Source organism: Oncorhynchus gorbuscha, linkage group LG03, assembly GCF_021184085.1.
Source record: "Oncorhynchus gorbuscha isolate QuinsamMale2020 ecotype Even-year linkage group LG03, OgorEven_v1.0, whole genome shotgun sequence".
Classification (NCBI taxonomy): domain Eukaryota; kingdom Metazoa; phylum Chordata; class Actinopteri; order Salmoniformes; family Salmonidae; genus Oncorhynchus; species Oncorhynchus gorbuscha.
This window is the reverse complement of record NC_060175.1, coordinates 389,050-532,630: the sequence shown is the minus strand read 5'-3', so window position 1 is coordinate 532,630 and position 143,581 is coordinate 389,050. Positions and strand designations below refer to the sequence as shown.

General features: G+C 44.1%; 2 protein-coding genes across 3 annotated transcripts; one reads left to right on the top strand and one right to left on the bottom strand.

Moving 5' to 3' along the window:
* The first annotated feature begins 37,573 nt into the window (after positions 1-37,573).
* rab43 (RAB43, member RAS oncogene family) lies at positions 37,574-46,668 on the top strand. Of its 2 annotated transcripts, none has more exons than XM_046338140.1 (3): positions 37,574-38,000; positions 41,528-41,705; positions 45,507-46,668. In XM_046338140.1, the coding sequence occupies exons 1-3, from the start codon at positions 37,806-37,808 to the stop codon at positions 45,758-45,760; spliced, it is 627 nt and encodes a 208-aa protein (XP_046194096.1). In that variant the 5' UTR covers positions 37,574-37,805; the 3' UTR covers positions 45,761-46,668. The 2 variants fall into 2 exon arrangements, with proteins under 2 accessions (XP_046194096.1, XP_046194095.1); XM_046338139.1 differs by having other exon boundaries at positions 37,579-38,000; positions 41,522-41,705.
* A 4,079-nt stretch (positions 46,669-50,747) lies between these two features.
* zgc:77375 (uncharacterized protein LOC402927 homolog) lies at positions 50,748-99,970 on the bottom strand. Its single transcript, XM_046338138.1, has 8 exons — positions 99,817-99,970; positions 78,812-79,015; positions 77,240-77,352; positions 76,398-76,491; positions 65,132-65,165; positions 64,823-64,997; positions 64,391-64,579; positions 50,748-54,574 (listed from the first exon to the last, which is right to left on the bottom strand). The coding sequence occupies exons 1-8, from the start codon at positions 99,931-99,933 to the stop codon at positions 54,157-54,159; spliced, it is 1,344 nt and encodes a 447-aa protein (XP_046194094.1). The 5' UTR covers positions 99,934-99,970; the 3' UTR covers positions 50,748-54,156.
* Between the last annotated feature and the right edge of the window lie 43,611 nt (positions 99,971-143,581).

The window sequence follows — 143,581 nt, the reverse complement described above, 5'->3', positions numbered from 1 at the left end:
CCAAATCAGGATGATCCACACCTCTTCAAAAACATTTATACCAATTTCTTGAACTTACAGGCAACAAATGATCTAATCTTTATGGTAGGAGACTATAACTGTAACGGCTGTTGGAAGGAGGACCAAGGTGCAGCGTGGTACGTGTTCATCTTTATGGTAGGAGACTATAACTGTAACAGCTGTTGGAAGGAGGACCAAGGTACAGCGTGGTACGTGTTCATCTTTATGGTAGGAGACTATAACTGTAACGGCTGTTGGAAGGAGGACCAAGGTGCAGCGTGGTACGTGTTCATCTTTATTATTTGAACTGACCTCTGATTAACAAAAAAACAACGAAGAGAACGAACGAAACAGTTCTGTCTGGTGCAGAAAGACACAAAACAGAAAACAACTACCCACCAGAACCCATGTGGGAGAAAGCTGCCTAAGTATGGTTCTCAATCAGAGACAAAGGTAGACAGCTGCCTCTGATTGAGAACCATACCCGGCCAAACAACAAAGAAATACAAAACATAGGAACTGAACATAGAATGCCCACCCTAGTCACACCCTGGCCTAAACAAAATAGAGAATAAAAGCCTCTCTGTGGCCAGGGCGTGACAATAACACAGTGTCAAGTACCTCAATGGACCGTAAAGGTAATCACTCTACAGACTATCATCACCATGCCCTTAAGGAAATCACAAATATTATGGACACATTAGAAATAGTGGATATTTGGAGACTAAAAAAAACCTGACCTAGTGAGATATACATGGAGACTTAATCAAGCTCGTCTTGACTACTTTCTTGTCTCTTTCTCTCTTGCATCAAAGGTAAAAAAAAAAAAATTTAATAGGAGACAGAATACGATCAGATCATCGTCTAATTGGCATTCACATAACTAGTAGATTTTCCACGTGGACCCAGATATTGGAAATTTAATCAAAGTTTACTGGAGGACAACTTATTTTTAACTAAGACAAAATAATATATATAGTATAATATATATACAGTATAATATAGGTTCAGCAAATCCCCTTATTGTCTGGGATACCTTTAAATGTACCTTCAGGTGTCATTAAATTCAATTTTCATCAATAATAAAAAAGCAGCAGATAGCAATAAAAACGATACTACAGAGATACAAAATAAGTTAGAGGAAAAACAAAAAGAACTTGAGGAACTTATCAAATCAAATCAAATCAAATGTATTTATATAGCCCTTCGTACATCAGCTGATATCTCAAAGTGCTGTACAGAAACCCAGCCTAAAACCCCAAACAGCAAACAATGCAGGTATAGAAGCACGGTGGCTAGGAAAAACTCCCTAGAAAGTCCAAAACCTAGGAAGAAACCTAGAGAGGAACCGGGCTATGTGGGGTGGCCAGTCCTCTTCTGGCTGTGCCGGGTAGAGATTATAACAGAACATGACCAAGATGTTCAAATGTTCATAAATGACCAGCATGGTCAAATAATAATAAGGCAGAACAGTTGAAACTGGAGCAGCAGCACAGTCAGGTGGACTGGGGACAGCAAGGAGCCATCATGTCAGGTAGTCCTGGGGCACGGTCCTAGGGCTCAGGTCCTCCGAGAGAGAGAAAGAAAGAGAGAATTAGAGAGAGCATATGTGGGGTGGCCAGTCCTCTTCTGGCTGTGCCGGGTGGAGATTATAACAGAACGTGGCCAAGATGTTCAAATGTTCATAAATGACCAGCATGGTTGAATAATAGTAAGGCAGAACAGTTGAAACTGGAGCAAGTTAGAGGAAAAACGTATGTTTTTTAACCAACGAACTTATTCAGGAACGAACCAATGTAATCTATTACAAAAATAAAGCAAACTGGATGGAATAGGGAGAGAAATGCACAAAATTCTTCCTGAATCTCCAATACAGGAACGCTAACAAAAATAATTTGCAGAAACTCGTTACTGAAGACGGAGTCATCTATAATTCTCCGAATTATATTTTAAAAGAGGAAGCTAATTATTTTAGGCAGATGTTCTCTTTTCTGTCTCATCCTCTCCCACTGAATGAAGATCATGGTAAGGAATTCTTTCCAGATAATATAAAAAATTGAAAATTAACAAATGCACAGAAAGATCAGTGCGAAGGCCAAATTACAGAGGAAGAACTTTTTGAGGCTATTAAATCCTTTCAGTCTGGAAAACCCCCGGGAATTGATGGCATACTGGTAGAGGTATATCAAATATTTTTTTATATACTAAAAGCTCCATTGTTAGATTGTTTTAACTACTCCTATAGAAATGGTAGTCTGTCAGGTACTCAGCAGGAAGGTCTGATATCTCTATAATTTAAACAGAACCCAGATGGCAAATATAAAGACCCAGTCTATCTAAAAAACTGGAGGCCCCTTGCACTTCAATGTTGTGATGCAAAAATACTAGCAAAATGCAGAGCACTCAGAATTAAAATGGTTTTACCAGGTATTGTTCATCCTGATCAGACAAGTTTTTTACATGGATGATACATTGGACATAATATACGACAACTACTAGAAATCATGAAACATATAAGAAGCCAGGAATGGTATTTATAGCAGATTTTGAAAAGGTATTTGATAAAGTAAGACTGGATTTTATTTATAAATGCCTAGATTTTTTCAAGTTCCGTAATTCTCTTATAAAATGGGTAAAAATAATGTATAGCAACCCCAGGTGTAAAATAGTAAATAATGGCTACTTCTCAGAGAGTTTTGAATTGTCAAGAGGAGTTAAACAAGGGTGTCCGCTGTCACCATATCTATTCGTTAATGGCCATCGAAATGCTAGCTATTAAAATCAGAACCAAGAACAACATTAGAGGATTAGAAATCCAAGGCTTAAAAACAAAGGTGTCCATGTATGCCGATGACTCAAGTTTTATGTTGAGTCCTTAAGTTAGATCCCTGCAATTTCTCATTAAAGATCTAGATAACTTTTCTGTACTCTCTGGACTAAAACCTAATTATGATAAGTGTGCAATATTACTTGGATCCTTAAAAAATACAACTTTTACATTACCTTGCAGCTTACCTACAAAATGGGCTGATGGTGAAGTAGACATACTCAGTATTCATATCACAAAATATATAAATAAGCTTTCCACAATGAATTTCAATAGAAACCTTGTAAAAATAGACAAGATCCTGCAACCATGGAGAGGTAAATACCTGTTTATTTATGGAAAAAAAGCCCTGATTAACTCCTTAGTCATATCTCAGTTTACTCACTTACTTATGGCGTTTTTCAAATCATATGAGCAAAAAAATATTTCACTTTATCTGGGACGCTAAACTAGACAAAATATAACGTGCCTATCTATATAATGAATATGAATTGGGTGGGTTGGGATAATTAAATATATTCAAGCACTAAAAGCTTCAGTCATTCAAAAGTTTTATTTGAACCCTAAATTCTCAAGTAGATTAATGAGAAAAGCTCATCCATTGTTTAAAAATGGCCTTTTTGTCTGTGCAATTAATTGAAAATTATACTTTTTTCAAAGTATCCATCTTTTTCAAACAAGCATTGCAGAGCTGGCTACAATTTCAATTTCCTCCCTCTGAAAAGATAGAACAAATATTACAACAAATATTATGGCTGAACTTAAATGTGCTGGTTGATAAAATACCTTTATGGGAAACAAACATAATAAAAGTACATTTGAATGACATTGAGGGGCAGAGTGCCTGAGGCTGATGCAGCGAAGGTGTTTTTACAACTAATGCCAGTTTGCCTGAGGCTGATGCAGTGCAGGTGTTTTTACAACTAATGCCGGTTTGCCTGAGGCTGATGCAGTGCAGGTGTTTTTACAACTAATGCCAGTTTGCCTGAGGCTGATGCAGTGCAGGTGTTTTTACAACTAATGCTGGTTTGCCTGAGGCTGATGCAGTGCAGGTGTTTTTACAACTAATGCCGGTTTGCCTGAGACTGATGCAGTGAAGGTGTTTTTACAACTAATGCCGGTTTGCCTGAGGCTGATGCAGTGAAGGTGTTTTTACAACTAATGCCGGTTTGCCTGAGGCTGATGCAGTGCAGGTGTTTTTACAACTAATGCCGGTTTGCCTGAGGCTGATGCAGTGAACGTGTTTTTACAACTAATGCCGGTTTGCCTGAGGCTGATGCAGTGCAGGTGTTTTTACAATTAATGCCGGTTTGCCTGAGGCTGATGCAGTGCAGGTGTTTTTACAACTAATGTCGGTTTGCCTGAGGCTGATGCAGTGCAGGTGTTTTTACAACTAATGCCGGTTTGCCTGAGGCTGATGCAGTGCATGTCATGTTTTGTCATTTATTATCATGTCTTGTCCCTGTGCTCCCCATTCTATTTGTTTCCCTCTGCTGGTCTTATTAGGTTCTTTCCCTCTTTCTATCCCTCTCTCTCCCCCTCCCTCTCTCACTCTCTCGCTCTCTCTTCTCTCTATCGTTCCGTTCCTGCTCCCAGCTGTTCCTATTCCCCTAATCATCATTTAGCCATCACACACCTGTTCCCGATCCTTTTCCCTGATTAGAGTCCCTATTTCTCTCCTTGTTATTCGTTTCTGCCCTGTCGGTTCCTTGTCAAGAATTCACCGTGCTGTGTTTGTGTATCGCCCTGTCGTGTCGTGTTTTCCTCAGATGCTGCGTGGTGAGCAGGTGTCTGGGTCTGTCTGGTTCAAGTGCCTTCCTGAGGCAACCTGCTGTTCACCTGCTGTTCAAGATCGAGTCTCCAGTTTGTCCTCGTCATTTCGAGTGAAAGTTGTGTTTTTTGATTGTATTTACTTTACTGGATTAAAGACTCTGTTTTCGCCAAGTCGCTTTTGGGTCCTCTTTCACCTGCATGACAGAAGGAACCGACCAAGGAATGGACCCAGCGACTTCAGACGCTCGTTACACTGCCGTCGAGATCCAAGGAGCCATGCTCGGCAGACACGAGCAGGAATTGTCTGCTGCTCGCCATGCCGTGGAGAACCTGGCCGCTCAGGTTTCCGACCTCTCTGGACAGTTCCAGAGTCTACGTCTCGTGCCACCTGTTACTTCCTGGCCTGCCGAGCCTCCAGAACCTAGGGTTAATAACCCACCTTGCTACTCCGGGCAGCCCACTGAGTGCCGCTCCTTTCTCACGCAGTGTGAGATTGTGTTCTCTCTCCAACCCAACACATACTCTAGAGAGAGAGCTCGGGTTGCTTACGTCATTTCACTCCTTACTGGCCGGGCTCGAGAATGGGGCACAGCTATCTGGGAGGCAAGGGCTGATTGCTCTAACAAGTTCCAGAACTTTAAAGAGGAGATGATTCGGGTTTTTGACCGTTCAGTTTTTGGTAGGGAGGCTTCTAGGGCCCTGGCTTCCTTATGCCAAGGTGAACGGTCCATAACGGATTATTCTATTGAGTTTCGCACTCTTGCTGCCTCTAGTGAGTGGAACGAGCCGGCGCTGCTCGCTCGTTTTCTGGAGGGACTCCACGCAGTGGTTAAGGATGAGATTCTCTCCCGGGAGGTTCCTTCAGATGTGGACTCTTTGATTGCTCTCGCCATCCGCATAGAACGACGGGTAGATCTTCGTCACCGGGCTCGTGGAAGAGAGCTCGCATCAACGGTGCTTCCCTGCTCCGCATCGCAACCATCTCCCTCCTCTGGCTCAGAGTCTGAGCCCATGCAGCTGGGAGGGATTCGCATCTCGACTAAGGAGAGGGAACGGAGGATCACCAACCGCCTGTGCCTCTATTGCGGAGTTGCTGGACATTTTGTTAATTCATGTCCAGTAAAAGCCAGAGCTCATCTGTAAGCGGAGGGCTACAGGTGAGCGCAACTACTCAAGTCTCTCCATCAAAATCCTGTACTACTTTGTCGGTCCATCTACGCTGGACCGGTTCGGGTGCTACATGTAGTGCCTTGATAGACTCTGGGGCTGAGGGTTGTTTCATGGACGAAGCATGGGTTCGGAAACATGACATTCCTTTCAGAGAGTTAGAGAAGCCTACGCCCATGTTCGCCTTAGATGGTAGTCATCTTCCCAGTATCAGATTTGAGACACTACCTTTAACCCTCACAGTATCTGGTAACCACAGTGAGACTATTTCTTTTTTGATTTTTCGTTCACCGTTTACACCTGTTGTTTTGGGTCATCCCTGGCTAGTATGTCATAATCCTTCTATTAATTGGTCTAGTAATTCTATCCTATCCTGGAACGTTTCTTGTCATGTGAAGTGTTTAATGTCTGCCATCCCTCCCGTTTCTTCTGTCCCTACTTCTCAGGAGGAACCTGGCGATTTGACAGGAGTGCCGGAGGAATATCATGATCTGCGCACGGTCTTCAGTCGGTCCCGAGCCAACTCCCTTCCTCCTCACCGGTCGTATGATTGTAGTATTGATCTCCTTCCGGGGACCACTCCTCCTCGGGGTAGACTATACTCTCTGTCGGCTCCCGAACGTAAGGCTCTCGAGGATTATTTGTCTGTGTCTCTTGACGCCGGTACCATAGTGCCTTCTTCCTCTCCGGCCGGGGCGGGGTTCTTTTTGTTAAGAAGAAGGACGGTACTCTGCGCCCCTGCGTGGATTATCGAGGGCTGAATGACATAACGGTTAAGAATCGTTATCCGCTTCCCCTTATGTCATCAGCCTTCGAGATTCTGCAGGGAGCCAGGTGCTTTACTAAGTTGGACCTTCGTAACGCTTACCATCTCGTGCGCATCAGAGAGGGGGACGAGTGGAAAACGGCGTTTAACACTCCGTTAGGGCATTTTGAGTACCGGGTTCTGCCGTTTGGTCTCGCCAATGCGCCAGCTGTTTTTCAGGCATTAGTTAATGATGTTCTGAGAGACATGCTGAACATCTTTGTTTTTGTCTATCTTGACGATATCCTGATTTTTTCTCCGTCACTCGAGATTCATGTTCAGCACGTTCGACGTGTTCTACAGCGCCTTTTAGAGAATTGTCTCTACGTAAAGGCTGAGAAGTGCTCTTTTCATGTCTCCTTCGTTACTTTTCTCGGTTCCGTTATTTCCGCTGAAGGCATTCAGATGGATTCCGCTAAGGTCCAAGCTGTCAGTGATTGGCCCGTTCCAAGGTCACGTGTCGAGTTGCAGCGCTTTTTAGGTTTCGCTCATTTCTATCGGCGTTTCATTCGTAATTTCGGTCAAGTTGCTGCCCCTCTCACAGCTCTTACTTCTGTCAAGACGTGTTTTAAGTGGTCCGGTTCCGCCCAGGAGCTTTTGATCTTCTAAAAGAACGTTTACGTCCGCTCCTATCCTCGTTACTCCTGACGTCACTAGACAATTCATTGTCGAGGTTGACGCTTCAGAGGTAGGCGTGGGAGCCATTCTATCCCAGCGCTTCCAGTCTGACGATAAGGTTCATCCTTGCGCTTATTTTTCTCATCGCCTGTCGCCATCTGAGCGCAACTATGATGTGGGTAACCGTGAACTGCTCGCCATCCGCTTAGCCCTAGGCGAATGGCGACAGTGGTTGGAGGGGGCGACCGTTCCTTTTGTCGTTTGGACAGACCATAAGAACCTTGAGTACATCCGTTCTGCCAAACGACTTAATGCCCGTCAAGCTCGTTGGGCGTTGTTTTTCGCTCGTTTCGAGTTTGTGATTTCTTACCGTCCGGGTAGCAAGAACACCAAGCCTGATGCCTTATCCCGTCTGTTTAGTTCTTCTGTGGCTTCTACTGATCCCGAGGGGATTCTTCCTTATGGGCGTGTTGTCGGGTTAACAGTCTGGGGAATTGAAAGACAGGTTAAGCAAGCACTCACGCACACTGCGTCGCCGCGCGCTTGTCCTAGTAACCTCCTTTTCGTTCCTGTTTCCACTCGTCTGGCTGTTCTTCAGTGGGCTCACTCTGCCAAGTTAGCTGGTCATCCCGGTGTTCGAGGCACTCTTGCGTCTATTCGCCAGCGCTTTTGGTGGCCGACTCAGGAGCGTGACACGCGCCGTTTCGTGGCTGCTTGTTCGGACTGCGCGCAGACTAAGTCGGGTAACTCTCCTCCTGCCGGTCGTCTCAGACCGCTCCCCATTCCTTCTCGACCATGGTCTCACATCGCCCTAGACTTCATTACCGGTCTGCCTTTGTCTGCGGGGAAGACTGTGATTCTTACGGTTGTCGATAGGTTCTCTAAGGCGGCACATTTCATTCCCCTCGCTAAACTTCCTTCCGCTAAGGAGACGGCACAAATCATTATCGAGAATGTATTCAGAATTCATGGCCTCCCGTTAGACGCCGTTTCAGACAGAGGCCCGCAATTCACGTCACAGTTTTGGAGGGAGTTCTGTCGTTTGATTGGTGCGTCCGTCAGTCTCTCTTCCGGGTTTCATCCCCAGTCTAACGGTCAAGCAGAGAGGGCCAATCAGACGATTGGTCGCATACTACGCAGCCTTTCTTTCAGAAACCCTGCGTCTTGGGCAGAACAGCTCCCCTGGGCAGAATACGCTCACATTCGCTTCCTTCGTCTGCTACCGGGTTATCTCCGTTTCAGAGTAGTCTGGGTTACCAGCCTCCTCTGTTCTCATCCCAGCTTGCCGAGTCCAGCGTTCCCTCCGCTCAAGCGTTTGTCCAACGTTGTGAGCGCACCTGGAGGAGGGTGAGGTCTGCACTTTGCCGTTACAGGGCACAGACTGTGAGAGCCGCCAATAAACGAAGGATTAAGAGTCCAAGGTATTGTTGCGGCCAGAGAGTGTGGCTTTCCACTCGCAACCTTCCTCTTACGACAGCTTCTCGTAAGTTGACTCCGCGGTTCATTGGTCCGTTCCGTGTCTCCCAGGTCGTCAATCCTGTCGCTGTGCGACTGCTTCTTCCGCGACATCTTCGTCGCGTCCATCCTGTCTTCCATGTCTCCTGTGTCAAGCCCTTTCTTCGCACCCCCGTTCGTCTTCCCTCCCCCTCCCGTCCTTGTCGAGAGCGCACCTATTTACAAGGTACATAAGATCATGGACATGCGTTCTCGGGACGGGGTCACCAATACTTAGTGGATTGGGAGGGTTACGGTCCTGAGGAGAGGAGTTGGGTTCCGTCTCGGGACGTGCTGGACCGTTCACTCATTGATGATTTCCTCCGTTGCCGCCAGGATTCCTCCTCGAGTGCGCCAGGAGGCGCTCGGTGAGTGGGGGGTACTGTCATGTTTTGTCATTTATTATCATGTCTTGTCCCTGTGCTCCCCATTCTATTCGTTTCCCTCTGCTGGTCTTATTAGGTTCTTTCCCTCTTTCTATCCCTCTCTCTCCCCTCCCTCTCTCACTCTCTCGCTCTCTCTTCTCTCTATCGTTCCGTTCCTGCTCCCAGCTGTTCCTATTCCCCTAATCATCATTTAGCCTTCCCACACCTGTTCCCGATCCTTTTCCCTGATTAGAGTCCCTATTTCTCTCCTTGTTATTCGTTTCTGCCCTGTCGGTTCCTTGTCAAGAATTCACCGTGCTGTGTTTGTGTATCGCCCTGTCGTATCGTGTTTTCCTCAGATGCTGCGTGGTGAGCAGGTGTCTGAGTCTGTCTGGTTCAAGTGCCTTCCTGAGGCAACCTGCTGTTCACCTGCTGTTCAAGATCGAGTCTCCAGTTTGTCCTCGTCATTTCGAGTGAAAGTTGTGTTTTTTGATTGTATTTACTTTACTGGATTAAAGACTCTGTTTTCGCCAAGTCGCTTTTGGGTCCTCTTTCACCTGCATGACAGTGCAGGTGTTTTTACAATTAATGCCGGTTTGTCTGAGGCTGATGCAGTGCAGGTGTTTTTACAACTAATGCCGGTTTGCCTGAGGCTGATGCAGTGCAGGTGTTTTTACAACTAATGCCGGTTTGCCTGAGGCTGATGCAGTGAAGGTGTTTTTACAACTAATGCCGGTTTGCCTGAGGCTGATGCAGTGCAGGTGTTTTTACAACTAATGCCGGTTTGCCTGAGGCTGATGCAGTGCAGGTGTTTTTACAACTAATGCCGGTTTGCCTGAGGCTGATGCAGTGCAGGTGTTTTTACAACTAATGCCGGTTTGCCTGAGGCTGATGCAGTGCAGGTGTTTTTACAACTAATGCCGGTTTGCCTGAGGCTGATGCAGTGCAGGTGTTTTTACAACTAATGCCGGTTTGCCTGAGGCTGATGCAGTGCAGGTGTTTTTACAACTAATGCCGGTTTGCCTGAGGCTGATGCAGTGCAGGTGTTTTTACAACTAATGCCAGTTTTCCTGAGGCTGATGCAGTGAAGGTGTTTTTACAACTAATGCCGGTTTGCCTGAGGCTGATGCAGTGAAGGTGTTTTTACAACTAATGCCGGTTTGCCTGAGGCTGATGCAGTGAAGGTGTTTTTACAACTAATGCCGGTTTGCCTGAGGCTGATGCAGTGCAGGTGTTTTTACAACTAATGCCAGTTTGCCTGAGGCTGATGCAGTGCAGGTGTTTTTACAACTAATGCCGGTTTGCCTGAGGCTGATGCAGTGCAGGTGTTTTTACAACTAATGCCGGTTTGCCTGAGGCTGATGCAGTGCAGGTGTTTTTACAACTAATGCCGGTTTGCCTGAGGCTGATGCAGTGCAGGTGTTTTTACAACTAATGCCGGTTTGCCTGAGGCTGATGCAGTGCAGGTGTTTTTACAACTAATGCCGGTTTGCCTGAGGCTGATGCAGTGCAGGTGTTTTTACAACTAATGCCGGTTTGCCTGAGGCTGATGCAGTGCAGGTGTTTTTACAACTAATGCCAGTTTTCCTGAGGCTGATGCAGTGAAGGTGTTTTTACAACTAATGCCGGTTTGCCTGAGGCTGATGCAGTGAAGGTGTTTTTACAACTAATGCCGGTTTGCCTGAGGCTGATGCAGTGAAGGTGTTTTTACAACTAATGCCGGTTTGCCTGAGGCTGATGCAGTGCAGGTGTTTTTACAACTAATGCCGGTTTGCCTGAGGCTGATGCAGTGCAGGTGTTTTTACAACTAATGCCGGTTTGCCTGAGGCTGATGCAGTGCAGGTGTTTTTACAACTAATGCATGTTTGCCTGAGGCTGATGCAGTGCAGGTGTTTTTACAACTAATGCCGGTTTGCCTGAGGCTGATGCAGTGCAGGTGTTTTTACAACTAATGCCGGTTTGCCTGAGGCTGATGCAGCGAAGGTGTTTTTACAACTAATGCCGGTTTGCCTGAGGCTGATGCAGCGAAGGTGTTTTTACAACTAATGCCGGTTTGCCTGAGGCTGATGCAGTGCAGGTGTTTTTACAACTAATGCCGGTTTGCCTGAGGCTGATGCAGTGCAGGTGTTTTTACAACTAATGCCGGTTTGCCTGAGGCTGATGCAGTGCAGGTGTTTTTACAACTAATGCCGGTTTGCCTGAGGCTGATGCAGTGCAGGTGTTTTTACAACTAATGCCGGTTTGCCTGAGGCTGATGCAGTGCAGGTGTTTTTACAACTAATGCCGGTTTGCCTGAGGCAGATGCAGTGCAGGTGTTTTTAATGCCGGTTTGCCTGAGGCTGATGCAGTGAAGGTGTTTTTACAACTAATGCCGGTTTGCCTGAGGCTGATGCAGTGCAGGTGTTTTTACAACTAATGCCGGTTTGCCTGAGACTGATGCAGTGCAGGTGTTTTTACAACTAATGCCGGTTTGCCTGAGGCTGATGCAGTGAAGGTGTTTTTACAACTAATGCCGGTTTGCCTGAGGCTGATGCAGTGCAGGTGTTTTTACAACTAATGCCGGTTTGCCTGAGGCTGATGCAGTGCAGGTGTTTTTACAACTAATGCCAGTTTGCCTGAGGCTGATGCAGTGAAGGTGTTTTTACAACTAATGCCGGTTTGCCTGAGGCTGATGCAGTGCAGGTGTTTTTACAACTAATGCAGGTTTGCCTGAGACTGATGCAGTGCAGGTGTTTTTACAACTAATGCCGGTTTGCCTGAGGCTGATGCAGTGCAGGTGTTTTTACAACTAATGCTGGTTTGCCTGAGACTGATGCAGTGCAGGTGTTTTTACAACTAATGCCGGTTTGCCTGAGGCTGATGCAGTGAAGGTGTTTTTACAACTAATGCCAGTTTGCCTGAGGCTGATGCAGTGAAGGTGTTTTTACAACTAATGCCGGTTTGCCTGAGGCTGATGCAGTGAAGGTGTTTTTACAACTAATGCCGGTTTGCCTGAGGCTGATGCAGTGCAGGTGTTTTTACAACTAATGCCAGTTTGCCTGAGGCTGATGCAGTGCAGGTGTTTTTACAACTAATGCCAGTTTTCCTGAGGCTGATGCAGTGAAGGTGTTTTTACAACTAATGCCGGTTTGCCTGAGGCTGATGCAGTGAAGGTGTTTTTACAACTAATGCCGGTTTGCCTGAGGCTGATGCAGTGAAGGTGTTTTTACAACTAATGCCGGTTTGCCTGAGGCTGATGCAGTGCAGGTGTTTTTACAACTAATGCCAGTTTGCCTGAGGCTGATGCAGTGCAGGTGTTTTTACAACTAATGCCGGTTTGCCTGAGGCTGATGCAGTGCAGGTGTTTTTACAACTAATGCATGTTTGCCTGAGGCTGATGCAGTGCAGGTGTTTTTACAACTAATGCCGGTTTGCCTGAGGCTGATGCAGTGCAGGTGTTTTTACAACTAATGCCGGTTTGCCTGAGGCTGATGCAGCGAAGGTGTTTTTACAACTAATGCCGGTTTGCCTGAGGCTGATGCAGCGAAGGTGTTTTTACAACTAATGCCGGTTTGCCTGAGGCTGATGCAGTGCAGGTGTTTTTACAACTAATGCCAGTTTGCCTGAGGCTGATGCAGTGCAGGTGTTTTTACAACTAATGCCGGTTTGCCTGAGGCTGATGCAGTGCAGGTGTTTTTACAACTAATGCCGGTTTGCCTGAGGCTGATGCAGTGCAGGTGTTTTTACAACTAATGCCGGTTTGCCTGAGGCTGATGCAGTGCAGGTGTTTTTACAACTAATGCCGGTTTGCCTGAGGCTGATGCAGTGCAGGTGTTTTTACAACTAATGCCAGTTTGCCTGAGGCTGATGCAGTGCAGGTGTTTTTACAACTAATGCCGGTTTGCCTGAGGCTGATGCAGTGCAGGTGTTTTTACAACTAATGCCGGTTTGCCTGAGGCTGATGCAGTGCAGGTGTTTTTAATGCCGGTTTGCCTGAGGCTGATGCAGTGAAGGTGTTTTTACAACTAATGCCGGTTTGCCTGAGGCTGATGCAGTGCAGGTGTTTTTACAACTAATGCCGGTTTGCCTGAGACTGATGCAGTGCAGGTGTTTTTACAACTAATGCCGGTTTGCCTGAGGCTGATGCAGTGAAGGTGTTTTTACAACTAATGCCGGTTTGCCTGAGGCTGATGCAGTGCAGGTGTTTTTACAACTAATGCCGGTTTGCCTGAGGCTGATGCAGTGCAGGTGTTTTTACAACTAATGCCAGTTTGCCTGAGGCTGATGCAGTGAAGGTGTTTTTACAACTAATGCCGGTTTGCCTGAGGCTGATGCAGTGCAGGTGTTTTTACAATTAATGCCGGTTTGCCTGAGGCTGATGCAGTGCAGGTGTTTTTACAACTAATGCCGGTTTGCCTGAGGCTGATGCAGTGCAGGTGTTTTTACAATTAATGCCGGTTTGCCTGAGGCTGATGCAGTGAAGGTGTTTTTACAACTAATGCCAGTTTTCCTGAGGCTGATGCAGTGCAGGTGTTTTTACAACTAATGCCGGTTTGCCTGAGGCTGATGCAGTGCAGGTGTTTTTACAACTAATGCCGGTTTGCCTGAGGCTGATGCAGTGCAGGTGTTTTTACAACTAATGTCGGTTTGCCTGAGGCTGATGCAGTGCAGGTGTTTTTACAACTAATGCCGGTTTGCCTGAGGCTGATGCAGTGCAGGTGTTTTTACAACTAATGCCGGTTTGCCTGAGGCTGATGCAGTGCAGGTGTTTTTACAACTAATGCCGGTTTGCCTGAGGCTGATGCAGTGCAGGTGTTTTTACAACTAATGCCGGTTTGCCTGAGGCTGATGCAGTGCAGGTGTTTTTACAACTAATGCCGGTTTGCCTGAGGCTGATGCAGTGCAGGTGTTTTTACAACTAATGCCGGTTTGCCTGAGGCTGATGCAGTGCAGGTGTTTTTACAACTAATGCCGGTTTGCCTGAGGCTGATGCAGGGCAGGTGTTTTTACAACTAATGCCGGTTTGCCTGAGACTGATGCAGTGCAGGTGTTTTTACAATTAATGCCGGTTTGCCTGAGGCTGATGCAGTGCAGGTGTTTTTACAATTAATGCCGGTGTCATGTTTTGTCTTATATTGTCTTGTCATTTTGCTTTTCCTTCTGTTCGTTTTCCCCCTGCTGGTCTTTTTTAGGTGTTCCTTTTTTTCTCTCTCCCTCCCTTTCTCTTCTCTCTATCAGGTGTTCCTGCTCCCAGCTGTTCCTATTCCCCCAATCAATCATTTAGTCTTTCCACTCCTGTTCCCTATCTTTTCCCCTGATTAGAGTCCCTATTTCTCCCCTTGTTTTCCGTTTCTGTCCTGTCGGATCCTTGTATATTGTTTGTTCATCGCCCTGTCGTGCAGGTGTTTACAACTAGTTTGCCTTTGTATCAGTGCCAGGTGTTTTTCTAATGCCGGTTTGCCTGATGGCTGTGAGCAGGTGTCTTCTGCAACGGTCAAGTGCCTTCCCGAGGCATCCTACAGTTTATGATCGAGTCTCCAGTCTGTTCTGAGGCTGATGAGTGGAATTGTTTTTTATGCTTTATTTACCGCTCCGATTTGTCTAGGAGTATTGCATATTTCCTTTACTGGATTAAAGACTCTGTTTTCGCCAAGTCGCTTTTGGGTCCTCATTCACCTGCATAACAGCCGGTTTGCCTGAGGCTGATGCAGTGCAGGTGTTTTTACAACTAATGCCGGTTTGCCTGAGGCTGATGCAGTGCAGGTGTTTTTAATGCTGGTTTGCCTGAGGCTGATGCAGTGCAGGTGTTTTTACAACTAATGCCGGTTTGCCTGAGGCTGATGCAGTGCAGGTGTTTTTACAACTAATGCCGGTTTGCCTGAGGCTGATGCAGTGCAGGTGTTTTTACAACTAATGCCGGTTTGCCTGAGGCTGATGCAGTGCAGGTGTTTTTACAACTAATGCCGGTTTGCCTGAGGCTGATGCAGTGCAGGTGTTTTTACAACTAATGCCGGTTTGCCTGAGGCTGATGCAGTGAAGGTGTTTTTACAACTAATGCCGGTTTGCCTGAGGCTGATGCAGTGCAGGTGTTTTTACAACTAATGCCGGTTTGCCTGAGGCTGATGCAGTGAAGGTGTTTTTACAACTAATGCCGGTTTGCCTGAGGCTGATGCAGTGCAGGTGTTTTTACAATTAATGCCGGTTTGCCTGAGGCTGATGCAGTGCAGGTGTTTTTACAATTAATGCCGGTTTGCCTGAGGCTGATGCAGTGCAGGTGTTTTTACAACTAATGCCAGTTTGCCTGAGGCTGATGCAGTGAAGGTGTTTTTACAACTAATGCCGGTTTGCCTGAGGCTGATGCAGTGCAGGTGTTTTTAATGCCGGTTTGCCTGAGACTGATGCAGTGAAGGTGTTTTTACAACTAATGCTGGTTTGCCTGAGGCTGATGCAGTGCAGGTGTTTTTACAATTAATGCCGGTTTGCCTGAGGCTGATGCAGTGCAGGTGTTTTTACAACTAATGCCGGTTTGCCTGAGGCTGATGCAGTGCAGGTGGTTTTACAACTAATGCTGGTTTGCCTGAGGCTGATGCAGTGCAGGTGTTTTTACAACTAATGCCGGTTTGCCTGAGGCTGATGCAGTGAAGGTGTTTTTACAACTAATGCTGGTTTGCCTGAGGCTGATGCAGTGCAGGTGTTTTTAATGCCGGTTTGCCTGAGGCTGATGCAGTGAAGGTGTTTTTACAACTAATGCCGGTTTGCCTGAGGCTGATGCAGTGAAGGTGTTTTTACAACTAATGCCGGTTTGCCTGAGGCTGATGCAGTGAAGGTGTTTTTACAACTAATGCCGGTTTGCCTGAGGCTGATGCAGTGCAGGTGTTTTTACAACTAATGCCGGTTTGCCTGAGGCTGATGCAGTGCAGGTGTTTTTACAACTAATGCTGGTTTGCCTGAGGCTGATGCAGTGCAGGTGTTTTTACAACTAATGCCGGTTTGCCTGAGGCTGATGCAGTGCAGGTGTTTTTACAACTAATGCCGGTTTGCCTGAGGCTGATGCAGTGAAGGTGTTTTTAATGCCGGTTTGCCTGAGGCTGATGCAGTGCAGGTGTTTTTAATGCCGGTTTGCCTGAGGCTGATGCAGTGAAGGTGTTTTTACAACTAATGCCGGTTTGCCTGAGGCTGATGCAGTGAAGGTGTTTTTACAACTAATGCCGGTTTGCCTGAGGCTGATGCAGTGCAGGTGTTTTTAATGCCGGTTTGCCTGAGGCTGATGCAGTGAAGGTGTTTTTACAACTAATGCCGGTTTGCCTGAGGCTGATGCAGTGCAGGTGTTTTTACAACTAATGCCGGTTTGCCTGAGGCTGATGCAGTGCAGGTGTTTTTACAACTAATGCCGGTTTGCCTGAGGCTGATGCAGTGCAGGTGTTTTTACAACTAATGCCGGTTGGCCTGAGGCTGATGCAGTGCAGGTGTTTTTACAACTAATGCCGGTTTGCCTGAGGCTGATGCAGTGAAGGTGTTTTTAATGCCGGTTTGCCTGAGGCTGATGCAGTGAAGGTGTTTTTAATGCCGGTTTGCCTGAGGCTGATGCAGTGCAGGTGTTTTTAATGCCGGTTTGCCTGAGGCTGATGCAGTGAAGGTGTTTTTACAACTAATGCCGGTTTGCCTGAGGCTGATGCAGTGAAGGTGTTTTTACAACTAATGCTGGTTTGCCTGAGGCTGATGCAGTGAAGGTGTTTTTACAACTAATGCCAGTTTGCCTGAGGCTGATGCAGTGCAGGTGTTTGTACACATACATATACACACACTCTCATTCAAATAAACACATATAAGAACACACACATACATGTAATAGTGCCAGACATGCAAACAAACATATAAAGTTGGCATTGCTGTTATGATTTCACTTGTCCTTGATGTCCTTTGTTTTAAATGTATTATTTTGTTTTATTTTGCATTGTTGTTCGCTGTTGTCTTCTGTCTTTTCCTTTTTTCTCTTTAGTTGATTCTCTTGGTTGTTGGTGCATTGGGGGGTTCTTGGGGGTGGGGAATGGAATCAATTGTATATATTTTTTTCTTCTGGGGTGGACTGTGGGAGGGGTCTCGAATGGTTGAGGGACAGCTATTGGGGAACTGTGGGGGTATCTTGGAGGGTTTGGGTTTCGCAGATTGTGATCATGAAAAAGGAAATGACATGACATTTATTTTATATCACTATCATGCACATGCACCCTCACACATAAGGATGGCTCTGTTGCGGAAAGACTGATACATGTTTGACAATGTCTTGATGCTGTATTGGTTGTCCTTCATGTTCTAATACTTTAATGTTCCCCCTTCCCTGTGTTTTTGTAATAAGTAATTATCAAAAAAAATATATATATATTTTTTTAAACAACAGCCCTTACAGTTGACTGGGGCAGCTCAAGCAGGACAGAAGTTTGACTAACTGACTTGTTGGAAAGGTGGCATCCTATGACGGTGCCACGTTGAAAGTCACTGAGCTCTTCAGTACGGCCATTCTACTGCCAATGTTTGTCTATGGAGATTACATGGCTGTGTGCTCGATTTTATACACCTGTCAGCAACGGGTGTGGCTGAAATAGCCAAATCCACTAATTTGAAGGCGTGTCTACATACTTTTGTGTATATAGTGTACCGTATATCTGTCATGTTCCTTTCTATGCCTCTGTTAAGAGAAGTTACAGAACTGTTGATTTTCTTTCTTTAACTACAGCATTCTCATTAGAACCTTCAGGCCCATTTCAATCAGATTCACTTTACTGATGTTTTGACGATGTTGAAGATGGAACTGCATTAGAGCTGTCAAATCTAAAACGGCTCCCAGCATTATACCTAAAGCAGACATTGTCATTGTCATGTTTTGTCATTGATTATCATGTCTTGTCCCTGTGCTTCCCCTTCTATTCGTTTCCCTCTGCTGGTCTTATTAGGTTCTTTCCCTCTTTCTATCCCTCTCTCTCCCCCTCCCTCTCTCACTCTCCCGCTCTCTCTTCTCTCTATCGTTCCGTTCCTGCTCCCAGCTGTTCCTATTCCCCTAATCAATCATTTAGTCTTCCCACACCTGTTCCCGATCCTTTTCCCTGATTAGAGTCCCTATTTCTCTCCTTGTTTTCCGTTCCTGCCCTGTCGGATCCTTGTCTAGAATTCACCGTGCTGTGTTTGTGTATCGCCCTGTCGTGTCGTGTTTCCCTCAGATGCTGCGTGGTGAGCAGGTGTCTGAGTCTGTTAGGTTCAAGTGCCTTCCCGAGGCAACCTGCTGTTCAAAATCGAGTCTCCAGTCGGTTCTCGTCATTTCGAGTGAAAGTTGTGTTTTTTGATTGTATTTTTCTTTTACTGGATTAAAGACTCTGTTTTCGCCAAGTCGCTTTTGGGTCCTCATTCACCTGCATGACAGAAGGATCCGACCAAGGAATGGACCCAGCGACTACAGACGCTCGTAACACTGCCGTCGAGATCCAAGGAGCCATGCTCGGCAGACACGAGCAGGAATTGTCTGCTGCTCGCCATGCCGTGGAGAACCTGGCCGCTCAGGTTTCCGACCTCTCTGGACAGTTCCAGAGTCTTCGTCTCGTGCCACCTGTTACTTCCTGGCCTGCCGAGCCTCCAGAACCTAGGGTTAATAACCCACCTTGCTACTCCGGGCAGCCCACTGAGTGCCGCTCCTTTCTCACCCAGTGTGAGATTGTGTTCTCTCTCCAACCCAACACATACTCTAGAGAGAGAGCTCGGGTTGCTTACGTCATTTCACTCCTTACTGGCCGGGCTCGAGAGTGGGGCACAGCTATCTGGGAGGCAAGGGCTGATTGCTCTAACAAATACCAGAACTTTAAAGAGGAGATGATTCGGGTTTTTGACCGTTCAGTTTTTGGTAGGGAGGCTTCTAGGGCCCTGGCTTCCCTATGCCAAGGTGATCGATCCATAACGGATTACTCTATTGAGTTTCGCACTCTTGCTGCCTCTAGTGAGTGGAACGAGCCGGCGCTGCTCGCTCGTTTTCTGGAGGGACTCCACGCAGTGGTTAAGGATGAGATTCTCTCCCGGGAGGTTCCTTCAGATGTGGACTCTTTGATTGCTCTCGCCATCCGCATAGAACGACGGGTAGATCTTCGTCACCAGGCTCGTGGAAGAGAGCTCGCATCAACGGTGTTTCCCTGCCCCGCATCGCAACCATCTCCCTCCTCTGGCTCAGAGACTGAGCCCATGCAGCTGGGAGGGATTCGCATCTCGACTAAGGAGAGGGAACGGAGGATCACCAACCGCCTGTGCCTCTATTTGCGGAGTTGCTGGACATTTTGTTAATTCATGTCCAGTAAAAGCCAGAGCTCATCAGTAAGCGGAGGGCTACAGGTGAGCGCAACTACTCAAGTCTCTCCATCAAAATCCTGTACTACTTTGTCGGTCCATCTACGCTGGACCGGTTCGGGTGCTACTTGCAGTGCCTTGATAGACTCTGGGCTGAGGGTTGTTTCATGGACGAAGCATGGGTTCGGAAACATGACATTCCTTTCAGAGAGTTAGAGAAGCCTACGCCCATGTTCGCCTTAGATGGTAGTCATCTTCCCAGTATCAGATTTGAGACACTACCTTTAACCCTCACAGTATCTGGTAACCACAGTGAGACTATTTCTTTTTGATTTTTCGTTCACCTTTTACACCTGTTGTTTTGGGTCATCCCTGGCTAGTATGTCATAATCCTTCTATTAATTGGTCTAGTAATTCTATCCTATCCTGGAACGTTTCTTGTCATGTGAAGTGTTTAATGTCTGCCATCCCTCCCATTTCTTCTGTCCCCACTTCTCAGGAGGAACCTGGCGATTTGACAGGAGTGCCGGAGGAATATCATGATCTGCGCACGGTCTTCAGTCGGTCCCGAGCCAACTCCCTTCCTCCTCACCGGTCGTATGATTGTAGTATTGATCTCCTTCCGGGGACCACTCCTCCTCGGGGTAGACTATACTCTCTGTCGGCTCCGGAACGTAAGGCTCTCGAGGATTATTTATCTGTGTCTCTTGACGCCGGTACCATAGTGCCTTCTTCCTCTCCGGCCGGGGCGGGGTTCTTTTTTTGTTAAGAAGAAGGACGGTACTCTGCGCCCCTGCGTGGGATTATCGAGGGCTGAATGACATAACGGTTAAGAATCGTTATCCGCTTCCCCTTATGTCATCAGCCTTCGAGATTCTGCAGGGAGCCAGGTGCTTTACTAAGTTGGACCTTCGTAACGCTTACCATCTCGTGCGCATCAGAGAGGGGGACGAGTGGAAAACGGCGTTTAACACTCCGTTAGGGCATTTTGAGTACCGGGTTCTGCCGTTTGGTCTCGCCAATGCGCCAGCTGTTTTTCAGGCATTAGTTAATGATATATATGTTCTGAGAGACATGCTGAACATCTTTGTTTTTGTCTATCTTGACGATATCCTGATTTTTTCACCGTCACTCGAGATTCATGTTCAGCACGTTCGACGTGTTCTACAGCGCCTTTTAGAGAATTGTCTCTACGTAAAGGCTGAGAAGTGCTCTTTTCATGTCTCCTCCGTTACTTTTCTCGGTTCCGTTATTTCCGCTGAAGGCATTCAGATGGATTCCGCTAAGGTCCAAGCTGTCAGTGATTGGCCCGTTCCAAGGTCACGTGTCGAGTTGCAGCGCTTTTTAGGTTTCGCTCATTTCTATCGGCGTTTCATTCGTAATTTCGGTCAAGTTGCTGCTCCTCTCACAGCTCTTACTTCTGTCAAGACGTGTTTTAAGTGGTCCGGTTCCGCCCAGGGAGCTTTTGATCTTCTAAAAGAACGTTTTACGTCCGCTCCTATCCTCGTTACTCCTGACGTCACTAGACAATTAATTGTCGAGGTTGACGCTTCAGAGGTAGGCGTGGGAGCCATTCTATCCCAGCGCTTCCAGTCTGACGATAAGGTTCATCCTTGCGCTTATTTTTCTCATCGCCTGTCGCCATCTGAGCGCAACTATGATGTGGGTAACCGTGAACTGCTCGCCATCCGCTTAGCCCTAGGCGAATGGCGACAGTGGTTGGAGGGGGCGACCGTTCCTTTTGTCGTTTGGACAGACCATAAGAACCTTGAGTACATCCGTTCTGCCAAACGACTTAATGCCCGTCAAGCTCGTTGGGCGTTGTTTTTCGCTCGTTTCGAGTTTGTGATTTCTTACCGTCCGGGTAGCAAGAACACCAAGCCTGATGCCTTATCCCGTCTGTTTAGTTCTTCTGTGGCTTCTACTGATCCCGAGGGGATTCTTCCTTATGGGCGTGTTGTCGGGTTGACAGTCTGGGGAATTGAAAGACAGGTTAAGCAAGCACTCACGCACACTGCGTCGCCTGCGCTTGTCCTAGTAACCTCCTTTTCGTTCCTGTTTCCACTCGTCTGGCTGTTCTTCAGTGGGCTCACTCTGCCAAGTTAGCTGGTCATCCCGGTGTTCGAGGCACTCTTGCGTCTATTCGCCAGCGCTTTTGGTGGCCGACTCAGGAGCGTGACACGCGCCGTTTCGTGGCTGCTTGTTCGGACTGCGCGCAGACTAAGTCGGGTAACTCTCCTCCTGCCGGTCGTCTCAGACCGCTCCCCATTCCTTCTCGACCATGGTCTCACATCGCCCTAGACTTCATTACCGGTCTGCCTTTGTCTGCGGGGAAGACTGTGATTCTTACGGTTGTCGATAGGTTCTCTAAGGCGGCACATTTCATTCCCTCGCTAAACTTCCTTCCGCTAAGGAGACGGCACAAATCATTATCGAGAATGTGTTCAGAATTCATGGCCTCCCGTTAGACGCCGTTTCAGACAGAGGTCCGCAATTCACGTCACAGTTTTGGAGGGAGTTCTGTCGTTTGATTGGTGCGTCCGTCAGTCTCTCTTCCGGGTTTCATCCCCAGTCTAACGGTCAAGCAGAGAGGGCCAATCAGACGATTGGTCGCATACTACGCAGCCTTTCTTTCAGAAACCCTGCGTCTTGGGCAGAACAGCTCCCCTGGGCAGAATACGCTCACAACTCGCTTCCTTCGTCTGCTACCGGGTTATCTCTGTTTCAGAGTAGTCTGGGTTACCAGCCTCCTCTGTTCTCATCCCAGCTTGCCGAGTCCAGCGTTCCCTCCGCTCAAGCGTTTGTCCAACGTTGTGAGCGCACCTGGAGGAGGGTGAGGTCTGCACTTTGCCGTTACAGGGCACAGACTGTGAGAGCCGCCAATAAACGCAGGATTAAGAGTCCAAGGTATTGTTGCGGCCAGAGAGTGTGGCTTTCCACTCGCAACCTTCCTCTTACGACAGCTTCTCGTAAGTTGACTCCGCGGTTCATTGGTCCGTTCCGTGTCTCCCAGGTCGTCAATCCTGTCGCTGTGCGATTGCTTCTTCCGCGACATCTTCGTCGCGTCCATCCTGTCTTCCATGTCTCCTGTGTCAAGCCCTTTCTTCGCACCCCGTTCGTCTTCCCTCCCCCTCCCGTCCTTGTCGAGAGCGCACCTATTTACAAGGTACATAAGATCATGGACATGCGTTGGGGACGGGGTCACCAATACTTAGTGGATTGGGAGGGTTACGGTCCTGAGGAGAGGAGTTGGGTTCCGTCTCGGGACGTGCTGGACCGTTCACTCATTGATGATTTCCTCCGTTGCCGCCAGGATTCCTCCTCGAGTGCGCCAGGAGGCGCTCGGTGAGTGGGGGGTACTGTCATGTTTTGTCATTGATTATCATGTCTTGTCCCTGTGCTTCCCCTTCTATTCGTTTCCCTCTGCTGGTCTTATTAGGTTCTTTCCCTCTTTCTATCCCTCTCTCTCCCCTCCCTCTCTCACTCTCCCGCTCTCTCTTCTCTCTATCGTTCCGTTCCTGCTCCCAGCTGTTCCTATTCCCCTAATCAATCATTTAGTCTTCCCACACCTGTTCCCGATCCTTTTCCCTGATTAGAGTCCCTATTTCTCTCCTTGTTTTCCGTTCCTGCCCTGTCGGATCCTTGTCTAGAATTCACCGTGCTGTGTTTGTGTATCGCCCTGTCGTGTCGTGTTTCCCTCAGATGCTGCGTGGTGAGCAGGTGTCTGAGTCTGTTAGGTTCAAGTGCCTTCCCGAGGCAACCTGCTGTTCAAGATCGAGTCTCCAGTCGGTTCTCGTCATTTCGAGTGAAAGTTGTGTTTTTTGATTGTATTTTTCTTTTACTGGATTAAAGACTCTGTTTTCGCCAAGTCGCTTTTGGGTCCTCATTCACCTGCATGACAGTCATTTGCTGCAGAGTCAATTGAGTCAATTGAGATATATCTCATGCAGTCTTGTTTACAAGTTCCAACACTATAATGTGAGATGTAATCTACACCTCCATTAGGATGTTAGAAATCCTCATGATTTTGTTTCATGATTTTAAATTTGAGCGTCATTATTTCTATATAGCCCACACTTTCTCCTTCTGAACTTCTAACGCAAGTGGGACGGGTGTGGCTTCGTGACAATGGGAGGATTTGATAATGCTGAGCCGTGGGGCACCGGTCTATGGCCCCTGACGTCAACGGGCAAAAGAAATGAGGGAGGAGAGCCCACTCAGTCAACAAGGCAGCATGGTGCATTGTCCAGAAACATACATCTATGTAAAATAAAATATAAATGTAGGATTGAATTTTCAAACTGGTTTTCATTGGGAAGGAAGATAAAGCGTTTTTATCAAAAGCAATCACTTACTCCTCCATTAATTAATGAAATGATTTACTTCAGTTTGTTTTGAGCCGTCTTTGCCATGGGCTTTGAATGGGGCACCTGGCTCATGCCCGGGAGGCAGCCTGGTTCCCAGAATGAATGCAATCAACTTTCATCCGGTGCAAAACACAGCTACAGTACCCAGGCGCCCGAGCCAGATTAATCAAATCCCCACATTGAACACAAGAGCAGCTGCTCACCGATTTGACAGCTCCAATGCAACTCCACCTCCAACGCCACCAAAACATCAGCTATGCGGGTGTCGGCTATTAAATCAAATCAAATTGTATTTGTTACATGCACCGAATACAACAGGTAGACCTTACCATGAAATGCTTATTTACAAGCCCGTAGCCAACAATGCAGTTTGTTTTAAGTAAGAAAATATTTGCTACAAAAATACATAAAAATAAAAAGTATTTAAAAAAGTAACACAATAAAATAACCATAACGAGGCTATATAGGAGGTATAGGTACAGAGTCAACGTGAGGTGGTACAGGTTAGTCGAGGTAGTTGAGGTAATATGTACATGTAGGTAGGGGTAAATTGTCTATGCATAGATAATAACAGCCAGTAGCAGCAGCTTAAAAAAGGGGGTGAATGCAAATTGTCCGGGTAGCAACTTGAGTCTCTGCTCGGCAGTCTCATGGCCAGGGGGGTTGTTAAGGAGTCTCATGGCTTGGGGGGTAGAAGTTGTTAAGGGGTCTCATGGCTTGAGGGGTAGAAGTTGTTAAGGAGTCTCATCGCTTGGGGGTAGAAGTTGTTAAGGAGTCTCATGGCTTGGGGGTAGAAGTTGTTAAGGAGTCTCATGGCTTGGGGGTAGAAGTTGTTAAGGAGTCTCATGGCTTGGGGGTTGTTAAGGAGTCTCATGGCTTGGGGGTTGTTAAGGAGTCTCATGGCTTGGGGGTTGTTAAGCAGTCTCATGGCTTGGGGGTTGTTAAGGAGTCTCATGGCTTGGGGGTAGAAGTTGTTAAGGAGTCTCATGGCTTGGGGGTTGTTAAGGAGTCTCATGGCTTGGAGGTAGAAGTTGTTAAGGAGTCTCATGGCTTGGGGGGTTGTTAAGGAGTCTCATGGCTGGGGGTAGAAGTTGTTAAGGAGTCTCATGGCTTGGGGGTAGAAGTTGTTAAGGAGTCTCATGGCTTGGGGGTAGAAGCTGTTCAGGAGTCTCATGGCTTGGGGGTAGAAGCTGTTCAGGAGTCTCATGGCTTGGGGGTAGAAGTTGTTAAGGAGTCTCATGGCTTGGGGGTAGAAGTTGTTAAGGAGTCTCATGGCTTGGGGGTAGAAGTTGTTAAGGAGTCTCATGGCTTGGGGGTAGAAGTTGTTAAGGAGTCTCATGGCTTGGGGGTAGAAGGTGTTCATGAGTCTCATGGCTTGGGGGTAGAAGCTGTTCAGGAGTCTCATGGCTTGGGGGTAGAAGCTGTTCAGGAGTCTCATGGCTTGGGGGTAGAAGCTGTTCAGGAGTCTCATGGCTTGGGGGGGTTGTTAAGGAGTCTCATGGCTTGGGGGTAGAAGCTGTTCAGGAGTCTCATGGCTTGGGGGTAGAAGCTGTTCAGGAGTCTCATGGCTTGGGGGTAGAAGCTGTTCAGGAGTCTCATGGCTTGGGGGTTGTTAAGGAGTCTCATGGCTTGGGGGTAGAAGCTGTTCAGGAGTCTCATGGCTTGGGGGTTGTTAAGGAGTCTCATGGCTTGGGGGTAGAAGTTGTTAAGGAGTCTCATGGCTGGGGGTAGAAGTTGTTAAGGAGTCTCATGGCTGGGGGTAGAAGTTGTTAAGGAGTCTCATGGCTGGGGGTAGAAGTTGTTAAGGAGTCTCATGGCTTGGGGGTAGAAGTTGTTCAGCAGTCTCATGGCTTGGGGGTTGTTAAGGAGTCTCATGGCTTGGGGGTTGTTAAGGAGTCTCATGGCTTGGGGGTTGTTAAGCAGTCTCATGGCTTGGGGGTTGTTAAGGAGTCTCATGGCTTGGGGGTAGAAGTTGTTAAGGAGTCTCATGGCTTGGGGATAGAAGTTGTTAAGGAGTCTCATGGCTTGGGGGTAGAAGTTGTTAAGGAGTCTCATGGCTTGGGGGTAGAAGTTGTTAAGGAGTCTCATGGCTTGGGGGTAGAAGTTGTTAAGGAGTCTCATGGCTTGGGGGTAGAAGTTGTTAAGGAGTCTCATGGCTTGGGGGTAGAAGTTGTTAAGGAGTCTCATGGCTTGGGGGTAGAAGTTGTTAAGAAGTCTCATGGCTTGGGGGTAGAAGTTGTTAAGGAGTCTCATGACTTGGGGGTAGAAGTTGTTAAGGAGTCTCATGGCTTGGGGGTAGAAGTTGTTAAGGAATCTCATGGCTTGGGGGTAGAAGTTGTTAAGGAGTCTCATGGCTTGGGGGTAGAAGTTGTTAAGGAGTCTCATGGCTTGGGGGTAGAAGTTGTTAAGGAGCCTCATGGCTTGGGGCTAGAAGTTGTTAAGGAGTCTCATGGCTGGGGGTTGTTAAGGAGTCTCATGGCTTGGGGGTTGTTAAGGAGTCTCATGGCTTGGGGGTTGTTAAGGAGTCTCATGGCTTGGGGGTTGTTAAGGAGTCTCATGGCTTGGGGGTTGTTAAGGAGTCTCATGGCTTGGGGGTAGAAGTTGTTAAGGAGTCTCATGACTTGGGGGTAGAAGTTGTTAAGGAGCCTCATGGCTTGGGGGTAGAAGTTGTTAAGGAGTCTCATGGCTTGGGGGTAGAAGTTGTTAAGGAGTCTCATGGCTTGGGAGTAGAAGTTGTTAAGGAGCCTCATGGCTTGGGGCTAGAAGTTGTTAAGGAGTCTCATGGCTTGGGGGTAGAAGTTGTTAAGGAGTCTCATGGCTTGGGGGTAGAAGTTGTTAAGGAGTCTCATGGCTTGGGGGTAGAAGTTGTTAAGGAGTCTCATGGCTTGGGGGTAGAAGTTGTTAAGGGGTCTCATGGCTTGGGGGTAGAAGTTGTTAAGGGGTCTCATGGCTTGGGGGTAGAAGCTGTTAAGGAGTCTCATGGCTTGGGGGTAGAAGTTGTTAAGGAGCCTCATGGCTTGGGGCTAGAAGTTGTTAAGGAGTCTCATGGCTTGGGGGTAGAAGTTGTTAAGGAGTCTCATGGCTGGGGGTAGAAGTTGTTAAGGAGCCTCATGGCTTGGGGGTAGAAGTTGTTAAGGAGTCTCATGGCTTGGGGGTAGAAGTTGTTAAGGAGCCTCATGGCTTGGGGGTAGAAGTTGTTAAGGAGTCTCATGGCTGGGGGTAGAAGTTGTTAAGGAGCCTCATGGCTGGGGGTAGAAGTTGTTAAGGAGTCTCATGGCTTGGGGGTAGAAGTTGTTAAGGAGTCTCATGGCTGGGGGTAGAAGTTGTTAAGGAGTCTCATGGCTTGGGGGTAGAAGCTGTTCAGTAGTCTCATGGCTTGGGGTAGAAGTTGTTAAGGAGTCTCATGGCTTGGGGGTAGAAGTTGTTAAGGAGTCTCATGGCTTGGGGGTAGAAGTTGTTAAGGAGTCTCATGGCTGGGGGTAGAAGTTGTTAAGGAGCCTCATGGCTTGGGGGTAGAAGTTGTTAAGGAGTCTCATGGCTTGGGGGTAGAAGTTGTTAAGGAGCCTCATGGCTTGGGGGTAGAAGTTGTTAAGGAGTCTCATGGCTGGGGGTAGAAGTTGTTAAGGAGCCTCATGGCTGGGGGTAGAAGTTGTTAAGGAGTCTCATGGCTTGGGGGTAGAAGTTGTTAAGGAGTCTCATGGCTGGGGGTAGAAGTTGTTAAGGAGTCTCATGGCTTGGGGTAGAAGCTGTTCAGTAGTCTCATGGCTTGGGGATAGAAGTTGTTAAGGAGTCTCATGGCTTGGGGTAGAAGTTGTTAAGGAGTCTCATGGCTTGGGGGTAGAAGTTGTTAAGGAGTCTCATGGCTTGGGGGTAGAAGTTGTTAAGGAGCCTCATGGCTTGGGGCTAGAAGTTTTTAAGGAGTCTCATGGCTTGGGGGTAGAAGCTGTTCAGGAGTCTCATGGCTTGGGGGTAGAAGTTGTTAAGGAGTCTCATGGCTTGGGGGTAGAAGTTGTTAAGGAGTCTCATGGCTTGGGGGTAGAAGTTGTTAAGGAGTCTCATGGCTGGGGTGTAGAAGTTGTTAAGGAGTCTCATGGCTTGGGGGTAGAAGTTGTTAAGGAGTCTCATGGCTTGGGGCTAGAAGTTGTTAAGGAGTCTCATGGCTTGGGGGTAGAAGTTGTTAAGGAGCCTTTTGAACCTCGACTTGGCGCTCCTGTACCGCTTGCCATGCAGAGAGAACAGCCTAGGACTTGGGAGTTTGGAGTCTTTGACAATATTTAGGGCCTTCCTCTGACACCGCCTAGTATAGAGGTCCTGGACGACAGGAAGCTTGGCCCGGTTTATATTTACAGCTACTCTTCCTGGGGTCCAGGAAAATTAAGACAGTTATACAATTGCAAAAACATTACAATATATTCAAAACAAATTTCACAACACTTTGTGTGCCCTCAGGTCCCTACTCTACTACCACATATCTACAACACAAAATCCATGTGTATGTGTGTATAGTGCGTATGTTATCGTATGTGTGTGTATGCATATGTCTGGGCCTATGTTTGTGTTGCTTCACAGTCCCGCTGTTCCATAAGGTGCATTTGTATCTGTTTTTTAAATTTAATTTTACTGCTTGCATCAGTTACTTGAAGTGGAATAGAGTTTCCATGTAGTCATGGCTCTATGTAGTACTGTGGAATAGAGTTTCCATGTAGTCATGGCTCTATGTAGTACTGTGTGCCTCCCATAGTCTGTTCTGGATATGGGGACTGTGAAGAGACCTCTGGTGGCATGTCGGTTAATATTTGATCTGATTAAGTCTTAGCCTTCAGATACGGTGAAATATGCAGTACCTGATAGGTGAAGACATCTGTTTCTGATGTTATCTACAGTACAGACAGTAAGGACATCGTAGTACTTAGTTTCACTTGCTATATGATGCATTTGTTTTGTTGTTAATGTCATAAAATACCTGTCCAAAACACTTCCAATAAAGCATCACAGTACTGCTGTCTGTATTATTATGCAAACCACACAATGTTCAACAAATGGAAATAATTGAAAACTCATTTTTTAAAGAAAACAGAAGGTTATATTTATGCTATTCAATTGTTTTGTTTAATATACAACATTAAGAATGAAAATGTAGAATTAGAAAAGTGGTGATATTTAAATAAACATTGACAGGGAAACAGCAGAAAAGCTGGTGATATTTAAATAAACATTGACAGGGAAACAGCAGAAATACATACAATACCCCATAATGAAAGAGCAAAAACAAGTTTTAGGATTTCTTTTTGCAAATAAGAAATAAAAAACAGAAATATCACATGTACATAAGTATTCAGACCCTTTACTCAGTACTTTGTTAAACTGCCTTTGGCAACCCTTTGGGTTGGAGGAGAAAACCCAGAGAAGACAAGGCAGGAGTACAGGCAAAGATTTTTTATAACTAACCCAATGTAGACTGGGCAGAACAAACAAGGAAATGGGGAGAGCCAAGCACGTGCTAGCGAGATCGTATTGACGCGTTCTATTATGTATTTGCATATTTCTGTTAGGGAACACCTACTCTGTGAAATGTGTGTGTGCAATAACTCAATTCGCCCATGCACACATTCTAAACATCTCACTTTTTAGAAACTTTGGGAAAAGGTCAAGTCTACAAAACGCAGTCCACTGTTCGTAACAGATTCTAGTTTTTGGGAACAGACAACTGTATGGAAATCAAATGTTTCATTAATAAGAAAATGTGCAGTATCTCGCTCCATCTTCTCCCACTGCTGGCCCCTGGGCTTCTTCTTCTTCTTTCGGAATGGATTGCATCCAACTTTTAGGTGCATACATCGCCACCTACTTTAAATCAAATCAAGTGTATTTGTCACATACACATGGTTAGCAGATGTTAATGCGAGTGTAGTGAAATGCTTGTGCTTCTGGTTCCAACAATGCAGTGGTAACCAACGAGTAATCTAACCTAACAATTTCAAAACTACTACCTTATACACACAAATGTAAAGAGATAAAGAATATGTACATAAAGATATATGAATGAGTGATGGTACAGAACGGTATAGGCAAGATGCAGTAGATGCTATCGAGTACAGTACATACATATGAGATGAGTAATGTAGGGTATGTAAACAAAGTGCCATAGTTTAAAGTGTATTACATAAAGATGCAGTAGATGATATAGAGTACAGTATAAACATATACATATGAGATAAGTAATGTATGGTATGTAAACATTATATTAAGTAGCATAGTTTAAAGTGGCTAGTGATATATTTTACATCAATTCCCATCAATTCCCATTATTGAAGTGGCTGGAGTTGAGTCAGTGTGTTGGCAGCAGCCACTCAATGTTAGTGGTGGCTGTTTAACAGTCTGATGGCCTTAAGATAGAAGCTGTTTTTCAGTCTCTTGGTCCCAGCTTTGATGCACCTGTACTGACCTTGCCTTCTGGATGATAGCGGGGTGAACAGGCAGTGGCTCGGGTGGTTGTTGTCCTTGATGATCTTTATGGCCTTCCTGTGACATCGGGTGGTGTTGGTATCCTGGAGGGCAGGTAGTTTGCCCCCAGTGATGCGTTATGCAGACCTCACTACCCTCTGGAGAGCCTTACAGTTGTGGGTGGAGCAGTTGCCGTACCAGGCGGTGATACAGCCCGACAGGATGCTCTCGATTGTGCATCTGTAGAAATTTGGGAGTGCTTTTGGTGACAAGCCGAATTTCTTCATCCTCCTGAGGTTAAAGAGGTGCTGCTGCGCCTTCTTCACGATGCTGTCTGTATGGGTGGACTAATTCGGTTTGTCCGTGATGTGTACACCGAGGAACTTAAAACTTACTACCCTCTCCACTACTGTCCCATCGATGTGGATAGGGGGGTGCTCCCTCTGCTGTTTCCTGAAGTCCACAATCATCTCTTTTGTTTTGTTGACGTTGAGTGTGAGGTTATTTTCCTGACACCACACTCCGAGGGCCCTCACCTCCTCCCTGTAGGCCGTCTCGTCGTTGTTGGTAATCAAGCCTACCAATGTTGTGTCGTCTGCAAACTTGATGGAGGCGTGCATGGACACGCAGTCGTGGGTGAACAGGGAGTACAGGAGAGGGCTCAGAACGCACCCCTGTGGGGCCCCAGTGTTGAGGATCAAAGGGGTGCAGATGTTGTTACCTACCCTCACCACCTGGGGGCGGCCCGTCAGGAAGTCCTGTACCCAGTTGCACAGGGCGGGGTCGAGACCCAGGGTCTCGAGCTTGATGACGAGTTTAGAGGGTACTATGGTGTTAAATGCTGAGCTGTAGTCGATGAACAGCATTCTCACATAGGTATTCCTCTTGTCCAGATGGGTTAGGGCAGTGTGCAGTGTGGTTGCGATTGCGTCGCCTGTGGACCTATTTGGGCGGTAAGCAAATTGGGGTGGGTCTAGGGTTTCAGGTAGGGTGGAGGTGATATGGTCCTTGACTAGGCTCTCAAAGCACTTCATGATGACGGAAGTGAGTGCTACGAGGCGGTAGTTGTTTAGCTCAGTTACCTTAGATATCTTGGGAACAGGGACAATGGTGGCCCTCTTGAAGCATGTGGGAACAGCAGACTGGGATAAGGATTGATTGAATATGTCTGTAAACACACCAGCCAGCTGGTCTGCGCATGCTCTGAGGACGCGGCTGGGGATTCCGTCTGGGCCTGTAGCCTTGCGAGGGTTAACACGTTTAAATGTTTTACTCATTTTGTCTGTCATAGTTGAAGTGTACATATGATGGAAATTACAGGCCTCTCTCATCTTTTTAAGTGGGAGAACTTGCACAATTGGTGGCTGACTAAATACTTTTTTGCCCCACTGTATAACAAAGTATTGAGATAAACTTTTGTTATTGACCAAATACTTATTTTCCACCATAATTTGCAAATAAATTAATTAAAAATCCTACAATGTGATTTTCTGGATTTTTTGGGGTCATTTTGTCTGTCATAGTTGAAGTGTACCTATGATGAAAATTACAGGCCTCTCTCATCTTTTTAAGGGGGAGAACTTGCACAATTGGTGGCTGACTAAATACTTTTTTGCCCCACTGTACCATGTTATTTTCCTGCCATGGTACTGACCAAAAAATTATATACCATTGTTTTGTCCTACCAGCATGTAGTGAAACATGAAAGCATGGTATTTGTTTACAATGTATTATGATGGTCTGTGTCCCACCGTTTTTCAGATAAAGTAACCAAAAACGTAGTAATTTATGGTAACGTCAACTCACGTAAACTCGTACATCGCCTTGGTCCGTACAATTGCCCTTATTTTAGCGCCCCCAAAACAATACTTCCAGATCAACTGTAATGTCAATACCATTGTAAAGCACAATTTCTCCCCTCTCCAACAGAATCAATTTCATGACCTAAACACTGCCCGTTTCTGCATAATTCAAGCAGGCAATGAGTCCCGTCGGGTCTTTAAAAAAATGGCAGGTGGGGAAGCCAAACTAATGCGTGATAGTGAAACTGAGAGATGTGTGGGAAAATAGCTTTTTTTTCACTCGATCTGTCCAACTTATCACCTTATCGCCTCTAATATGTAAATGAACACTATAAAGAGTTTATATAATGTTTCATCACATACCTATTTGAAGGTATGTGTCGAATTTGAATCGGGTATTTAGGGCGGTGCTAAAGTGATCTTAGAAATAAACAGCGGCTTTGAGAATGATGATCGCATGCAATGATGATGCAAAAAATGACGAGGTATCCTCCCCTTACTGTCCATTTATTGTTTTTAAAGGATGGGAGTAGTGCTACACCTGGTGGAGAGAGATTGTAAGACATAAATAGTTGCTTTATGCGTGCTGTACTTTACACATGACACGTCCCGAAGTAACGGAGGGTTCGTTTTTTTCAACTTTTCTCCAATACTATAGAGCCATTATCATGTCGATCAACGCTTGAATAGAAACCTAGTTCACGCCCCCGATTTTGAAGTCAACACAGTCCCATTAGTTTTCTTTGTAGCCTCATTTGAATGTTGCGGTTGCGCACATTTGTACGGAATGGGGTGAGTTTACGTTACTCACATAATGCAACATTGACTACTAGCCCTGCAATGGCAAAGCGTAGGTCTAGTACCCTCTTAAACCCCTTTATCGCTTAGTCAAAAAGCACAACACACAGCCTAGTAGTGCAGTGTACCCTCTTAAACCTTGGGACCTGGATAGGGTATGGTGAGAAGAATGAAGGAAGTCTGAAACCATGACGATTTAAAATAGTTCATCTGGTGCTTCTCTCTTCAATATAGTTCTCAGTTGGTTCTCTCTCATTCAACTGACTTGACTACTCTTGTACAATTGTAAATAGCCAACATAATCTTTTTATACTATTCTTTTTTTACGATTTACTATCGTATCTAATAGATACATGTTCATCATGTAATTCTCAACATATCCCTAAAAACAGCAAGCTACAACGCTTCCCTTTGTTTACACTGTGAGAACGTTCGTTGGTTCTGTCGCCACGACTACGACAGGCTAGCTTGACTGGAGCTAATTTTAGCCGACGTTAGCTTTTATGCTAACATACTTTTATAAATGAATTGAACTATGAAAACATTATTAAGAAATAACAACAACCATATCATTACACTCCGCCTAACTTGGTGTCATATCCTATGCTTTCTAACTCGCTCACCGTAATGACAACGTTTAAAATGTTTTGTTTTTAGATGGTTTGGCACTCCTGTTCAAACTGACTCACTGACTAGTCAGGTTAGCACGAGCCACTGTAGAGGGAGACGCGTGAGGGCAACCACTGGAGCGAGCGGCTCCCCCTGCAGGCCGAAACATGCGCAACAACCCTTGACTATCAATATTGTAAATTATTACAAAATGCCAAAGAGTAGGCTACCATATATCTCACATTCTCCTACATTTCAGGTAATCAACACGGGGAACCAAAACATGAGCAAAAAAGGTACTGTAATGCTGTTGTCTGTGCCCAATATGTTTGTACCATGTTGTGTTGCTACTGTAACAGTATAATTTTAAACCGTCCCCTCGCCCATACCCGGGCGCGAACCAGGGACCTTCTGCACACATCAACAACAGTCACCCTCGAAGCATCGTTACCCATCGCTCCACAAAAGCCGCGGCCCTTGCAGAGCAAGGGGAAACACTACTTCAAGGTCTCAGAGCAAGTGACATAACCGATTGAAACGCTATTTAGCGTACACCGCTAACTAAGCTAGCCGTTTCACATCCGTTACACTCACCCCCCTTTTGACCTTCCTCCTTTTTTTTCCCGCAGCAACCAGTAATCCGGGTCAACAGCATCAATGTAACAGTATAATTTTAAACCGTCCCCTTGCCCGAACCAGGGACCTTCTGCACACAACGACAACATTCACCCTCGAAGCATCGTTACCCATCGCTCCACAAGAGCCGCGGCCCTTGCAGAGCAAGGGGAAACACTACTTCAAGGTCTCAGAGCAAGTGATGTAACCGATTGAAACGCTATTTAGCGTACACCGCTAACTAAGCTAGCCGTTTCACATCCGTTACACTACCATGTTGTTGTTGTGTTGCCATGTGTTGTTACCTTGCTATGTTGTTGTCTTAAGTCTCTCTTTATGTAGTGTTGTGTTGTCTCTCTTGTCGTGATGTCTGTTATGTCCTATATTTATATATTTTGTTTAATTATCCCAGCCCCCGGCCCTGCTGGAGGCCTTTGCCCTTTGGTAGGCCGTCATTGTAAATAACTCCACCCTTAGGATTATTCAGCATGTCAACAACCATTTCAACAGTAACATCTGTTACCCCCAATATCTCTTTTGCCTTCTCCACAATAACCTTCGACCTGGCATTTCTGCTTTCCACAACCCGACTCGTATTGATAACCTTACCAATAAAGGCTATGAAGTCAACTTTATTCATTATCAAAGTGTCCTTTGACAGTCTACATTCATGAGCACCAGATTTCTGAACAGGTCTCCAAACCATGCCAGGGCCATCAGAAGCACCAGTCCTGACAGCAGGCCCACTTACTACAGGTACATCCATGTCAGATCCATCAGTCTGACAGCAGGCCCACTTACTACAGGTACATCCCTGTCAGCTCCATCAGTCTGACAGTAGGTCCACTTACTACAGGTACATCCCTGTCAGCTCCATCAGTCTGACAGTAGGTCCACTTACTACAGGTACATCCCTGTCAGCTCCATCAGTCTGACAGTAGGTCCACTTACTACAGGTACATCCCTGTCAGGTCCATCAGTCTGACAGTAGGCCCACTTACTACAGGTACATCCATGTCAGCTCCATCAGCAGGTCCACTTACTACAGGTACATCCCTGTCAGCTCCATCAGTCTGACAGCAGGTCCACTTACTACAGGTACATCCATGTCAGCTCCATCAGTCTGACAACAGGCCCACTTACTACAGGTACATCCATGTCAGCTCCATCAGTCTGACAGCAGGCCCACTTACTACAGGTACATCCCTGTCAGCTCCATCAGTAGGTCCACTTACTACAGGTACATCCATGTCAGCTCCATCAGCAGGTCCACTTACTACAGGTACATCCATGTCAGCTCCATCAGTCTGACAGCAGGCCCACTTACTACAGGTACATCCCTGTCAGCTCCATCAGTAGGTCCACTTACTACAGGTACATCCATGTCAGCTCCATCAGCAGGTCCACTTACTACAGGTACATCCATGTCAGATCCATCAGTCTGACAGCAGGCCCACTTACTACAGGTACATCCATGTCAGATCCATCAGTCTGACAGCAGGCCCACTTACTGCAGGTACATCCATGTCAGCTCCATCAGTCTGACAGTAGGCCCACTTACTGCAGGTACATCCATGTCAGCTCCATCAGTCTGACAACAGGCCCACTTACTACAGGTACATCCCTGTCAGCTCCATCAGTCTGACAGTAGGTCCACTTACTACAGGTACATCCCTGTCAGCTCCATCAGTCTGACAGTAGGTCCACTTACTACAGGTACATCCCTGTCAGCTCCATCAGTCTGACAGCAGGCCCACTTACTACAGGTACATCCATGTCAGCTCCATCAGCAGGTCCACTTACTACAGGTACATCCCTGTCAGCTCCATCAGTCTGACAGTAGGCCCACTTACTACAGGTATATCCATGTCAGCTCCATCAGTCTGACAACAGGCCCACTTACTACAGGTACATCCATGTCAGCTCCATCAGTCTGACAGCAGGTCCACTTACTACAGGTACATCCCTGTCAGCTCCATCAGTCTGACAGCAGGCCCACTTACTACAGGTACATCCCTGTCAGCTCCATCAGTCTGACAGCAGGCCCACTTACTACAGGTACATCCCTGTCAGCTCCATCAGTCTGACAGCAGGCCCACTTACTACAGCTCCATCAGTCTGACAGCAGGCCCACTTACTACAGCTCCATCAGTCTGACAGCAGGCCCACTTACTACAGCTCCATCAGTCTGAAAGCAGGCCCAGGTCTTACTCAGATTGGCTACAGAGAGCGTGATCACACAGTCGTCAGGAAGAGCTGATGCTCTCATGCACGCTTCAGTGTTGCTTGCCTCAAACCGAGTATAGAAGTTATTTAGCTTGTCTGGTAGGCTCGTGTCACATTCCATCACAGATGTTGCTCTTCAACCTTTTCTCCATCAGAACTGAGACCCATATTGTTCACATTCCATCACAGCTGTTGCTTCACCAACTTGTTCTCCATTTCCTCCATTTCATTCGCACTACTCCCCGCCATTTCCGACTCACCGTCAGCCTACCTCATTGGGTTTAGCCTGTAGAATAAGCTACGCAGATTCTGCCACCAGTGTATCAGACTATCGCCACCACTGGGCTTCCTCTCTTCACCATATTTAGCAGTGAGTGGAAACGCCAACCGGATGCTTTAGATTTACACATCTGGTGAAACATCAGGCTCGTTGTTCTCTGTGGCGCAGGGGTGTAATTATTACCCTGATTCTGTTGCAAAGTGTTTTTTTTACAACAGAAACCATTTACTTCAAAGGAAAATGCAAACAAGAGTTTTCTATTGGACAAATTCAGGTTAATCCCGCCGCGTTTCATTCCTTTTCCTCTTTTTACTTCTGTTTGGTTCTTAAACCCCAGGGGTGTATTCATTAGTCGGGTTTCCGTTGCAAAATATTTAGTCTGTTAGTCTGTTACAAAATGTGTTTCAAACAAAAACAAGACTTTCTATTGGACAAATTCATGTAGGTCCTTCCTTGTTAGATCCTGTTTCCTTCAATTTGGTTCCTAGATAGTAAACGTCAACAATAAACGGTTTCGCAACAGACTAATAAACATTTTGCAACGGAATCTGACTAATGAATACACCCCAGAAGTGTTTGGCAAATTCAGGTTAGTCCCTCCCCATTTTGTCCATGTTTGCTTCTGTTTAAGAAATGCTTTGAAACAAAATTGGCGGAATGAATACACCCCAGCTGTCATTGCAAAGTCAGCAGTGGGAGAAGCCTCACAATGTTATAATTGAAAAGTTCTCTAAATTAAATTGTCATCTATAGGCCTAATGTTACCAACATCACATGTCCAATAACATAAAATACATGCCACGATAATGATTGTGTTGGATTAGGGGTTTCATAATTCAAATTATTTTTAAATTTAACTCCAAACATGTTAAATTACTTTTATATTTTAAATGCTTTTAAAACACCCAGATTTGCCTTATTCTAGATTGTTTTATAATATTATCTGACCCTAATCTTGTACCATTTGCATGGATTGCATTTTACAATTGTAAATGGTTTGAATGCGTAGCAAATCAATCTGAAATAACAGCTGTTATTAGGACCCTAGTGACGGTCCTCCACTTTGTTTTCTATGGACTCCTATGAGAATAGCGTTTATCTAGTCCGTGTCGAAACATTCAGGCGCGGTTGAAGGATACCTAAAACTGTACTTTTGCCTTCCGCGTTGGCAATTCCTCTGGTGCCGACTTTTCTCCACGTCAGTTTTGCATTGTAGACAGATAATATTCTGGCGTTGTTATAAAACACTCATGTAACATCGACGATAACTTTGTAGTTAGTTATCTAAGAAACAGCCACCAGTCGCATCGACAATGTCATTAACGTTACTGGAGACGGATGACAGCTATGACTTTGTTTTTAAAATAGTTTTAGTGGGCGATGTAGGTGTTGGCAAAACGTGTGTGGTTCAACGGTTCAAGTCCGGCAATTTCATGGAAAGACAAGGAAATACCATCGGAGTGGACTTTACCATGAAGACAATGGATATTCAAGGGAAGAGAGTGAAGGTTAGTAGCTAAAGTAACCTGATGTGAATTGATCAATTCCCATAGCCTAGCCTATGTGACTGACTGTTAACCAAAGTCAACAATAGACAGTAGCGCGTATTCATGGATGCCAAGGGAAGCCAGGCTTCCCCCCAAAATTGATCCCCCACTAAAATAAATACATCAAATATTTTATTTCGTTACTCTGTGTTTCATAATTTTCCTTCGATTCGCAAGAGGCTGAATGGACACTCTCACCAGAGAAACCACCCGAGAAAGCGAACCAGCTCTGTGTGTAGTGATGCTGTATGACATTATTGACACCCATAGCATTGAATCCAAGGGAAGCCAGCGAGCATTTGCAAAGGGTCCAGCTCTGCCGCTATATATCAGAGCAGTCATCCCTCAGGGTCTCTACGCTGCCACTACTCACTGTATATACAGCAGTATGTGGACACCCCTTCAAATGAGTTGATTCTGCTTCTTCAGCCACACCTGTTGCTGACAGGTGTATAAAATCGAGCACACAGCCATGCAATCAACATAGACAAACATTGGCAGTAGAATGGCCCGTACTGAAGAGCTCAGTGACTTTCAACGTGGCACCGCCATAGGATGCCACCTTTCCAACAAGTCAGTTCATCAAATTTCTGCCCTTCTAGAGCTGCCCCCGGTCAACTGTAAGTGATGTTATTATGAAGTGGAAACATCTAGGAGCAACTACGTCTCAGCCAGCGAAGTGGTAGGCCACAAACTCAGAACAAGACTGCTGAAACGTGTAAAAAATCATCTGTCCTCGGTTGCAACACTCACTACCGAGGTCCAAACTGCCTCTGGAAGCAACGTCAGCACAAGAACTGTTTGTCGGGAGCTTCATGACATGGGTTTCCATGGCTGAGCAGCCAAGTGTCGGCTGGAGTGGTGTAAAGCTCGCTGCCATTGGACTCAGGAGCAATTGCACAACAGAATCTCTACTTGCACATCATCTTCTGCACATCTATTCCAGTGTTAATGCTAAATTGTAATTATTTCACCACTATGGCCTATTTATTGCCTTACCTCCCTAACCTTGCTTCATTTGCACACACTGTATATAGATTTTTCTATTGTGTTATTGACTTGGCGTTTGTTTATCCCATGTGTAACTCTGTGTTTGTGTCGCTTTGCTTTATTCTTGGCAAGGTCTCTGTTGTGAATGATAACTTGTTCTCAACTGGCCTACCTAGTTAAATCAAGGTGTTCTCAACTAGCCTACCTGGTTAAATCAAGGTGTTCTCAACTAGCCTACCTGGTTAAATCAAGGTGTTCTCAACTAGCCTACCTGGTTAAATCAAGGTGTTCTCAACTAGCCTACCTGGTTAAATCAAGGTGTTCTCAACTAGCCTACCTGGTTAAATCAAGGTGTTCTCAACTAGCCTACCTGGTTAAATAAAGGTGTTCTCAACTAGCCTACCTGGTTAAATAAAGGTGTTCTCAACTGGCCTACCTGGTTAAATAAAGGTGAAATAAAACATATTTCAAAAAAATGGAAATGTGTTCTCAGGAGTGATGAATCATGCTTTACCATCTGGCAGTCCAACGGACGAGTCTGGATTTGGAGGATGCCAGGAGAACGCTACCTGTCCCAATGCATAGCGCCGACTGTAAAGTTTGGTGGAGGAGGAATGATGGTCTGCGGCTGTTTTTCATGGTTCAGGCCCCTTAGTTCCAGTGAAGGGAAAGCTTAACGCTACAGCATACAATGACAATCTAGGCTATTCTGTGCTTCCAGCTTTGTGCTAACCGTTTGGGGAAGGCCCCATGCACAAAGCGAGGTCCATACAGAAATGGTTTGTCGAGATCGATGTGGAAGAACTTGACTAGCCTACACGGAGACCTGACCTCAACCCCATTTGAACAGCTTTGGGATGAATGGGAACGCCGACTGCTAGCCAGGCCTAATCACCCAACATCAGTGCCCGACCTCACTAATGCTCTTGTTGCTGAATGGAAGCAAGTCCCTGCAGCAATGTTCCAACATCTAGTGGAAAGCCTTCCCAGAAGAGTGGAGGCTGTTATAGCAGCAAAGGGGGGACCAACTCCATATTAATGCTCATACTTTTAGAATTTTACTCAAGTAGTATTTTACTGGGTGACTTTCACTTTTACTTGAGTAACTTTCTATTAAGGTATCTATACTTTTACTCAAGTATGACAATTGGGTACTTTTTCCACCACTGCGTTTTAGCCAGGTAGGCTAGGACAAAAACTAAAAGCTTCTACTGTATGACAGTCAACATGGGAGGATGGCATCGGCGTTTCTCAATAAGTAGGGTGAGTCAACATGTTTTTTCTACTTGCGCGAACACACACATACACAGAAATTAGAACCATGGAGAGCCTCATCATATTTACCTTACTTTGATTGAACTATATTGTTTTTGGTATCTTTTAGTTGTCACTGTATTAGACTAAGCATAGGTGATTTGATGATGTTGAAATGGTGCTGGAATAGTGGAAGCAGCTCCTGGGTTCTTTGTGACTTGCGGTAGCCTGACTCTCCTGGGTTCTTTGTGACTTGCGGTAGCCTGACTCTCCTGGGTTCTTTGTGACTTGCGGTAGCCTGACTCTCCTGGGTTCTTTGTGACTTGCGGTAGCCTGACTCTCCTGGGTTCTTTGTGACTTGCGGTAGCCTGACTCTCCTGGGTTCTTTGTGACTTGCGGTAGCCTGACTCTCCTGGGTTATTTGTGACTTGCGGTAGCCTGACTCTCCTGGTTTCTAAATTAGTAGCTGTTTAGTGGTCTCAAATGTCTGAAACATTAACTTGATTGACCTTGCTGTAGGTCATGTAACTGTTACATGCAATATGCTTTGTGGGCTTCACTAGACAGATGTTGCTCTCTGGTTTGGTGATGAAACAAAGGTGTGGTTGAATTTATTCTGCCACTGTGTCTTGTCTCATCCTTAGGCCAATATATCACAGTGTCAAGGCATATGAACTAACAGGTTATAGAGCAAACAACGCAATTATCACAACACATAGGTTGTAATATGTATTTGTTTTCCCCTGGCTTGCAGTGTGTGGGGAAAATCACTGGGGAAGCCCACTGCCAATGATAATATGTGTAGTTAACTAGCTCTGAGATTACCCTTGGTTAGGGCTAACTCTGTGAGATTACCCTTGGTTAGGGCTAACTCTGTGAGATTACCCTGGGTTAGGGCTAACTCTGTGAGATTACCCTGGGTTAGGGCTAACTCTGTGAGATTACCCTGGGTTAGGGCTAACTCTGTGAGATTACCCTGGGTTAGGGCTAACTCTGTGAGATTACCCTGGGTTAGGGCTAACTCTGTGAGATTACCCTGGGTTAGGGCTAACTCTGTGAGATTACCCTGGGTTAGGGCTAACTCTGTGAGATTACCCTGGGTTAGGGCTAACTCTGTGAGATTACCCTGGGTTAGGGCTAACTCTGTGAGATTACCCTGGGTTAGGGCTAACTCTGTAAGATTACCCTGGGTTAGGGCTAACTCTGTGAGATTACCCTGGGTTGAATATGTTGTCCAGCTGCAGATCTGGGACACGGCGGGCCAGGAACGTTTCAGGACGATCACCCAGAGTTATTACCGCAGCACCAACGGAGCCGTCATTGCCTATGACATCACTAAGAGAGGAACCTTCATGGCTGTGCCCAAGTGGATGGAGGACGTCAAGAAATACGGAGGGTCAAACATTGTACCCCTGCTCATCGGTTAGTTACTAGGGTCAGACTTTATCTGGATAGTCCATCTATAGATGGATAGCTGAATGATTGGTTTCCAGTTAGGTAACAGTTAGGGGTTACAATAAGGGTTACAGTTAGGGTTAGCATAAGGGTTAGGGTTAGAATAAGGGTTAGGGTTAGCATAAGGGTTAGGGTTAGCATAAAGGTTAGGGTTAGCATAAGGGTTAGAATAAGGGTTAGAGTTAGAATAAGGGTTACAGTTAGGGTTAGCATAAGGGTTAGAATTAGGGTTAGGGTTAGCATTATGGTTAGGGTTAGAATAAGGGTTAGAATAAGGGTTAGGGGTTAGAATAAGGGTGAGGGTTAGAATAAGGGTGAGGGTTAGAATAACGGTTAGAATAAGGGTGAGGGTTAGAATAAGGGTTAGGGTTAGCATAAGGGTTAGGGTTAGCATAAGGGTTAGAATAAGGGTTAGAGTTAGAATAAGGGTTACAGTTAGGGTTAGCATAAGGGTTAGAATTAGGGTTATGGTTAGCATTATGGTTAGGGTTAGAATAAGGGTTAGAATAAGGGTTAGGGGTTAGAATAAGGGTGAGGGTTAGAATAAGGGTGAGGGTTAGAATAACGGTTAGAATAAGGGTTAGGGTTAGCATAAGGGTTAGGGTTAGCATAAGGGTTAGGGTTAGCATAAGGGTTAGAATTAGGGTTAGGGTTAGCATTATGGTTAGGGTTAGAATAAGGGTTAGAATAAGGGTTAGGGTTAGAATAAGGGTTAGGGTTAGAATAAGGGTGAGGGTTAGAATAACGGTTAGAATAAGGGTTAGGGTTAGCATAAGGGTTAGGGTTAGCATAAGGGTTAGGGTTAGCATAAGGGTTAGAATAAGGGTTAGAGTTAGAATAAGGGTAAGGGTTAGAATAAGGGTAAGGTTTAGGGTAAGGGATAAAGTTAGGGTTAGAATGAGGGTTAGGGTTAGTAGATAGTTGAAATGTTACTGATGGTCTGTAGAGCATCAACAGATGGACTATCCTAATAAAGGGTTGCTAGTTAGTTTATTACTTACCTTACATCAGTAACATGCTTGATAATGTTTATCCCTGGTCTTCATAAATCATCCTATTTTAAATCACTCTGTTTTAAAAACAGATAAAGCAACATCTCAAGGCACAACGCCTCTCCTCTATTTGACCTAGATAGTTTGTGTGTATGTATTGATATGTTGTCTACGTATGCCTTTTTTACATGTGTAGTTCTGTCCTTGAGCTGTTCTTGTCTATTAATGTTCTGTATTATGTTTTGTGTGGATACCAGGAAGAGTAGCTGCTGATTTTGCAACCGCTAATGGGGATCCTAATAAAGTCCCAAATACCCTATGTATTGACTGGCCCCTATGGACTGACTGACTGACTGGCCCCTATGGACGGACTGGCCCCTATGTATTGACTGGCTGACTGGCCCCTATGTATTGACTGGCTGACTGGCCCCTATGGACTGACTGGCCCCTATGGACTGGCTGGCTGACTGGCCCCTATGGACTGGCTGGCTGACTGGCCCCTATGGACTGGCTGGCTGACTGGCCCCTATGGACTGAATGACTAGCTGGCTGACTGGCCCCTATGGACTGAATGACTAGCTGGCTGACTGGCCCCTATGGACGGACTGGCCCCTATGTATTGACTGGCTGACTGGCCCCTATGTATTGACTGGCTGACTGGCCCCTATGGACTGACTGGCTGACTGGCCCCTATGGACTGACTGGCTGACTGGCCCCTATGGACTGGCTGGCTGACTGGCCCCTATGGACTGGCTGGCTGACTGGCCCCTATGGACTGGCTGGCTGACTGGCCCCTATGGACTGGCTGGCTGACTGGCCCCTATGGACTGGCTGGCCGACTGGCCCCTATGCATGGACTGACTGGCTGACTGGCCCCTATGCATGGACTGACTGGCTGACTGGTCCCTATGTACTGGCTGACTGGCCCCTATGGACTGGCCCATATGGACTGGCTGGCTGACTGGCCCCTATGGACTGGCTGGCTGACTGGCCCCTATGGACTGGCTGGCCGACTGGCCCCTATGCATGGACTGACTGGCTGACTGGCCCCTATGCATGGACTGACTGGCTGACTGGTCCCTATGTACTGGCTGACTGGCCCCTATGGACTGGCTGGCTGACTGGCCCCTATGGACTGGCTGGCCGACTGGCCCCTATGCATGGACTGACTGGCTGACTGGCCCCTATGCATGGACTGACTGGCTGACTGGTCCCTATGTACTGGCTGACTGGTCCCTATGTACTGGCTGACTGGCCCCTATGGACTGGCTGGCTGACTGGCCCCTATGGACTGGCTGGCTGACTGGCCCCTATGCATGGACTGACTGGCTGACTGGCCCCTATGCATGGACTGACTGGCTGACTGGTCCCTATGTATTGACAGGCTGACTGGCCCCTATGGACTCACTGACTGGCTGGCTAATTGACTGGCCCCTATGGACTGACTGACTGACCCCTATGGACTGACTGACTGGCCCCTATGGACTGACTGACTGGCCCCTATGCATGGACTGACTGGCCCCTATGCATGGACTGACTGGCCCCTATGCATGGACTGACTGGCCCCTATGCATGGACTGACTGGTCCCTATGTATGGACTGACTGGCCCCTATGGACTGACTGACTGACTGGTACCTATGGACTGACTGGCTGACTGGTCCCTATGGACTGGCTGACTGGCCCCTATGGACTGGCTGACTGGCCCCTATGGACTGGCTGACTGGCCCCTATGGACTGGCTGACTGGCCCCTATGGACTGGCTGACTGGCCCCTATGGACTGGCTGACTGGCCCCTATGGACTGGCTGACTGGTCCCTATGGACTGGCTGACTGGCCCCTATGTATGGACTGGCCCCTATGGACTAACTGACATAGTGGCCCCTATGGACTGACAAGTTGACTGAGTGAATGGCCTCTATGGGCTGTCTGACTGACTGGCCCTTTTGGACTAACTGACATAGTGGCCCATATGGACTGACTGGCTGGCTGACTGGCCCCTATGGACTGATTGACTCTACAACAGCTAATGGGGATCCTAATAAAATAGAAGAAATACCAAATACCCCATTGTGCCACCACCTCAACTCTCACCTCTCTCTCCTCCTGTCCTCTCATCTTTACCTCTCCTCCTCCTTTTCCTCAACTCTCCACCTCACCTCTTCACGTCTCCTCATCTTCTCTCACCTCTCCTCCTCACCTCTCCTCCTCTCCCCTTACCTGTCCCCTTCACCTCTCCTCCTCTTCCCTCTCCTGTCCCCTTCACCTCTCCTCACTTCTCCCCTATCTATACCTGTCCTCTCCTCTCTTCCTCACTCTCTTCCTCACCTCTATTTCTCACCTCTTCACCTCACCCCCTCCTCCTCTTCACCTCACCCCCTCCTCCTCTTCACCTTACCATCCCTGCTCCTCTTCCTCATCTCTGCTCCTCTTCCTCATATCTCCTAACCTCTCTTCCACCTCCCCTCTTTACCTGTCCTCTCCCCTACTGTCCCACCTGTCCTCTTCCCCTCTCCTCCTCCCTTCTTCCCCCTCACCTGTCCTCTCCCCTCTTCCACCCTCACCTCATCCCACCTGTCCTCTCCCCTCTTCCACCCTCCCCTCATCCCACCTGTCCTCTCCCCTCTTCCACCCTCACCTCATCCCACCTGTCCTCTCCCCTCTTCCACCCTCACCTCATCCCACCTGTCCTCTCCCCCCTCACCTCATATCACCTGTCCTCTCCCTTCTCCCCCCTCACCTGTCCTCCTATCTTCTCTCTCTCCTCTCTATCCTCAGGGAATAAGTCTGACCTGGTGGATCAGCGTGAGGTGTCGTTAGAAGATGCCCAGACCATGGCCCACCAGCTGGAGTTCCTGACGGCCATTGAGACATCGGCTAAAGACGCCTCCAACGTGGATGAGGCCTTTAACAAGATGGCCGCCGAGCTCATCCTGCGCCACGGGGGACCCATGTTCAATGAGAATGTGACGGAAAGCTTCAAACTCAACAGCAAAGACATGGGTGGAGAAGGCTGGGGCTGTGGCTGCTGATAGGAGGTGGAGAGAGGACTGTACATGTTGATAATTCAAAGGTTTTGCACCAGCTGGGACTGTGGATAGTGACCAACAGGTGGTTTGTTGACATGTGTTGTGAAAAACATATATTTGTTTTATTCTGTTTCAGGGACCAGTTGAGAAACTTTCTGATGTAGCAATACCTGTTTTTTAAGGGGGAAGGGGGCATGACCTGCACAGAAATATTTCGCAGAGAGAAAAGTGGATGTTATTGGACGTAAATACAATCTCTGATCCAGAGAGTTGATCTGATCCACTATTGGAGTCAAACCCTGACTTTTACTTCCCAGAGCATGTAGCTGTGCTGTCCCTCCCTGCCCTTTTAACGGAGACAGACAGGCCTGACAGGAAATGTTAAATCTATCACTTCATATGGTGGGGCGGCCTGACATCACAGATGTTATTGAACCTTGTTCTGTAGACAGTATTACAGTGTAGAAGATATATAAACCTGCCCAGCAAGTCATGACAGGATTGATGATGATGTTTTTATGGGGAGGACAGAGTACATACACGTACCATAGACTTTGATATTTTTGCACAGTGATTATTGTTAGAAATTGACCTGCCATGTTTGAAGTTGTGCGATATGTCAAGTGTGCCTAGTGTTGCACATCAGTGTTGCACATCAGTGTGTAATCTTGATTCTGAATGCTTGTTGAATCATGACTGGCACAATCAGTCTCTTCCTGTGAAGACTACAGGAGCATACAGTGCATTTGGAAAGTATTCAGACCCCTTGACTTTGTCCACATTTTGTTAGCTTTATTCTAGAATGGATTAAATAAAAAATAATGTCTCATCAATGTACACACAATACCCCATAATGACAAAGCAAAAACAGTTTTTTAGATATTTTTGAAAATGTATTACAAATAAAAACATACCTTGCATAAGTACTCAGACCCTTTGCTATGAGACTCAAAATTCAGCTCCGGTGCATCCTGTTTCCATTGACCATCCTTGAGATGTTTCTACACTTGATTGGAAAGGCACACACCTGTCTATATAAGGTCCCACAGTTTACAGGGCATGTCAGAGCAAAAATCAATCTGTGAGGTCAAAGGAATTATCCGTAGAGCTCTGAGACAGGAGCTCTACGGGAGCTGTGTCAAGGCACAGATCTTGGGAAGGGTACCAAAACATTTCTTCAGCATTGAAGGTCCCCAAGAACACAGTGGCCTCCATCATTCTCAAATTTAAGAAGTTTGGAACCACCAAGACTTTTCTTAGAGCTGGCCGCCCAGCTAAACTGACCAATCGGGTGAAGGGCCTTGGTCAGGGAGGTGACCAAGAACCCGATGGTCTCTCTGACAGAGCTCCAGAGGACCTCTGTGGAGATGGGAGGTCTCTGCAGTACTCCACCCATCAGGCCTTTATGGTAGTGGCCAAACATGCCACTCCTCAGTAAAAGGCATGACAGCCCACAAGGAGTTTGCCAAAAATAACCTAAAGGACTCTCAGACCATGAGAAACAAGATTTTCTGGTCTGATGATTGAACTCTTTGGCCTGAATGCCAAGCGTCACGTCTGGTGTAAACCTGGCACCATCCCTACGGTGAAGCATGGTGGTGGCAGCAGCATGCTGTGGGGATGTTTTTCAGCAGTAGGGACTAGTCAGGATCAAGGGAAAGATGAACTAAGCAAAGTACAGGGAGATCCTTAATGAAAATCTGCTCCAGAGTTTTTAAGACCTCAGGCTGGGGTGAAGGTTCACCATCCAACAGGACAACGACCCTAAGCACACAGCCAAGACAACTCTGGAGTGGTTTTGGGACAAGTCACTGAATGTCCTTGAGTTGCCCAGCCAGAACCCGGACTTGAATCCGATCGAACATCTCTGGAGACATTCTTACATTAGTACCCCAGGTCATCTTACAAGCATTTCGCCACACTCGCATTAACATCTGCTAACCATGTGTATGTGACAAATACATTTGATTTGATTTGAATATCTGTGCAGCGACGCTCCCCATCCAACCTGACAGAGCTTGACAGGATCTGCAGAGAAGAATGGCAGAATTTCCCCAAATACAGGTGTGCCAAGCTTGTAGTGTCATACCCAAGAAGACTCCAGGCTGTAATCACTGCCAAAGGTGTTTCTACAATTGAATAAATGATCTGAATACTTATGTAAATGTTATAGTTCAGCTTTTATATATTAATTTAATATATACAAATTAGCCAATTTTTCTAAAAACCGGTTTTTACTTTGCAATTATGGGGCATTGTATGTAGATTGATGAGGGGGGGAAGCAATCCTAGGATAAGGCCGTAACGTAACAAACTGTGGAAAAAGTCAAGGGGTCTGAATACTTTCCGAATGCACTGTATGTGTTGTACTGCGGGAAGGGAGTATTAGGCTGTTTCATATCTGTCTCGGGCTTGTAGGTGGAATGCAAGGGTTGTGAATCAAGTTTCTGTATAGTACCATTTACTATGTACTTTTTATGGATCTGTACATTCTGAAGGAGATGGATTTCGATCACACATGTCAAATAGCTTTTTGAAATGTGCTAGTTAAAGTATACATCCAGTTTTATAATACAAAATCAGTTTCAGGAATTATGTCACATTTTAATAACTTGGTTGAAATGGTAGTCATGGCTCTATTTAATACTGTGTTTCCCAGCCTGTTCTGGACCTGGGGACTGTGAAGAGACCTCTGGTTGCATGTCTTGTGTTGTACCAATGGGTGTCCGGACTGTGTGTGAACTGCTTGAACAGACAGTTTGGTACCATCAACACCTCGCACAAAGACCAATAGTGATGCAGTCAATTTCTCCTGAACTTTTAGCCAGGAGAGACTGACATACATTTACATTTAAGTCATTTAGCAGACGCATACATGTTACTGACACTTTCCCTCCGTTTACATCTAAGTGCGATACGGGCTGCTTTGTTCTGGACCAACTGCAATTTACCTTTGTCTTTTGACGCACATGACCGACCACACAATACGGACTGTGGTTCCAAAAAAATACCAATTAGGAATTTGGTCGGGGGTCGACTACTGGTATCATATGAACACAAATAAGACGTGGAAAATGTTAAATGAGCTTTAAAAAGGCAACCTTTTCCCTTTGCTTTGTGGCATATGTGTAGAATTGCATAAATTAGCTTTAAAAAGCCAACCTTTTCCCTTTGCTCTGTGACATTATGTGTAGAATGCATGAAATGTACTTTAAGAACTGCTAACTCTCTCTGCCAACAATAGTTTTTTTTAACAGTTTGAGGTTGCATGGTTTGTGAGGTGGGGGTTTGCTACGTCGATAAATGACTATCAATCCAGACCTTTGCCACCTAGGACATTTGTGTGACAGGACCTGCTCAAATAGTATTTGAGAACCCCTGTTCTAGATGAACAGAGTGCCTTTCTCTGTTATTGAGTTGTGGAGAGATATGACAGAAGTGAGAATAGACAATGGAATCATAATGTGTAACTATTCAGTTATTCCACATCTTTATAAGAGTGAGGTGTTGTCAGTGAATGTTTGTTTTTCATCTTTGTATTCTGAACCTGATCTGTTCATGTCATTTTCTTAGGTAAACCTTTTCTTTGGTTTGAGGGTTGCAGAACTATTGAGGGACTGAGGGAAACCAGTTCAGGTTATTTGTCTTTTATCAACAATAGCAAATTAGATAAATATTGTTCATCTTAACTTGTTAATAAAATGAATATCATAGCCTATACATGCAGTTACTATACAGTGGTCACCTTCTCTAGCCCCGTTTATACCTGCTGCTAACGTGTCCTTCATCCGGATCTTGCCTGTTTACACTTATAACATCTGATCAAAATCTGTTCACAATGCGTCTTTTATTCATCTAAAAATGTGGGCACAATCAGAATGTGGACAAGATAAGGACAAAAGGACGCAAATTAGAACCAGGTATAAACGTGGCTGATGTGCCATAATCACAGTATCTGTCTTCAATAAAGTTACAATATCTGTAATCCGTTTAAATACCTTGACATTTAATTTAACTTAACATTTTATACATGGAAAAGATTATTTCATACAATGACATAAAGTAATATAAATGCATACATTGCAGATCCTATGACATGCACAAATATGTGAACATATGTACTTAGTGTAAGTATAAAATATCTTTCAGCTTAAGGCACTATAAAAGAAAACCATACCCAATGATTGGATGTTTTACTGCATACAGTACAGGACTGTTCTAGAAGACTAATGCACTATTCTACTCTTATGCTTTCATTTCTGATGGCATGACCTGACATAAGTGCATATGAAAACATTATCTGACCAGGGACAGGACCTATCTGGTCATGGTACAACAGCTAGTACAGGCAGCCACGCTGTACTGTTCACGATCAGTCAGACCCGTTCAGATATACAGGACAAAGACTTACTACTCTCTAATAGTGCATTGTTGCTTTTGTTTTCAGTACAGTCGATGCAGTTATTTACAATTAAGGGAAAGGGGGATACCTAGTCAGTTGTACAACTGAATGCCTTCAACTGATCATGCGATCACATATCTGGTATCTACCTGCCCTCAACGCAAAGTCTACCTGCTTTTCTATCGTTTTGAAAAGTAACCTGATTAAATCTAGTACACGTCGAAGGTTTGGACACAACTACTCACTCCAGGGTTTTTCTTTATTTTTTACTATTTTCTACATTGTAGAATAATAGTGAAGACATAAAAACTATGAAATGACAGATATGGAATCATGTACTAACCAAAAAAAAGTGTTAAACAAATCATAATATATTTTATATTTGAGATTCTTCAAAGTAGCCACCCTTTGACTTGATTACAGCTTTGCACAATCTTGACATTCTCTCAACCAGCTTCATGAGGTAGTCACCTGGAAAACATTTCAATTAACATGTGTGCCTTGTTAATTTGTGGAATATCTTTCCTTCTTAATGCGTTTGAGCCAATCAGTTGTGTTGTGACAACGTAGGGGGGGGTATAAAGAAGATAGCCCTATTTGGTAAAAGACCCAAGTCCACATTATGGCAAGAACAGCTCAAATAAGCAAAGAGAAACGACAGTCCATCATTACTTTAAGACATGAAGGTCAGTCAATCTGGAAAATTTCAAGAACTATGTTTCTACTCTCTACAGTCTCACACTAAACTGTTTCTACAGTCTCAGATTAAACTGTTTCTACAGTCTCAGATTAAACTGTTTCTACAGTCTCAGACTCTATTGTTTCTACAGTCTCAGACTCTACTGTTTCTACAGTCTCAGACTCAACTGTTTCTACAGTCTCAGACTACTGTTTCTACAGTCTCAGACTCTACTGTTTCTACAGTCTCAGACTCTACTGTTTCTACAGTCTCAGATTAAACTGTTTCTACAGTCTCAGACTCTACTGTTTCTACAGTCTCAGACTCTACTGTTTCTACAGTCTCAGACTACTGTTTCTACAGTCTCAGACTCTACTGTTTCTACAGTCTCAGACTACTGTTTCTACTGTCTCAGACTACTGTTTGTTCTGTTTCTACAGTCTCAGACTACTGTTTATTCTGTTTCTACAGTCTCAGACTACTGTTTCTACAGTCTCAGACTCTACTGTTTCTACAGTCTCAGACTCTACTGTTTCTACAGTCTCAGACTCTACTATTTCTACAGTCTCAGACTCAACTGTTTCTACAGTCTGACTCTACTATTTCTACAGTCTCAGACTCAACTGTTTCTACAGTCTCAGACTCTACTGTTTCTACAGTCTCAGACTACTGTTTCTACAGTCTCAGACTCTACTGTTTCTACAGTCTCAGACTATTGTTTCTACAGTCTCAGACTCTACTGTTTCTACAGTCTCAGACTCTACTGTATCTACAGTCTCAGACTACTGTTTATTCTGTTTCTACAGTCTCAGACTACTGTTTCTACAGTCTCAGACTCTACTGTTTCTACAGTCTCAGACTCTACTGTTTCTACAGTCTCAGACTCTACTGTTTCTACAGTCTCAGACTCTACTGTTTCTACGGTCTCAGACTCTACTGTTTCTACAGTCTCAGACTACTGTTTCTACAGTCTGACTACTGTTTCTACAGTCTCAGACTACTGTTTCTACAGTCTGACTACTGTTTCTACAGTCTCAGACTACTGTTTCTACAGTCTCAGACTCTACTGTTTCTACAGTCTCAGACTACTGTTTCTACAGTCTGACTACTGTTTCTACAGTCTCAGACTCTACTGTTTCTACAGTCTCAGACTACTGTTTCTACAGTCTCAGACTACTGTTTCTACAGTCTCAGACTCTACTGTTTCTACAGTCTCAGACTCTACTGTTTCTACAGTCTCAGACTCTACTGTTTCTACAGTCTTAGGCTACTGTTTCTTCTGTTTCTACAGTCTCAGACTGCTGTTTCTACAGTCTCAGACTCTACTGTTTCTACAGTCTTAGACTACTGTTTCTTCTCTTTCTACAGTCTCAGACTCAACTGTTTCTACAGTCTCAGACTACTGTTTATTCTGTTTCTACATTCTCAGACTCTACTGTTTCTACAGTCTCAGACTCTACTGTTTCTACAGTCTTAGACTACTGTTTCTTCTGTTTCTACAGTCTCAGACTCTACTGTTTCTACAGTCTCAGACTCTACTGTTTCTACAGTCTCAGACTCTACTGTATCTACAGTCTTAGACTACTGTTTCTTCTGATCTACAGTCTCAAACTACTGTTTCTACTGTTTCTACAGTCTCAGACTCTACTGTTTCTACAGTCTCAGACTCTACTGTTTCTACATTCTCAGACTACTGTTTCTACAGTCTCAGACTCTACTGTTTCTACAGTCTCAGACTCTACTGTATCTACAGTCTTAGACTACTGTTTCTTCTGATCTACAGTCTTAGACTACTGTTTCTACAGTCTCAGACTACTGTTTATTCTGTTTCTACAGTCTCAGACTACTGTTTATTCTGTTTCTACAGTCTCAGACTACTGTTTATTCTGTTTCTACAGTCTCAGACTCTACTGTTTCTACAGTCTCAGACTACTGTTTCTACAGTCTCAGACTACTGTTTATTCTGTTTCTACAGTCTCAGACTACTGTTTCTACAGTCTCAGACTACTGTTTCTACAGTCTCAGACTACTGTTTCTACAGTCTCAGACTCTACTGTTTCTACAGTCTCAGACTCTACTGTTTCTACAGTCTCAGACTACTGTTTCTACAGTCTTAGACTACTGTTTCTTCTGTTTCTACAGTCTCAGACTCAACTGTTTCTACAGTCTCAGACTACTGTTTATTCTTTTTCTACAGTCTCAGACTACTGTTTCTACAGTCTCAGACTCTACTGTTTCTACAGTCTCAGACTCTACTGTATCTACAGTCTTAGACTACTGTTTCTTCTGATCTACAGTCTCAAACTACTGTTTCTACTGTTTCTACAGTCTCAGACTCTACTGTTTCTACAGTCTCAGACTCTACTGTTTCTACAGTCTCAGACTCTACTGTTTCTACAGTCTCAGACTACTGTTTCTACAGTCTGACTACTGTTTCTACAGTCTCAGACTCTACTGTATCTACAGTCTTAGACTACTGTTTCTACTGTTTCTACAGTCTCCGACTACTGTTTCTACAGTCTCAGACTACTGTTTATTCTGTTTCTACAGTCTCAGACTACTGTTTATTCTGTTTCTACAGTCTCAGACTCTACTGTTTCTACAGTCTCAGACTACTTTTTCTACAGTCTCAGACTACTGTTTCTACAGTCTTAGACTACTGTTTATTCTGTTTCTACAGTCTCAGACTACTGTTTCTACAGTCTCAGACTACTGTTTATTCTGTTTCTACAGTCTCAGACTACTGTTTCTACAGTCTCAGACTACTGTTTCTACAGTCTCAGACTCTACTGTTTCTACAGTCTCAGACTCTACTGTTTCTACAGTCTCAGACTCTACTGTTTCTACAGTCTCAGACTCTACTGTTTCTACAGTCTCAGACTACTGTTTCTACAGTCTGACTACTGTTTCTACAGTCTCAGACTCTACTGTTTCTACAGTCTCAGACTCTACTGTTTCTACAGTCTGACTACTGTTTCTACAGTCTCAGACTACTGTTTCTACAGTCTCAGACTCTACTGTTTCTACAGTCTCAGACTACTGTTTCTACAGTCTGACTACTGTTTCTACAGTCTCAGACTCTACTGTTTCTACAGTCTCAGACTACTGTTTCTACAGTCTCAGACTACTGTTTCTACAGTCTCAGACTCTACTATTTCTACTGTTTCTACTTCCTCAGTTTTTAACCCTGAAACCATCCTCACTGGGATGTGATATACAAATATGAAATGGCACCATATTCCCTATCTTTTGAACTACACAGGGAATAGGGTAATTTTGGACGTACAAAGTTATACAACTCTAATGCTATTCTACAGGTCAATGCCTAGTAGAAACAAAGTTCTCCTGTTGACAGATGAGTTCCACAGCGTTGTGTACGTCCTCTACGATGTGTCCTGGTTCCATCAGGGCCGGGTCGAAGCGGAAGTCCCGGTGACCATGGAACACAGTCTCGGTGATGCTGTGGCTGGCATCAGCCGGCACCTCGCTGTGGGGGTTATAGACACCGGTACATACCAGCAGGGATTTACAGGAGGTGGCGGAGGGGGAGGCCAGCTCGCTCTCCAAGGCACTCTCCATGTCCTGGTCCTGGAGAAGGGCTTTAGGGGACCCTCCGCCCCCTGTACCCTCCACCGTGGCCTGCACGACTTGGGCAGCAGTCTGCCTGGTCCGGACCCTTTCCTCCAGATAGCGGTTATACAGGTTGGCTCCATAGATATCTGTCATCAGGTTGTCTCTTTGTTAGATGGAATAAAGGTTATACACTAGTTAGAAGGGAACAGGGTATCTAATAACATGTCAGTAGTATCATTAAACCAATACTACATAGGTTTAACATGTCAATAGGATCATTACAGCATTACTACATAGATGTAACATGTTAATACAGTATCATTACATAATTACTGCATAGATGTAACATGTCAATACAGTATATTTTACAGCATTACTACATATGTGTAAGGAACAATAATTAGAGTGAAGCATAGGGTTTCTTACAGCTCTGTCTCAGATCGGTTTGTGCTGTAGTGTTTTACTGCCTCCTGTGGTTCCTTACCGACAGCGTAGAAGTATAGTGTTCTGATGGGTGTAGGTCCTAACCTGATTGTGTATAGTGTTCTGATGGGTGTAGTCTTAACCTTATTGTGTATAGTGTTCTGATGGGTGTAGGTCTTAACCTGATTGTGTATAGTGTTCTGATGGGTGTAGGCCCTAACCTGATTGTGTATAGTGTTCTGATGGGTGTAGTCTTAACCTGATTGTGTATAGTGTTCTGATGGGTGTAGTCTTAACCTTATTGTGTATAGTGTTCTGATGGGTGTAGGTCCTAACCTGATTGTGTATAGTGTTCTGATGGGTGTAGTCTTAACCTGATTGTGTATAGTGTTCTGATGGGTGTAGTCTTAACCTGATTGTGTATAGTGTTCTGATGGGTGTAGTCTTAACCTTATTGTGTATAGTGTTCTGATGGGTGTAGGTCTTAACCTGATTGTGTATAGTGTTCTGATGGGTGTAGGCCCTAACCTGATTGTGTATAGTGTTCTGATGGGTGTAGTCTTAACCTGATTGTGTATAGTGTTCTGATGGGTGTAGGTTCTATCCCGATAGTGTATAGTGTTCTGATGGGTGTAGGTTCTATCCTGATAGGGTAGAGTGTTCTGGTGGGTGTAGTCCTAACCTGATTGTGTATAGTGTTCTGATGGGTGTAGGTCCTAACCTGATTGTGTATAGTGTTCTGATGGGTGTAGTCCTAACCTGATTGTGTATAGTGTTCTGATGGGTGTAGGTCCTAACCTGATTGTGTATAGTGTTCTGATGGGTGTAGGTCCTAACCTGATTGCAATTCCCTTTGGAGTTTAACTAAATCAGAGGACCGCCCATGAGCACAGTTATGGTCGGGCATCCTGGGACAGGCCCTTTTCTGCAATTCCGAATTTCTCAACAGACCATGTTTCTCTCAATTACAAGAGGACAAAGGTTGCAGACCAGCTTACCTCGATAACGAGAGGGCCAAGGTTTGAGACCAGACTGCTGAATCTTTTAACCATCCCACGTGGTTAACTCTTAGACTATCGATAACGACAGAATAAGAACAAGTCTTTGATATTAATTACTAGTCTGCAGCTAGGAATTCGGTATCATCGAACGTGAAGACCTACAACCGCCGAAACATCTATCCATAACGACATGAATGAATGTCACTCTGAACTACCCATTCTAACCACGACAGAGAGGGCGGACAAACTCTCCAACAGAAACAAACTTTTCAACAGAGATCCTGACGACACACTGAGTGTAAATATATTTATTGAGTGCAATTGTTTACGAATGAGTGAGAGTTCATGTGCAAAGGATTAGCATTTCAATTGTTATAATTATCAACAGTGTGTTGTCTTATCTCAGTCGACCCCCACTTCCCTTTTGTACACCATGCCGCGATGCCGGTTTATCCCACTAGGGAATCTCCGTTATCATTTCCTTGTAAATATCTACTGTTTGTTTATGCATTTCTGTGAATTACTTAGTTAGTAATTAAATTATTTAAGACAATTGATGTATGGATGACTCACAGTGAAGACTGGGTTCATGCAGATAACCAACAATTTACGACGTTTGGAATGAGACTAACGTGAGGTAAAATAAAGAATTAATTCATCAGAAGACTATTGATCAGATATGAAAATATCTGAAAAGTTATATATGGAAAATTTTCCTTGGTGCCCCGACTTCCTAGTTAATTACAGTTACATGATTAATCAGTTTAATCGCGTAATAATAATTACAGAGTCATTTGATAAAAACGAAAAGTCTTCAGTTAATGATAGTGAAGACACAACAATAGTGTTCTGATGGGTTTAGGGTACTTACCAAATAGTGTATAGTGTTCTGATGGGTGTAGGTTCTATCCCTATAGTGTTCTGATGAATGTAGGTTCTAACCTGATTGTGTATCGTGTTCTGATGGGGTTGTTACCCAATAGTGTAGAGTGTTCTGATGGGTTTAGGGTACTTACCTGATAGCGTATAGTGTTCTGATAGGGGTAGGTTCTCACCCGATAGCGTAGAGTGTTCTAAAGGGACTATTACCCGAAAGTGTATATTGTTCTGATGGGTGTAGGTTCTAGCCCGACAGCGTAGGATGTTCTAATGTGGCTATTAACCGATAGCGCATAGTGTTCTGATGGGTGTAGGTTTGAACCTGATTGTGTTCTGATGGGTGAAGATTCTAACCTGATAGCGTAGAGTGTTCTGATGGAGTTATTGCCCAACAGTGTATTGTGTTCTGATGGGGCTGTTACCTGATAGTGTATAGTGTTCTGATGGGGCTGTTACCTGATAGTGTATAGTGTTCTGATGGGGCTGTTACCTGATAGTGTATAGTGTTCTGATGGGGCTGTTACCTGATAGTGTATAGTGTTCTGATGGGGCTGTTACCTGATAGTGTATTGTGTTCTGATGGGGCTGTTACCTGATAGTGTATTGTGTTCTGATGGGGCTGTTACCTGATAGTGTATTGTGTTCTGATGGGGCTGTTACCTGATAGTGTATTGTGTTCTGATGGGGCTGCTACCTGATAGTGTAGTGTGGTCTGATGGGGCTGTTACCTGATAGTGTAGTGTGTTCTGATGGGGCTGTTACCTGATAGTGTATTGTGTTCTGATGGGGCTGTTACCTGATAGTGTATTGTGTTCTGATGGGGCTGTTACCTGATAGTGTATTGTGTTCTGATGGGGCTGTTACCTGATAGTGTATTGTGTTCTGATGGGGCTGTTACCTGATAGTGTATTGTGTTCTGATGGGGCTGTTACCTGATAGTGTATAGTGTTCTGATGGGGCTGTTACCTGATAGTGTAGTGTGTTCTTGATGGGGTTATTACCTGATAGTGTAGTGTGTTCTGATGGGGCTGTTACCTGATAGTGTATTGTGTTCTGATGGGGCTGTTACCTGATAGTGTAGTGTGTTCTGATGGGGTTATTACCCAATAGTGTATTGTGTTCTGATGGGGTTATTACCCAATAGTGTATTGTGTTCTGATGGGTCTATTACCCAATAGTGTATTGTGTTCTGATGGGTCTATTACCCAATAGTGTATTGTGTTCTGATGGGGTTATTACTCGATAGTGTATTGTGTTCTGATGGGTGTAGGTTCTAACCTGATAGTGTATAGTGTTCTGATGGGTCTATTACCCAATAGTGTATTGTGTTCTGATGGGTGTAGGTTCTAACCTGATAGTGTATAGTGTTCTGATGGGTCTATTACCCAATAGTGTATTGTGTTCTGATGGGTGTAGGTTCTAACCTGATAGTGTATAGTGTTCTGATGGGTCTATTACCCAATAGTGTATTGTGTTCTGATGGGTGTAGGTTCTAACCTGATAGTGTATAGTGTTCTGATGGGTCTATTACCCAATAGTGTATTGTGTTCTGATGGGTGTAGGTTCTAACCTGATAGTGTATTGTGATCTGATGGGGTTATTACCCAATAGTGTATTGTGATCTGATGGGGTTATTACCCAATAGTGTATTGTGTTCTGATGGGGTTATTACCCAATAGTGTATTGTGTTCTGATGGGGTTATTACCCAATAGTGTATTGTGATCTGATGGGGTTATTACCCAATAGTGTATTGTGTTCTGATGGGGTTATTACCCAATAGTGTATTGTGATCTGATGTGGTTATTACCCAATAATGTATTGTGATCTGATGGGGTTATTACCCAATAGTGTATTGTGTTCTGATGGGGTTATTACCCAATAGTGTATTGTGATCTGATGGGGCTGTTATCTGATAGTGTATTGTGTTCTGATGGGGCTGTTACCTGATAGTGTATTGTGTTCTGATGGGGCTGTTACCTGATAGTGTATTGTGTTCTGATGGGGCTGTTACCTGATAGTGTATTGTGTTCTGATGGGGCTGTTACCTGATAGTGTATTGTGTTCTGATGGGGCTGTTACCTGATAGTGTATTGTGTTCTGATGGGGCTGTTACCTGATAGTGTATTGTGTTCTGATGGGGCTGTTACCTGATAGTGTATTGTGTTCTGATGGGGCTGTTACCTGATAGTGTATTGTGTTCTGATGGGGCTGTTACCTGATAGTGTATTGTGTTCTGATGGGTGTAGGTTCTAACCTGATAGTGTATAGTGTTCTGATGGGTCTATTACCCAATAGTGTATTGTGTTCTGATGGGTGTAGGTTCTAACCTGATAGTGTATAGTGTTCTGATGGGTCTATTACCCAATAGTGTATTGTGTTCTGATGGGTGTAGGTTCTAACCTGATAGTGTATAGTGTTCTGATGGGTCTATTACCCAATAGTGTATTGTGTTCTGATGGGTGTAGGTTCTAACCTGATAGTGTATTGTGATCTGATGGGGTTATTACCCAATAGTGTATTGTGATCTGATGGGGTTATTACCCAATAGTGTATTGTGTTCTGATGGGGTTATTACCCAATAGTGTATTGTGTTCTGATGGGGTTATTACCCAATAGTGTATTGTGATCTGATGATGTTACCTGATAGTGTATTGTGTTCTGATGGGGTTATTACCCAATAGTGTATTGTGTTCTGATGGGGTTATTACCCAATAGTGTATGATCTGATGTGTGTATTGTTCTGATGGGGTTATTACCCAATAGTGTATTGTGTTCTGATGGGGTTATTACCCAATAGTGTATTGTGATCTGATGGGGTGTTATCTGATGGGTTCTATGGGGCTGTTACCTGATAGTGTATTGTGTTCTGATGGGGCTGTTACCTGATAGTGTATTGTGTTCTGATGGGGCTGTTACCTGATAGTGTATTGTGTTCTGATGGGGCTGTTACCTGATAGTGTATTGTGTTCTGATGGGGCTGTTACCTGATAGTGTATTGTGTTCTGATGGGGTTATTACCCAATAGTGTATTGTGATCTGATGGGGTTATTACCCAATAGTGTATTGTGTTCTGATGGGGTTATTACCCAATAGTGTATTGTGATCTGATGTGGTTATTACCCAATAATGTATTGTGATCTGATGGGGTTATTACCCAATAGTGTATTGTGTTCTGATGGGGTTATTACCCAATAGTGTATTGTGATCTGATGGGGCTGTTATCTGATAGTGTATTGTGTTCTGATGGGGCTGTTACCTGATAGTGTATTGTGTTCTGATGGGGCTGTTATTAGTGTTCTGATGGGGCTGTTACCTGATAGTGTATTGTGTTCTGATGGGGCTGTTACCTGATAGTGTATTGTGTTCTGATGGGGCTGTTACCTGATAGTGTATTGTGTTCTGATGGGGCTGTTACCTGATAGTGTATTGTGTTCTGATGGGGCTGTTACCTGATAGTGTATTGTGTTCTGATGGGGCTGTTACCTGATAGTGTATTGTGTTCTGATGGGGCTGTTACCTGATAGTGTATTGTGTTCTGATGTGTAGGTTTAACCTGATAGTGTATAGTGTTCTGATGGGTCTATTACCCAATAGTGTATTGTGTTCTGATGGGTGTAGGTTCTAACCTGATAGTGTATAGTGTTCTGATGGGTCTATTACCCAATAGTGTATTGTGTTCTGATGGGTGTAGGTTTACCTGATAGTGTATAGTGTTCTGATGGGTCTATTACCCAATAGTGTATTGTGTTCTGATGGGTGTAGGTTCTAACCTGATAGTGTATTGTGATCTGATGGGGTTATTACCCAATAGTGTATTGTGATCTGATGGGGTTATTACCCAATAGTGTATTGTGTTCTGATGGGGCTGTTATTGTGTTCTGATGGGGTTATTACCCAATAGTGTATTGTGATCTGATGGGGCTGTGTTCTGATGGGGCTGTTACCTGATAGTGTATTGTGTTCTGATGGGGTTATTACCCAATAGTGTATTGTGTTCTGATGGGGTTACCTGATCTGATGTGGTTATTACCCAATAATGTATTGTGATCTGATGGGGTTATTACCCAATAGTGTATTGTGTTCTGATGGGGTTATTACCCAATAGTGTATTGTGATCTGATGGGGCTGTTATCTGATAGTGTATTGTGTTCTGATGGGGCTGTTACCTGATAGTGTATTGTGTTCTGATGGGGCTGTTACCTGATAGTGTATTGTGTTCTGATGGGGCTGTTACCTGATAGTGTATTGTGTTCTGATGGGGCTGTTACCTGATAGTGTATTGTGTTCTGATGGGGCTGTTACCTGATAGTGTATTGTGTTCTGATGGGGCTGTTACCTGATAGTGTATTGTGTTCTGATGGGGCTGTTACCTGATAGTGTATTGTGTTCTGATGGGGCTGTTACCTGATAGTGTATTGTGTTCTGATGGGGCTGTTACCTGATAGTGTATTGTGTTCTAATGGGGCTGTTACCTGATAGTGTATTGTGTTCTGATGGGGCTGTTACCTGATAGTGTATTGTGTTCTGATGGGGCTGTTACCTGATAGTGTAGTGTGTTCTGATGGGTGTAGGTTCTAACCTGATAGCGTTGAGGGTTCTGATGGGGTTATTACTCGATAGTGTTCTGATGGGTGTAGGTTCTAAGCTGATAGTGTATTGTGTTCTTGATGGGGTTATTACCTGATAGTGTTTAGTGTTCTGATGGGGCTATTACCCAATAGTGTATTGTGTTCTGATGGGTGTAGGTTCTAACCTGATAGCGTTGAGGGTTCTGATGGGGTTATTACTCGATAGTGTTCTGATGGGTGTAGGTTCTAAGCTGATAGTGTATTGTGTTCTTGATGGGGTTATTACCTGATAGTGTTTAGTGTTCTGATGGGGCTATTACCCAATAGTGTATTGTGTTCTGATGGGTGTAGGTTCTAACCTGATAGCGTTGAGGGTTCTGATGGGGTTATTACTCGATAATGTATAGTGTTCTGATGGGTGTAGGTTCTAACCCGATAGTGTATAGTGTTCTGATGAGTGCAGGTTCTAACCTGATAGCGTTGAGTCTTCTGATGGGTCTATTACCCAATAGTGTATTGTGTTCTGATGGGGTTATTACCTGATAGTGTATTGTGTTCTGATGGGGTTATTACCCAATAGTGTATTGTGTTCTGATGGGTCTATTACCCAATAGTGTATTGTGTTCTGATGGGGTTATTACCCAATAGTGTATTGTGTTCTGATGGGGTTATTACCCAATAGTGTATTGTGTTCTGATGGGGTTATTACCCAATAGTGTATTGTGATCTGATGGGGTTATTACCCAATAATGTATTGTGATCTGATGGGGTTATTACCCAATAGTGTATTGTGTTCTGATGGGGTTATTACCCAATAGTGTATTGTGATCTGATGGGGTTATTACCCAATAGTGTATTGTGATCTGATGGGGTTATTACCCAATAGTGTATTGTGTTCTGATGAGGTTATTACCCAATAGTGTATTGTGTTCTGATGGGTGTAGGTTCTAACCTGATAGTGTATTGTGATCTGATGGGGTTATTACCCAATAGTGTATTGTGATCTGATGGGGATATTACCCAATAGTGTATTGTGTTCTGATGAGGCTATTACCCAATAGTGTATTGTGTTCTGATGGGGTTATTACCCAATAGTGTATTGTGTTCTGATGGGGTTATTACCCAATAGTGTATTGTGTTCTGATGGGGCTGTTACCTGATAGTGTATTGTGTTCTGATGGGGTTATTACCCAATAGTGTATTGTGTTCTGATGGGGTTATTACCCAATAGTGTATTGTGATCTGATGGGGTTATTACCCAATAGTGTATTGTGATCTGATGGGGTTATTACTCGATAGCGTATAGTGTTCTGATGGGTGTAGGTTCTAACCCGATAGTGTATAGTGTTCTGATGAGGTTATTACCTGATAGTGTATAGTGTTCTGATGAGGTTATTACCTGATAGTGTAGTGTGTTCTGATGGGGTTATTACCTGATAGTGTAGTGTGTTCTGATGGGGTTATTACCTGATAGTGTAGTGTGTTCTGATGGGTGTAGGTTATAACCTTATAGTGTATAGTGTTCTGATGAGGTTATTACCTGATAGTGTAGTGTGTTCTGATGGGTGTAGGTTCTAACCTGATAGTGTATAGTGTTCTGATGAGGTTATTACCTGATAGTGTAGTGTGTTCTGATGGGGTTATTACCTGATAGTGTAGTGTGTTCTGATGGGGTTATTACCTGATAGTGTAGTGTGTTCTGATGGGTGTAGGTTATAACCTTATAGTGTATAGTGTTCTGATGAGGTTATAACCTTATAGTGTATAGTGTTCTGATGGGTGTAGGTTATAACCTTATAGTGTAGTGTGTTCTGATGGGTGTAGGTTATAACCTTATAGTGTATAGTGTTCTGATGGGGTTATTACCTGATAGTGTAGTGTGTTCTGATGGGTGTAGGTTATTACCTGATAGTGTAGTGTGTTCTGATGGGTGTAGGTTATAACCTTATAGTGTATAGTGTTCTGATGAGGTTATTACCTGATAGTGTAGTGTGTTCTGATGGGTGTAGGTTATTACCTGATAGTGTAGTGTGTTCTGATGGGTGTAGGTTATAACCTTATAGTGTATAGTGTTCTGATGAGGTTATTACCTGATAGTGTAGTGTGTTCTGATGGGTGTAGGTTATAACCTTATAGTATATAGTGTTCTGATGGGGTTATTACCTGATAGTGTAGTGTGTTCTGATGGGTGTAGGTTATAACCTTATAGTATATAGTGTTCTGATGGGGTTATTACCTGATAGTGTAGTGTGTTCTGATGGGTGTAGGTTATAACCTTATAGTGTATAGTGTTCTGATGGGTGTAGGTTATTACCTGATAGTGTAGTGTGTTCTGATGGGTGTAGGTTATAACCTTATAGTATATAGTGTTCTGATGGGGTTATTACCTGATAGTGTAGTGTGTTCTGATGGGGCTGTTACCTGATAGTGTATAGTGTTCTGATGGGGTTATTACCTGATAGTATATAGTGTTCTGATGGGGTTATTACCTGATAGTGTAGTGATGGGGCTGTTACCTGATAGTGTATAGTGTTCTGATGGGGTTATTACCTGATAGTGTATAGTGTTCTGATGGGGTTATTACCTGATAGTATATAGTGTTCTGATGGGGTTATTACCTGATAGTGTAGTGTGTTCTGATGGGGCTGTTACCTGATAGTGTATAGTGTTCTGATGGGGTTATTACCTGATAGTATATAGTGTTCTGATGGGGTTATTACCTGATAGTGTATAGTGTTCTGATGGGGTTATTACCTGATAGTATATAGTGTTCTGATGGGGTTATTACCTGATAGTATATAGTGTTCTGATGGGGTTATTACCTTATAGTATATAGTGTTCTGATGGGGTTATTACCTTATAGTATATAGTGTTCTGATGGGGTTATTACCTGATAGTGTAGTGTGTTCTGATGGGTGTAGGTTATAACCTTATAGTGTATAGTGTTCTGATGGGTGTAGGTTATTACCTGATAGTGTAGTGTGTTCTGATGGGTGTAGGTTATTACCTGATAGTGTAGTGTGTTCTGATGGGTGTAGGTTATAACCTTATAGTGTATAGTGTTCTGATGAGGTTATAACCTTATAGTGTTCTGATGAGGTTATTACCCGATAGCGTAGAGTGTTCTTATAGGTGTCCTCCAGCCTCTCTCTGCAGCCTGCTCCCTGATGAGGTACTCAGCGAAGTGATATGTTAGTTCAGAAGGTTTCCCCATCAGAGCTTCGTACTTCAGCTCCTGACCCGTTATCTTCCTGTAGATGTTCTCCAGACACACAAGGAACATCCCGTGGCCAAACCTACGCAAGCACACACACACACACACACACACACACACACACACACACACACACACACACACACACACACACACACACACACACACACACACACACACACACACACACACACACACACACACACACACACACACACACACACACACACACACAATGACTACACAATGACTGACAGTGTGACTAAAACCTTTGTCAACCTATGTTCCATGTCACTTAGTGTAATCTTTCTCAGTGACTTGTTACCGTGGAGACTGGGCCTCGGCCATCCACATCAGGTCCATGTTACAGGCCAGCAGCGGCAGGTGGGAGGAGTGACGCATCTCATGGGCGTTACCCAGGCTCCCATTGGTCAGCAACACATCAATGATTAGCTGCAGGTTGCTCTCCCATCGGATTGGCTCGCCGAACAGGATGACCGCTGCGACCAGGAAAAAAGAGAAACAAAATCATTAAATTGTGAGTTTATACTTTCTTAAAATCTGAAAGGTTATTCTACATGTAGAACCATTATTTGGAGAAAATGTACTATGATATGAACAATATGCTTCTTACCTTGAACTATAGGGAGATTCACAATAGGTGAAGACTGCAACAAGAGAAGAATAACATTCAGGGCTCCAGAGTACATACACCCTAAAGTGTCCCTAGGACACCAGAGTACATACACCCTGAAGTGTCCCTAGGACACCAGAGTACATACACCCTGAAGTGTCCCTAGGACACCAGAGTACATACACCCTGAAGTGTCCCTAGGACACCAGAGTACATACACCCTGAAGTGTCCCTAGGACTCCAGAGTACATACACCCTAAAGTGTCCCTAGGACACCAGAGTACATACACCCTGAAGTGTCCCTAGGACACCAGAGTACATACACCCTGAAGTGTCCCTAGGACACCAGAGTACATACACCCTGAAGTGTCCCTAGGACTCCAGAGTACATACACCCTGAAGTGTCCCAAGGACACCAGAGTACATACACCCTGAAGTGTCCCTAGGACACCAGTGTACATACACCCTTAAGTGTCCCTAGGACACCAGAGTACATACACCCTAACGTGTCCCTAGGACACCAGAGTACATACACCCTGAAGTGTCCCTAGGACACCAGAGTACATACACCCTGAAGTGTCCCAAGGACACCAGAGTACATACACCCTGAAGTGCCCCTAGGACACCAGTGTACATACACCCTGAAGTGTCCCTAGGACACCAGAGTACATACACCCTAACGTGTCCCTAGGACACCAGAGTACATACACCCTGAAGTGTCCCTAGGACACCAGAGTACATACACCCTGAAGTGTCCCTAGGACACCAGTGTACATACACCCTTAAGTGTCCCTAGGACACCAGAGTACATACACCCTGAAGTGTCCCTAGGACACAAGAGTACATACACCCTAACGTGTCCCTAGGACACCAGAGTACATACACCCTGAAGTGTCCCTAGGACACCAGAGTACATACACCCTGAAGTGGGCACAGTCACTCTCAATCACCATCTCCTCCCTGACCTTTCACATCGCTGTGCATGTGATCCTGCTCTAGCAGAGGTAACATGGTGATACACCATGGGTAGGGTATCCTCAGCTTCAGGTGGTAGGAATATATTTTGGGCTCCTGGATAAAAGTGTCTGCTAAATATATATAATATTCTGAACTACCAGTATATACAATAATATACAGTAACACAACATGACATACATAGGGAGAACACAGTCATAGCAGAGGTGGACTTTATGGGTTCTTGAGGCAAATTTGTTCCTTGTGAGGGGAGGGACCTATGAACTAAATTACATGATTTAGACTTTTCAATCTCTTGTTATAGAGCCACCATGTGGCCAATTGCCATGGTATTGCGTGACAGGGTGTGGCCCTAGGGCCTTTACCATGTTGTTAAGTTGCACAGTCCAGGGCCTTTTCATCTCATGGAAGAAAAAACTATTCTTCACCAACATGGTAGAAAGAGGAATATAATAACAATAATGAAGTGGAACAAACACAACAGGATTTCACCAGCTGCTTGAACCCCTAAACATACCTGCAAGCAGCCTTATCATGGTTCAAGCTGTGGGTCCACTGTGCCACCATCAGGACACATCGCCTTAGGATGAGATGCTTCTGTACTCCTGACCACACTTGGCAAATATCAGAACTCTAAATCAACCAGATCATGCAATATAATATGACTATTTTTAAATGTCTACTTCTCCTGAACTGCTTAACCGATTGGAACCACATTTGGTATATAGCATTTATGGATGCACGTCTTTAAACGACATAGCCACTATGAACCAATGAGCTTGCATGAATGTTTCTTCCTGTCCAACAGCGCCACCATGCGACCAAACTCAACAATTTTCTTCAGGTTAGCTTGACTCACCTCCTTGAGTCAAACAGATCAAGAGAGATAAACATGTGCCCATTATAGCGACTCAATTTAGATAAATTGAGTCTTGCATGGTATTGCACGAGAGGGTGTGGCCATTGGGCCTTTATTATGTTGCTAATCTGAACATTCCTGACATTTTCATCTCATGGGATTTTTTTTTCTTCACCAATAACTAGAAAAGTACATTTCCTGTAGAAAATGTGGTGTGCTTGCTAGCTTGTGAAGCTCGTTAGCTCAATTAATTGATAGGATATGATAGCCTGAGCAAGTGAAAGTTGGTCTGGTGTCTCTTGCTTGAATGGTTCAAGAGTTACTGTTGGTGGGTTATTTTATGCTCATTTATATAGTTATAGTTGATCAAAGTTTTTGAGATAGCCTGAAAATGTGAACGTTTGTTTGGTGTCCCTAGCTTGAACAGTTCAATAATTATTGTTTGTGAATTATTTTTTCCATTTAAATGCATCGGTATGCATAGCAATGACTTTGTTTGAGCTGCTCAATGACATGTTATGAGAGAGCTGACGTTAGCTAGCTTCTTTTTTCATCACTCTAAACTCCTACAAACAACTGTAACTTTTTATTGGTAGAAGATATTTTTGTTCAAAGCCAGATTTGGAAAGCAGAGAAGTAGAGGAAGATTCCATACGCTCTAAGTTTCTGGCTGACTTTTGGGGGGAGTGTAGTTTGGAACAAGTTGGGAAAAAAGTGTTAATATATTTACTAAAACTGCTGTATAGTTAGATCCGGATATTTTTGTTCTGCAAACATTTGAATAGCATAGCAGTAGACGAAGATGCCACACTCTCTAACTTTTTGTCTAACTTGTTGGGTAAGTGGTCAAATGTTAAGTTGTTTATAAAAAGTTAGAGAAAATGTTGTTGATGCAGTTACTTAAACAGCTGTAGCATTTGATCGGTACCAGATAATTCTGTTATTATTTCAGGTATGAAAAGCAGAGAAGTATCTGATGTTTTGAATGTTACAGTGAATGTTACAGTGAAAGTTACAGTGAAAGTTACAGTGAAAGTTACAGTGAATGTTGGAAACGTTGATGTCACAACGGGGAGCTTTAGAATGTTGAAAAAAGTTCCATTAAAAAAATGTATTTTATTTTTTATTTTACCTTTATTTAACCAGGTAGGCTAGTTGAGAACAAGTTCTCATTTGCAACTGCGACCTTGCCAAGATAAAGCATAGCAGTGTGAACAGACAACACAGAGTTACACATGGAGTAAACAATTAACAAGTCAATAACACAGTAGGAAAAAGGGGAGTCTATATACATTATATACAAAATGAACGATGATGGACAAAAAGAAAGACCAAAAACATTTATAGTTTAAAAAGTATAAATATATATTTTTTAAAGTTGTATACAAACACACTATTTTATAGTTTGAATGGTGTTTCTAGCTTAAACGGTGTAAGAGGAGTAGCATGCAGAAAAATAAGATGAAGATTTAAAGTATGAACTTTTGCTTCGCAAGTCCCACCTAACAATAACTTGATGGTCATTTTCCAATATGAAACATTTGATGGGACTTGCTTCAACTCTTTACATGTATTTATGTGGTAGTTGAAGAAGTTTAAAATGTTTTACTTAAGCCAAGAGTTAAATTTAGTCAAACTTAAATGTTGTAAAATAATCAGTATGATTACTTTGATAGACTACACTATCAACCTTATTACTTTGAATTTTGTTAGATCACATATTTCAACACAAATAACTACACTCAGAAAAAGTGACAGAAAATGTTGAGGTCACTTAAACAGCTGTAACGTTTGGTTGGTACCAGATCATTCTGTTATTATTCCAGATTTGAACAGCATAGAAGTAGAGGAAGATGTCACAACCTTTGACTCTTTGTGTAAGTGGTCAAAGTAGCTGATTTATGTCAAAAGTTGCATTGTTGCATTTACAGCGGATGGAAGTTGGAAGTGATGACGTCACAATAATTAGCCACATTAAAGTGAATGGAGATGGCCAAAAAGAAAGACGTTTTAAAGTGTGAATGGTGTTTGTAGCAGTGTAAGTAAGAGGAGTAGCGTGCAGAAGAAGAATAAAAAGAAGTACAACAAAGTTTTAGAATGTGACGTTTGCTTCGTACGTCCCATTAATAACAATGAAAAGTGAGAACTATGTTGAAGATTTAAGTGGGGGCTTTTGCCTTGCAAACCCCACAATAATTAAAGCAGCGAGCAGTGTTGTCAGGGTTCAAGCTAGGTACTGTTGTTTATTGTTGGTAAATGTTGAAGTGAGTTGAGAAGTTGTTGTATGATGGCAAAAGTGTTAGTACTACCTGAACAGGTGCATCAGGAGTTTTGATAGTGTTTCACTATGAAAACTTTCACATACATACTGTAAATGCACATAGTCAAACACACACACACACACTCGCATCATAATGTCACCATCTGGACAAATTGGACACATCACCCTAGGATGAGCTACTTCTGTACTCCTTACCACACTTGCCAAATATCACAACTCAACATCAACCGATCATACAATAGTCCTTTGATCTATTTTGGACCATTTGTAATGATGTTGACTACTTTAAATGTCTTCTTGACTTCCTGTTGAACACGGAACGAGGGAGAACTCGATTTGTTGTTTTGGAAAGTTTTGAAAGTCTATTGAAAAAGTTTGGTTTCTAGCTAGCTACCTTTTGATTTTGGATCCTGTGACATGGTTGGCATCAGTTGCTGGGACTGTTACTATCTGTCCAGTCTAGGACAGACCCCAAGGCCGGATCTGAGGAGCTGTTTGGGGGCCCCAGTGCCCCCCCGCACATTGACTCTGTACCGGTACCCCCTGTATATAGCTATTGTTATTTACTGCTGCTCGTTAATTATTTGTTATTCTTATCTCTTACTTTTTGGGGGGTATTTTCTTAAAACTGCATTGTTGGTTAAAGGCTTGTAAGTAAGCATTTCATTGTAAGGTCTACCTACATCTGTTGTATAGCTGCTAGCTAGCTGCCTATTAAGCTAGCTGGGTTTTCTTGAGTGCTTGAACGCAGCCCGTGATGCGGTTAGCCATTGTGGCTGGGACCGCAGATTGTCCCGACTTGTGGCTTTCTAGATCCCTGCAACCTGCCCTGTCTGGAAGTGACAGCGTAACCTACGTTGTTGGCATAACCAAGACCAAAGCAGGCGGGAGTACTGTTGAGGTACTGTTTGAACATCATCAAGAACAATATGGCCTTAAATGGCCATGTACTCTTATAATCTCCACCCGGCAGAGCCAGATGAGGAATGGCCACCCCTCAGAGTCTGGTTCCTCTCTAGGGTTCTTCCAGGGTTCCTGCCTTTCTAGGGAGTTTTTCCTAGTCACCGTGCTTCTACACCTGCATTGCTTGCTGTTTGGGGTTTTAGGCTGGGTTTTTGTACAGCACTTTGTGACATCTGCTGATGTAAAAAGGGCTTAGAGGAGTAGAGATGGGGGTAGGAGGTGCTGTTTGGGGTTTTAGGCTAGGTTTCTGTACAGCACTTTGTGACATCTGCTGATGTAAGAAGGGCTTAGAGGAGTAGAGATGGGGGTAGGAGGTGCTGTTTGGGGTTTTAGGCTGGGTTTCTGTATAGCACTTTGACATCTGCTGATGTACAAAGGGCTTAGAGGAGTAGAGATGGGGGTAGGAGGTGCTGTTTGGGGTTTTAGGCTAGGTTTCTGTACAGCACTTTGTGACATCTGCTGATGTAAGAAGGGCTTAGAGGAGTAGAGATGGGGGTAGGAGGTGCTGTTTGGGGTTTTAGGCTGGGTTTCTGTACAGCACTTTGTGACATCTGCTGATGTAAAAATGGCTTTATCAATACATGTGACCGCCCTTGCTGTCTCTGCCTGGCCGGTTCCCCGTTTTCCACTGGGATTCTCTGCCTCTAACCCTGTTACGGGGGCTGAGTCACTGGCTTGCTGGGGCTCTCTCGTGCCGTCCCTGGGGGGGATGCGTCACCTGGGTGGGTTGATTCACTGTTGTGGTCGGCCTGTCTGGGTTCCCCCCCACCCCTTGGGTTGTACCGTGTCGGAGATCTTTGTGGGCTATACTCGGCCTTGTCTCAGGATGGTAAGTTGGTGGTTGAAGATTTCCCTCTAGTGGTGTGGGGGCTGTGCTTTGGCAAAGTGGGTGGGGTTATATCCTTCCTGTTTGGCCCTGTCCGGGGTGTCCTCGGATGGGGCCACAGTGTCTCCTGACCCCTCCTGTCTCAGCCTCCAGTATTTATGCTGCAGTAGTTTATGTGTCGGGGGGCTAGGGTCAGTTTGTTTATCTGGAGTACTTCTCCTGTCCTATTCGGTGTCCTGTGTAAATCTAAGTGTGCGTTCTCTAATTCTCTCCTTCTCTCTTTCTTTCTCTCTCTCGGAGGACCTGAGCCCTAGAACCATGCCCCAGGACTACCTGACATGATGACTCCTTGCTGTCCCCAGTCCACCTGGCCATGCTGCTGCTCCAGTTTCAACTGGCCTGGGCCCTAGGACCATGTCCCAGGACTACCTGACATGAGGACTCCTTGCTGTCCCCAGTCCACCTGGCCATGCTCCTGCTCCAGTTTCAACTGTTCTGCCTTACTATTATTCAACCATGCTGGTCATTTATGAACATTTGAACATCTTGGCCACGTTCTGTTATAATCTCCACCTGGCACAGCCAGAAGAGGACTGGCCACCCCACATATGCTCTCTCTAATTCTCTCTTTCTTTCTCTCTCTCGGAGGACCTGAGCCCTAGGACCGTGCCCCAGGACTACCTGACATGATGGCTCCTTGCTGTCCCCAGTCCATCTGACTGTGCTGCTGCTCCAGTTTCAACTGTTCTGCCTTATTATTATTTGACCATGCTGGTCATTTATGAACATTTGAACATCTTGGTCATGTTCTGTTATAATCTCTACCCGGCACAGCCAGAAGAGGACTGGCCACCCCACATAGCCCGGTTCCTCTCTAGGTTTCTTCCTAGGTTTTGGCCTTTCTAGGGAGTTTTTCCTAGCCACCGTGCTTTTACACCTGCATTGTTTGCTGTTTGGGGTTTTAGGCTGGGTTTCTGTACAGCACTTTGAGATATCAGCTGATGTACGAAGGGCTATATAAATAAATTTGATTTGATTTGATTGTCTCTCTATCACAGCGTAAGGATCTTTTAAACAAACAAAAATAGTTCTACAAGCAGTTCTTACAACAACAAGAAAATAGCTTAGTGTTTTAGTTTAGTACCAAATACAACAGGTGAAGACCTTACAGTGAAATGCTTATTTTCCACCCTCCCTCCGAAAAGCATGTTAGGGGTAAGAAAACCTATGGGTTCGTAGCTTCAACCCCGCAGCACACACACACTTACACACACCAACTGATTCATGGACTGCATCTTTTTTCCTTTTGCTTTGTTTCCTCTTTTCCATATTATGTTTATCTCTGATAAGCTAAACAGGAAAGGGCTGAAAATAGCCCATATTAACATATGTAGCCTTAGAAATAGGATTCATGAAATCAATAACTTGCTATCATCAGATAACATTCATATATTAGCCATTTCTGACTCACTTAGATATTTAATTGTATGATACAGCAGTAGCATTACAAGGATATAACATCTATAGAAGAGACACAAATGCTTATGGGGGAGGTGTTGCTGTATATATTCAGAGCCATATCCCTGTAATGTTTAGAGAAGATCTTATGTCAAGTGTTATTGAAGTGTTGTGGTTGCAGGTTCACCTTTTCTTTTGGGGTGCTGCTACAGGCCACCAGGTGCTAACAGTCAGTATCTAAATAATATGTGTGAAATGTTTGATAGTGTATGTGATGTAAACAGAGAAGTCTACTTTCTTGGGGACCTGAATGTTGACTGGTTTTCATCAAGCTGTCCGCTCAAGAGGAAGCTTCTCACTGTATCCAGTGCCTGTAATCTGGTTCAGGTTATTAATCAACCTACCAGGGTGTTTTCAAACACTACAGGAACAAGATCATCCACATGTATTGATCACATTTCTACTAATACTGTAGAACTTTTTTCTAAAGCTGTATTTGTTATTCATTTAACCTTTATTTAACTAGGCGAGTCAGTTAAGAACAAATTCTTATTTACAATGGCGGCCTACCCAAAGGCGAAAGACCTCCTGCAGGGGCAGGGACTGAAATTAAGATTAAAATAAAGGACAAAACACACATCACGACAAGAGAAACAACACTGCATAAAGAGAGACCTAAGACAACAACATAGCATGGCAGCAACACATGACAACACAGCATGATAGCAACACCACATGGCAGCAGCACAACATGGTAGCAACATAAAACAGGGTACAAGATTATTGGGCACAGACAACAGCACAAAGGGCAAGAAGCTAGAGACAACAATATAACACGAACACCTATCAGTAAGAGTGTCCATGATTGAGTCTTTGAATGAAGAGATTGAGATAAAACTGTCCACTTTGTTGCAGCTCATTCCAGTTGCTAGCTGCAGCGAACTGAAAATATGAGCGACCCAAGGATGTGTGTGCTGTATCCATACCCATTGAATGCAGTGATCACAATAAAGCAGGAAAGCCAAAGTTCCAAAAGATGGGACTAAAATTGTGTATGAGAGATCATACAAAATACTTTGCTATGACTCTTACGTGAATGATGTTCAAAATATTTGTTGGTGTGATGTGATTTAATAAGGAGCATCCAGTTGCTTCTTCCAATTATTGATAAACATGCACCTGCTAAGAAACGGACTAAGACCTGTTAAAAATCCATGGTTTGATGAGGAATTGTTGAAAGAGATGGAGCAAAAGGAGTGGCTAATAAGTCTGGCTGCACATTTGACTGGCTGACTTTTTGCAATTTGAGAAATTATGTTACTAAACAAAAAAAAGAGGAAACTGTATTTTGATGCCAAGATTTTAAGATTTTTACTTTAAATTAAATTGTGAGCAGAAAGACACATACAACTCAATTTTTCATCAAATCAGATGGAGTATTCATCATGAAACCATTTGATGTTGCCAATTATTTTAATGATTACTTAATTGGCAAAGTGGGCAAACTTAGGCAGGAAATCCCAACAACGAAGTGAGCCATTGTACTCATGCGTAAAAATAAATAAAAGCATTGCAAGTTTGAATTTTGTAAAGTTAGTGTGGGAGAGGTGGAAAAATGATTGTTATCGATCAATAATGACAAACATCCTGGCATTAACAACTTAGATGGAAAGCCACTGAGGATGGTAGCTGACTATAGCCACTCCTATCTGTCATATCTTTAATCTGAGTCTAGAGGAAAGTCTTTGTCCTCAGGCCTGGAGGGAAGACAAAGTAAGTCCGCAACCCAAGAGTGGTAAAGCAGCCTTTACTGGTTCTAACAGCAGACCAATCAGCTTGCTTCCAGATCTTAGCAAACTGTTGAAAAAATGGTGTTTGATCAAATACAATGCTATTTCTCTATAAACAAATTAACAACAGACTGTCAGCATGCTTGTAGAGAAAGGCACACAACATGTACTACACTGACACAAATGACTGATGATTGGTTGAAATAACTTAAGAAGAAGAAGATTGTGGGAGCTGTCCTGTTAGATTTCAGTGCAGCCTTTGATATTATTGACCAGAACCTGTTGTTGAAAAAATGTATGCTACAGTTCAAAAGTTTGGGGTCACTTAGAAATGTCCTTATTTTTGAAAGAAAAGCATATTTTTTGTCCATTGAAATAACATCAAAGTGATCAGAAATACAGTGTAGACATTGTTAATGTTGTAAATGACTATTGTAGCTGGAAACGGCTGATCTTTTAATGGAATATCTACATAGGTGTACAGAGGACCATTATCAGCAACCATCACTCCTGTGTTCCAATGGCACGTTGTGTTAGCTAATCCAAGTTTATCATTTTAAAAGGGTAATTGATCATTAGAAAACCATTTTTCAATTATGTTAGCACAGCTGAAAACTGTTGTCCTGATTAAAGAAGCAATAAAACTGGCCTTCTTTAGACTAGCTTAGTATCTGGAGCATCAGCATCTGTGGGTTCGATTATAGGCTCAAAATGGCCAGAAACAAAGTACTTTCTTCTGAAACTCGTCAGTCTATTCTTGTTCTGAGAAATGAAAGCTATTCCAAGAGAGAAACTGAAGATCTCTCCCTTCACAGAACAGCGCAAACTGGCTCTAACCAGAATAGAAAGAGGGAGGCACAGTGCACAACTGAGCAAGAGGACAAGTACAGGCAGAGTTGCAAAGAAAAAGCCAGACTGGCCAATAAAAGTACAAAAAGATTAAAGATGGGAAAAAGAACACAGACACTGAACAGAGGAAGATTGTAAAAAAGTGTTATGTACAAACAAATCTAAATTTGAGGTGTTCGGATCACAAAGAAGAACTGCGTCGAGAGACGCAGAAAAAATTAAGATGCTGGAGGAGTGCTTGATGCCATCTGTCAAGCATGGTGGAGGCAGTGTGATGGTCTGGAGGAGGTGGAGGCGGAGGAAATGTGATGGTCTGGTGGAGGTGGAGGCGGAGGCGGAGGCAATGTGATGGTCTGGTGGAGGTGGAGGGAGGCAATGTGATGGTCTGGTGGAGGCGGAGGCAATGTGATGGTCTGGTGGAGGTGGAGGGAGGCAATGTGATGGTCTGGTGGAGGCGGAGGCAATGTGATGTGGAGGTGGAGGCAATGTGATGGTCTGGCGGAGGCGGAGGCGGAGGCAATGTGATGGTCTGGTGGAGGTGGAGGGAGGCAATGTGATGGTCTGGTGGAGGCGGAGGCGGAGGCAATGTGATGGTCTGGTGGAGGTGAAGGGAGGCAATGTGATGGTCTGGTGGAGGTGGAGGGAGGCAATGTGATGGTCTGGTGGAGGCGGAGGCGGAGGCAATGTGATGGTCTGGTGGAGGTGGAGGGAGGCAATGTGATGGTCTGGTGGAGGCGGAGGCGGAGGCAATGTGATGGTCTGGGGGAGGTGGAGGGGGGCAATGTGATGGTCTGGTGGAGGCGGAGGTGGAGGCAATGTGATGGTCTGGTGGAGGTGGAGGGAGGCAATGTGATGGTCTGGTGGAGGCGGAGGCGGAGGCAATGTGATGGTCTGGTGGAGGTGGAGGGAGGCAATGTGATGGTCTGGTGGAGGCGGAGGCGGAGGCAATGTGATGGTCTGGTGGAGGTGGAGGGAGGCAATGTGATGGTCTGGTGGAGGCGGAGGGAGGCAATGTGATGTTCTTGACTATATTTCCTATTAATTTTGCAACTAATTTCATGTATATTTTCATGGAAAACAAAGACATTTCTAAGTGACCCAAACTATTGAACTGTAGTGCATGTACCCATGTTTTTAAACACAACATCTTCCAGGACTCTAGCTCAAACGATATGGCCACCATGATCCAATGAGGTTGCATGAATGGTTTTTCCTGTCCAACAGCACCACTGTGCATGCGTGCGTGCGTGCGTGCGTGTTCCTACTGGTAGTTTGGGTCGTCTGTTGTGGTCCACCATATCCAGCAGGGGGAAGTATTCTCTCAACATGTCGATGCTCACCACATTCTGGAAGCCTAGACTGGAGGAACGTTAAGGATCAACATGGTAACATCTATAACACTAAAACATACATTTAACCTTTATTTAAGTAGGCAAGTCAGTTAAGAAACAAATTCTTATTTACATTGTCAGCCTACCCCGGACGACGCTGATTGAAGTGGATTTAACAATTGACATCAATAAGGGATCATAGCTTTCACTTCGATTCGCCTGGTCAGTCTATGTCATGGAATACTCTTAATGTTTTGTATACTCAGTGGAATTTCCACAGTTTATACGATATCAAAGACCGTTATGTATTCTCTGTGCTAGAAATGGTCTGATCATCAGCATGGCTGACGATGCTGTGTTTAGGTTTGCTAGCCCCCAGGCTGAAGCAGTAGGCCAAACCTTTAACTGAACCACAACATCATCTGCTCTTATCATCATCATCGGTGCACGAAATTTCGTTGGCTTCACCTAAAAGTTCAGAGCACTATTATTGTATAAGCTCTCATTACTGTCCCTGGACCTGCCAGGCTGTCACCCAGTAATCACAGAGACCTTGAATGTATGGGGAGCAGATGAACCAGGGTTACAAAACACAACCAGCTGTACAGCCATGTGATCTCACTGATCAACATAGAACTACCCCTCTAAGAAAGACTAAATGCTTTGATTGATGTTTTAAATGTCAAAGCTACTCACATTGGCTGAGTAACTATATACATCTGGTGATGATAGCACAGTGAAACAGCAAGCAGAGTTAGAAGTGATTAGACAGATACTTGTTAGCGATATCCAGTACAGGTCCTTGTCCTGACACCAGAACACATTTCTCATGGTACTTCGTGAACATCCTGAGAGGACTGTGAGACAGCATCACCTGGTCCTGGGAGATCTACAAGAGAAAGACATAACACAGATACAAAGTAATCAAACACAGTGACTGTTGCAGTCTACTGGAGTGGCTGTTGCCTGAAACCACAGCCTGAAACCACCTTCAGTATAAAGTGAGAATGATAATGATTGTAGATCAGATAACATAATTGCATGTAAATGATAATGATTTTAGGTCAGGTGACATAATTGCATGTAAATGATAATGATTTTAGGTCAGGTGACAGACACTATGACAACATCCAGACAGTTTTACATGAATGTTATTTGCACTTCTCAGTTCCGACCTCCAGGTGAATTAGCTTGCTGTAAGAGACATGAAACATGAGCCTGGCTTGCAGATACTCCCAGGGCCAGGTTTAAGGTTAGACTCCCAAGGTCAGGGTTAGAATCGCAGGGTTACGGGTTTAGACTCCCAGGGTTAGAGTTAGACTCCCAGGGTTAGACTCCCAGGGTTAGGGTTAGACTCCCAGGGTTAGACTCCCAGGGGTTAGACTCCCAGGGTTAGGGGTTAGACTCCCAGGGGTTAGGGGTTAGACTCCCAGGGTTAGGGGTTAGATTTATAAGGTTAGACTCCCAGAGTTAGGGGTTAGAATCCCAGGGTTAGAGGTTGGACTCCCAGGGTTAGACTCCCAGGGTTAGGGTTAGACTCCCAGGGTTAGACTCCCAGGGTTAGACTCCCAGGGTTAGGGGTTAGACTCCCAGGGGTTAGTGGTTAGACTCCCAGGGGTTTGGGTTAGACTTCCAGGGTTAGGGTTAGACTCCCAGGGGTTAGGGGTTAGACTCCCAGGGTTAGACTCCTAGGGTTAGGGGTTAGACTCCCAGGGGTTAGGGGTTAGACTCCCAGGGGTTTGGGTTAGACTCCCAGGGTTAGGGTTAGACTCCCAGGGGTTAGGGGTTAGATTTATAAGGTTAAACTCCCAGGGGTTAGGGGTTAGACTCCCAGGGGTTAGGGGTTAGACTCCCAGGGTTAGGGGTTAGATTTATAAGGTTAGACTCCCAGAGTTAGGGGTTAGAATCCCAGGGTTAGAGGTTGGACTCCCAGGGTTGGGGGTTAAACTCCCAGTGTTGGACTCTCAGGGTTAGACTCCCAAGGTTAGAGGTTAGACACCCAGGGTTAGAGGTTGGACTCCAGGATTGGACTTCTAGGTTCAGGGTTAGACTCCCAGGGTTAGAGGTTGGACTCCTAGGGTTGGACTCCCAGGGTTAGTAGTCAAAGGTTAAGGTTAGGGTTGGACTCCCAGGGTTAGTAGTCAAAGGTTAGGGTTAAGGTTAGGGTTGGACTCCCAAGGTTAGTAGTCAGAGGTTAGGGTTAGGGGTCAGAGGTTTGGGTTAGCGTTGGACTCACAGGCACTCCCAAGGTTAGGGTTAGGGGTCAGAGGGTAGAGCTAGGTTTGGACTCACAGGCACTCCCAAGGTTAGGGTTAGGGGTCAGAGGGTAGAGCTAGGTTTGGACTCACAGGCACTCCCAGTATTTGAGACAGTTGATCAGCCTTCTTCTGACGGAGACAGTTTCCAGCGTTGGTGACGAACACCACAGGAACCAAGAACTGTCCTCTGGAGTCCACCAACTTCTGGAAGGCCTTTTTAGCAGCTGGAATAGGAGTCTTCCCCCGGACCAGCACCCCATCAATGTCAAACAGCAGACCGAACCCTGGCTGGATCTAGAGCACAAGGAGGATCATTGACACTTCTGAGAAAGGCATTGGACAAACCATGTGACAAATACGGTACAACCGTTCTTTACATTTCAGTTGTTGTTTTTTAGTTTGGATTTATTTTTAGTTTGGATTAATTTACTTTTTACATTTCAGGTGTTGTCACACACAAACCATCCATGCATATGGCATCCCAGCAAAACGGCAAGATCTGGTCCTGATCTGCACAACCAAAAGCAAACAGCCCCAAACGGATGCAAACAGACCCAGACAGACCCAGACAGACCCAAACAGACCCAGACAGACCCAAACAGACCCAGACAACCCCAAACAGACCCAAACAGACCCAGACAGACCCAAACAGACCCAAACAGACCCAGACAACCCCAAACAGACCCAGACAACCCCAAACAGACCCAAACAGACCCAGACAGACCCAAACAGACCCAAACAGACCCAGACAACCCCAAACAGACCCAGACAACCCCAAACAGACCCAAACAGACCGAGACAGCCCCAGACAACCCCAAACAGACCCAGACAACCCCAAACAGACCCAGACAACCCCAAACAGACCCAGACAACCCCAAACAGACCCAGACAACCCCAAACAGACCCAAACAGACCCAGACAACCCCAAACAGACCCAAACAGACCCAGACAGACCCAAACGGATGCAAACAGACCCAGACAACCCCAAACAGACCCAAACAGACCCAGACAGATGCAAACGGACCCAGACAGACCCAACCAGACACAGACAGACCCACCCTAACCTCTAACCTGCACTGCAAAGAATAATAGAGCATTCTCAGAGCATAATACTAAACAATGTTTTACAGCTTTATAAACCAGCATCATCCTAGCTTTATAAACCAGCATCATCCCAGCTTTATAAACCAGCATCATCCTAGCTTTATAAACCAGCATCATCCCAGCCTTATAAACCAGCATCATCCCAGCTTTATAAACCAGCATCATCCCAGCTTTATAAACCAGCATCATCCCAGCTTTATAAACCAGCATCATCCCAGCTTTATAAACCAGCATCATCCCAGCCTTATAAACCAGCATCATCCCAGCTTTATAAACCAGCATCATCCCAGCTTCATAAACCAGCATCATCCCAGCTTTATAAACCAGCATCATCCCAGCTTTATAAACCAGCATCATCCCAGCCTTATAAACCAGCATCATCCCAGCTTTATAAACCAGCATCATCCTAGCTTTATAAACCAGCATCATCCCAGCTTTATAAACCAGCATCATCCCAGCCTTATAAACCAGCATCATCCCAGCCTTATAAACCAGCATCATCCTAGCCTTATAAACCAGCATCATCCCAGCCTTATAAACCAGCATCATCCCAGCTTTATAAACCAGCATCATCCCAGGCTTATAAACCAGCATCATCCCAGCCTTATAAACCAGCATCATCCCAGCCTTATAAACCAGCATCATCCCAGATTTATAAACCAGCATCATCACAGATTTATATATATTTTTTATTATTATTTCACCTTTATTTAACCAGGTAAGCTAGCTGAGAACAAGTTCTCATTTACAACTGTGACCCAGCCAAGATAATGCAAAGCAGTGCAACAGAAACAACAACACAGAGTTACACATGGAATAAACAAGCGTGCAGTCAGTAACACAATAGAAAAAAATAAAGTCTATATACAGTGTGTGCAAATGGCATGAGGAGGTATGGCAATAAATAGGCTATAGCAAAGTAATTACAATTTAGCAGATTAACACTGGAGTGATAGATGAGCAGATGATGGTGTGTAAGAAGTGATACTGGTGTGCAAAAGAGCAGCAAAGTAAATAAAAACAATATGGGGATGAGGTAGGTAGATTGGGTGGGCTATTTACAGATGGACTATGTACAGCTGCAGCGATCGGTTAGCTGCTCAGATAGCTGATGTTTAAAGTTAGGGAGGGAAATGTAAGTCTCCAGCTCCAGCGATTTTTCCAATTAGTTCCAGTCACTGGCAGCAGAGAACTGGAAGGAAAGGCGGCCAAAGTAGGTGTTGGCTTTGGGGATGACCAGTGAGATATTGTAAAGAACATCGTCCTCTTCTTCTGAGGAGGGGTAGCGAGAAGGATCGGAGGACCAAAACGCAGCATTGTAAGTGTCCATAATGTTTAATAAAACAACAGAACACTGAAACAAAACAAAATAACGTGCATCAACGAAACAGTCCCGTGTGGCGACAAACACTGACACGGAAGACAAACACCCACGAAACACAGGTGGAAAAAAGGCTACCTAAGTATGATTCTTAATCAGAGACAACTAACGACACCTGCCTCTGATTGAGAACCATACTAGGCCGAACACAGAAACCAGCATAGAAAAACAAACATAGACTGCCCACCCCAACTCACGCCCTGACCATACTAAACAAAGACAAAACAAAGGAACTAAGGTCAGAAATTGACAGTACCCCCCCAAAGGTGCGGACTCCGGCCGCAAAACCTAAACCTAAAGGGGAGGGTCTGGATGGGCGTCTGTCCGCGGTGGCGGCTCTGGCGCGGGACGTGGACCCCACTTTTTTGTCCGCTTCCTCAACCGCCCCCGTGGCCTTTTACGAGAGGAGACCCTCGCCGCCGACCTCCGACTGGGGTACCCTAGCAATGGGTCCCGAATGGACGGGAGATTCCGGCAGCGCCGGACAGGCGGGAGACTCCTGTAGCTCCGGAGTGAAGGGCGATTCTGGCATCGCCGGCGTGACAGGCAGCTCTGGCAGCTCCTGGCTGACTGACGGCTCTGGCAGCTCCTGCCTGACTGACGGCTCTGGCAGCTCCTGGCTGACTGCTCTGGCAGCTCCATGCTGACTGACGGCTCTGGCAGCTCCTGGCTGACTGATGGATCTGGCAGCTCCTGGCTGACTGACGGATCTGGCAGCTCAGGACAGACTGGCGGCTCTGGCAGCTCAGGACAGACTGGCGGCTCTGGCAGCTCAGGACAGACTGGCGGCTCTGGCAGCTCAGGACAGACTGGCAGCTCTGGCAGCTCAGGACAGACTGGCGGACAGACTGGCGGCTCTGGCAGCTCAGGACAGACGGGAGACACTGGCAGCGCTGAGAGGAGGAAGGCTCTGACAGCACTGGACAGGCGGGAGCACCTGTAGGGAGAAGACTGAGAGACAGTCTGGTGTGGGGGGGCTGCCACCGGAGGGCTGGTACGTGGAAGTGGCACCGGATAGCCCGGACCGTGAAGGCGCATAGGAGGTCTCGAGCACCGAGCCTGCCCAACCTTACCTGATTGAATGCCCCCAGTAGCCAGGCCAGTGCGGTGAGGTGGAATAGCCCGCACTGGGCTGTGCTGGCGAACCGGGGACACCATGTGTAAGGCTGGTGCCATGTACACCGGCCCGAGGAGACGCACTGGAGACCAGATGCGCTGAGCCGGCTTCATGGCACCTGGCTCGATGCCCACTCTAGCCCGGCCGATACGAGAAGCTGGGATGTACCGCACCGGGCTATGCACACGCCCCGGGACACCGTGCGCCTCACGGCATAACACGGTGCCACCCCGGTCCCTCTCTCTCTCCGGTAAGCACGGGAAGTTGGCGCAGGTCTCCTACCTGCCTTTGCCACACTCCCCGTGTGCCAACCCCCAATACATTTTTGGGGCTGCCTCTCGGGCTTCCAGCCGCGCTGCCGTGCTGCCTCCTCATACCACCGCCTTTCGGCTTTCGCTGCCTCCAGCTCAGCCTTGGGGCGACAATATTCTCCAGCCTGTGCCCAGGGTCCCTTGCCCTCCAGAATCTCCTCCCATGTCCTTCTGAAGAGGAGTAGCGAGAAGGATCGGAGGACCAAAACACAGCGTGGTAAGTGTCCATAATGTTTAATAAAAACAACAGAACACTGGAACAAAACAAAATAACGTGCACCAACGAAACAGTCCCTTGTGGCGACAAACACTGACACAAAAGACAAACACCCACGAAACACAGGTGGAAAACTAACGACACCTGCCTCTGATTGAGAACCATACTAGGCCGAACACAGAAACCAACATAGAAAAACAAACAGACTGCCCACCCCAACTCACGCGCTAACCATACTAAACAAAGACAAAACAAAGGAGCTAAGGTCAGAACGTGACAGATATACCTGCTGGTGCGCGTGCTACGGGTGGGTGTTGTTATCGTGACCAGTGAGCTGAGATAAGGCGGAGCTTTACCTAACATAGACTTGTAGATGACCTGGAGCCAGTGGGTCTGGCGACGAATATGTAGCGAGGGCCAGCCGACGAGAGCATACAGGTCACAGTGGTGGGTGGTATAAGGCGCTTTGGTAACAAAACGGATGGCACTGTGATAGACTGCATCCAATTTGCTGAGTAGAGTATTGGAAGCTATTTTGTATATGACATCACAGAAGTTGAGGATCGGTAGGATAGTCAGATTTACTCGGGTAAGTTTGGCGGCGTGAGAGAAGGAGGCTTTGTTGCGAAATAGAAAGCCGATTTTAGATTTGATTTTGGATTGGGGATTTTGGATTGGGAAGGAGAGTTTACAGTCTAGCCAGACACCTAGGTATTTGTAGTTGTCCACGTATTCTAGGTCAGAGCCGTCCAGAGTAGTGATGCTAGTCGGGTGGGCAGCTGCAGGCAGCGAACGGTTGAAAAGCATGCATTTGGTTTTGCTAGCATTTAAGAGCAGTTGGAGGCAATGGAAGGAGTGTTGTATGGCATTGAAGCTCGTTTGGAGGTTTATTTACACAGTGTCCAAAGAAGGGCTGGAAGTATACAGAATGGTGTCGTCTGCGTAGAGGTGGATCAGGGAATCACCCGCAGCAAGAGCGACATCGTTGATATATACAAAGAAATAAGTCGGCCCAAGAATTGAACAATACCCCCATAGAGACTGATCTAGAAGAAAAAGAAACGCTCACCTTTTAAGACGAGGTGCTGGCTAGCGGAGTAGAAACTTGAAAATAAAAGAGAGCCGCACACTCTAGGAGCTCAGATGCAAAAATGTAATACCAACGTTTCGACAGCCCTGCTGTCTTCATCAGGGTATAACCCCTAAAGAGACTGCCAGAGGTCTGGACAACATACCCTCCGATTTTACACACTGAGCTTTATCTGTGAAGTAGTTGGTGAACCAGGCGAGGCAGTAATTTGAGAAACCAAGGCTATTGAGTCTGCCTATAAGAATACGGTGATTGACAGAGTCGAAAGCCTTGGCCAGGTCGATGAAGACAGCTGCACAGTACTGTCTGTTATCGATGGCGGTTATGATATCGTTTAGTACCTTGAGCGTGGCTGAGGTGCAACCATGATCAGCTCAGAAACCGGATTGCACAGTGGAGAAACCAGCATCATCCCAGTTGTATAACCAGCATCATCCCAATTCCCACATTAGCCACGAAGCCCCAGTGGCTTTGTGTCTGTTTGTCAGTGTTTTGATAAGAATGGTTTCCCCTCTATCTCACTCTGTTTCACACACTTGAGGATTATTAAGAACTAACATCCGTCCTCTTTCCCAGGGGAGCACTTGTCTCTCAGTTAAGATCCACTGATATATATACACACACACACACATTCCACCCTGACCAACATCAGCCACCCTGACTCAACAATTCCTCAAAATATAGAAACTATATAAAAGCCAGAATGATCGAGCAATTAACACAACGTTATAATTTGTATTAGTAGAATTATGTTGTTTCTCTTTGTGTCCCTGCAGGAGTTGCTCTGAGAACAGTGTGTCCAGATAAGAGCAGAGCACGATTAGGTGGATGGTGGTAGCATGTAGGCAAGAAGGAGGCAGGCAGCACCTCACCACACCACTACATATACACAGGACCTCACCACGACATATCTACATCACCACACCACTACATATCCACAGTACCTCACCACAACATATCTACATCACCACACCATTACATATCCACAGTACCTCACCACTACATATCTACATCACCACACCACTATATATCCACAGTACCACACCACTACATATCCACAGTACCTCACCACTACATATCTACATCACCACACCACTACATATCCACAGTACCACACCACTACATATCTACATCACCACACCACTACATATCCACACCACTACATATCCACATCACCACACCACTACATATCCACAGTACACCACCACACCACTATATATCCACAGCACCACACCACTACATATCCACAGTACACCACCACACCACTACATATCTACATCACCACACCACTACATAGCCACAGTACCTCACCACTACATATCTACATCACCACACCACTACATATCCACAGAACCTCACCACTACATATCCACAGTAACTCACCACACCACTACATATCCACAGTACCTCAACACTACATATCTACATCACCACACTACTACATCTCCACAGTACCTCACCACTAAATATCCACATCACCACACCACTACATATCCACAGTACCTCACCACATCACTACATATCCACAGCAACACACCACTATATATCCACACCACTACATATCCACAGTACATCACCACATCACTACATATCCACAGCAACACACCACTATATATCCACAGTAACTCACCACTACATATCAACATCACCACGCCACCACTACATATCCACATCACCACACCACTACATATCCACAGTACCTCACCACACCACTACATATCCACAGCACCACACCACTACATATCCACAGAACCTCACCACTACATATCCACAGTACCTCACCACACCACTACATATCCACACCACTACATATCCACAGCACCACACCACTACATATCCACAGTACATCACCACACCACTATATATCCACAGTACCTTACCACACCACTACATATCCACAGCACCACACCACACCACTACATATCTACACCACTACATATCCACAGCACCACACCACTACATATCCACAGTACCTCACCACACCACTACATATCCACACCACTACATATCCACAGCACCACACCACTACATATCCACACCACTATATATCCACTGCACCACACCACTACATATCCACACCACTACATATCCACACCACTACATATCCACAGTACCTCACCACTACATATGCACATCACTACATATCCACATCACCACACCACTACATATCCACAGTACACCACAACACCACTACATATCCACAGCACACCACCACACCACTACATATCCACAGTACACCACCACACCACTACATATCCACAGTACCACACCACTACATATCCACAGTACCACACCACTACATATGCACATCACCACACCACTACATATCCACAGTACCTCACCACGACATATCTACATCACCACACCACTACATATCCACAGAACCTCACCACTACATATCCACAGTAACTTACCACACCACTACATATCCACAGTACCCCAACACTACATATCTACATCACCACACCACTACATATCCACAGTACCACACCACTACATATCTACATCACCACACCACTACATATCCACAGAACCTCACCACTACATATCCACAGTAACTCACCACACCACTACATATCCACAGTACCTCAACACTACATATCTACATCACCACACCACTACATATCCACAGTACCTCACCACTAAATATCCACATCACCACACCACTACATATCCACAGTACCTCACCACTACATATCTACATCACCACACCACTATATATCCACAGTACCTCACCACACCACTACATATCCACAGTACATCACCACACCACTACATATCCACAGTACATCACCACACCACTACATATCCACATCACCACACCATTACATATCCACAGTACAGCACCACACCACTATATGTCCACAGTACCTCACCACACCACTACATATCCACAGTACCTCACCACACCACTACATATCCACAGTACATCACCACACCACTACATATCCACAGTACATCACCACACCACTACATATCCACAGTACACCACCACATCACTACATATCCACAGCACCACACCACTATATATCCACAGTACCTCACCACTACATATCTACATCACCACACCACTATATATCCACAGTACATCACCACACCACTACATATCCACAGTACATCACCACATCACTACATATCCACATCACCACACCACTACATATCCACAGTACCTCACCACTACATATCAACATCACCACGTCACTACATATCAACATCACCACGCCACTACATATCCACAGTACATCACCACATCACCACACCACTACATATCCACAGTACCTCACCACTACATATCAACATCACCACGTCACTACATATCAACATCAACACACCACTACATATCCACAGTACCTCACCACTACATATCAACATCACCACGTCACTACATATCTACATCACCACACCACTACATATCCACAGTACCACACCACTACATATATACATCGGCACACCACTACATATCCACAGAACCTCACCACTACATATCCACAGTACCTCACCACACCACTACATATATACATCGGCACACCACTACATATCCACAGAACCTCACCACTACATATCCACAGTACCACACCACACCACTACATATCCACACCACTACATATCCACAGCACCACACCACTACATATCCACAGTACATCACCACACCACTATATATCCACAGTACCTTACCACACCACTACATATCCACAGCACCACACCACACCACTACATATCTACACCACTACATATCCACAGTACCTCACCACTACATATCCACATCACCACACCACTACATATCCACATCACCACACCACTACATATCCACATCACCACACCACTACATATCCACACCACTACAAATCCACATCACCACACCACTATATATCCACAGTACATCACCACACCACTACATATCCATAGTACCTCACCACACCACTACATATCCACAGTACATCACCACACCACTACATATCCACAGTACATCACCACACCACTACATATCCACAGTACCTCACCACACCACTACATATCCACACCACTACATATCTACATCACCACACCACTACATATCCACAGTACCTCACCACTACATATGCACATCACTACATATCCACATCACCACACCACTACATATCCACAGTACCACACCACACCACTACATATCCACAGTATACCACCACACCACTACATATCCACAGCACACCACCACACCACTACATATCCACAGCACACCACCACACCACTACATATCCACAGTACCACACCACTACATATCCACACCACCACACCACTACATATCCACAGTACCTCACCACTACATATCCACATCACCACACCACTACATATCCACAGTACCACGCCACTATATATCCACACCACTACATATCCACAGTACCTCACCACTACATATCCACATCACCACACCATTACATATCCACAGTACAGCACCACACCACTATATGTCCACAGTACCTCACCACACCACTACATATCCACAGTACCTCACCACACCACTACATATCCACAGTACATCACCACACCACTACATATCCACAGTACATCACCACACCACTACATATCCACAGTACACCACCACATCACTACATATCCACAGTACATCACCACACCACTATATATCCACAGTACCTCACCACTACATATCTACATCACCACACCACTATATATCCACAGTACATCACCACACCACTACATATCCACAGTACATCACCACATCACTACATATCCACATCACCACACCACTACATATCCACAGTACCTCACCACTACATATCAACATCTACATATCAACATCACCACGCCACTACATATCCACAGTACATCACCACATCACCACACCACTACATATCCACAGTACCTCACCACTACATATCAACATCACCACGTCACTACATATCAACATCACCACACCACTACATATCCACAGTACCTCACCACTACATATCAACATCACCACGTCACTACATATCTACATCACCACACCACTACATATCCACAGTACCACACCACTACATATATACATCGGCACACCACTACATATCCACAGAACCTCACCACTACATATCCACAGTACCTCACCACACCACTACATATATACATCGGCACACCACTACATATCCACAGAACCTCACCACTACATATCCACAGTACCACACCACACCACTACATATCCACACCACTACATATCCACAGCACCACACCACTACATATCCACAGTACATCACCACACCACTATATATCCACAGTACCTTACCACACCACTACATATCCACAGCACCACACCACACCACTACATATCTACACCACTACATATCCACAGTACCTCACCACTACATATCCACATCACCACACCACTACATATCCACATCACCACACCACTACATATCCACATCACCACACCACTACATATCCACACCACTACAAATCCACATCACCACACCACTATATATCCACAGTACATCACCACACCACTACATATCCATAGTACCTCACCACACCACTACATATCCACAGTACATCACCGCACCACTACATATCCACAGTACATCACCACACCACTACATATCCACAGTACCTCACCACACCACTACATATCCACACCACTACATATCTACATCACCACACCACTACATATCCACAGTACCTCACCACTACATATGCACATCACTACATATCCACATCACCACACCACTACATATCCACAGTACCACACCACACCACTACATATCCACAGTATACCACCACACCACTACATATCCACAGCACACCACCACACCACTACATATCCACAGCACACCACCACACCACTACATATCCACAGTACCACACCACTACATATCCACACCACCACACCACTACATATCCACAGTACCTCACCACTACATATCCACATCACCACACCACTACATATCCACAGTACCACGCCACTATATATCCACACCACTACATATCCACAGTACCTCACCACTACATATCCACATCACCACACCACTACATATCCACATCACCACACCACTACATATCCACATCACCACACCACTACATATCCACACCACTACAAATCCACATCACCACACCACTATATATCCACAGTACATCACCACACCACTACATATCCATAGTACCTCACCACACCACTATATATCCACAGTACCTCACCACACCACTACATATCTACATTACACCACCACACCACTATATATCCTCAGTACATCACCACACCACTACATATCCACAGTACCTCACCACACCACTACATATCTACATTACACCACCACACCACTATATATCCTCAGTACATCACCACACCACTACATATCCACAGTACATCACCACACCACTATATATCCACAGTACCTCACCACACCACTACATATCTACATTACACCACCACACCACTACATATCCACCCTAATCTGGTGGTCCCAGCGCGCACGACCCACGTGGAGTTCCAGGTCTCCGGTAGCCTCTGGAAGTGCCGATCTGCAGCCAACAAGGCAGAGTTCATCTCAGCCTATGCCTCCCTCCAGTCCCTCGACTTCTTGGCACTGACAGAAACATGGATCACCACAGACAACACTGCTACTCCTACTGCTCTCTCTTCGTCCGCCCACGTGTTCTCGCACACCCCGAGAGCTTCTGGTCAGCGGGGTGGTGGCATCGGGATCCTTATCTCTCCCAAGTGGTCATTCTCTCTTTCTCCCCTTACCCATCTGTCTATCGCCTCCTTTGAATTTCATGCTGTCACAGTTACCAGCCCTTTCAAGCTTAACATCCTTATCATTTATCGCCCTCCAGGTCCCCTCCGAGAGTTCATCAATGAGCTTGATGCCTTGATAAGCTCCTTTCCTGAGGACGGCTCACCTCTCACAGTTCTGGGCGACTTTAACCTCCCCACGTCTACCTTTGACTCTTTCCTCTCTGCCTCCTTCTTTCCACTCCTCTCCTCTTTTGACCTCACCCTCTCACATTCCCCCCCCTACTCACAAGGCAGGCAATACGCTCGACCTCATCTTTACTAGATGCTGTTCTTCCACTAACCTCATTGCAACTCCCCTCCAAGTCTCCGACCACTACCTTGTATCCTTTTCCCTCTCGCTCTCATCCAACACCTCCCACACTGCCCCTACTCGGATGGTATCGCGCCGTCCCAACCTTCGCTCTCTCTCCCCCGCTACTCTCTCCTCTTCCATCCTATCATCTCTTCCCTCTGCTCAAACCTTCTCCAACCTATCTCCTGATTCTGCCTCCTCAACCCTCCTCTCCTCCCTTTCTGCATCCTTTGACTCTCTATGTCCCCTATCTTCCAGGCCGGCTCGGTCCTCCCCTCCCGCTCCGTGGCTTGACGACTCATTGCGAGCTCACAGAACAGGGCTCCGGGCAGCCGAGCGGAAATGGAGGAAAACTCGCCTCCCTGCGGACCTGGCATCCTTTCACTCCCTCCTCTCTACATTTTCCTCCTCTGTCTCTGCTGCTAAAGCCACTTTCTACCACTCTAAATTCCAAGCATCTGCCTCTAAGCCTAGGAAGCTCTTTGCCACCTTCTCCTCCCTCCTGAATCCTCCTCCCCCTCCCCCCTCCTCCCTCTCTGCAGATGACTTCGTCAACCATTTTGAAAAGAAGGTCGACGACATCCGATCCTCGTTTGCTAAGTCAAACGACACCGCTGGTTCTGCTCACACTGCCCTACCCTGTGCTCTGACCTCTTTCTCCCCTCTCTCTCCAGATGAAATCTCGCGTCTTGTGACGGCCGGCCGCCCAACAACCTGCCCGCTCGACCCTATCCCCTCCTCTCTTCTCCAGACCATTTCCGGAGACCTTCTCCCTTATCTCACCTCGCTCATCAACTTATCCCTGACCGCTGGCTATGTCCCTTCCATCTTCAAGAGAGCGAGAGTTGCACCCCTTCTGAAAAAACCTACACTCGATCCCTCCGATGTCAACAACTACAGACCAGTATCCCTTCTTTCTTTTCTCTCCAAAACTCTTGAACATGCCGTCCTTGGTCAGCTCTCCCGCTATCTCTCTCAGAATGACCTTCTTGATCCAAATCAGTCAGGTTTCAAGACTAGTCATTCAACTGAGACTGCTCTTCTCTGTATCACGGAGGCGCTCCGCACCGCTAAAGCTAACTCTCTCTCCTCTGCTCTCATCCTTCTAGACCTATCGGCTGCCTTCGATACTGTGAACCATCAGATCCTCCTCTCCACCCTCTCCGAGTTGGGCATCTCCGGCGCGGCCCACGCTTGGATTGCGTCCTACCTGACAGGTCGCTCCTACCAGGTGGCGTGGCGAGAATCTGTCTCCTCACCACGCGCTCTCACCACTGGTGTCCCCCAGGGCTCTGTTCTAGGCCCTCTCCTATTCTCGCTATACACCAAGTCACTTGGCTCTGTCATAACCTCACATGATCTCTCCTATCATTGCTATGCAGACGACACACAATTAATCTTCTCCTTTCCCCCTTCTGATGACCAGGTGGCGAATCGCATCTCTGCATGTCTGGCAGACATATCAGTGTGGATGACGGATCACCACCTCAAGCTGAACTTCGGCAAGACGGAGCTGCTCTTCCTCCCGGGGAAGGACTGCCCGTTCCATGATCTCGCCATCACGGTTGACAACTCCATTGTGTCCTCCTCCCAGAGTGCTAAGAACCTTGGCGTGATCCTGGACAACACCCTGTCGTTCTCAACTAACATCAAGGCGGTGGCCCGTTCCTGTAGGTTCATGCTCTACAACATCCGCAGAGTACGACCCTGCCTCACACAGGAAGCGGCGCAGGTCCTAACTCGCTGTTGCAACTCGCTGTTGGCTGGGCTCCCTGCCTGTGCCATTAAACCCCTACAACTCATCCAGAACGCCGCAGCCCGTCTAGTGTTCAACCTTCCCAAGTTCTCTCACGTCACCCCGCTCCTCCGCTCTCTCCACTGGCTTCCAGTTGAAGCTCGCATCCGCTACAAGACCATGGTGCTTGCCTACGGAGCTGTGAGGGGAACGGCACCTCAGTACCTCCAGGCTCTGATCAGGCCCTACACCCAAATAAGGGCACTACGTTCATCCACCTCTGGCCTGCTCGCCTCCCTACCACTGAGGAAGTACAGTTCCCGCTCAGCCCAGTCAAAACTGTTCGCTGCTCTGGCTCCCCAATGGTGGAACAAACTCCCTCACGACGCCAGGACAGCGGAGTCTGTCATGCAGGTGAAAGAGGACCCAAAAGCGACTTGGCGAAAACAGAGTCTTTAATCCAGTAAAGTAAATACAAACAAAAAAACACAACTTTCACTCGAAATGACGAGGACAAACTGGAGACTCGATCTTGAACAGCAGGTGAACAGCAGGTTGCCTCGGGAAGGCACTTGAACCAGACAGACTCAGACACCTGCTCACCACGCAGCATCTGAGGAAAACACGACACGACAGGGCGATACACAAACACAGCACGGTGAATTCTAGACAAGGAACCGACAGGACAGGAACGGAACACAAAGGAAGAAATAGGGACTCTAATCAGGGGAAAGGATCGGGAACAGGTGTGGGAAGACTAAATGATTGATTAGGGGAATAGGAACAGCTGGGAGCAGGAACGGAACGATAGAGAGAAGAGAGAGCGAGAGAGTGAGAGAGGGAGGGGGAGAGAGAGGGATAGAAAGAGGGAAAGAACCTAATAAGACCAGCAGAGGGAAACGAATAGGATGGGAAGCACAGGGACAAGACAAGATAATAAATGACAAAACATGACAGAGTCAATCACCACCTTCCGGAGACACCTGAAACCCCACCTCTTTAAGGAATACCTAGGATAGGATAAAGTAATCCTTCTCACCCCCCCTCCCCCCCCTTAAAATATTTAGATGCACTATTGTAAAGTGGCTGTTCCACTGGATGTCATAAGGTGAATGAACCAATTTGTAAGTCGCTCTGGATAAGAGCGTCTGCTAAATGACTTAAATGTAAATGTATATCCACAGCACACCACCACACCACTACATATCCACAGTACACCACCACACCACTACATATCCACAGTACCTCACCACACCACTACATATCTACATTACACCACCACACCACTACATATCCACAGCACACCACCACACCACTACATATCCACAGTACACCACCACATATCCACAGTACCACACCACTACATATCCACACCACCACACCACTACATATCCACAGTACCTCACCACTACATATCCACATCACCACACCACTACATATCCACAACACCACACCACTATATATCCACACCACTACATATCCATAGTACCTCACCACTACATATCCACATTACCACACCACTACATATCCACATCACCACACCACTACATATCCACATCACCACACCACTACATATCCACACCACTACAAATCCACATCACCACGCCACTATATATCCACAGTACATCACCACACCACTACATATCCATAGTACCTCACCACACCACTACATATCCACAGTACATCACCACACCACTATATATCCACAGTACCTCACCACACCACTACATATCTACATTACACCACCACACCACTACATATCCACAGTACATCACCACACCACTACATATCCACAGTACATCACCACACCACTACATATCCACAGTACCTCACCACTACATATCCACTTCAACACACCACTCCATATCCACAGCACCACACCACTATATATCCACAGTACACCACCACACCACTACATATCCACAGTACCTCACCACTACATATCAACACCACTACATATCCACATCACCACACCACTACATATCCACATCACCACACCACTACATATCCACACCACTACATATCTAAATCACCACATCACTACATATCTAAATCACCACACCACTACATATCCACAGTACACCACCACACCACTACATATCCACACCACTACATATCCACAGTACCACATCACACCACTACATCACCACACCACTACATATCTACACCACTACATAGCCACAGCACCACACCACTACATATCTACATCACCACACCACCACATATCCACACCACTACATATCCACAGCACCACACCACTACATATCCACAGTACACCACCACACCACTATATATCCACAGTACCTCACCACACCACTACATATCTACATCACCACACCACTATATATCCACAGTACCTCACCACTACATATCCACATCACCACACCACTACATATCCACACCACTACATATCCACATCACCACACCACTACATATCCACAGTACCTCACCACTACATATCCACATCACCACACCACTACATATCTACATCACCACACCACTACATATCCACAGTACCACACCACTACATATCTACATCACCACACCACTACATATCCACATCACCACACCACAACATAACCACAGTACCACACCACTACATATGCATAGTACCTCAACACACCACTATGTATCCACAGCACCACACCACTACATATCCACAGTACCTCACCACACCACTACATATCCACAGTACCACACCACTACATATCCACAGCACCACACCACTACATATCCACAGTACATCACCACACCACTATATATCCACAGTACCTCACCACACCACTACATATCCACAGTACATCACCACATCACTACATATCCCAAGCACCACACCACTACATATCCACAGTACATCACCACACCACTATATATCCACACCACTACATATCTACATCACCACACCACTACATATCTCACCACAACCACTACATATATACATCGGCACACCACTAAATATCTACATCACCACGCCACTACATATCCACAGAAACTCACGACTACATATCCACAGTACATCACCACACCACTACATATCCACAGCACCACACCACTACATATCCACAGTACACCACCACACCACTACCACTACCACACCACTACATATCCACATCACAGTATCCACAGTACCTCATCACACCACTATATATCCACAGTACACCACCACACCACTACATATCCACAGTACATCACAGCACTACTACATATCCACAGTACATCAGCACACCACTACATATCCACAGTACATCACCACACCACTACATATCCACAGTACATCACCACACCACTACATATCCACAGTACATCACCACACCACTATATATCTACATCACTACATATCCACAATACCTCACCACACCACTACATATCCACATCACCACACCACTACATATCCACAGTACATCACAACACTACTACATATCCACAGTACACCACCACACCACTACATATCCACAGTACATCACCACACCATTACATATCTACAGTACATCACCACACCACCGTGGCGGGGATCTTTGATCTTATACTCAGCCTTGTCTCAGGATGGTAAGTTGGTGGTTGAAGATATCCCTCTAGTGGTGTGGGGCTGTGCTTTGGCAAAGTGGGTGGGGTTATATACTTCCTGTTTGGCCCTGTCTGGGGGTGTCCTCGGATGGGGACACAGTGTGTCCTGACCCCTCCTGTCTCAGCCTCCAGTATTTATGCTGCAGTAGTTTATGTGTCGGGCGGCTAGGGTCAGTTTGTTATATCTGGAGTACTTCTCCTGTCCTATTCGGTGTCCTGTGTGAATTTAAGTGTGTTCTCTCTAATTCTCTCTTTCTTTCTCTCTCTCAGAGGACCTGAGCCCTAGGACCATGCCTCAGGACTACCTGACATGAGGACTCCTTGCTGTCCCCAGTCCACCTGGCCGTGCTGCTGCTCCAGTTTCAACTGTTCTGCCTTATTATTATTGGACCATGCTGGTCATTTTTGAACATTTGAACATCTTGGCCATGTTCTGTTATAATCTCCACCCGGTGTGGTGAGGTGCTGTGGATATGTAGTGGTGTGGTGTTGTGGATATGTAGTGGTGAGGAACTGTGGATATCTAGTGGTTTGGTGATGTGGATATGTAGTGGTGTGGTACTGCATTTAACATTTACATTGAAGTCATTTAGCAGACGCTCTTATCCAGAGCGACTTACAAATTGGTGCATTCACCTTATGACATCCAGTGGAACAGCCACTTTACAATAGTGCATCTAAATCCTTTAAGGGGGGGGGTGAAAAGGATTACTTTATCCTATCCTAGGTATTCCTTAAAGAGGTGGGGTTTCAGGTGTCTCCGGAAGGTGGTGATTGACTCCGCTGTCCTGGCGTCGTGAGGGAGTTTGTTCCACCATTGGGGGGCCAGAGCAGCGAACAGTTTTGACTGGGCTGAGCAGGAACTGTACTTCTTCAGTGGTAGGGAGGCGAGCAGGCCAGAGGTGGATGAACGCAGTGCCCTTGTTTGGGTGTAGGGCCTGATCAGAGCCTGGAGGTACTGAGGTGCCGTTCCCCTCACAGCTCCGTAGGCAAGCACCATGGTCTTGTAGCGGATGCGAGCATCAACTGGAAGCCAGTGGAGAGAGTGGAGGAGCGGGGTGACGTGAGAGAACTTGGGAAGGTTGAACACCAGACGGGCTGCGGCGTTCTGGATGAGTTGTACTGTGGATATGTAGTGGTGTGGTGAGGTGCTGTGGATATGTAGTGGTGTGGTGATGTGGATATGTAGTGGTGAGGTACTGTGTATATGTAGTGGTGTGGATATTTAGAGGTGTGGTGATGTACTGTGGATATATAGTGGTGTGGTGATGTACTGTGGATATATAGTGGTGTGGTGGTGTGCTGTGGATATGTAGTGGTGTGGTACTGTGGATATGTAGTGGTGTGGTGGTGTGGATATATAGTGGTGTGGTGATGTACTGTGGATATGTAGTGGTGTGGTGGTGTGGATATATAGTGGTGTGGTGATGTACTGTGGATATGTAATGGTGTGGTACTGTGGATATGTAGTGATGTGGTGGTGTGCTGTGGATATGTAATGGTGTGGTGATGTAGATATGTAGTGGCGTGGTACTGTGGATATGTAGTGGTGTGGTGATGTAGATATGTAGTGGTGTGGTTCTGTGGATATGTAGTGGCGTGGTGATGTAGATATGTAGTGGTGTGGTGGTGTGGATATGTAGTGGTGTGGTGATGTGGATATGTAGTGGTGTGGATATGTAGTGGTGTGGTGCTGTGGATATATAGTGGTGTGGTGGTGTACTGTGGATATGTAGTGGTGTGGTGGTGTACTGTGGATTTGTAGTGGTGTGGTGGTGTAGATATGTAGTGGTGTGGTGATGTAGATATGTAGTGGCGTGGTGATGTAGATATGTAGTGGTGTGGTGGTGTGGATATGTAGTGGTGTGGTGATGTGGATATGTAGTGGCGTGGTGATGTAGATATGTAGTGGTGTGGTGGTGTGGATATGTAGTGGTGTGGTGATGTGGATATGTAGTGGTGTGGATATGTAGTGGTGTGGTGCTGTGGATATATAGTGGTGTGGTGGTGTACTGTGGATATGTAGTGGTGTGGTGATGTGGATATGTAGTGGTGTGGATATGTAGTGGTGTGGTGCTGTGGATATATAGTGGTGTGGTGGTGTACTGTGGATATGTAGTGGTGTGGTGATGTGGATATGTAGTGGTGTGGATATGTAGTGGTGTGGTGCTGTGGATATATAGTGGTGTGGTGGTGTACTGTGGATATGTAGTGGTGTGGTGATGTAGATATATAGTGGTGTGGTGTACTGTGGATATGTAGTGGTGTGGTGGTGTACTGTGGATATATAGTTGTGTGGTGGTGTACTGTGGATATGTAGTGGTGTGGTGATGTAGATATATAGTGGTGTGGTGTACTGTGGATATGTAGTGGTGTGGTGGTGTACTGTGGATATATAGTTGTGTGGTGGTGTACTGTGGATATGTCGTGGTGTGGTGAGGTGCTGTGGATATGTAGTGGTGTGGTGGTGTAATGTAGATATGTAGTGGTGTGGTGGTGTAATGTAGATATATAGTGGTGTGGTGAGGTATATTGCCAAAGTCATTAATGATTTTTTCATTGGCAAGATTAGCAAATTTGTCATTTTGAATTCCCTAAAGTGAGTGTGGAGGAAGTTAAAAAATTATTGTTGTCTATCAACAATGACAAGCCACCGGGGTCTGACAACTTGGATGGAAAATTATTGAGGATAATAGCAGACACTAATGTCACTTCTATTTGCCATATTTTCAATTTAAGCCTACTAGAAAGTGTGTAGCCCCAGGCTTGGAGGGAATCCACGAGCTGACAAGGTACAAATCTGTCGTTCTGCCCCTAAACAAGGCAGTTAACCCACTGTTCACCGGTAGGCCGTCATTGTAAATAAGAATTTGTTCTTACTGACTTGCCTAGTTAAATAAAGGTAAAATAAAAATACCCGACCAATCAAATCAAATTCATTTGTATTTGTCAAATGCGCCGAATACAACAAATGCGCCGAATACTTACCGTGAAATGCTTACTTATACAAGCCCTTAATTAACCAACAACGCGGTTCAAGAAATAGAGTTAGGAAAATATATATTAAATAAACTAAAGTAAAAAATCAAATGAAAAGAAAGCACAATAAAATAACAATAACGAGGCTATATCCAGGGGGTACCCGTACAAAGTCAATGTGCAGGGGTACAGGTTAGTAGAAGGTAGTTAGTAGGTAGGGGTGAAGTGACTATGCATAGATAGTAAACAGCGAGTAGCAGCAGTGTAAAAACAAGGGGGGGGGGCGGTCAATGTAAATATTCAAGCTATTCAACAGTTAATGCATAGAGAATACTGTTTTTTTTCTCTCGGTCTTGTTGGCTGCTGCAAACGTTTAGTTATTGTAACCTACAGACCACATATATATTCAGAGGCCAGTTGAATTAAACACTTCGAAACCCCAAAACGATCTTGCATCATTACACCGCTATAACGAAATTATATCGATACATTATATCAACCAAGTACTGCATAATGACGAGACTGTAACGTAACAACACTACCTTGTTATTTAACGTCGAGGCGCCGCTTATCCCACACCTTGTCAGTAGAGTTCCCCGGTCCCCGGGATGGCTGAGCAGGGTGTTCGCAGCCCGGTGTAGGACACTCAGTGCCTTCATGATTCTGCTGCTCTGCTGTCGGGTCTCTCTCCGCTGCCTCCTGTTACTCTAATTTAGTTCAACCTTGTTCGAACCCTTCATATATGAAGGCATGATGTGACGAAACCGAGGAGGTGGTCCTACAAACACAGGCGGGGGAGCTGTTCTGTTTAGTAGTGGAACGTCAAAGTGCGGTTATTCCGATCAGGCTACATTATTATTAGGCTACATAGTTAGTAGTTCCAGACACACAAACTCAGTATTTATCAAGGATTTTAATTTATACAATTTCAATCAAGACATATAACTTTTTATTACTGATTTAAAGTGATCTATAAACCCAAAAGGTGCCTGGTAACTTAGGATGCGGTTTTAGTTCCCCTTAAACCAGCCCTGATGACATCAGACTGACGTTTGAAGACTTTGATATCAATAATGTAAGCCATTTATGTGTCTTGACATTGTCAATACACCTAACAAGAGGATGTAAACTCCCCCAGACACACTAGAACACAGGGCTGGAACAGGGTTATTCTTCCTCAACCACTAGATTAGAACAGGGTTATTCTTGATCACTACCAGATGAGAACAGGGTTTCTTCTTCATCACTAACCACTAGATGAGAACAGGGTTATTTCTTCATCACTAACTACTAGATTAGAACAGGGTTGTTCTTCCTCACTAACAGAGTAGAACAGGGTTATTCTTCATCACTAACCACTAGATTAGAACAGGGTTATTCTTCATCACTAACCACTAGATTAGAACAGGGTTATTTCTTCATCACTAACCACTAGATTAGAACATGGTTATTTCTTCATCACTAACCACTAGATTAGAACAGGGTTATTCTTCCTCACTAACCACTAGATTAGAACAGGGTTATTACTTCATCACTAACCACTAGATTAGAACAGGGTTATTACTTCATCACTAACCACTAGATTAGAACAGGGTTATTACTTCATCACTAACCACTAGATTAGAACAGGGTTATCTCTTCATCACTAACCACTAGATTAGAACAGGGTTATTACTTCATCACTAACCACTAGATTAGAAAAGGGTTATCTCTTCATCACTAACCACTAGATTAGAACAGGGTTATTACTTCATCACTAACCACTAGATTAGAACAGGGTTATTACTTCATCACTAACCACTAGATTAGAACAGGGTTATTACTTCATCACTAACCACTAGATTAGAACAGGGTTATTACTTCATCACTAACCACTAGATTAGAAAAGGGTTATCTCTTCATCACTAACCACTAGATTAGAACAGGGTTATTACTTCATCACTAACCACTAGATTAGAACAGGGTTATTACTTCATCACTAACCACTAGATTAGAAAAGGGTTATCTCTTCATCACTAACCACTAGATTAGAACAGGGTTATTACTTCATCACTAACCACTAGATTAGAACAGGGTTATTACTTCATCACTAACCACTAGATTAGAACAGGGTTATTACTTCATCACTAACCACTAGATTAGAACAGGGTTATCTCTTCATCACTAACCACTAGATTAGAAGAGGGTTATTACTTCATCACTAACCACTAGATTAGAACAGGGTTATTACTTCATCACTAACCACTAGATTAGAACAGGGTTATTTCTTCATCACTAACCACTACATTAGAACAGGGTTATTCTTCATCACTAACAGATTAGAACAGGGTTCATTCTTCATCACTAACAGATTAGAACAGGGTTATTTCTTCCTCACGAACAGATTAGAACAGGGTTATTTCTTCATCACTAACCACTAGATTAGAACAGGGTTATTTCTTCATCACTAACCACTAGATTAGAACAGGGTTATTTCTTCATCACTAACCACTACATTAGAACAGGGTTATTCTTCATCACTAACCACTACATTAGAACATGGTTATTTCTTCATCACTAACCACTACATTAGAACAGGGTTATTTCTTCATCACTAACCACTAGATTAGAACAGGTTTATTCTTCATCACTAACCACTAGATTAGAACAGGGTTATTTCTTCATCACTAACCACTAGATTAGAACAGGTTTATTCTTCATCACTAACCACTAGATTAGAACAGGGTTATTTCTTCATCACTAACCACTACATTAGAACAGGGTTATTTCTTCATCACTAACCACTAGATTAGAACAGGGTTTTTTGTTCATCACTAACCACTAGATTCGAACAGGTTTATTCTTCATCACTAGATTAGAACAGGGTTATTTCTTCATCACTAACCACTAGATTAGAACAGGGTTATTCTTCATCACTAACCACTAGATTAGAACAGGTTTATTCTTCATCACTAGATTAGAACAGGGTTATTACTTCATCACTAACCACTAGATTAGAACAGGGTTATTCTTCATCACTAACCACTAGATTAGAACAGGGTTATTACTTCATCACTAACCACTAGATTAGAACAGGGTTATTACTTCATCACTAACCACTAGATTAGAACAGGGTTATTTCTTCATCACTAACCACTACATTAGAACACGGTTATTCTCCATCACTAACAGATTAGAACAGGGTTCTTTCTTCATCACTAACAGATTAGACCAGGGTTATTTCTTCCTCACGAACAGATTAGAACAGGGTTATTTCTTCATCACTAACCACTAGATTAGAACAGGGTTATTTCTTCATCACTAACCACTACATTAGAACAGGGTTATTTCTTCATCACTAACCACTACATTAGAACAGGGTTATTCTTCCTCACTAACCACTAGATTAGAACAGGGTTTTTTCTTCATCACAAACAGATCAGAACAGGGTTATTTCTTCATCACTAACCACTACATTAGAACAGGGTTATTCTTCATCACTAACCACTAGATTAGAACAGGGTTATTACTTCATCACTAACACCTAGATTAGAACAGGTTTATCCTTCATCACTAAACACTAGATTAGAACAGGTTTATTCTTCATCACTAAACACTAGATTAGAACAGGTTTATTCTTCATCACTAAACACTAGATTAGAACAGGGTTATTCTTCATCACTAACCACTATTTTAGAAAAGGGTTATTTCTTCATCACTAACCACTAGATTAGAACAGGGTTATTCTTCCTCACTAACCACTAGATTAGGACAGGGTTATTTCTTCATCACTAACCACTAGATTAGAACAGGGTTATTCTTCATCACTAACCACTAGATTAGAACAGGGTTATTTCTTCCTCATTAACCACTATCTTAGAACAGGGTTATTCTTCATCACTAACAGATTAGAACAGTGTTATTTCTTCCTCACTAACCACTAGATTAGAACAGGGTTATTTCTTCATCACTAACCACTAGATTAGAACAGGGTTATTCTTCATCACTAACCACTAGATTAGAACAGGGTTATTCTTCCTCACTAACCACTAGATTAGAACATGGTTATTTCCTCATCCCTAACCACTAGATTAGAACAGGGTTATTTTTTCATCACTAACAGATTAGAACCGGGTTATTTCTTCATCACTAACAGATTAGAACAGGGTTATTTCTTCCTCACTAACCACTAGATTAGAACAGGGTTATTTCTTCATCACTAACCACTAGATTAGAACAGGGTTATTCTTCATCACTAACCACTAAATTAGAACAGGGTTATTCTTCCTCACTAACCACTAGATTAGAACATGGTTATTTCTTCACCCCTAACCACTAGATTAGAACAGGGTTATTTCTTCATCACTAACAGATTTGAACAGGGTTATTTTTTCCTCACTAACAGATAAGACCAGGGTTATTTCTTCCTCACTAACAGATTAGACCAGGGTTATTTCTTCATCACTAAACACTACATTAGAACAGGGTTATTCTTCATCACTAACCACTACATTAGAACATGGTTATTTCTTCATCACTAACCACTACATTAGAACAGGGTTATTTCTTCATCACTAACCACTAGATTAGAACAGGTTTATTCTTCATCACTAACCACTAGATTAGAACAGGGTTATTTCTTCATCACTAACCACTAGATTAGAACAGGTTTATTCTTCATCACTAACCACTAGATTAGAACAGGGTTATTTCTTCATCACTAACCACTACATTAGAACAGGGTTATTCTTCATCACTAACCACTAGATTAGAACAGGGTTTTTTCTTCATCACTAACCACTAGATTCGAACAGGTTTATTCTTCATCACTAGATTCGAACAGGTTTATTCTTCATCACTAACCACTAGATTAGAACAGGGTTATTTCTTCATCACTAACCACTAGATTAGAACAGGGTTATTCTTCATCACTAACCACTAGATTCGAACAGGTTTATTCTTCATCACTAGATTAGAACAGGGTTATTTCTTCATCACTAACCACTAGATTAGAACAGGGTTATTCTTCATCACTAACCACTAGATTAGAACAGGGTTATTACTTCATCACTAACCACTAGATTAGAACAGGGTTATTACTTCATCACTAACCACTAGATTAGAACAGGGTTATTTCTTCATCACTAACCACTACATTAGAACAGGGTTATTCTCCATCACTAACAGATTAGAACAGGGTTCTTTCTTCATCACTAACAGATTAGACCAGGGTTATTTCTTCCTCACGAACAGATTAGAACAGGGTTATTTCTTCATCACTAACCACTAGATTAGAACAGGGTTATTTCTTCATCACTAACCACTACATTAGAACAGGGTTATTTCTTCATCACTAACCACTACATTAGAACAGGGTTATTCTTCCTCACTAACCACTAGATTAGAACAGGGTTTTTTCTTCATCACTAACAGATCAGAACAGGGTTATTTCTTCATCACTAACCACTAGATTAGAACAGGGTTATTCTTCATCACTAACCACTAGATTAGAACAGGGTTATTACTTCATCACTAACACCTAGATTAGAACAGGTTTATCCTTCATCACTAAACACTAGATTAGAACAGGTTTATTCTTCATCACTAAACACTAGAATAGAACAGGTTTATTCTTCATCAGTAAACACTAGATTAGAACAGGGTTATTCTTCATCACTAACCACTAGTTTAGAAAAGGGTTATTTCTTCATCACTAACCACTAGATTAGAACAGGGTTATTCTTCCTCACTAACCACTAGATTAGGACAGGGTTATTTCTTCATCACTAACCACTAGATTAGAACAGGGTTATTCTTCATCACTAACCACTAGATTAGAACAGGGTTATTTCTTCCTCATTAACCACTAGATTAGAACAGGGTTATTCTTCATCACTAACAGATTAGAACAGTGTTATTTCTTCCTTACTAACCACTAGATTAGAACAGGGTTATTTCTTCATCACTAACCACTAGATTAGATCAGGGTTATTCTTCCTCACTAACCACTAGATTAGAACATGGTTATTTCCTCATCCCTAACCACTAGATTAGAACAGGGTTATTTCTTCATCACTAACAGATTAGAACAGGGTTATTTCTTCATCACTAACAGATTAGAACAGGGTTATTTCTTCCTCACTAACCACTAGATTAGAACAGGGTTATTTCTTCATCACTAACCACTAGATTAGAACAGGGTTATTCTTCATCACTAACCACTAAATTAGAACAGGGTTATTCTTCCTCACTAACCACTAGATTAGAACATGGTTATTTCTTCACCCCTAACCACTAGATTAGAACAGGGTTATTTCTTCATCACTAACAGATTAGAACAGGGTTATTTTTTCCTCACTAACAGATAAGACCAGGGTTATTTCTTCCTCACTAACAGATTAGAACAGGGTTATTTTTTCAGCACTAACCACTAGATTAGAACAGGGTTATTCTTCATCACTAAGAGATTATAACAGGGTTATTTCTTCATCACTAACCACTAGATTAGAACAGTGTTATTTCTTCATCACTAACCACTAGATTAGAACAGGGTTATTCTTCATCACTAACCACTAGAGTAGAACAGGGTTATTTCTTCATCACTAACCACTAGATTAGAACAGGGTTATTCTTCATCACTAACAGATTAGAACAGGGTTATTCTTCATCACTAACCACTAGATTAGAACAGGGTTATTCTTCATCACTAACCATGAGTTTAGAACAGGGTTATTCTCCCTCAATAACCACTAGATTAGAACAGGGTTATTCTTCCTCACTAAACACTAGATTAGAACAGGTTTATTCTTCATCACGAACCACTAGATTAGAACAGGGTTATTTCGTCATCATTTACCACTAGATTAGAAAAGGTTATTTCTTCATCACTAACCAATACATTAGAACAGGGTTATTTTTCCTCACTAACCATGAGTTTAGAACAGGGTTATTCTTCATCACTAACCACTAGATTAGAACAGGGTTATTCTTCATCACTAACAGATTAGAACATGCTTATTTCTTCATCACTAACCACTAGATTAGAACAGGGTTATTCTTCCTCACTAAACACTAGATTAGAACAGGTTTATTCTTCATCACGAACCACTAGATTAGAACAGGGTTATTTCGTCATCATTTACCACTAGATTAGAAAAGGTTATTTCTTCATCACTAACCATGAGTTTAGAACAGGGTTATTCTCCCTCAATAACCACTAGATTAGAACAGGGTTATTCTTCATCACTAACAGATTAGAACATGCTTATTTCTTCCTCACTAACAGATTAGAACAGGGTTATTTCTTCATCACTAACCACTAGATTAGAACAGGGTTATTCTTCATCACTAACCACTAGATTAGAACAGGGTTATTCTTCATCACTAACCACTAGATTAGAACAGGGTTATTCTTCCTCACTAAGCACTAGATTAGACCAGGGTTATTCTTCCTCACTAACAGATTAGAACGGGGTCATTTCTTCATCACTAACCACTAGATTATAACAGGTTTATTCTTCATCACTAACCACTAGATTATAACAGGGTTATTTCTTCATCACTAACCACTAGATTAGAACAGGGTTATTCTTCATCATTAACCACTAGATTATAACAGGGTTATTTCTTCCTCATTAACCACTAGCTTATAACAGGGTTATTCTTCCTCATTAACCACTAGATTAGAACAGGGTTATTTCTTCATCACTAACCACAAGATTAGAACAGGGTTATCTCTTCATCACTAACCACTACATTAGAACATGGTTATTTCTTCATCACTAACCACTAGATTAGAACATGTTTATTTCTTCATCACTAACCACTAGATTAGAACAGGGTTATTCTTCATCATTAACAGATTAGAACAGGGTTATTTCTTCATCACTAACCACTACATTAGAACAGGGTTATTCTTCATCACTAACCACTAGATTAGAACAGGGTTATTCTTCATCACTAACCACTAGATTAGAACAGGGTTATTCTTCCTCACTAACCACTAGATTAGAACAGGGTTATTTCTTCATCACTAACCACTACATTAGAACAGGGTTATTCTTCATCACTACCCACTAGATTAGAACAGGGTTATTTCTTCCTCATTAACCACTAGATTAGAACAGGGTTATTCTTCATCACTAACAGATTAGAACAGGGTTATTTCTTCCTCACTAACCACTAGATTAGAACAGGGTTATTTCTTCATCACTAACCACAAGATTAGAACAGGGTTATCTCTTCATCACTAACCACTACATTAGAACAGGGTTATTCTTCATCACTAACCACTAGATTAGAACATGTTTATTTCTTCATCACTAACCACTAGATTAGAACAGGGTTATTCTTCATCATTAACAGATTAGAACAGGGTTATTTCTTCATCACTAACCACTACATTAGAACAGGGTTATTCTTCATCACTAACCACTAGATTAGAACAGGGTTATTCTTCATCACTAACCACTAGATTAGAACAGGGTTATTCTTCCTCACTAACCACTAGATTAGAACAGGGTTATTTCTTCATCACTAACCACTACATTAGAACAGGGTTATTCTTCATCACTACCCACTAGATTAGAACAGGGTTATTTCTTCCTCATTAACCACTAGATTAGAACAGGGTTATTCTTCATCACTAACAGATTAGAACAGGGTTATTTCTTCCTCACTAACCACTAGATTAGAACAGGGTTATTTCTTCATCACTAACCACTAGATTAGAACAAGGTTATTTCTTCATCACTAACCACTAGATTAGAACAGGTTTTTTCTTCATCACTAACCACTAGATTAGAACAGGGTTATTTCTTCATCACTAACCACTAGATTAGAACAGGGTTATTTCTTCATCACTAACCACTAGATGAAACAGGGTTATTCTTCATCACTAGAACAGGGTTAACATTAGAACAGGGTTATTTCTTCATCACTAACCACTAGATTAGACCAGGTTATTCTTCCTCACTAACAGATTAGAACTAACAGATTAGGGTCATTTCTTCATCACTAACCACTAGATTAGAACAGGGTTATTCTTCCTCACTAACCACTAGATTAGAACAGGGTTATTACTTCATCACTAACCACTAGATTAGAACAGGGTTATTTCTTCATCACTAACAGATTAGAACAGGGTTATTCTTCCTCACTAACCACTAGATTAGAACAGGGTTCGTTCTTCATCCCTCACCACTAGATTAGAACAGTGTCATTCTTCATCACTAACAGATTAGAACAGGGTTATTTCTTCCTCACTAACATATTAGACCAGGGTTATTTCTTCCTCACTAACAGATTAGAACAGGGTTATTTCTTCATCACTAACCACTAGATTAGAACAGGGTTATTCTTCATCACTAACCACTAGATTAGAACAGGGTTATTCTTCATCACTAACCACTAGATTAGAACAGGGTTATTCTTCCTCACTAACCACTAGATTAGAACAGGGTTATTTCTTCATCACTAACCAATACATTAGAACAGGGTTATTCTTCATCACTAACCACGAGATTAGAACAGGGTTATTTATTCCTCATTAACCACTAGATTAGAACAGGGTCATTCTTCATCACTAACAGATTAGAACAGGGTTATTTCTTCATCACTAACCACTAGATTAGAACAGGGTTATTCTTCCTCACTAACCACTAGATTAGAACAGGTTTATTACTTCATCACTAACCACTAGATTAGAACAGGGTTATTTCTTCATCACTAACCACAAGTTTAGAACAGGATTATTCTTCCTCAATAACCACTAGATTAGAACAGGGTTATTTCTTCATCACTAACCACTACATTAGAACAGGGTTATTCTTCATCACTACCCATTAGAACAGGGTTATTCTTCATCACTAACCACTAGATTAGAACATGTTTATTTCTTCATCACTAACCACTAGATTAGAACAGGGTTATTCTTCATCATTAACAGATTAGAACAGGGTTATTTCTTCATCACTAACCACTACATTAGAACAGGGTTATTCTTCATCACTAACCACTAGATTAGAACAGGGTTATTTCTTCATCACTAACCACTACATTAGAACAGGGTTATTCTTCATCACTACCCACTAGATTAGAACAGGGTTATTTCTTCCTCATTAACCACTAGATTAGAACAGGGTTATTCTTCATCACTAACAGATTAGAACAGGGTTATTTCTTCCTCACTAACCACTAGATTAGAACAGGGTTATTTCTTCATCACTAACCACTAGATTAGAACCGGGTTATTTCTTCATCACTAACCACTAGATTAGAACAGGGTTATTTCTTCATCACTAACCACTAGATTAGAACAGGGTTATTCTTCATCACTAACAGATTAGAACAGGGTTATTTCTTCATCACTAACCACTAGATTAGACCAGGGTTATTCTTCCTCACTAACAGATTAGAACGGGGTCATTTCTTCATCACTAACCACTAGATTAGAACAGGTTTATTCTTCATCACTAACCACTAGATTAGAACAGGGTTATTTCTTCATCACTAACCACTAGATTAGAACAGGGTTATTCTTCATCACTAACCACTAGATTAGAACAGGGTTATTTCTTCATCACTAACCACTAGATTAGAACAGGGTTATTCTTCCTCACTAACCACTAGATTAGAACAGGGTTATTACTTCATCACTAACCACTAGATTAGAACAGGGTTATTTCTTCATCACTAACAGATTAGAACAGGGTTATTCTTCCTCACTAACCACTAGATTAGAACAGGGTTCGTTCTTCATCCCTCACCACTAGATTAGAACAGTGTCATTCTTCATCACTAACAGATTAGAACAGGGTTATTCTTCATCACTAACAGATTAGAACAGGGTTATTTCTTCCTCACTAACCACTAGATTAGAACAGGGTTATTTCTTCATCACTAACCACTAGATTAGAACAGGGTTATTTCTTCATCACTAACCACTAGATTAGAACAGGGTTATTTCTTCATCACTAACCACTAGATTAGAACAGGGTTATTCTTCATCACTAACCGATTAGAACAGGGTTATTTCTTCATCACTAACCACTAGATTAGACCAGGGTTATTCTTCCTCACTAACAGATTAGAACGGGGTCATTTCTTCATCACTAACCACTAGATTAGAACAGGGTTATTCTTCCTCACTAACCACTAGATTAGAACAGGGTTATTACTTCATCACTAACCACTAGATTAGAACAGGGTTATTTCTTCATCACTAACAGATTAGAACAGGGTTATTCTTCCTCACTAACCACTAGATTAGAACAGGGTTCGTTCTTCATCCCTCACCACTAGATTAGAACAGTGTCATTCTTCATCACTAACAGATTAGAACAGGGTTATTTCTTCCTCACTAACATATTAGACCAGGGTTATTTCTTCCTCACTAACAGATTAGAACAGGGTTATTTCTTCATCACTAACCACTAGATTAGAACAGGGTTATTCTTCATCACTAACCACTAGATTAGAACAGGGTTATTCTTCATCACTAACCACTAGATTAGAACAGGGTTATTCTTCCTCACTAACCACTAGATTAGAACAGGGTTATTTCTTCATCACTAACCAATACATTAGAACAGGGTTATTCTTCATCACTAACCACGAGATTAGAACAGGGTTATTTATTCCTCATTAACCACTGGATTAGAACAGGGTCATTCTTCATCACTAACAGATTAGAACAGGGTTATTTCTTCATCACTAACCACTAGATTAGAACAGGGTTATTCTTCCTCACTAACCACTAGATTAGAACAGGTTTATTACTACATCACTAACCACTAGATTAGAACAGGGTTATTTCTTCATCACTAACAGATTAGAACAGGGTTATTCCTCCTCACTAACCACTAGATTAGAACAGGGTTCGTTCTTCATCCCTCACCACTGGATTAGAACAGGGTCATTCTTCATCACTAACAGATTAGAACAGGGTTATTTCTTCCTCACTAACATATTAGACCAGGGTTATTTCTTCATCACTAACCAATACATTAGAACAGGGTTATTCTTCATCACTAACCACTAGATTAGAACAGGGTTATTTCTTCCTCATTAACCACTAGATTAGAACAGGGTTATTCTTCATCCCTAACAGATTAGAACAGGGTTATTTCTTCCTCACTAACCACTAGATTAGAACAGGGTTATTTCTTCATCACTAACCACTAGATTAGAACAGGGTTATTCCTTCATCACTAACCACTAGATTAGAACAGGGTTATTTCTTCATCACTAACCACTAGATTAGAACAGGGTTATTCTTCATCACTAACCGATTAGAACAGGGTTATTTCTTCATCACTAAACACTAGATTAGACCAGGGTTAATCTTCCTCACTAACAGATTAGAACGGGGTCATTTCTTCATCACTAACCACTAGATTAGAACAGGTTTATTCTTCATCACTAACCACTAGATTATAACAGTGTTATTTCTTCATCACTAACCACTAGATTAGAACAGGGTTATTCTTCATCATTAACCACTAGCTTATAACAGGGTTATTCTTCCTCATTAACCACTAGATTAGAACAGGGTTATTTCTTCATCACTAACCACAAGATTAGAACAGGGTTATCTCTTCATCACTAACCACTACATTAGAACATGGTTATTTCTTCATCACTAACCACTAGATTAGAACATGTTTATTTCTTCATCACTAACCACTAGATTAGAACAGGGTTATTCTTCATCATTAACAGATTAGAACAGGGTTATTTCTTCATCACTAACCACTAGATTAGAACAGGGTTATTCTTCATCACTAACCACGAGTTTAGAACAGGGTTATTCTTCCTCAATAATCACTAGATTAGAACAGGGTTATTCTTCATCACTAACAGATTAGAACAGGTTTATTTCTTCATAACCACTACATTAGAACAGGGTTATTCTTCATCACTAACCACTAGATTAGAACAGGGTTATTCTTCATCACTAACCACTAGATTAGAACAGGGTTATTCTTCCTCACTAACCACTAGATTAGAACAGGGTTATTCTTCATCACTAACCACTAGATTAGAACAGGGTTATTCTTCCTCACTAACCACTAGATTAGAACAGGGTTATTTCTTCATCACTAACCACTACATTAGAACAGGGTTATTCTTCATCACTACCCACTAGATTAGAACAGGGTTATTTCTTCCTCATTAACCACTAGATTAGAACAGGGTTATTCTTCATCACTAACAGATTAGAACAGGGTTATTTCTTCCTCACTAACCACTAGATTAGAACAGGGTTATTTCTTCATCACTAACCACTAGATTAGAACAGGGTTATTTCTTCATCACTAACCACTAGATTAGAACAGGGTTATTCTTCATCACTAACAGATTAGAACAGGGTTATTGCTTCATCACTAACAGATTAGAACAGTGTTATTTGTTCATCACTAACCACTAGATTAGACCAGGGTTATTCTTCCTCACTAACAGATTAGAACGGGGTCATTTCTTCATCACTAACCACTAGATTAGAACAGGTTTATTCTTCATCACTAACCACTAGATTATAACAGGGTTATTTCTTCATCACTATTCACTAGATTAGAACAGGGTTATTCTTCATCATTAACCACTAGATTATAACAGGGTTATTTCTTCCTCATTAACCACTAGCTTATAACAGGGTTATTTCTTCATCACTAACCACTAGATTAGAACAGGGTTATTCTTCATCACTAACCACTAGATTAGAACAGGGTTATTCTTCATCACTAACCACTAGATTAGAACAGGGTTATTCTTCCTCACTAACCACTAGATTAGAACAGGGTTCTTTCTTCATCACTAACCACTAGATTAGAACAGGGTTATTTCTTCATCACTAACCACTAGATTAGAACAGGGTTATTCTTCATCACTAACCACTAGATTAGAACAGGGTTATTCTTCATCACTAACCACTAGATTAGAACAGGGTTATTCTTCCTCACTAACCACTAGATTAGAACAGGGTTATTTCTTCATCACTAACAGATTAGAACAGGGTTATTTCTTCCTCACTAACAGATTAGACCAGGGTTATTCTTCCTCACTAACAGATTAGAACGGGGTCATTTCTTCATCACTAACCACTAGATTAGAACAGGGTTATTTCTTCATCACTAACCACGAGTTTAGAACAGGGTTATTCTATCTCAATAATCACTAGATTAGAACAGGGTTATTCTTCATCACTAACAGATTAGAACAGGTTTATTCTTCATCACTAACCACTAGATTATAACAGGGTTATTTCTTCATCACTAACCACTAGATTAGAACAGGGTTATTCTTCATCATTAACCACTAGATGATAACAGGGTTATTTCTTCCTCATTAACCACTAGATTAGAACAGGGTTATTCTTCCTCATTAACCACTAGATTAGAACAGGGTTATTTCTTCATCACTAACCACAAGATTAGAACAGGGTTATTTCTTCATCACTAACCACTAGATTAGAACAGGGTTATTCTTCATCACTAACAGATAAGAACAGGGTTATTTCTTCATCACTAACCACTAGATTAGAACAGGGTTATTCTTCATCACTAACCACTAGATTATAACAGGGTTATTTCTTCATCACTAACCACTGGATTAGAACAGGGTTATTCTTCCTCACTAACCACAAGTTTAGAACAGGATTATTCTTCCTCAATAACCAGTAGATTAAAACAGGGTTATTCTTCATCACTAACAGATTAGAACAGGGTTATTTCTTCATCACTAACCACTAGATTAGAACAGTGTTATTTCTTCATCACTAACCACTAGATTAGAACAGGGTTATTCTTCATCACTAACAGATTAGAACAGGGTTATTTCTTCCTCACTATCCGCTAGATTAGAACAGGGTTATTCTTCATCACTAACAGATAAGAACAGGGTTATTTCTTCATCACTAACCACTAACAGATTAGAACAGGGTTATTTCTTCTAACCACTAGATTAGAACAGGGTTATTCTTCATCACTAACAGATTAGAACAGGGTTATTTCTTCATCACTAACCACTGGATTAGAACAGGGTTATTCTTCCTCACTAACCACAAGTTTAGAACAGGATTATTCTTCCTCAATAACCAGTAGATTAAAACAGGGTTATTCTTCATCACTAACAGATTAGAACAGGGTTATTTCTTCATCACTAACCACTAGATTAGAACAGTGTTATTTCTTCATCACTAACCACTAGATTAGAACAGGGTTATTCTTCATCACTAACCACGAGTTTAGAACAGGGTTATTCTTCCTCAATAACCACTAGATTAGAACAGGGTTATTCTTCATCACTAACAGATTAGAACAGGGTTATTTCTTCCTCACTAACCACTAGATTAGAACAGGGTTATTTCTTCATCACTAACCACTAGATTAGAACAGGGTTATTTCTTCATCACTAACCACTAGATTAGAACAGGGTTATTCTTCATCACTAACCACTAGATTAGAACAGGGTTATTCTTCATCACTAACCACTAGATTAGAACAGGGGTATTCTTCCTCACTAACCACTAGATTAGAACAGGGTTCATTCTTCATCACTAACCACTAGATTAGAACAGGGTTATTTCTTCATCACTAACAGATTAGAACAGGGTTATTTCTTCCTCACTAACAGATTAGAACGGGGTCATTTCTTCCTCACTAACCACTAGATTAGAACAGGGTTATTTCTTCATCACTAACCACTAGATTAGAACAGGGTTATTCTTCATCACTAACCACGAGTTTAGAACAGGGTTATTCTTCCTCAATAACCACTAGATTAGAACAGGGTTATTCTTCATCACTAACAGATTAGAACAGGGTTATTTCTTCCTCACTAACCGCTAGATTAGAACAGGGTTATTCTTCATCACTAACAGATAAGAACAGGGTTATTTCTTCATCACTAACCACTAGATTAGAACAGGGTTATTCTTCATCACTAACAGATTAGAACAGGGTTATTTCTTCATCACTAACCACTGGATTAGAACAGGGTTATTCTTCCTCACTAACCACAAGTTTAGAACAGGATTATTCTTCCTCAATAACCAGTAGATTAAAACAGGGTTATTCTTCATCACTAACAGATTAGAACAGGGTTATTTCTTCATCACTAACCACTAGATTAGAACAGTGTTATTTCTTCATCACTAACCACTAGATTAGAACAGGGTTATTCTTCATCACTAACCACGAGTTTAGAACAGGGTTATTCTTCCTCAATAACCACTAGATTAGAACAGGGTTATTCTTCATCACTAACAGATTAGAACAGGGTTATTTCTTCCTCACTAACCACTAGATTAGAACAGGGTTATTTCTTCATCACTAACCACTAGATTAGAACAGGGTTATTTCTTCATCACTAACCACTAGATTAGAACAGGGTTATTCTTCATCACTAACCACTAGATTAGAACAGGGTTATTCTTATGCACACATGACTGTAAGTCGCTTTGGATAAAAGCGTCTGCTAAATGGCATTTATTATTTATTATTATTAGAACAGGGGTATTCTTCCTCACTAACCACTAGATTAGAACAGGGTTCATTCTTCATCACTAACCACTAGATTAGAACAGGGTTATTTCTTCATCACTAACAGATTAGAACAGGGTTATTTCTTCCTCACTAACAGATTAGAACGGGGTCATTTCTTCCTCACTAACCACTAGATTAGAACAGGGTTATTTCTTCATCACTAACCACTAGATTAGAACAGGGTTATTCTTCATCACTAACAGATAAGAACAGGGTTATTTCTTCATCACTAACCACTAGATTAGAACAGGGTTATTCTTCATCACTAACAGATTAGAACAGGGTTATTTCTTCATCACTAACCACTAGATTAGAACAGGGTTATTCTTCCTCACTAACCACTTCATTAGAACAGGGTTGTTATTCCTCAATAACCACTAGATTAAAACAGGGTTATTCTTCATCACTAACAGATTAGAACAGGGTTATTCTTCATCACTAACCACTAGATTAGAACAGGGTTATTCTTCATCACTAACCACTAGATTAGAACAGGGTTATTCTTCATCACTAACCACTAGATTAGAACAGGGTTATTCTTCATCACTAACCACTAGTTTAGAACAGGATTATTCTTCCTCAATAACCACTAGATTAGAACAGGGTTATTCTTCATCACTAACCACTAGATTAGAACAGGGTTATTCTTCATCACTAACCACTAGATTAGAACAGGGTTATTCTTCATCACTAACCACAAGTTTAGAACAGGATTATTCTTCCTCAATAACCACTAGATTAGAACAGGGTTATTCTTCATCACTAACCACTAGAGTAGAACAGGGTTATGTCTTCATCACTAACCACTAGATTAGAACAGGGTTCTTTCTTCATCACTAACCACTAGATTAAAACAGGGTTATTCTTCATCACTAACAGATTAGAACAGGGTTATTTCTTCATCACTAACCACTAGATTAGAACAGTGTTATTTCTTCATCACTAACCACTAGATTAGAACAGGGTTATTCTTCATCACTAACCACTAGAGTAGAACAGGGTTATGTCTTCATCACTAACCACTAGATTAGAACAGGGTTATTCTTCATCACTAACCACTAGATTAGAACAGGGTTATTCTTCATCACTAACAGATTAGAACATGGTTATTTCTTCATCACTAACCACTAGATTAGAACAGGGTTATTCTTCCTCACTAACCACTATATTAGAACAGGGTTATTACTTCATCACTAACCACTAGATTAGAACAGGGTTATTACTTCATCACTAACCACTAGATTAGAACAGGTTTATTCTTCATCTCAAACCACTAGATTAGAACAGGGTTATTCTTCATCACTAACCACTAGATTAGAACAGGGTTATTTCTTCATCACTAACCACTACATTAGAACAGGGTTATTCTTCATCACTAACCACTAGATTAGAACAGGGTTATTTCTTCCTCATTAACCACTAGATTAGAACAGGGTTATTTCTTCATCACTAACCACTAGATTAGAACAGGGTTATTTCTTCATCACTAACCACTAGATTAGAACAGGGTTATTCTTCATCACTAACCACTAGATTAGAACAGGGTTATTCTTCATCACTAACCACTAGATTAGAAAAGGGTTATTTCTTCCTCATTAACCACTAGATTAGAACAGGGTTATTTCTTCATCACTAACCACTACATTAGAACATGGTTATTTCTTCATCACTAACCACTAGATTAGAACAGGGTTATTTCTTCATCACTAACCACTAGATTAGAACAGGGTTATTCTTCATCACTAACAGATTAGAACAGCGTTATTCTTCATCACTAACCACTAGATTAGAACAGGGTTATTCTTCATCACTAACAGATTAGAACAGGGTTATTCTTCATCACTAACCACTAGATTAGAACAGGGTTATTCTTCATCACTAACCACTAGATTAGAACATGGTTATTTCTTCATCACTAACCACTAGATTAGAACAGGGTTATTCTTCCTCACTAACCACTATATTAGAACAGGGTTATTACTTCATCACTAACCACTAGATTAGAACAGGGTTATTACTTCATCACTAACCACTAGATTAGAACAGGTTTATTCTTCATCTCAAACCACTAGATTAGAACAGGGTTATTCTTCATCACTAACCACTAGATTAGAACAGGGTTATTTCTTCATCACTAACCACTACATTAGAACAGGGTTATTCTTCATCACTAACCACTAGATTAGAACAGGGTTATTTCTTCCTCATTAACCACTAGATTAGAACAGGGTTATTTCTTCATCACTAACCACTAGATTAGAACAGGGTTATTTCTTCATCACTAACCACTAGATTAGAACAGGGTTATTCTTCATCACTAACCACTAGATTAGAACAGGGTTATTCTTCATCACTAACCACTAGATTAGAACAGGGTTATTTCTTCCTCATTAACCACTAGATTAGAACAGGGTTATTTCTTCATCACTAACCACTACATTAGAACATGGTTATTTCTTCATCACTAACCACTAGATTAGAACAGGGTTATTTCTTCATCACTAACCACTAGATTAGAACAGGGTTATTCTTCATCACTAACAGATTAGAACAGCGTTATTCTTCATCACTAACCACTAGATTAGAACAGGGTTATTCTTCATCACTAACCACGAGTTTAGAACAGGGTTATTCTTCCTCAATAACCACTAGATTAGAACAGGGTTATTCTTCATCACTAACAGATTAGAACATGGTTATTACTTCATCACTAACCACTAGATTAGAACAGGGTTATTTCTTCATCACTAACCACTAGATTAGAACAGGGTTATTTCTTCATCACTAACCACTACATTAGAACAGGGTTATTCTTCATCACTAACCACTAGATTAGAACAGGGTTATTTCTTCATCACTAACCACTAGATTAGAAAAGGGTCATTCTTCCTCACTAACAGATTAGAACAGGGTTATTTCTTCATCACTAACCACTAGATTAGAACAGCGTTATTCTTCCTCACTAACCACTAGATTAGAACAGGGTTATTTCTTCCTCATTAACCACTAGATTAGAACAGGGTTATTTCTTCATCACTAACCACTATATTAGAACAGGGTTATTACTTCATCACTAACCACTAGATTAGAACAGGGTTATTACTTCATCACTAACCACTAGATTAGAACAGGTTTATTCTTCATCTCAAACCACTAGATTAGAACAGGGTTATTCTTCATCACTAACCACTAGATTAGAACAGGGTTATTTCTTCATCACTAACCACTACATTAGAACAGGGTTATTCTTCATCACTAACCACTAGATTAGAACAGGGTTATTTCTTCCTCATTAACCACTAGATTAGAACAGGGTTATTTCTTCATCACTAACCACTAGATTAGAACAGGGTTATTTCTTCATCACTAACCACTAGATTAGAACAGGGTTATTCTTCATCACTAACCACTAGATTAGAACAGGGTTATTCTTCATCACTAACCACTAGATTAGAACAGGGTTATTTCTTCCTCATTAACCACTAGATTAGAACAGGGTTATTTCTTCATCACTAACCACTACATTAGAACATGGTTATTTCTTCATCACTAACCACTAGATTAGAACAGGGTTATTTCTTCATCACTAACCACTAGATTAGAACAGGGTTATTCTTCATCACTAACAGATTAGAACAGCGTTATTCTTCATCACTAACCACTAGATTAGAACAGGGTTATTCTTCATCACTAACCACGAGTTTAGAACAGGGTTATTCTTCCTCAATAACCACTAGATTAGAACAGGGTTATTCTTCATCACTAACAGATTAGAACATGGTTATTACTTCATCACTAACCACTAGATTAGAACAGGGTTATTTCTTCTAGATTCACTAACCACTAGATTAGAACAGGGTTATTTCTTCATCACTAACCACTACATTAGAACAGGGTTATTCTTCATCACTAACCACTAGATTAGAACAGGGTTATTTCTTCATCACTAACCACTAGATTAGAAAAGGGTCATTCTTCCTCACTAACAGATTAGAACAGGGTTATTTCTTCATCACTAACCACTAGATTAGAACAGCGTTATTCTTCCTCACTAACAGATTAGTGCAGTGTTATTTCTTCATCACTTTCAGATTAGAACAGGGTTATTTCTTCATCACTAACAGATTAGAACAGGGTTATTTTTTCATCACTCACCACTATATTAGAACAGGGTTATTTCTTCATCACTAACAGATGAGAACAGGGTTATTTCTTCCTCACTAACCACTAGATTAGAACAGGGTTTTTCTTCCTAACTAGCCACTAGATTAGAACAGGGTTATTTCTTCCTCACTAACAGATTAGAACGGGGTCATTTCTTCCTCACTAACCACTAGATTAGAACAGGGTTATTTCTTCATCACTAACCACTAGATTAGAACAGGGTTATTCTTCATCACTAACAGATAAGAACAGGGTTATTTCTTCATCACTAACCACTAGATTAGAACAGGGTTATTCTTCATCACTAACAGATTAGAACAGGGTTATTTCTTCATCACTAACCACTAGATTAGAACAGGGTTATTCTTCCTCACTAACCACTTCATTAGAACAGGGTTATTATTCCTCAATAACCACTAGATTAAAACAGGGTTATTCTTCATCACTAACAGATTAGAACAGGGTTATTCTTCATCACTAACCACTAGATTAGAACAGGGTTATTCTTCATCACTAACCACTAGATTAGAACAGGGTTATTCTTCATCACTAACCACTAGTTTAGAACAGGATTATTCTTCCTCAATAACCACTAGATTAGAACAGGGTTATTCTTCATCACTAACCACTAGATTAGAACAGGGTTATTCTTCATCACTAACCACTAGATTAGAACAGGGTTATTCTTCATCACTAACCACAAGTTTAGAACAGGATTATTCTTCCTCAATAACCACTAGATTAGAACAGGGTTATTCTTCATCACTAACCACTAGAGTAGAACAGGGTTATGTCTTCATCACTAACCACTAGATTAGAACAGGTTTCTTTCTTCATCACTAACCACTAGATTAAAACAGGGTTATTCTTCATCACTAACAGATTAGAACAGGGTTATTTCTTCATCACTAACCACTAGATTAGAACAGTGTTATTTCTTCATCACTAACCACTAGATTAGAACAGGGTTATTCTTCATCACTAACCACTAGAGTAGAACAGGGTTATGTCTTCATCACTAACCACTAGATTAGAACAGGGTTATTCTTCATCACTAACCACTAGATTAGAACAGGGTTATTCTTCATCACTAACAGATTAGAACATGGTTATTTCTTCATCACTAACCACTATATTAGAACAGGGTTATTACTTCATCACTAACCACTAGATTAGAACAGGGTTATTCTTCATCACTAACAGATTAGAACAGGGTTATTCTTCCTCACTAACCACTATATTAGAACAGGGTTATTACTTCATCACTAACCACTAGATTAGAACAGGGTTATTACTTCATCACTAACCACTAGATTAGAACAGGTTTATTCTTCATCTCAAACCACTAGATTAGAACAGGGTTATTCTTCATCACTAACCACTAGATTAGAACAGGGTTATTTCTTCATCACTAACCACTACATTAGAACAGGGTTATTCTTCATCACTAACCACTAGATTAGAACAGGGTTATTTCTTCCTCATTAACCACTAGATTAGAACAGGGTTATTTCTTCATCACTAACCACTAGATTAGAACAGGGTTATTTCTTCATCACTAACCACTAGATTAGAACAGGGTTATTCTTCATCACTAACCACTAGATTAGAACAGGGTTATTCTTCATCACTAACCACTAGATTAGAACAGGGTTATTTCTTCCTCATTAACCACTAGATTAGAACAGGGTTATTTCTTCATCACTAACCACTACATTAGAACATGGTTATTTCTTCATCACTAACCACTAGATTAGAACAGGGTTATTTCTTCATCACTAACCACTAGATTAGAACAGGGTTATTCTTCATCACTAACAGATTAGAACAGCGTTATTCTTCATCACTAACCACTAGATTAGAACAGGGTTATTCTTCATCACTAACAGATTAGAACAGGGTTATTCTTCATCACTAACCACTAGATTAGAACAGGGTTATTCTTCATCACTAACCACTAGATTAGAACATGGTTATTTCTTCATCACTAACCACTAGATTAGAACAGGGTTATTCTTCCTCACTAACCACTATATTAGAACAGGGTTATTACTTCATCACTAACCACTAGATTAGAACAGGGTTATTACTTCATCACTAACCACTAGATTAGAACAGGTTTATTCTTCATCTCAAACCACTAGATTAGAACAGGGTTATTCTTCATCACTAACCACTAGATTAGAACAGGTTATTTCTTCATCACTAACCACTACATTAGAACAGGGTTATTCTTCATCACTAACCACTAGATTAGAACAGGGTTATTTCTTCCTCATTAACCACTAGATTAGAACAGGGTTATTTCTTCATCACTAACCACTAGATTAGAACAGGGTTATTTCTTCATCACTAACCACTAGATTAGAACAGGGTTATTCTTCATCACTAACCACTAGATTAGAACAGGGTTATTCTTCATCACTAACCACTAGATTAGAACAGGGTTATTTCTTCCTCATTAAGCACTAGATTAGAACAGGGTTATTTCTTCATCACTAACCACTACATTAGAACATGGTTATTTCTTCATCACTAACCACTAGATTAGAACAGGGTTATTTCTTCATCACTAACCACTAGATTAGAACAGGGTTATTCTTCATCACTAACAGATTAGAACAGCGTTATTCTTCATCACTAACCACTAGATTAGAACAGGGTTATTCTTCATCACTAACCACGAGTTTAGAACAGGGTTATTCTTCCTCAATAACCACTAGATTAGAACAGGGTTATTCTTCATCACTAACAGATTAGAACATGGTTATTACTTCATCACTAACCACTAGATTAGAACAGGGTTATTTCTTCATCACTAACCACTAGATTAGAACAGGGTTATTTCTTCATCACTAACCACTACATTAGAACAGGGTTATTCTTCATCACTAACCACTAGATTAGAACAGGGTTATTTCTTCATCACTAACCACTAGATTAGAAAAGGGTCATTCTTCCTCACTAACAGATTAGAACAGGGTTATTTCTTCATCACTAACCACTAGATTAGAACAGCGTTATTCTTCCTCACTAACAGATTAGGGCAGTGTTATTTCTTCATCACTTTCAGATTAGAACAGGGTTATTTCTTCATCACTAACAGATTAGAACAGGGTTATTTTTTCATCACTCACCACTATATTAGAACAGGGTTATTTCTTCATCACTAACAGATGAGAACAGGGTTATTTCTTCCTCACTAACCACTAGATTAGAACAGGGTTTTTCTTCCTAACTAGCCACTAGATTATAACAGGGTTATTCTTCATCACTAAAAACTAGATTGAGTCTTGATGGGGAGAGTGTGACTAAGATTCCTGAACCTCCCGGTCCCACTGTCACATGAACCAGCCTGCCTCCAATTTACTGTTAATAAGATACACACACACAGGTCAGTAGAGGATGATGGGAAGCGTGTGGGTCTAAAGCAGAAACATGGAACTGTTCATGAATGGGACTGCTAGAGTCAATGCTATCCAGGATAGAACAGATTGATGGACCATTTTTATTCAGAAGAAAACGAGAGCATTTAACGACAGTATACCACTATGGAGTCTATTGTAGAAAGTTTACATTTTGTTACATCATGACACGATGTGATTCTGTACATGAAACAGAGATCAGCATCATACCCATAGTATATTGTCTGATATACCAAGGCTTTCAGCCAATCAGCATCCAGGAGCCCAACTACCTGGTTTATAATACTAGATATACAGTGGGGCAAAAAAGTATTTAGTCAGCCACCAATTGTGCAAGTTCTCCCACTTAAAAAGATGAGAGAGGCCTGTAATTCTCATCATAGGTACACTTCAACTATGACAGACAAAATGAGAAGAAAAACATCCAGAAAATCACGTTGTAGGATTTTTAATGAATTTATATGCAAATTATGGTGGAAAATAAGTATTTGGTCAATAACAAAAGTTTATCTCAATACTTTGTTATATACCCTTTGTTGGCAATGACAGAGGTCAAACGTTTTCTGTAAGTATTCACAAGGTTTTCACACACTGTTGCTGGTATTTTGGCCCATTCCTCCATGCAGATCTCTTCTAGAGCAGTGATGTTTTGGGGCTGTTGCTGGGCAACACGGACTTTCTACTCCCTCCAAAGATTTTCTATGGGGTTGAGATCTCTGGGTACAGAGATGAGGTAGTCATTAAAAAAATTATTTTGAACAAAATTATTGCACACAGGGTGAGTCCTCTCTACCGCGTCTGCTGTCTCAACCTCTGAATGATCGGCTATGAAAAGTCAACTGACATTTACTCCTGAGGTACTGACATGTTGAACACTCTACAACCACTGCGATTATTATTTGACCCTGCTGGTCATCTATGAAAATTTGAACATCTTGAAGAAGATAATTGTGTTGTTTAGGTTTGGAGTGTGTAGTCTTAGAGTGATTATCTTAATTTACCGAGGTTAGCTAGCCAGCTATTTGTCGTCCTTAACGTAGGAGACTCTGCTAGCTAGCCAACAGCTAGCCAACGCTAGCCAACGTCTACTGAATAGAACTCAACAACCCGGTCGCATTCACAGGTAGTATCACATTTTCATTTCATTTCATTACAGTACAACGGTTTGATTTGTTTGATCGTAGCTAGCTACATAGCTAGCTACATAGCCGTCTTTGTATCAAAGATAATTGTGTAGTCTAGAGCTATTTTCTAGGTTAGCTAGCCAGCTATTGTCGTTCTTTTAACGCAACGTAACGTAAACAACACTACTAGCTAGCCAGCTAGCCCCCGAATAGCAGCACCTCAGAAACTATTACACTCAACGGAACGACTTGATTAGTGTAGTGTCAACAACGCACCCACTGCCAGCTAGCCTACTTCAGCAGTACTGTATCATTTTAATCATTTTAGTCAATAAGATTCTTGCTACGTAGCTTAACTTTCTGAACATTCGAGACGTGTAGTCCACTTGTCATTCCAATCTCCTTTGCATTAGCGTAGCCTCTTCTGTAGCCTGTCAACTATGTGTCTGTTTATCCCTGTTCTCTCCTCTCTGCACAGACCATACAAACGCTCCACACCGCGTGGCCGCGGCCACCCTAATCTGGTGGTCCCAGCGCGCACGACCCACGTGGAGTTCCAGGTCTCCGGTAGCCTCTGGAACTGCCGATCTGCGGTCAACAAGGCAGAGTTCATCTCAGCCTATGCCTCCCTCCAGTCCCTCGACTTCTTGGCACTAACGGAAACATGGATCACCACAGACAACACTGCTACTCCTACTGCTCTCTCTTCGTCCGCCCACGTGTTCTCGCACACCCCGAGAGCTTCTGGTCAGCGGGGTGGTGGCACCGGGATCCTCATCTCTCCCAAGTGGTCATTCTCTCTTTCTCCCCTTACCCATCTGTCTATCGCCTCCTTTGAATTCCATGCTGTCACAGTTACCAGCCCTTTCAAGCTTAACATCCTTATCATTTATCGCCCTCCAGGTTCCCTCGGAGAGTTCATCAATGAGCTTGATGCCTTGATAAGCTCCTTTCCTGAGGACGGCTCACCTCTCACAGTTCTGGGCGACTTTAATCTCCCCACGTCTACCTTTGACTCATTCCTCTCTGCCTCCTTCTTACCACTCCTCTCCTCTTTTGACCTCACCCTCTCACCTTCCCCCCCTACTCACAAGGCAGGCAATACGCTCGACCTCATCTTTACTAGATGCTGTTCTTCCACTAACCTCATTGCAACTCCCCTCCAAGTCTCCGACCACTACCTTGTATCCTTTTCCCTCTCGCTCTCATCCAACACCTCCCACACTGCCCCTACTCGGATGGTATCGCGCCGTCCCAACCTTCGCTCTCTCCCCCGCTACTCTCTCCTCTTCCATCCTATCATCTCTTCCCTCCGCTCAAACCTTCTCCAACCTATCTCCTGATTCTGCCTCCTCAACCCTCCTCTCCACCCTCTCTGCATCCTTTGACTCTCTATGTCCCCTATCCTCCAGGCCAGCTCGGTCCTCCCCTCCCGCTCCGTGGCTCGATGACTCATTGCGAGCTCACAGAACAGGGCTCCGGGCAGCCGAGCGGAAATGGAGGAAAACTCGCCTCCCTGCGGACCTGGCATCCTTTCACTCCCTCCTCTCTACATTTTCCTCCTCTGTCTCTGCTGCTAAAGCCACTTTCTACCACGCTAAATTCCAAGCATCTGCCTCTAACCCTAGGAAGCTCTTTGCCACCTTCTCCTCCCTCCTGAATCCCCCCCCCCTCCTCCCTCTCTGCAGACGACTTCGTCAACCATTTTGAAAAGAAGGTCGACGACATCCGATCCTCGTTTGCTAAGTCAAACGACACCGCTGGTTCTGCTCACACTGCCCTACCCTGTGCTCTGACCTCTTTCTCCCTCTCTCTCCAGATGAAATCTCGCGTCTTGTGACGGCCGGCCGCCCAACAACCTGCCCGCTTGACCCTATCCCCTCCCCTCTTCTCCAGACCATTTCCGGAGACCTTCTCCCTTACCTCACCTCGCTCATCAACTCATCCCTGACCGCTGGCTACGTCCCTTCCGTCTTCAAGAGAGCGAGAGTTGCACCCCTTCTGAAAAAACCTACACTCGATCCCTCCGATGTCAACAATTACAGACCAGTATCCCTTCTTTCTTTTCTCTCCAAAACTCTTGAATGTGCCGTCCTTGGCCAGCTCTCCCGCTATCTCTCTCTGAATGACCTTCTTGATCCAAATCAGTCAGGTTTCAAGACTAGTCATTCAACTGAGACTGCTCTCCTCTGTATCACGGAGGCGCTCCGCACTGCTAAAGCTAACTCTCTCTCCTCTGCTCTCATCCTTCTAGATCTATCGGCTGCCTTCGATACTGTGAACCATCAGATCCTCCTCTCCACCCTCTCCGAGTTGGGCATCTCCGGCGCGGCCCACGCTTGGATTGCGTCCTACCTGACAGGTCGCTCCTACCAGGTGGCGTGGCGAGAATCTGTCTCCTCACCACGCGCTCTCACCACTGGTGTCCCCCAGGGCTCTGTTCTAGGCCCTCTCCTATTCTCGCTATACACCAAGTCACTTGGCTCTGTCATAACCTCACATGGTCTCTCCTATCATTGCTATGCAGACGACACACAACTAATCTTCTCTTTTCCCCCTTCTGATGACCAGGTGGCGAATCGCATCTCTGCATGTCTGGCAGACAAATCAGTGTGGATGACGGATCACCACCTCAAGCTGAACCTCGGCAAGACGGAGCTGCTCTTCCTCCCGGGGAAGGACTGCCCGTTCCATGATCTCGCCATCACGGTTGACAACTCCATTGTGTCCTCCTCCCAGAGCGCTAAGAACCTTGGTGTGATCCTGGACAACACCCTGTCGTTCTCAACCAACATCAAGGCGGTGGCCCGTTCCTGTAGGTTCATGCTCTACAACATCCGCAGAGTACGACCCTGCCTCACACAGGAAGCGGCGCAGGTCCTAATCCAGGTACTTGTCATCTCCCGTCTGGATTACTGCAACTCGCTGTTGGCTGGGCTCCCTGCCTGTGCCATTAAACCCCTTCAACTCATCCAGAACGCCGCAGCCCGTCTGGTGTTCAACCTTCCCAAGTTCTCTCACGTCACCCCGCTCCTCCGTTCTCTCCACTGGCTTCCAGTTGAAGCTCGCATCCGCTACAAGACCATGGTGCTTGCCTACGGAGCTGTGAGGGGAACGGCACCTCAGTACCTCCAGGCTCTGATCAGGCCCTACACCCAAACAAGGGCACTGCGTTCATCCACCTCTGGCCTGCTCGCCTCCCTACCACTGAGGAAGTACAGCTCCCGCTCAGCCCAGTCAAAACTGTTCGCTGCTCTGGCCCCCCAATGGTGGAACAAACTCCCTCACGACGCCAGGACAGCGGAGTCAATCACCACCTTCCGGAGACACCTGAAACCCCACCTCTTTAAGGAATACCTAGGATAGGATAAGTATTCCCTCTCACCCCCCCCTTTAAGATTTAGATGCACTATTGTAAAGTGACTGTTCCACTGGATGTCATAGGTGAATGCACCAATTTGTAAGTCGCTCTGGATAAGAGCGTCTGCTAAATGACTTAAATGTAAATGTAAATGTAAGAACAATCTGGCCTTAATGGCCATGTACTCCTATAATCTCCACCCGGCACAGCCAGAAGAGGACTGGCCACCCCTCAGAACCTGGTTCCTCTCTAGGTTTCTTCCTAGGTTCCTGCCTTTCTAGGGAGTTTTTCCTACATCTGCATTGCTTGCTCTTTAGGGGTTTAGGCTGGGTTTCTGTATAAGTGCTTTGTGACATCTGCTGAATGATTGTAATAATAGCAGTAGTAGTAGTAGTAGCGGTGGTAGTAGCAGTAGTAGTAGTAGTAGTAGTAGCAGTAGTAGTAGTAGTAGTAGTATTAGCAGTAGTATTAATAGTAGTAGTATTAGCAGTAGTAGTAGTAGTAGTAGTAGCGGTGGTAGTAGCAGTAGTAGTAGTAGTAGTATTAGCAGTAGTAGTAGTAGTAGTAGTAGTAGTAGTAGTATTAGCAGTAGTAGTAGTAGTATTAGCAGTAGTATTAATAGTAGTAGTATTAGCAGTAGTAGTAGTAGTAGTAGCGGTGGTAGTAGCAGTAGTAGTAGTAGTAGTATTAGCAGTAGTAGTAGTAGTAGTAGTATTAGCAGTAGTAGTAATAGTAGTAGTATTAGCAGTAGTAGTAGTAGTAGTAGCGGTGGTAGTAGCAGTAGTAGTAGTAGTAGTATTAGCAGTAGTAGTAGTAGTAGTAGTAGTAGTAGTAGTATTAGCAGTAGTAGTAGTAGTAGTAGTATTAGCAGTAGTAGTAGTAGTAGTAGCGGTGGTAGTAGCAGTAGTAGTAGTGGTAGTAGTATTATTAGCTGTAGTAGTATCAGTAGTGGTGGTAGTAGCAGTACATACACGCTGTCTCTCTCTCCCCTTACCTTCGTTGGCCAGTTTTCGTGGTATTGCTTTGTACACTGACTTTACTGAACTCTGGAGAAAATGAACATTTTCGTTGCGTGAGTACATTTGACAATGTGCTCTCCTCTCCATTTGACATTTTGTCTGCAGGAACTCGCTCTTTTTCACTTGGTCCACTCGTCCAAGTACCAATCCATTTGTGGCATGATGTGAACAGTACGAATTTGTGCCACTACCAAAGTCTAATGGTTTTGTATTATCTGGAAACTCACTTGTAGAATTCGCTTGCGGTAGGTCTCTTAAAAAAGAGAAGCCGTTCAAGGTTATTAAACCGAGGTGCCTAGTTATTCATCTGTTGTTGATATCAGGTAACGTACAACCTAACCCTGGCCCTGATATGTCTCCATACCCCCTGCAACCTAACCCTGGCCCTGATATGTCTCCAAACCCCCTGCAACCTAACCCTGGCCCTGATATGTCTCCATACCCCCTGCAACCTAACCCTGGCCCTGATATGTCTCCATACCCCCTGCAACCTAACCCTGGCCCTGATATGTCTCCATACCCCCTGCAACCTAACCCTGGCCCTGATATGTCTCCATACCCCCTGCAACCTAACCCTGGCCCTGATATGTCTCCATACCCCTGCAACCTAACCCTGGCCCTGATATGTCTCCATACCCCTGCAACCTAACCCTGGCCCTGATATGTCTCCATACCCCCTGCAACCTAACCCTGGCCCTGATATGTCTCCATACCCCCTGCAACCTAACCCTGGCCCTGATATGCAATGTCTCCATACCCCCTGCAACCTAACCCTGGCCCTGATATGTCTCCATACCCCCTGCAACCTAACCCTGGCCCTGATATGTCTCCATACCCCTGTAACCTAACCCTGGCCCTGATATGTCTCCATACCCCTGCAACCTAACCCTGGCCCTGATATGTCTCCATACCCCCTGCAACCAAACCCTGGCCCTGATATGTCTCCATACCCCTGCAACCTAACCCTGGCCCTGATATGCAATGTCTCCATACCCCCTGCAACCTAACCCTGGCCCTGATATGTCTCCAAACCCCCTGCAACCTAACCCTGGCCCTGATATGTCTCCAAACCCCTGCAACCTAACCCTGGCCCTGATATGTCTCCATACCCCTGCAACCTAACCCTGGCCCTGATATGTCTCCAAACCCCTGCAACCTAACCCTGGCCCTGATATGTCTCCATACCCCCTGCAACCTAACACTGGCCCTGATATGTCTCCATACCCCTGCAACCTAACCCTGGCCCTGATATGTCTCCATACCCCCTGCAACCTAACCCTGGCCCTGATATGTCTCCATACCCCTGCAACCTAACCCTGGCCCTGATATGTCTCCATACCCCTGCAACCTAACCCTGGCCCTGATATGTCTCCATACCCCCTGCAACCTAACCCTGGCCCTGATATGTCTCCATACCCCTGCAACCTAACCCTGGCCCTGATATGTCTCCATACCCCCTGCAACCTAACCCTGGCCCTGATATGTCTCCATACCCCCTGCAACCTAACCCTGGCCCTGATATGTCTCCAAACCCCTGCAACCTAACCCTGGCCCTGATATGTCTCCATACCCCTGCAACCTAACCCTGGCCCTGATATGTCTCCATACCCCCTGCAACCTAACCCTGGCCCTGATATGTCTCCATACCCCCTGCAACCTAACCCTGGCCCTGATATGTCTCCATACCCCTGCAACCTAACCCTGGCCCTGATATGTCTCCATACCCCCTGCAACCTAACCCTGGCCCTGATATGTCTCCATACCCCCTGCAACCTAACCCTGGCCCTGATATGTCTCCATACCCCCTGCAACCTAACCCTGGCCCTGATATGCAATGTCTACAAACCCCCTCTGATTTTACATTTTGGTATTTTTCATTTAAATGTACACAGCCTGTTGTCAAAAATTGATGAGGTTAGGATTTGGGCTAAATCAACTGATGCTGATGTAATTGTGTTTTCTGAAACCTGGCTCAGCAAGTCTGTTTTTGATAAGGATATTTGTATAAGTGGTTACAATGTTTATCGCACTGATTGGGTTTTAAGAAAAGTGGGGGTGTGGCTATATATGTAAAAACTAAATTCCCTGTAAGTGAGGCAAAGTCTGAAACTATTTGTAAACAGTCGGAATTTCTTGCTTTGATTATTGAGGTTTCAAAGGATCTCTCTATAACTGTGATTGGCTGTTATAGACCCCCCTCTGCTCTCTATAACTGTGATTGGCTGTTATAGACCCTCCTCTGCTCTCTATAACTGTGATTGGCTGTTATAGACCCCCTCTGCTCTCTATAACTGTGATTGGCTGTTAAAAACCCCCGTCTGCTCTCTATAACTGTGATTGGCTGTTAAAAAACCCCGTCTGCTCTCTATAACTGTGATTGGCTGTTATAGACCCCCCTCTGCTCTCTATAACTGTGATTGGCTGTTAAAACCCCCCCTCTGCTCTCTATAACTGTGATTGGCTGTTATAGACCCCCCTCTGCTCTCTATAACTGTGATTGGCTGTTATAGACCCCCCTCTGCTCTCTATAACTGTGATTGGCTGTTAAAAACCCCCGTCTGCTCTTGGTGATGCGTTTTCTTCTTTGACGCACCTTATGTGTAAACTTCTTTACAGTGAAATTATCTTGATTGGTGTTGGTTAAAGCCGGTGTCTGATGATTTAAAAATGTTTTGTATTTCTATGAATCTTACCCAGTTGATTAACTCACCCACTCGCCCAAATCTTAAAAGCCCAGATAAATCTACCCTGATTGATTTGATATTGACAAATGTTCCACATAAATATTCTGCAGTTGGTGTTTTTTGTAATGATTTAAGTGACCATTGTGCTGTTGTTGCTGTTAGAAATACTAAGGTTCCTAAAACAAACCCACGTTTTATTCGTAAGACAAATTTGAAGTGTTTTAATGAGCAGGCTTTCTTTCATGATTTGTTTTATTTTGAATGGAGCAAGACTGAGCTTATCCCTGATGTGAAAACTGCCTGGAAATTATTTCATGGTGGTTTTTCCCAAATAGTAAACAAACATGCCCCATTCCGCAGGTTCAGGGTTAAAGGGCGGGTTAATCCATGGTTTTCTTCTGAGCTGTCTTGTATTATTCACAACCTTAATCTAGCCTGGGCTAAAGCAAGGAAATCATGTTCTGATGCTGATTGGCTTATTTTTAGACAGTTACGAAACAAGTGTTCTTTTCTTCTCAGGAAGGCCAAGTCTGAATATTTTATGTCTGTTACCACTGATAACCTGAATGACCCTAGAAAGTTTTGGAAGGCTATTAAGTCTATGTCTGGTAACATGTTAATGAATTATCGTCATGTGTTTTGAAGGCCTCTGTTGCTGTATATGACAAAACTGAAATGCTGAATTGTTTCAATGAGCACTTTGTATCATCTGGTAGGCTGTTTGATTCAGTGTCCTCTGTCTCTGTACAACCCTGTGTGGATGAACCAGTGAGAGCTGGTCAAACGTTTAGCTTTTTGCCATTCTCAGTGCAGGTGGTACATAAAGCCCTGAAATCCTTAGATCAGAGAAAACCTGCAGGTCCTGATCTTTTGGATCCCTGCTTTTTAAATCTACCAGCTGATTTCATAGCCGAACCACTTACATCTCTGTTCAATCTAAACCAGGAATGTAATGAAATTCCAAAGATCTGGAAATCAGCATTTGTCCTACCACTTTCAAAAGGGGGAGATCCAACTCTTTTAAATAATTATAGGCCAATCTCAAAGCTTTCACCCCTGGTGAAAATACTTGAAACCCTTGTAAGTGAACAGCTAAAATAGTTTTTATTTACTAACTCTATTTATCAATGTACCAATCAGGCTTCAGGAAGAAACATAGCACAATTACAGCAGCCATGAAGGTTTTAAATGATATCACTGAAGCCATTGACAAAAAACAGCACTGTGTCTCACTTTTTATTGACCTCTCTAAGGCTTTTGATACAGTTGATCATGCTATACTAAGGCAGAGATTGTCGAGTGTAGGTCTTTCGGAGCATGCAGTTGCATGGTTTGCTAACTAGCTGTCTGATAGAACTCAGTGCACTCAATTTGATGGGCTTATGTCTGTTGAATTGTCTGTCTTGAATGGTGTGCCCCAAGGCTCTGTACTTGGTCCTCTCTTATTCACCATTTATTTAAATGATTTAGACAAAAATGTCCAAAATGCACAACTTCATTTTTATGCTGGAGGTGTGCATGGCCACTGTTATTTACTGTTGTGCCTTGTCTCTTCAAAAGCTTTCCAGAACATGCAAACTGATTTTATACTGTTCAACATACCTTGTGTCAATTGAAGCTTATCCTCAAAATTTTTTTACTGACAAAACTAAACTAATGGTGTTTTCTAATGCAAGAAATAGACCTCTGAACCTTTCACCTATTACCACCTGTCAGGGCAAGGAGATTGAGGTTGTAACCTTATGTAAATATCTTGGAATTTTAATTGATGATATTGCATATTCAACAACTTACAAAAAAATTGAAGCTGAAATTGGGATTTTATTTTAGGAATAAGGCCTGTTTTTCTTTTGAAGTTAGGAGGCAGCTACATTTATGCCTTTACTTGACTATGGGGATATTTTATATACAGTGGGGAGAACAAGTATTTGATACACTGCCGATTTAGCAGGTTTTCCCACGTTGAGATAGAAGCTGTTTTTCAGTCTCTTGGTTGCTGCTTTGATGCACCTGTACTGACCTCGCCTTCTGGATGATAGCGGGGTGAACAGGCAGTGGCTCGGGTGGTTGTTGTCCTTGATGATCTTTATGGCCTTCCTCTGACATCGGGTGGTGTAGGTGTCCTGGAGGGCAGGTAGTTTGCCCCCGGTGATGCGTTGTGCAGACCTCCCTACCATCTGGAGAGCCTTACGGTTGTGAGCGGAGCAGTTGCCATACCAGGCGGTGATACAGCCCGACAGGATGCTCTCGATTGTGCATCTGTAGTAGTTTGTGAGTGCTTTTGGTAACAAGCCGAATTTCTTCAGCCTCCTGAGGTTGAAGAGGTGCTGCTGCTCCTTCTTCACGGTACTGTCTGTGTGGGTGGACCAATTCAGTTTGTCTGTGATGTGTACGCCGAGGAACTTAAAACTTACTACGCTCTCCACTACTGTCCCGTCGATGTGGATAGGGCCCTCTTGAAGCATGTGGGAACAGCAGATTGGGATAAGGATTGATTGAATATGTCTGTAAACACACCAGCCAGCTGGTCTGCGCATGCTCTGAGGGCGCGGCTGGGGATGCCGTCTGAGTCTGCAGCCTTGCGAGGGTTAACATGTTTAAATTTTTTACTCACGTCGGCTGCAGTGAAGGAGAGTCCGCATGTTTTGGCTGTGGGCCGTGTCAGTGGCAATGTATTGTCCTCAAAGCGGGCAAAAAAGTTATTTAGTCTGCCTGGGAGCAAGACATCCTGGTCCGTGACGGGGCTGATTTTCTTTTTATAATCCATGATTGACTGTAGACCCTGCCACATACCTCTTGTGTCTGAGCCGTTGAATTGCGACTCTACTTTGTCTCTATACTGACGCTTAGCTTGTTTGATTGCCATGCGGAGGGAATAGCTACACTGTTTGTATTCGGTCATGTTTCCAGTCACCTTGCCCTGGTTAAAAGCAGTGGTTCGAGCTTTCAGTTTCACGGGAATGCTGCCATCAATTCACGGTTTCTGGTTTGGGAATGTTTTAATCGTAGCTATGGGAACGACATCTTCAATGCACTTTCTAATGAACTCGCTCACCGAATCAGCGTATTCATCAATATTGTTGTTGGACGCAGTGCGGAACATATCCCAGTCCACGTGATGGAAGCAGTCTTGAAGCGTGGAATCAGATTGGTCGGACCAGTGTTGAACAGACCTGAGCGTGGGAGCTTCTTGTTTATGCTTCTGTCTGTAGGCAGGGAGTAACAAAATGGAGTCGTGGTCAGCTTTTCCGAAAGGAGGGCAGGGGAGGGCCTTATATGCGTCTAGGAAGTTAGAATAGCAATGATCCAAGGTTTTACCAGCCCTTGTTGCAAAATCGATATGCTGATACAATTTAGGGAGTCTTGTTTTCAGATTAGCCTTGTTAAATCTCCAGCAACAATGAATGCAGCCTCAGGATATGTGGTTTCCAGTTTACATAGAGTCAAATAAAGTTTGTTTAGAGCCATCGATGTGTCTGCTTGGGGGGGAATATATACGGCTGTGATTATAATCGAAGAGAATTCCCTTGGTAGATAACCCTAACCCTAACCCATTTGATTGTGAGGAATTCTAAATCAGGTGAACAGAAGGACTTGAGTTCCTGTATGTTGTTATGATCACACCATGCCTCGTTAACCATAAGGCATACGCCCCCGCCCCTCTTCTTAGCAGAAAGATGTTTGTTTCTGTCGGCGCGATGCGTGAAGAAACCAGCTGGCTGCACCGCCTCGGATAGCGTCTCTCCAGTGAGCCATGTTTCCGTGAAGCAAAGAACATTAGTCTCTGATGTCTCTCTGGAATGCTACCCTTGCTCGGATTTCATCAACCTTGTTGTCAAGAGACTGGACATTGGCGAGTAGTATGCTAGGGAGTGGTGTGCGATGTGCCCGTCTCCGGAGCCTGACCAGGAGACCGCTTCGGCCATCTCTGTCGGCGCCGGAAGTGTAATGCTACTGACTGACTGCTGCTGGTCTAATGCTACTGACTGCTGCTAGTCTAATGCTACTGACTGACTGCTGCTGGTCTAATGCTACTGACTGACTGCTGCTGGTCTAATGCTACTGACTGACTGCTGCTGGTCTAATGCTACTGACTGACTGCTGCTGGTCTAATGCTACTGACTGACTATATATATATATATATGTATGCCATTTAGCAGACGCTTTTATCCAAAGCGACTTACAGTCATGTGTGCATACATTCTACGTATGGGTGGTCCCGGGAATCGAACCCACTACCCTGGCGTTACAAGTGCCATGCTCTACCAACTGAGCTATTAGACCAGCAGAAGGACTGCTGGTCTAATACTACTGACTGCTGCTGGTCTAATGCTACTGACTGACTGCTGCTGGTCTAATGCTACTGACTGACTGCTGCTGGTCTAATGCTACTGACTGCTGCTAGTCTAATGCTACTGACTGACTGCTGCTGGTCTAATGCTACTGACTGACTGCTGCTGGTCTAATGCTACTGACTGACTGCTGCTGGTCTAATGCTACTGACTGACTGCTGCTGGTCTAATGCTACTGACTGACTATATATATATATATGTATGCCATTTAGCAGACGCTTTTATCCAAAGCGACTTACAGTCATGTGTGCATACATTCTACGTATGGGTGGTCCCGGGAATCGAACCCACTACCCTGGCGTTACAAGTGCCATGCTCTACCAACTGAGCTATTAGACCAGCAGAAGGACTGCTGGTCTAATACTACTGACTGCTGCTGGTCTAATGCTACTGACTGACTGCTGCTGGTCTAATGCTACTGACTGACTGCTGCTGGTCTAATGCTACTGACTGCTGCTGGTCTAATGCTGCTGGTCTAATGCTACTAACTGCTGCTGGTCTAATGCTACTGACTGACTGCTGCTGGTCTAATGCTACTGACTGACTGCTGCTGGTCTAATGCTACTGACTGTTGCTGGTCTAATGCTACTGACTAACTGCTGCTGGTCTAATGCTACTGACTGACTGCTGGTCTAATACTACTGACTGACTGCTGCTGGTCTAATGCTACTGACTGCTGTTGGTCTAATGCTACTAACTGACTGCTGCTGGTCTAATGCTACTGACTGACTGCTGCTGGTCTAATGCTACTGACTGACTGACTGCTGCTGGTCTAATGCTACTGACTAACTGCTGCTGGTCTAATACTACTGACTGCTGCTGGTCTAATACTACTGACTGACTGCTGCTGGTCTAATGCTACTGACTGACTGCTGCTGGTCTAATGCTACTGACTGACTGCTGCTGGTCTAATGCTACTGACTGACTGCTGCTGGTCTAATGCTACTGACTGACTGCTGCTGGTCTAATGCTACTGACTGACTGCTGCTGGTCTAATCCTACTGACTGACTGCTGCTGGTCTAATGCTGCTGGTCTAATGCTACTAACTGCTGCTGGTCTAATGCTACTGACTGACTGACTGCTGCTGGTCTAATGCTACTGACTAACTGCTGCTGGTCTAATGCTACTGACTGATTGCTGGTCTAATACTACTGACTGCTGCTGGTCTAATGCTACTAACTGACTGCTGCTGGTCTAATGCTACTGACTGACTGCTGCAGGTCTAATGCTACTGACTGACTGCTGCTGGTCTAATGCTACTGACTGACTGCTGCTGGTCTAATGCTACTGACTGACTGCTGCTGGTCTAATGCTACTGACTGCTGCTGGTCTAATGCTACTGACTGACTGCTGCTGGTCTAATGCTACTGACTGACTGCTGCTGGTCTAATGCTACTGACTGACTGCTGCTGGTCTAATGCTACTGACTGACTGCTGCTGGTCCAATGCTACTGACTGACTGCTGGTCTAATGATACTGACTGACTGCTGCTGGTCTAATGCTACTGACTGACTGCTGCTGGTCTAATGCTACTGACTGACTGCTGCTGGTCTAATGCTACTGACTGACTGCTGCTGGTCCAATGCTACTGACTGACTGCTGGTCTAATGATACTGACTGACTGCTGCTGGTCTAATCCTACTGACTGACTGCTGCTGGTCTAATGCTACTGACTGACTGCTGCTGGTCTAATGCTACTGACTGACTGCTGCTGGTCTAATGCTACTGACTGACTGCTGCTGGTCTAATGCTACTGACTGACTGCTGCTGGTCTAATGCTACTGACTGACTGCTGCTGGTCTAATGCTACTGACTGACTGCTGCTGGTCTAATCCTACTGACTGACTGCTGCTGGTCTAATGCTGCTGGTCTAATGCTACTAACTGCTGCTGGTCTAATGCTACTGACTGACTGACTGCTGCTGGTCTAATGCTACTGACTAACTGCTGCTGGTCTAATGCTACTGACTGATTGCTGGTCTAATACTACTGACTGCTGCTGGTCTAATGCTACTAACTGACTGCTGCTGGTCTAATGCTACTGACTGACTGCTGCAGGTCTAATGCTACTGACTGACTGCTGCTGGTCTAATGCTACTGACTGACTGCTGCTGGTCTAATGCTACTGACTGACTGCTGCTGGTCTAATGCTACTGACTGCTGCTGGTCTAATGCTACTGACTGACTGCTGCTGGTCTAATGCTACTGACTGACTGCTGCTGGTCTAATGCTACTGACTGACTGCTGCTGGTCTAATGCTACTGACTGACTGCTGCTGGTCCAATGCTACCTGACTGACTGCTGGTCTAATGATACTGACTGACTGCTGCTGGTCTAATGCTACTGACTGACTGCTGCTGGTCTAATGCTACTGACTGACTGCTGCTGGTCTAATGCTACTGACTGACTGCTGCTGGTCCAATGCTACTGACTGACTGCTGGTCTAATGATACTGACTGACTGCTGCTGGTCTAATCCTACTGACTGACTGCTGCTGGTCTAATGCTACTGACTGACTGCTGCTGGTCTAATGCTACTGACTGACTGCTGCTGGTCTAATGCTACTGACTGACTGCTGGTCTAATGCTACTGACTGACTGCTGCTGGTCTAATGCTACTGACTGACTGCTGCTGGTCTAATGCTACTGACTGACTGCTGCTGGTCCAATGCTACTGACTGACTGCTGGTCTAATGATACTGACTGACTGCTGCTGGTCTAATCCTACTGATTCTATCTCAAGGCCATCAGACTGTTAAATAGCCACCACTAACATTGAGTGGCTGCTGCCAACACACTGTCATTGACACTGACCCAACTCCAGCCATTTTAATAATGGGAATTGATGGGAAATGATGTAAATATATCACTAGCCACTTTAAACAATGCTACCTTATATAATGTTACTTACCCTACATTATTCATCTCATATACATATGTATATACTGTACTCTACAACATCGACTGCATCCTTATGTAACACATGTATCACTAGCCACTTTAACTATGCCACTTTGTTTACTTTGTCTACATACTCATCTCATATGTATATACTGTACTCGATACCATCTACTGTATGCTGCTCTGTACCATCACTCATTCATATATCCTTATGTACATGTTCCTTATCCCCTTACACTGTGTATAAGACAGTAGTTTTGGAATTGTTAGTTAGATTACTTGTTGGTTATCACTGCATTGTCGGAACTAGAAGCACAAGCATTTCGCTACACTCACATTAACATCTGCTAACCATGTGTATGTGACAAATAAAATTTGATTTGATTTGATTTGATTTGATTGACTGCTGCTGGTCTAATGCTACTGACTGACTGCTGCTGGTCTAATGCTACTGACTGACTGCTGCTGGTCTAATGCTACTGACTGACTGCTGGTCTAATGCTACTGACTGACTGCTGCTGGTCTAATGCTACTGACTGACTGCTGCTGGTCTAATGCTACTGACTGACTGCTCCTGGTCTAATGCTGCTGGTCTAATCCTACTAACTGCTGCTGGTATAATGCTACTAACTGACTGACTGACTGCTGCTGTCAACTCAATGGTCAAACCAGTGGATGAATGAGAGACTAAATTATTAGGGGTCATGCTAGTACTCTCCAACTACCTTTGACCTCAGGAGAAAGCCTCGAGCTAGGAGAGGTCCTGTGGTCCATGTAGACCAAGGTATCTTAAACTATGGTTTGGGACCCAAAGTCGGCCCTGAGAATGTGAGAGGTGGGCCGTGAGCTATGAGTTAAAATGTATAATCACATACTATTTATTCTTAATTTGTGTCATTGGAGGACAGTACATTTCTCATGTGGGTCGTTAGAGGACAGTACATCTGAAGTAGAGAACCTCTGACGTAGAGGAATAGAATATTTAGAATATCATACAGCACTAATACACGACACATGGTCTGTCATCACATCTCCCATTACTATCAGGTCACAAGACCCCATCAGGTTCCAGCTGGATACAGCCCCCACACAAAGACAGCCTTTCTCTCTACCAGACAGAGTCACGTTTACTACAGTCTCGTGGTGAAATGTTCCCTTTCCAGAGACACAGGAGGATTCCTGACCGATCTACTGACCTGTCCTATTCCTCACCGTGGCCTTGGTACCACACTTCCTGACCGATCTACTGACCTGTCCTATTCCTCACCGTGGCCTTGGTACCACACTTCCTGACCGACCTACTGACCTGTCCTATTCCTCACCGTGGCCTTGGTACCACACTTCCTGACCGATCTACTGACCTGCCCTATTCCTCACCGTGGCCTTGGTACCACACTTCCTGACCGACCTACTGACCTGCCCTATTCCTCACCGTGGCCTTGGTACCACACTTCCTGACCGATCTACTGACCTGCCCTATTCCTCACCGTGGCCTTGGTACCACACTTCCTGACCGATCTACTGACCTGCCCTATTCCTCACCGTGGCCTTGGTACCACACTTCCTGACCGATCTACTGACCTGCCCTATTCCTCACCGTGGCCTTGGTACCACACTTCCTGACCGATCTACTGACCTGCCCTATTCCTCACCGTGGCCTTGGTACCACACTTCCTGACCGATCTACTGACCTGCCCTATTCCTCACCGTGGCCTTGGTACCACACTTCCTGACCGATCTACTGACCTGCCCTATTCCTCACCGTGGCCTTGGTACCACACTTCCTGACCGATCTACTGACCTGCCCTATTCCTCACCGTGGCCTTGGTACCACACTTCCTGACCGATCTACTGACCTGCCCTATTCCTCACCGTGGCCTTGGTACCACACTTCCTGACCGATCTACTGACCTGCCCTATTCCTCACCGTGGCCTTGGTACCACACTTCCTGACCGATCTACTGACCTGCCCTATTCCTCACCGTGGCCTTGGTACCACACTTCCTGACCGATCTACTGACCTGCCCTATTCCTCACCGTGGCCTTGGTACCACACTTCCTGACCGATCTACTGACCTGCCCTATTCCTCACCGTGGCCTTGGTACCACACTTCCTGACCGATCTACTGACCTGCCCTATTCCTCACCGTGGCCTTGGTACCACACTTCCTGACCGATCTACTGACCTGCCCTATTCCTCACCGTGGCCTTGGTACCACACTTCCTGACCGATCTACTGACCTGCCCTATTCCTCACCGTGGCCTTGGTACCACACTTCCTGACCGATCTACTGACCTGCCCTATTCCTCACCGTGGCCTTGGTACCACACTTCCTGACCGATCTACTGACCTGTCCTATTCCTCACCGTGGCCTTGGTACCACTAAAATCCACCTTCACAATGAGTGTATCCAGATCACTCGAATGACTTAAAACCCTATCAACTGGTTGTAATGCAACCACTGCCATATCTTCAACACTGTTGCCTCTTCACTACATTCCTGAAGCAAATAACGTACTTTCTACATTTTCCCTGACACCCAAAGGTACTAGTTACATTTTAAATTCTTAGGACAGGAAAATGGTCCCATTCACACACCTATCAGGAGAACATCCCTGGTCATCCCTACTGCCTCTGATATGGCAGACTAACTGAATAATGTGCCCCTGGCTATCTGTAAATGACGTCAGTGTAGAAGTGTGTCCCTGGCTATAAGTAAATGAGTGTTGGAGTGTGTCCCTGGCTATCAGGCCTATCACTGTCGGCAAACTTAATGATGGCGTTGGAGTCGTGCCTGGCCACACAGTCGTGGGTGAACAGGGTGTACAGGAGGGGACTAAGCAAGCACCCCGAGGGGCCCCCGTGCTGAGGATCAGCGTAGCAGATGTGTTGTTGCCTACCCTTACCACCTGGGAGCGGCCCGTCGGGAAGTCCAGGATCCAGTTGCAGAGGGAGGTGTTTAGTCCCAGGATCCTTAGCTTAGTGATGAGCTTTGAGGGCACTATGGTGTTGAACGCTGAGCTGTAGTCAATGAATAGCATTCTCACATAGGTGTTCCTTTTGTCCAGGTGGGAAAGGACAGTGTGGAGTGCAATAGAGATTGCATCATCTGTGGATCTGTTGGGGCAATATGCGATTTGGAGTGGGTCTAGGGTTTCTGGGATGATGTCCAATAAGAAACGCACTATTGGACCGGTCCTTGTCTTCTACTACAACTTTTGCTCATTTTGTTCCATTCTTTGATTTCACTATTTTCCGTTCATTATCACACACTTCCCTTGCCGTACTCAAGCACAGTCGATATTTCCTTAGTGTCCAACTGAACAACGTTTTAACTTAACCGCCACATTGACAGATGAGCTTTTCTGTTGGACGTGCGCAATCAGGACATCCGCAAGGAGATTGCGCACATCGTGTTTCGCTTAACAGGTTGTGCCAGGAAAGTTGGCCGGTTATGCCTCATATTACCACGGGACAGTAGAGGGTGATGAGGTGGTAATAGCCATCTACGGCCAAACAACATTACCCAGGGACAGTAGAGGGTGATGAGGTGGTAATAGCCATCTACGGCCAAACAACATTACCCAGGGACAGTAGAGGGTGATGAGGTGGTAATAGCCATCTATGGCCAAACAAGAACGTGACGACACACCGAAACAAGGAAGACGTGGGAGAATATAAGTGTACACAGTGAGAAACTGGTCTGAGTTCAAGTATTTATTGTGCTTCACTTTTTCCACATTTTGCTACATTACATTTAAAATGGATTAAATCGTTTTTTCTCATCAAGCTACACACAATGCCAAAGCAAAAACAGGTTTTTTAGATTTTTTGCTAAAAATAAAATATCACATTTACATAAGTATTCAGACCCTTTACTTAGTACTTTGTCGAAGCACCTTTGAGACTTGTGCAGAAACCATTCCTGCATGCTTAGGGTCATTGCCCTGTTTGAAAGTGAACCTTCACCCCAGTCTGAGATCCTGAACACCCTGGAGCATGTTTTCATCAAGGATCTCCCTGTACTTTGCTCAGTTTATCTTTCCCTTGATCTTGACTAGTCTCCCAGTCCCTGCCGCTGAAAAACATCCCCACAGCATGGTGCTGTCACCAACATGCTTCGCCGGGTTAGGGGAGGGTTTGGCCCAGCGTCGTCCGGGTTAGGGGAGGGTTTGGCCCAGCGTCGTCCGGGTTAGGGGAGGGTTTGGCCCAGCGTCGTCCGGGTTAGGGGAGGGTTAGGCCCAGCGTCGTCCGGGTTAGGGGAGGGTTAGGCCCAGCGTCGTCCGGGTTAGGGGACGGATTGGCCCAGCGTCGTCCGGGTTAGGGGACGGATTGGCCCAGCGTCGTCCGGGTTAGGGGAGGGATTGGCCCAGCGTCGTCCGGGTTAGGGGAGGGATTGGCCCAGCGTCGTCCGGGTTAGGGAGGGTTTGGCCCAGCGTCGTCCGGGTTAGGGAGGGATTGGCCCAGCGTCGTCCTGGTTAGGGGAGGGTTTGGCCCAGCGTCGTCCGGGTTAGGGGAGGGATTGGCCCAGCGTCGTCCGGGTTAGGGGAGGGATTGGCCCAGCGTCGTCCGGGTTAGGGGAGGGATTGGCCCAGCGTCGTCCGGGTTAGGGGAGGGTTTGGCCCAGCGTCGTCCGGGTTAGGGGAGGGTTTGGCCCAGCGTCGTCCGGGTTAGGGGAGGGATTGGCTCAGCGTCGTCCGGGTTAGGGAGGGTTTGGCCCAGCGTCGTCCGGGTTAGGGGAGGGTTTGGCCCAG

Bases quoted from the DNA above. Each gene is read 5' to 3' on its own strand.
- rab43 (XM_046338139.1), top strand. From the start codon at position 37,806: ATGTCATTAACGTTACTGGAGACGGATGACAGCTATGACTTTGTTTTT. The intron at 38,001-41,521 runs GTTAGTAGCTAA...TATGTTGTCCAG, and splicing joins TTCAAGGGAAGAGAGTGAAG to CTGCAGATCTGGGACACGGC. The intron at 41,706-45,506 runs GTTAGTTACTAG...CTCTATCCTCAG, and splicing joins CATTGTACCCCTGCTCATCG to GGAATAAGTCTGACCTGGTG.
- zgc:77375 (XM_046338138.1), bottom strand. From the start codon at position 99,933: ATGAAGGCACTGAGTGTCCTACACCGGGCTGCGAACACCCTGCTCAGC. The intron at 64,998-65,131 runs GTAAGAAGCATA...TCCTGGTCGCAG, and splicing joins GAATCTCCCTATAGTTCAAG to CGGTCATCCTGTTCGGCGAG. The intron at 64,580-64,822 runs GTAACAAGTCAC...GTGCTTGCGTAG, and splicing joins GCCGAGGCCCAGTCTCCACG to GTTTGGCCACGGGATGTTCC.